Source organism: Setaria italica, chromosome III, assembly GCF_000263155.2.
Source record: "Setaria italica strain Yugu1 chromosome III, Setaria_italica_v2.0, whole genome shotgun sequence".
Lineage (NCBI taxonomy): Eukaryota > Viridiplantae > Streptophyta > Magnoliopsida > Poales > Poaceae > Setaria > Setaria italica.
In genome coordinates this window covers 47,688,975-47,825,526 of record NC_028452.1, presented here as the reverse complement: position 1 = coordinate 47,825,526, position 136,552 = coordinate 47,688,975, and the positions used below count along the sequence as shown (strand labels likewise).

At 45.2% G+C, this 136,552-nt stretch overlaps 19 protein-coding genes, 1 non-coding gene and 2 pseudogenes across 30 annotated transcripts in view; 11 read left to right on the top strand and 11 right to left on the bottom strand.

Annotated features, from left to right (window-relative positions):
- Positions 1–3,092, top strand: part of LOC101755661 (protein DA1-related 1) — a 4,349-nt gene extending 1,257 nt beyond the window's left edge. For both annotated transcript variants that reach the window (XM_004963015.4, XM_022825418.1), the window contains exons 5-14: positions 1–80; positions 230–431; positions 876–996; positions 1,105–1,188; positions 1,292–1,411; positions 1,535–1,747; positions 1,832–1,891; positions 1,990–2,108; positions 2,286–2,344; positions 2,502–3,092. The exon at positions 1–80 is cut by the window's left edge and continues 14 nt beyond it. In XM_004963015.4, coding sequence (XP_004963072.1) covers positions 1–80; positions 230–431; positions 876–996; positions 1,105–1,188; positions 1,292–1,411; positions 1,535–1,747; positions 1,832–1,891; positions 1,990–2,108; positions 2,286–2,344; positions 2,502–2,839 — 1,396 coding nt within the window. In that variant the 3' untranslated portion in view covers positions 2,840–3,092. The remainder of the gene's footprint in view (positions 81–229; positions 432–875; positions 997–1,104; positions 1,189–1,291; positions 1,412–1,534; positions 1,748–1,831; positions 1,892–1,989; positions 2,109–2,285; positions 2,345–2,501) is intronic.
- An 821-nt stretch (positions 3,093–3,913) lies between these two features.
- LOC101755251 lies at positions 3,914–6,589 on the top strand. The gene is made up of 4 exons (XM_004963012.3): positions 3,914–4,070; positions 4,182–4,228; positions 4,342–4,486; positions 6,086–6,589. Exons 2-4 carry the CDS (start codon positions 4,191–4,193, stop codon positions 6,350–6,352), a joined length of 450 nt encoding a protein of 149 aa, XP_004963069.1. The 5' UTR covers positions 3,914–4,070; positions 4,182–4,190; the 3' UTR covers positions 6,353–6,589.
- A 1,404-nt stretch (positions 6,590–7,993) lies between these two features.
- LOC101754850 (ribosome biogenesis protein WDR12 homolog) lies at positions 7,994–12,226 on the top strand. Of its 2 annotated transcripts, none has more exons than XM_022825338.1 (14): positions 7,994–8,224; positions 8,316–8,416; positions 8,503–8,609; positions 9,327–9,362; positions 9,463–9,545; positions 9,675–9,742; positions 9,844–9,954; positions 10,041–10,175; positions 10,572–10,715; positions 11,093–11,189; positions 11,282–11,418; positions 11,503–11,538; positions 11,624–11,757; positions 11,887–12,226. In XM_022825338.1, exons 1-13 carry the CDS (start codon positions 8,077–8,079, stop codon positions 11,714–11,716), a joined length of 1,296 nt encoding a protein of 431 aa, XP_022681073.1. In that variant the 5' UTR covers positions 7,994–8,076; the 3' UTR covers positions 11,717–11,757; positions 11,887–12,226. The 2 variants fall into 2 exon arrangements, with proteins under 2 accessions (XP_022681073.1, XP_004963068.1); XM_004963011.3 differs by having other exon boundaries at positions 11,081–11,189.
- A 281-nt stretch (positions 12,227–12,507) lies between these two features.
- On the top strand, positions 12,508–16,783 carry LOC101754451 (argininosuccinate lyase, chloroplastic). Its single transcript, XM_004963010.4, has 7 exons — positions 12,508–12,966; positions 13,416–13,679; positions 14,099–14,215; positions 14,961–15,109; positions 15,573–15,864; positions 15,938–16,102; positions 16,303–16,783. Exons 1-7 carry the CDS (start codon positions 12,640–12,642, stop codon positions 16,555–16,557), a joined length of 1,569 nt encoding a protein of 522 aa, XP_004963067.1. The 5' UTR covers positions 12,508–12,639; the 3' UTR covers positions 16,558–16,783.
- A 1,559-nt stretch (positions 16,784–18,342) lies between these two features.
- Positions 18,343–23,086, top strand: LOC101753783 (probable diaminopimelate decarboxylase, chloroplastic). Its single transcript, XM_004963009.4, has 8 exons — positions 18,343–18,907; positions 19,215–19,389; positions 19,891–20,040; positions 20,518–20,679; positions 20,832–21,017; positions 22,139–22,261; positions 22,341–22,430; positions 22,707–23,086. Exons 1-8 carry the CDS (start codon positions 18,399–18,401, stop codon positions 22,791–22,793), a joined length of 1,482 nt encoding a protein of 493 aa, XP_004963066.1. The 5' UTR covers positions 18,343–18,398; the 3' UTR covers positions 22,794–23,086.
- Positions 23,087–23,330: 244 nt separating this feature from the next.
- LOC101753093 (phosphatidylinositol-glycan biosynthesis class X protein) lies at positions 23,331–26,289 on the top strand. 2 transcript variants are annotated; one of them, XM_004963007.2, is made up of 4 exons: positions 23,331–23,655; positions 24,141–24,500; positions 24,577–24,731; positions 25,866–26,289. In XM_004963007.2, exons 2-4 carry the CDS (start codon positions 24,167–24,169, stop codon positions 26,115–26,117), a joined length of 741 nt encoding a protein of 246 aa, XP_004963064.1. In that variant the 5' UTR covers positions 23,331–23,655; positions 24,141–24,166; the 3' UTR covers positions 26,118–26,289. The 2 variants fall into 2 exon arrangements, with proteins under 2 accessions (XP_004963064.1, XP_004963063.1); XM_004963006.4 differs by having other exon boundaries at positions 24,137–24,500.
- Positions 26,290–26,674: 385 nt separating this feature from the next.
- LOC101752682 (BTB/POZ domain-containing protein At3g50780) lies at positions 26,675–29,584 on the bottom strand. Its single transcript, XM_004963005.4, has 3 exons — positions 29,012–29,584; positions 27,982–28,683; positions 26,675–27,880 (listed from the first exon to the last, which is right to left on the bottom strand). The coding sequence occupies exons 2-3, from the start codon at positions 28,624–28,626 to the stop codon at positions 26,945–26,947; spliced, it is 1,581 nt and encodes a 526-aa protein (XP_004963062.1). The 5' UTR covers positions 28,627–28,683; positions 29,012–29,584; the 3' UTR covers positions 26,675–26,944.
- Positions 29,585–30,295: 711 nt separating this feature from the next.
- On the top strand, positions 30,296–30,369 carry TRNAE-UUC. The gene has a single exon. It is a non-coding gene; the product is annotated as a tRNA-Glu (tRNA).
- A 386-nt stretch (positions 30,370–30,755) lies between these two features.
- LOC101786828 lies at positions 30,756–35,763 on the bottom strand (the record flags this gene model as incomplete). Its single annotated transcript, XM_004963004.4, has 8 exons — positions 30,756–33,289; positions 33,415–33,490; positions 33,823–33,868; positions 34,206–34,404; positions 34,489–34,602; positions 34,711–34,837; positions 34,918–34,996; positions 35,672–35,763. Coding segments are annotated over 8 exons (966 nt in total), but the record flags the coding sequence as incomplete, so codon positions are not given.
- Positions 35,764–38,706: 2,943 nt separating this feature from the next.
- LOC101786433 lies at positions 38,707–39,928 on the bottom strand. The gene has a single exon (XM_004963003.3). It carries the CDS (start codon positions 39,762–39,764, stop codon positions 38,946–38,948), a length of 819 nt encoding a protein of 272 aa, XP_004963060.1. The 5' UTR covers positions 39,765–39,928; the 3' UTR covers positions 38,707–38,945.
- Positions 39,929–42,422: 2,494 nt separating this feature from the next.
- Positions 42,423–45,270, top strand: LOC101786031 (RING-H2 finger protein ATL65). Its single transcript, XM_004963002.4, has one exon. It carries the CDS (start codon positions 43,244–43,246, stop codon positions 44,525–44,527), a length of 1,284 nt encoding a protein of 427 aa, XP_004963059.3. The 5' UTR covers positions 42,423–43,243; the 3' UTR covers positions 44,528–45,270.
- A 3,542-nt stretch (positions 45,271–48,812) lies between these two features.
- Positions 48,813–52,317, top strand: LOC101785356 (plastidial lipoyltransferase 2). Its single transcript, XM_004963001.4, has 5 exons — positions 48,813–49,108; positions 49,764–50,028; positions 50,335–50,485; positions 50,622–50,905; positions 51,778–52,317. Exons 1-5 carry the CDS (start codon positions 48,924–48,926, stop codon positions 51,799–51,801), a joined length of 909 nt encoding a protein of 302 aa, XP_004963058.1. The 5' UTR covers positions 48,813–48,923; the 3' UTR covers positions 51,802–52,317.
- A 327-nt stretch (positions 52,318–52,644) lies between these two features.
- On the top strand, positions 52,645–54,244 carry LOC101754066 (annotated as a pseudogene).
- Positions 54,245–54,903: 659 nt separating this feature from the next.
- LOC101784693 (wall-associated receptor kinase-like 21) lies at positions 54,904–61,907 on the bottom strand. Of its 2 annotated transcripts, none has more exons than XM_004962998.3 (3): positions 60,820–61,907; positions 56,874–56,909; positions 54,904–56,371 (listed from the first exon to the last, which is right to left on the bottom strand). In XM_004962998.3, the coding sequence occupies exons 1-3, from the start codon at positions 61,784–61,786 to the stop codon at positions 55,095–55,097; spliced, it is 2,280 nt and encodes a 759-aa protein (XP_004963055.1). In that variant the 5' UTR covers positions 61,787–61,907; the 3' UTR covers positions 54,904–55,094. The 2 variants fall into 2 exon arrangements, with proteins under 2 accessions (XP_004963055.1, XP_004963056.1); XM_004962999.3 differs by lacking the exon at positions 60,820–61,907 and adding an exon at positions 58,364–60,811.
- A 1,660-nt stretch (positions 61,908–63,567) lies between these two features.
- LOC101784299 (SPX and EXS domain-containing protein 1) lies at positions 63,568–68,579 on the top strand. The gene is made up of 12 exons (XM_004962997.4): positions 63,568–64,079; positions 64,855–64,893; positions 64,990–65,082; positions 65,211–65,327; positions 65,965–66,060; positions 66,646–66,759; positions 66,921–66,974; positions 67,235–67,282; positions 67,393–67,543; positions 67,654–67,819; positions 67,910–67,979; positions 68,056–68,579. The coding sequence occupies exons 1-12, from the start codon at positions 64,014–64,016 to the stop codon at positions 68,308–68,310; spliced, it is 1,269 nt and encodes a 422-aa protein (XP_004963054.1). The 5' UTR covers positions 63,568–64,013; the 3' UTR covers positions 68,311–68,579.
- Positions 68,580–69,104: 525 nt separating this feature from the next.
- Positions 69,105–69,893, bottom strand: LOC101783889. Its single transcript, XM_004962996.3, has one exon. The coding sequence runs from the start codon at positions 69,689–69,691 to the stop codon at positions 69,368–69,370; it is 324 nt and encodes a 107-aa protein (XP_004963053.1). The 5' UTR covers positions 69,692–69,893; the 3' UTR covers positions 69,105–69,367.
- A 1,131-nt stretch (positions 69,894–71,024) lies between these two features.
- On the bottom strand, positions 71,025–76,738 carry LOC101783342. Of its 2 annotated transcripts, none has more exons than XR_214969.4 (9): positions 76,292–76,738; positions 73,313–76,009; positions 73,153–73,230; positions 72,873–73,025; positions 72,504–72,667; positions 72,283–72,440; positions 72,042–72,164; positions 71,842–71,929; positions 71,025–71,673 (listed from the first exon to the last, which is right to left on the bottom strand). XR_214969.4 is itself a non-coding variant. In XM_004962995.4 (9 exons), exons 2-9 carry the CDS (start codon positions 75,728–75,730, stop codon positions 71,486–71,488), a joined length of 3,360 nt encoding a protein of 1,119 aa, XP_004963052.1. In that variant the 5' UTR covers positions 75,731–76,009; positions 76,292–76,731; the 3' UTR covers positions 71,025–71,485. The 2 variants fall into 2 exon arrangements, 1 of the variants encoding a protein (XP_004963052.1); XM_004962995.4 differs by having other exon boundaries at positions 72,283–72,430; positions 76,292–76,731.
- Positions 76,739–86,845: 10,107 nt separating this feature from the next.
- Positions 86,846–90,118, bottom strand: LOC101753241 (probable inactive leucine-rich repeat receptor kinase XIAO). Its single transcript, XM_012844738.2, has 3 exons — positions 89,543–90,118; positions 89,311–89,454; positions 86,846–89,132 (listed from the first exon to the last, which is right to left on the bottom strand). Exons 1-3 carry the CDS (start codon positions 89,964–89,966, stop codon positions 87,046–87,048), a joined length of 2,655 nt encoding a protein of 884 aa, XP_012700192.2. The 5' UTR covers positions 89,967–90,118; the 3' UTR covers positions 86,846–87,045.
- A 1,271-nt stretch (positions 90,119–91,389) lies between these two features.
- On the bottom strand, positions 91,390–93,902 carry LOC101786966 (annotated as a pseudogene).
- Positions 93,903–94,042: 140 nt separating this feature from the next.
- Positions 94,043–111,649, bottom strand: LOC101782669. Of its 5 annotated transcripts, none has more exons than XM_012844797.2 (36): positions 111,185–111,649; positions 110,916–111,003; positions 108,563–110,787; positions 108,164–108,278; positions 107,102–107,893; positions 106,591–106,891; positions 106,037–106,515; positions 105,328–105,454; positions 105,122–105,246; positions 104,162–104,808; positions 103,932–104,049; positions 103,701–103,817; positions 103,347–103,441; positions 103,009–103,160; positions 102,775–102,830; positions 102,471–102,684; positions 101,254–101,673; positions 100,867–101,144; positions 100,648–100,733; positions 100,495–100,581; positions 99,623–99,884; positions 99,114–99,536; positions 98,926–99,022; positions 97,776–98,092; positions 97,522–97,632; positions 97,201–97,368; positions 96,968–97,096; positions 96,784–96,873; positions 96,563–96,669; positions 96,332–96,480; positions 95,601–95,683; positions 95,431–95,526; positions 95,157–95,279; positions 94,989–95,072; positions 94,714–94,854; positions 94,043–94,629 (listed from the first exon to the last, which is right to left on the bottom strand). In XM_012844797.2, exons 1-36 carry the CDS (start codon positions 111,463–111,465, stop codon positions 94,294–94,296), a joined length of 9,519 nt encoding a protein of 3,172 aa, XP_012700251.1. In that variant the 5' UTR covers positions 111,466–111,649; the 3' UTR covers positions 94,043–94,293. The 5 variants fall into 5 exon arrangements, 4 of the variants coding, with proteins under 4 accessions (XP_012700251.1, XP_012700253.1, XP_022681099.1 ...); XM_012844799.2 differs by lacking the exon at positions 111,185–111,649 and having other exon boundaries at positions 108,563–110,584; positions 110,665–110,787; positions 110,916–110,968; XR_002677032.1 differs by lacking the exon at positions 94,043–94,629 and having other exon boundaries at positions 94,796–94,854; positions 95,514–95,526.
- Positions 111,650–115,773: 4,124 nt separating this feature from the next.
- Positions 115,774–117,870, bottom strand: LOC101782263 (protein JINGUBANG). The gene has a single exon (XM_004962992.4). The coding sequence runs from the start codon at positions 117,726–117,728 to the stop codon at positions 116,238–116,240; it is 1,491 nt and encodes a 496-aa protein (XP_004963049.1). The 5' UTR covers positions 117,729–117,870; the 3' UTR covers positions 115,774–116,237.
- A 16,199-nt stretch (positions 117,871–134,069) lies between these two features.
- The window catches only part of LOC101781582, a 3,547-nt gene continuing 1,064 nt past the window's right edge, over positions 134,070–136,552 (bottom strand). For both annotated transcript variants that reach the window (XM_004962990.2, XM_004962991.2), the window contains exons 3-8: positions 135,405–135,542; positions 135,242–135,304; positions 135,091–135,138; positions 134,946–135,005; positions 134,575–134,632; positions 134,070–134,489 (exon numbers count right to left, since the gene is read on the bottom strand). In XM_004962990.2, the coding sequence (XP_004963047.1) occupies positions 134,419–134,489; positions 134,575–134,632; positions 134,946–135,005; positions 135,091–135,138; positions 135,242–135,304; positions 135,405–135,530 (426 nt within the window). In that variant the 5' untranslated portion in view covers positions 135,531–135,542 and the 3' untranslated portion in view covers positions 134,070–134,418. The remainder of the gene's footprint in view (positions 134,490–134,574; positions 134,633–134,945; positions 135,006–135,090; positions 135,139–135,241; positions 135,305–135,404; positions 135,543–136,552) is intronic.

Here is a 136,552-nt window from a genome sequence, read left to right as displayed (position 1 = left end):
CAGTGATAATGAGGATATAGATCGTGCTATTGCATTATCGCTAGCAGAGGAAGATCAAAATAAGGGAAAAGCAGCTATTGGTTAGTGCTGGCCTGACTATTCATATCCTCCTACTTCTTTGTTTATTTTATCATTATTGACTACCTTACTCCCTACATAAATCCTTTGGAACAATGGCTTTGGAAATGAAACTGATCTATGATACACCATTTGCTTGATTTTGACGTAGATACTCACTATGATTTGGAGGAAGACGAACAACTTGCAAGAGCGCTGCAGGAGAGCCTGAATGCCGAGTCTCCTCCTCGACAGAATGTTCCTGTTGAGAATGTGCCTCCTCGACGGAATGTTCCTATTGAGGATGTTCCTCCTCAACAGTATGTTCCAGCAAAGGAGCCACCTCCACATGTTTACCCAGGAAGTGGATTCAGGTGCCTATTTCTTCCACTGGTTTATTTGGTATTTTAGTTGTAAGAAGTCATAAAAGTCTCTTTCCGTTTCATTTCTCTATTAGAAAAATGGTCTAAACATTATGGTCTTCTCATGCTACCCTCCCTGTAGACATATAGGTAGTTGGACAAAGGCAGTGATTTTACCAAAATCCATGAGCACATTGTACACAAAATAAATATGAGAGTTTTCCATTTTTTTGCACTTAAAGTAAATGTGTTCTTTCAAGGTAGAGTTCCCTCCCCCCCAGGCTGATATGAAATTCAACTGTTAATTGGATGATAAATACATATAGAGGCAAACACATATGCTACCAGGGCATGTGTAATTAAGTCATCGTGTGCAGCTGTAAATTTCTTGGTCTGTTCCGTTTGTCTATTAGCATTTTAGCACTGACTTGACCAGAAATCCTTTTATTTGTGTAGGACCTGTGCTGGATGCCATAACCCAATTGGCCATGGCCGTTTCCTTAGTTGTATGGGTTCAGTTTGGCATCCCGACTGCTTCAGATGTTTTGCTTGCAACAAGCCCATATCCGAGTATGAGGTATAAGGGAGTAGTAATGTTTCCATTTACTAGTGTTCTTCAATTAGATCAACTGATTTTAGCTAAAAAAAATTAGATCAACTGATTGATGATAGTGATTTTGTGCAGTTTGCTATGCATGATGATCAGCCGTACCACAGATCCTGCTACAAAGAGTTTTTTCATCCAAAATGTGATGTTTGTGACAACTTTGTAAGTGTACACAATTCAATTGTATGGATAAGCATGAAGGTATTAGTTAGAATTATATTTTTGATCTGTCTATATAACTGGTTATTATGTTTTACTTCCCTAGATTCCAACGAATAGAGATGGCCTCATCGAATACCGAGCACATCCTTTCTGGATGCAGAAGTACTGTCCTTCCCATGAAGATGATGGCACTCCTAGGTGCTGCAGTTGTGAACGAATGGAGGTCAGTGCGGTGTTTTATATCTGTCAATGAGAACAGTTGCCCTGGTCGGTTCCTGGGTGGAAGCCGTTCAGTTTTCACTTTTCACTAACATTTGAAAAATGCCACTTATTTACTTGGAATCAGCCTAGGGAGATCAAGTACATAACATTAGATGATGGGAGGAAACTCTGCTTGGAATGCCTAAATTCTTCGATAATGGATACTCCAGAATGTCAACACCTTTACATGGATATTCAAGAATTTTTTGAAGGATTGAACATGAAAGTAGAACAGCAAATTCCATTACTTTTGGTTGAGAGACAGGCTCTGAATGAAGCATTGGAGGCTGAGAAAAATGTAAGTGATATGAAATGGTTATGCGGTGTGCACAATACTTCACATACTCCCAAACTTATGTAATTTTATTTTGCTTTGTTTAAGGGGCACCACCTACCCGAAACCAGAGGTCTATGTCTTTCTGAAGAGCAAATTGTCAGAACGGTGAGTTCTTTAAATATTGGTGCATTACTCTGTTCATCTGACCACTGGCACAGGTAAACTTTAATATCTGCATCTACTGACTGATGCTATTCTCCCAGATCCTAAAAAGACCACAGATCGGGCCAGGAAACAGAATCCTAGATATGATTACAGGACCATACAAGCTGTCTCGGCGGTGTGAAGTGACTGCAATCCTTATATTATATGGTCTACCAAGGTAAATTGTTTTAACTTTTTTTTTCCTCTGTTGTTTTATTTAGGCCATCCATCAAATCAAGCCTTCCGCCAGTCCCATTGTGAACCTTTAGTGGACCATGAAGTTATGATGTTCTTATGTTTGAAGCATATAGCTACATAGATCTTCTTACTTCTCATTAATAAAATGGCTACGCAGATTACAAACTGGTTCCATTCTAGCCCACGAGATGATGCATGCATATCTTCGTCTGAAAGGTAACTTTATGCTAATAGTTTTTTAGGCTTCACATGTACTACCTTTATTCTCTTTTGATAGGACAATTGATTGCTATCATCACTTTGTGCACTCGTATTGCTTCCATAAAAAAGGACCATTGCTACTCCTATTGCTGACATGATTTTCTTTCTATAGGATTCCGAAATCTTAGTATGGCGGTTGAAGAGGGCATCTGCCAAGTTCTGTCCCACCTGTGGCTAGAGTCAGAAATCATCGCTGGTTCTAGTAGCAACGTCGCATCCAGCTCAGCAGCATCGTCGTCGTCTTCGTCATCTTCAGCTCCTACCTCTTCCAAGAAGGGCGCAAAGACCGAATTCGAGAAGAAGCTCGGGGCATTCATCAAGAACCAGATCGAGACGGATTCTTCGGAGGCGTATGGAGATGGGTTCAGAGCTGGCTATCCGGCTGTCGAGCGCTACGGTTTGAGAAGAACCCTCGATCATATTAAGCTGACAGGGTCTTTCCCCTATTGAAGCAGCGGAAGTAAAGGAGGGGCCCATTCTTCGACTTGCGAGGATGCTGCACATTGGCGGATTTTGGTTTGAAACTTTGAATTATACATATACATACCAAAGGAGGGAAACATGTTGGGTACTTGATTGCAAATAATACATGTAAGTCTTCGGATAAGGAAATTCTGTAGTTGTTTCTCGTCACAGCGGACACATAAGATGAAGCAATGAGGAACTGTGTCTTTGCTCAGTTCTGCAGTTCCCTTTTACAGAATCACATTTTAACCCCCCGCAGCAGAATAGTTTTTTAAAAAAGATCATTAACCACGCTCCTTGAATATTATCCAACAGATTTATTTGCTGAAGATTTTTTTTTTGAAATTTCGTTTTTACTATGACTCTCGCCTCGGCGGCATCTTCTGAATTTTTTTCTATTTATTATATGTCATAATAAAAAAATTGCAAATCTATACGTATACAGCCGTTTGAAACGGCTATAGCCAACTAAAACGGCGGAATGTGCACCGTAGCAACCTTAACAGGTGGAATTTCCCTTCTCTGAGCAGCATATCTTCAAAAAATCATAACTTTTTCATATGAACTCGGATGGAGATAAAATTTAATGAAGATCTTGACCAGATTTACAACTTTGTAGTTCAAATATTTTTCATTCGAAATCATCTTGGTACTTAAATAATCGATACAATGTTCAGAAAAAAAAAGTTTGAACTACAGAGTTGTAAATCTCGTCAAGATCTACAATTTTCATGTAAATTTTATCTCCATCCAAATTCATATAAAAAAGTTATGATTTTTTAAAAATGTGCTACTCAGAGAATGAAAATTCCACCGTTCAGTAGGCTATAGCCGTTTCAAATGACTACACGTGTATATGTATTTACAATTTTTTTATTAGGACGTATATTTTTACAAAATGCTAAAAATAAAAAAAAAATCGCATCTTCTTGTGGCCGTCTAGTTTCAGTTGGCCCAGCCAAACTGGTTGACCCGGACCAGCAAGCAGCCCAGCCCAAATTGGTCCAGCCGGACCAGCACACACCGCGGCCCAGCCCACGCTCAAGAAACAAAATCTCCCACCCCGTGTGCTTGAGCTCGCGCCGCCTCCAGAGGCATCAGCATCGGCAACGAATTTCTGCCGCGGCCATAGAGGCCGCGACGACCACGCCGGCAGCGACGAACTCAGCGGCAGGCACTCTCGAGCATCTCCTCTCTGATCGCAACATCCTCGACGGTAAGAACCCTGAAACTAAGGCCCCCTCTCGGCCTCATCTTTCTCTGCCCGCACGCTGTTCGACGAAATGCCGCATCGAGTCGTCCTCACCCATCTTCTTCCTCCACGCAGGTCGCCGCCATGCTGCGCAACTTCCCGCAGGCCCGGAGGCTGCTCAGGTGCGCGCCCTCTGTCCCAGTCGCCGGTTCCTCGGCTTGCCTATATGCCTTGCCTTGCCTGCGGTTTCTGATTCCATGCTGCGCTTGTGTGCGTGTGTGGGCGGGGGGCGCAGGCGGATGGGCTTCGAGAAGGAGGACGCCTACTTCTTTAAGCAGATGGGCAAAGCCATGCTCTGCACCTACACTCTCTTCGGCGTCGCCTGGCTCTGGAACGAGACGTCGCCGCTCGGATGGTGGACCCTCAAGCCACGCCCCAAGGTAAGGCAGCCTAACCTCCCAGATCGTGTTCTTGTTCATTGGGCCTGGGCTGGAAGCAGGGGCAGAGCCAGGAACTTAAAATGAGGGGTGCCAATTGGCCATCCTTCACACAGTTTTATACTTAGCCAAAAAAAACAAAAAAAAACACAATGTTGTTGTACGGTCAAGGTCAAATTGTTGCATAGAATTCAAAATAATTAAAAGTGAAAATAAAATAAGACATACTAGACGAGTAGACGATGTTTGTCCGGACTGATATCATCTTCAATTCCATCAATGGTAAAGTCTACAGTTATTTCCTTCTCAATACAGATAGAAATGAGTGAATTCAAGAAGTGATCTACTAGGGAGTAGGAAATGTAAGAGTACAAATCTATGCACATATGCATATATCCTCTGATTCTATCCCATGGAAATTAGTCATTTAGGATTGGGGTCGCATGAAAAAATAACACTGGTTAGAAGGGAGTAGGTACAGGTTGCGCAGTTGTGTCATGCATGATTGCAATTATCTTTGTTGGTTTAAGTTGTTAATGTCCTCCCCTTGACATTGGAATATTTCTGGTCTAGGCTACATGTTTGAAAATTTATCCCAATGTTAGCTTATACTCTGAATCTTAGGAGCTACTGAGGTAGGGCCATAATCTGAAAGGTGCTAAGTTCTTCTAACTCCATAAAAAGTAAATGAAGTTGTTAGAAATCAGAACGCATTGCCTTGCATATTGATCATGACATAAGTTTTTTGTTTTTTTAACCTACTAGTTGTTTTATTGTTCGTGTCATGAAACTTCGTTGTCTTTTGGCCCTTCAGTTGTTCTGCTGTGTGCAACTGTGCTCTCTTCCTTGATGCATAGCCAAATTGTTTGCTGAGATTTAGAAAACTTATTCACACCAAGTTGCAACACTTCTATGGCAAAATTAATTGTGACGGATTCTTATTACACAATAAAACGTGAAATTTTGTACAGCAAGATCAGCCTATTTTACCTCAAAGCATTGGACCTGACATATATATGAAAAATGCGAAATAGCTAAATCTGCATTATGGTATGAAAATGGCTATATGATATAAGTGCATTGCATAGTAAGATTTCGGAACACTTCCAGCCTTTTCATATCACTTTATGTTTTCCTTGCATTCCTGTGCCACGTCAAATGTGGAATCACACTCAAATGAACATAAGTAGCTTTTAAGCAACAGTACTGATTTTGGCAAAGTTATTCTTGGCAATCCTGCACATATACAATATAAACCAGATTTGGGTCTTCCACGGTTAGTATAGAGTCTCCAAATATTGGATATGCCCCAAGTACAGTTATCTTTTTTTTTAATGAAGTATGAAACTTAATTTTGCTCTTATTTGTTGATAACTATTTTCCATTATGTGACAAAGATACATCTTGAGCATGAACAAGAATAAATTTTGGATGGATACTATGCTTGAAAACTTTGTATTCATACAGTGTCAAAGATAACTTCGCTGATAGGTTTTTTGGTTTTCAGGAAACACATAGAAAGTATAGGATAGATCTCTCCTTTGCTGCATTACATGATCTTGATGACCATAGATCATCAGTGTGAATGATTGTCCTTTTCAGGAAGAAAAAGAAATGGCACACCTTTATGAGCGCAGGGAGTTTCCATACCCTGGTGATGAAGAAGCAGTTGAGGAGTTCATAAAAAGTGGAGGTGCTCTTGGAACCACAATTGGACCTAAGGGTTTTGCTGATGCCAATATGGATTCTGACAACATGCAGAAGCAGTTGCAGTCTGAAAAGTTTGAGCAGGAAGCACGGAAGCTATGGCTTCGGATGAGGAATGAGGTTATACAGGAGGTCCAAGAGAAGGGATTCGATATTGAATGAATATTTAGATCTGCAATATGGTCAGCACTGATAACTTAAAACCTTGCTATTGAAATTGGAGAGCTATATCTTGGGAACATACAAGTTTGTAGGATCTGTCTTTTTCACTGTCTGGCACGTGCCTAGTTCTACTTGATTGTATTGTAAATGCCGTCTTTTCTGGAGAGCTTAAGATCTCATTCGACCCTCTATTAGCATTTCTATTGCCTGATCATCAAGAAGTTGCTCTTCTGAAAATTACTCAGATTTTGACGTTGGTACAAGCACCCTATGTCTACATCACGTGGAACTTGGGATACATCCTAGTCAATGTTTAGTTCAAATTTAAATTCCAAATGATATCCTACGCATGCAAGTGCTTGGCCATAAGGTGGATATAGGATACGTTCCGCTACTGGCACCTTTTCTTTTCCGAAACTGTATATTCATCAGGAAAAGTCCAAATTGCTATCATAGGGTGTGTTTGATTTGAGGGTCGAACTGGGTTGGAACAGGTTCAACCCCTATCGATCTTGGTTTGGTTGAAAATGCATCTGGATTGGATCGGACCCAGGAAGGAATATACCCTTTAGATTCGGGTTGGATGGATTCTAAAAATGAGCGGACCATTCCAACCCATGTGGATGGCATCATTGCTCCATTTTCCCTGGGCACAAGCGCGGAATCGGGGACGAAGAGGAGCGTGCGCGCGAGGCTCGATGCGTGCGGGGCTGAAGGGAGGAGCAGTTGGCGGAGCCGCACGGGGAGGCGGACGCGAAGGTTGGGACACCCGCGAGGAGGCGTGGGGCGGCGGAGAGGTCGGCGGAGAGCGTGTGAGCTGGGGAATTTGGGGTGGGTTTCGGTGGAGGCCAACGCGAAGGTCGTTGGTGCAGGCCAGCGCGTCGGGGCGCCCGTCGGGGGAGGACGCAGTGGAGGCTGGCATCATTGGTGGAGCCAAGGAGGACGCGCCGCGTAGAGAAGATAAGGCCGGTAAGGGAAAAAAAGAGAAGGGGAAGGAGGATGACACATGGGACCTGTAGATGATATGCGGGATGGTGTTAAAATGGCATCCATCCTAATCCTCTTAAACTCTCCAAGCAAATAAAAAACTGGAACAGCCACATCTCATAACCAAACACGAGATGGGTTGAACCTAACTCATAAAAGTAGGATGGACCTAACCCATTCCACTTGGTCCAAAACCAAACACATGCTTAGATGTAGCGAAAGTCCATATAGCTCCATAAACTATTTTTTATTTCAATTTACTCCCTAAACTATGCTATTTGGTTCAACTTACCCCATAATACAATTTGTACTTTTTTCCTCCATATACAATTTGAATTTGAATTTTACATTTTGCAGGGTGGCAGTGGACATCATAATCTATATTAAAAAATATTTTATGAATTTTTCATTATTATTTTAGATTTTGTAGGATGGTAGGGTCCAAATTACACAATTTTTGCTGAAGATTTTTCCTAAGCCTCTTGCCTCGGCGGCATGCATCTTCTTGTGGCCGTCTAGTTCCAGCTGGCCCAGCCAAATTGGTTGAGCCGGACAAGCAGCCCAGCCCAAATTGGGGTCCAGCCTGACCAGCACACACCGCGGCGGCCCAGCCCACGCTCAAGAAACAAAATCCCCCCCACCGCACCTCCTCGTGCTGACTCTTCTCCGACCCTTCCCGCCGCCGCCACGGCGACCACCACCACCTCGCCCTCCTCCCGTCCGCCGCCGCCGCAGCCATGGACACCGACCCCTCGCGCCAGGTGCGCGTGCGCTTCGTCACCAAGCTGCCTCCCTCGCTCTGCGCGCCGCCCGCCGCCATCGCCGTCCCCGCCGACCTCTCCCGCATGGGCCTCTCCGAGATCGTCAACAGCCTCCTCGCCGCCGGTGAGCGCCCCATGACCCAATCCCAGACATCCTAAGAGATGCACGAGAGCCACGGGTTACTAACACTTTCCTCGCTCCTCCCGTTCCGCAGCCGAACCGGACCACAAGGCGCAACCCTTCGACTTCCTCGTGGACGGCGAGCTCGTGCGGCTGCCGCTCCAGCAGTTCCTCCTCGCCAAGGGCATCTCGGCGGTACGAATTTTCGCTCTAAGCTTAATTTTTTACCCTCCGGAGGAATTGCCGCGGTGGGATGAGGATTGGGCGTGAATGTTCTGCAGGAGAGGGTGCTTGAGCTCGAGTATGTCAAAGCCGTGGCACCAAGGAAGCAGGACGAACCCTGCCCCCATGATGACTGGGTTAGTGCGGTTGATGGATCAAACCCAAGGTATGATTTGTGTCTTGTTTGTGTGCAACCTGATAACTGTGGAACTGTGGAAGTAACTTATCTGGATCGGAAATGCCTTCTATTTTCTGTTATTTGTCACAACATGCGTATACTCTGCTGTGCGGTAGTTTGGAAGGGGATTAATTGGTGCAGAAATTCGATCTCGTTTTAGTTCAGCTGGTCTGGGAAACGAATCAGATTACTCTGTTCGCGTAAATACCTCTCTAGATACTTTAATTGATAGTTGCTTGATATATACTTTTACTATGCTGGCATTGGGGCACTAAAGTTAAGTTTTGCACGCAGCATGCTGTTCCTGTTGTATGCTGTTCTGCTGCTGCTCCTTCCACCTACTTGGGTAGTGATGACACAACTAGGAGTACAACCGGGATAAATATCGCAGGATGACCACCACACCTGTCTTTAATCATAGTGCCAAATCACCAATCAACATAGACATTGGTTTGTAAATATAGCACGCAGCAGATATTCTACGGGAACCATAAGAGGATGTACTTTCGGGAGCTAGGGGAACTAATCAAATATAAAACACTTCTCCACCTCTATAATATCACATAAAAATAGAGGAAGCTTTACACGTGATGAATTTTGAAAATTTTAATTTGTTAAAATGAACATTCTACATCTTGAATCTTTATTTGAAGCTTTTACTTTCATGTGGTTTGTATTACTACTAAACTGTTTGTTGTTTGGCAGTTTTGTATTAACTGGATGCTATGATGGTCTTGCAAGGTATATATAGCTCAAAACATAATCTTTTATTTAACTCTGGTATATTGGTTACAAGTATGTGGACTTGGTTCATATCTTACCCTTCCAACTTTTTACATAGATTATGGAAAGATGCAGCAGTATGTACACAAATTTTGGAGGGACACAGCGGTGCAATTACTTCTAGCAGATTCATCAATAAAGGTCAGCATGCTTGGAATAACAACTTTGTTCTCATTATGTCACAAAGGCTGGGTTCCAAAACTATTTCTGCTTCATTGTCGCATTTTCATATTATTTTTTAAGTGACTGGCATGAATCATGTTATTGCAGGAGTTGAAACTGACGGCAGTCTGCATGTAGTGACTGGCTCAAAGGATAGGTCATTGCGGCTATATAAGGTAAAGATGCTACTTTTTTTTATTACCTTTTAACCCCAGTCTTGCTTGTTACATTGTAATATTTTTCCTTATATCCTACATTATGCCTTGGACCCTTGAAGTGTGATACATCGGTCAGTATGGACTACACAAAGCGGGTTGGGGCTTACAAGATTCTTCGTGGACACACATCAGCAGTTCAGAGTATTGCTGTAGACCCTTCAAGAGATATGGTAATAATCAGTCAATCTGGGTTTCCACACCAATGTTATTGCTATTTTTACTTAGGTTTCTTCTGAACTCTTCTTTGGGTACCTAGCTATGTTCTGGTTCCTGGGATAGCACCATCAAGTTGTGGGCAGTTGAAGGATCTGAAGAAGACGGTGATGCTGTTTCATTGAAGAAGAGAAGGATGAATTCTGACTCTTCTGGACCTGAAGAGTCTCAATTAGAGGTATTAGCTACATTCTATTATCAATGCATGGTCCTTTGACCGATTGAGTTAGGTAGTTATGTATTTTGATATTTACTGTTCTGCCCGAGGTGCTGACATGTAAAATGTAGATACTTAGCTACAAAATAATGACTTCTGTTCATCGTCTTCCCTACTCTCGACCTTTCCATAGCGCTGTTTTAGGATTAGATGAATTAGTTCCAGTTACTGGTTTGAGTTGGCTAATGGTTTTCAAAATCTTGTATATGTATTTAATGTGTATTGACTACCATGATTTTGTGAGAGATTAAAGGCTGTCACGTTGTGTCAGTAGGACTTTTCCTTTTCCAGTGATTCCAGTCATGAATTCATGATAAGTCCCACTCATCTCACAGTTTGGATCATGTTGTAATCCAGGGTTTAGCCACTTCAACACTTCTGGGACATACACAATGTGTTACTGCTGTTACCTGGCCTGAGCAGCAAACGATATATTCAGCATCTTGGGATCATTCTGTTCGGCAGTGGGATGTCCAAACAGTGAAAGAAACATGGAATATGGTATGCACAGTTTCTTTATGTTCCAGATTATGTAGTTAACTCCATCTAATTGGTTTCCATAAACGAGTCTTGATGATTTTCCCTCACTTAAATTAACCTGTGTATTGCAAAGGGGATGTATGGGCAGTGTTCTGTTTTTCCGCTAGCATAACAGTTAAGAATAAAACTATTTTTCTATGCTAATTCACTGTTATTCTCCACTTCTATTGATGATTTTCTCCTGAGTTTGCCTAAGGAGACTGCAAAAAATGGAAGACCCCACTTAGTTCTTGACTGTTAAAATGTAGCGGATTCATATTATGACTTGTTCCATTTCATAACTAAATTGCGTCTTATTTCACATTTGCACCTGAAACTTTTCATAGTTTTGTGGGAAGGCCTTGAATTGCTTGGACTGTGGTGGTGAGGGCTCTTCATTGATTGCTGCTGGAGGCTCTGACCCCGTCTTGAGGGTATGGGACCCTCGCAAACCTGGTAAATATTTTATGTCTATTTTTAGTTATCGTTCTTGTACTATATTATAAGTTTATAACTATAGCTGATGTGTTTTCTTCCCTTCAAAACAGGAACATTAGCTCCTGTTTTTCAGTTCTCCTCTCACTCAAGCTGGATCAGTGCCTGTAAATGGCATCCAAGCTCCTGGTTCCATCTGGTATCATCTTCATTTGATGGGAAAGTGATGTTGTGGGATCTAAGAACAGCAGTATGATTCTAATAATCTCATTACTTACCTCATTTACTCCTTTGTTGCATAAAATTGTGGCTAATGATATTGCTCCTGTTGTAGTGGCCGCTGGCTTCCGTGGACTCACACAAAGATAAGGTATTCTTTTGCGTGGTGTTTCTTTTTCAATATTTCAGGGTAAGGGGAAAAGAGCGAGGTGCTTAGCTAACTTTGGCTATTACAGGTTTTATGTGCCGACTGGTGGAAAGGGGACAGTGTGATTAGTGGTGGAGCTGATTCCAAGCTATGTATCGCATCGGGTATTGAGATTGTGTGATGAAGGGTTTTGGCGCGCTTCTAGAGTCCATGGCTATTGAGGTTTGAGCTTTTCTTAATCGACGTTGTTTAAATGGTTCTATTTTATCTCTTTCCTGTTGTATGCTTATGCTTTGCCCTTGTGAAACCATTCAGATGCTAGTACTAGCTAACTGTTATTCAACTTCACAGCTGTGTTACTTTGGGCTACCTAAAAGCCAAGCAATGTCAGATTGTCAATTATGGCTGGGAGCATATGCAAACTTTGAGTCAGATCAAGATACAGCACAGGGCCTGCCATTTGTGTATGCGCGAGTACTATGCACAAAGTAAGATCCATAGTTGAAATGGATCACTACATTTTGGTCTTCAACTTTTTGCTAGTTACTTCATTGATGAAATCAACACCAAAAATCATTTGTATTATCCCAAGATCATGAATTATAAGTCAGTTGATTGTTGTTGGGCTGGTCTCTTCTGCTGTATGCTGTGAACACGATCAACGTTTATTTATGTGCATCTGTTTCCTTCAGTGCATCTTGAGTCGATGCAGACTCTGGTGCTGTGCGTTGTTATATTGAATTCCTAACGTGTTTGATAAATAACCAAAGCTTGATACATGGAAGAAGAAAAAAATGGTCAAGAGAAAAAAAAGAATTGAGATGTGACAGGCTGATTCGTGTGGAAGTTTGAATTGAGGGCTGGTGGTAGGCTGGTAGCAGCCGAGCACGTGCGAGGCTGCGACGGTGACCACTGACCAGGCTTCCTCTTTCGCCTTTATATTGACGCGTCCCAAACACAACTGCCTTTCCTACGTTCAAAAAACACAACTGCATTTTCTTTCGGTTCTTGCGCCTAAACGGCTAAACCCACCCACCCACCTACCGCGCCGCCGCGTCCGTCAAACAGCGGGGGCGTCAGCGACGCCGCCGCCGCGCGCCGTCTATGGCCTTCACCTCCCAATCCCTAGCTCTCCGGGCACCCGCCTCGCTCCCCAGCGGCCGGCTCGCCGCCGCCGCCGCCCCCACCGCCGGCCGCGTCGCCCTCCGGGGCCGGAGCGCCGCCTTCCCTTCCGTCGTCGTCGCGGCCGCCGCCTCCACTCCGATGGCGGGCGACGAGGAGAAGAAGGAGGTCAAGCTGTGGGGCGGGCGCTTCGAGGAGGGCGTCACGGACGCCGTGGAGCGCTTCACCGAGTCCATCTCCTACGACTGGCAGCTCTACAAGTACGACATCATGGGCAGCAAGGCCCATGCCTCCATGCTCGCCTCCCAGGTATCTATCTCATTATATGCGCCTTCTACTGAATGTGAATGTAGCTTCAGCGTGGTTTTTAACGCCTGGAATCGAACGGATTATTAGCCATATCTGGGTGTAGCTGCAGCAGCGAGTGTAATCAATTTGGGGGTTGTTGGGTCTGGGGTCAGTCAATCAGCTGTTAGCCACTGGGGTCGCTCGCATTGTGTTCGAGAAAATGCCACCTTATTTGTTCTGCTTGTGGTGTGACAAACACGAGTTCACAACCGCTCGCTAGCTCCTTGTAAAGTAGCATTGATTACGTTTAGTCTGCATGGACTGGGGGGGGGGGGGGGGGTTCCAGTAGTGTTGTTCGTCATATTTTGGTCAAATGCTCTAACAATTGGCTGTTAACGTTTTTGCTGGACGCTGCTTATAATGAATGATCGCTACATTTGAGTACGGTTTCTGAATCGTTTGCAATGCAGGGTTTGATAACTGCGAGCGATAGGGACATTATCTTGGAGGGGCTCGATCAAATCGAGAGGCAGATTCAAGAAGGCAAGTTTGAGTGGAGGAAGGACCGGGAGGACGTGCACATGAACATCGAAGCAGCTCTGATCGAGAGGGTTGGTGAGCCGGCCAAGAAGCTGCACACTGCTAGGAGCCGCAATGACCAAATTCAGACGGATCTAAGGCTATGGTGCCGTGATGCTATTGACAAGATTTTGATTCGTATCAAGCAGCTTCAGGTTTGCTCCTTAATACAAAGTTGTACTACAAACTATAATCATCTGTGCCTTTCTTGCCTATCTGCTACTGCTGGCTGGCGCAGCAACACAGTTCAGGTTTGTGCTCAATTGAGACACAACCGTTCCAACAATTAAGAAAGCTTGTGCTGTTAAAGTTTCTATAAGCTTCGTTTTATTGATTCATCATGTAACTCTCAACTTGTGGCAGCAACTTTAGAGCAAAACTTCTGCTTAACTTTTCCTGCTTTTGTACGCAACGTCAAGAAAAGTTGATTGAGTACGTGATTGCTGATGTGTTGTGTATTCTCGTATTTTCCACTTTGCAAACGCTAGCACAGGATTTCTATTATTTTCATAGAACTGTATTTCAGGGCAGAAGTTTCACGTTTCTAATGTTAGCATGATTCTTGATGTTTCAGGTGTCTTTGGTTATGTTAGCTTCAAAACATGTTGACCTGATAGTCCCTGGTTATACCCATCTGCAAAGGGCACAGCCTGTTTTGCTGCCACATCTTCTCTTATCATATGTTGAACAGGTGATTTCTATTTCTTGCCTTTTGTGACATCTTGCAACATTAGTAATTTCAATTTAGTTTCTTGCTTGAGGAGGCAATAAGTTTATAAATGTGAGTGTCATGTTTCATATCATCTATTCCCTAAGTTGATCTTCGTGGGTACTTTGCAAATAAATCCTTGAATGACCAAGCTAGTGGGCTCTTATCTAACCTATTTAAATAGAAAATCTGTTTAATATTCATGATTATTTGGGTGCTATACCAGGTCAATTTTCAGTTTTTCGCTGTAAAACTTGAAAATATTTGGAACTGCTGTGCTTTTAGGATTATTTGCCACCTCTATCTGTGCTGTAGACATCTCAACGCAACACCAAAAGTTGAATCATTGCATATGGTGTTCCAAGTGATATCAAGTCCTTTCTTGGCGACAGTCTAGACACACACACACACACATACTAGCTAATATGGCAATTTCTGAATTTTTTTATGTGAACTTGTGAAGAAAATGGATCATGTTTAAGTGCTACATTTTCTTATACTGTATATCCTTCAATCTAAAATCTGCTGAGCCACTAGCTGTATTGAATAATGCACCATATAGCTGCCATACCAGGCCCACTTGACTTGTGATGCATAGCTTACAGTTTACCAGATCTCTGGTGTGTCCATGCCAAGAGTGTAACAGGGCGCCAGGCACTTTACTGATAATCTTTTAGGATAAACAATGATGGAACTTCTGGTGAACTTGACGTTATTGTTTGCACAGTTGGAGCGTGATGCTGGTCGGCTGGCCAACTGCAGGGAGCGAGTGAATTTCTGCCCTCTTGGTGCTTGTGCTTTGGCTGGAACTGGACTTCCTATTGACAGGTTTCAGACCGCTAAAGATTTGAAGTTTACAGCTCCGATGAAGAACAGGCAAGTTGTTGATTTCTTGTAGTAGTATCATTTCAAGTTTTTAACCTTAAAGCTTGGCTTGATATTATATTTACTTGCTTCAACTATGATCAAGCTAGAGTTATTTTATTAATTGATACTTGAAGCTGTCTTGAGTCTTGTTTTGTGAAATTCATCAAATTATCAGTATTTTTTGAGAGCTTGATAGTTTGATCACACTGAATTAAAGCTAGATGAAAATGTTAGACCTAACTATCTGATCTTCATCTTCTTCCTTTCACAAACACCTGAATATTTTGCAGCAGCAGAAATTGTGTGCTAGCATATTTTTGAGACTATGTAACCTGCACCACAATCCTAGAATTGTCAGTCATGCTCTTGTATGTACTCACTTGTTAATTGTAATTAGTCTAGAAACAGTGAATACCAAATTGTTCATTTTCAATTTTGAACAGTCCTCACCTGAGCTTTTCTTGGTCAACAGCATTGATGCAGTATCAGACCGTGACTTTGTATTGGAGTTTCTTGCTGCCAATTCAATTGCTGCTGTTCATCTTTCTCGAATTGGTGAAGAATGGGTTCTGTGGGCATCAGAGGAGTTTGGGTTCCTGACACCAAGTGACAAAGTTTCAACAGGAAGCAGCATTATGCCACAAAAGAAAAATCCGGATCCAATGGAGCTTGTTCGTGGGAAGTCTTCTAGGGTTGTTGGAGATCTCATGACTGTCCTAATCCTCTGCAAGGGCCTTCCACAGGCCTACAACCGTGATCTTCAGGTGGGCCTCATTCTCATAAGTATGTCCATGCTTACATGAGTGAGCATATTCTTAAAGTTTTCTTTTTGAGCAGGAAGACAAGGAACCGTTGTTTGATAGCGTGAAGACCATATTAGGAATGCTTGAAGTTTGCACGGAGTTTGCTCAAAACATTTCTTTTAATTCAGAAAGAATACAAAGTTCCTTGCCAGCTGGTCATCTGGATGCAACGACATTAGCGGATTATCTTGTGAAGAAGGTAAACTCCTTTTGCTCACGACTATAGGATGGATGGTTGTATATAGAAGTCATATGTTCTGTAGTAGCAAAGGAGCCTACGAACTTAAGTCATTTATAGTTTTATTGATGCTTTGTCATTTGCTTTTATTCGATGGGGTTATTGTAGTTAATTGGATGGGATCATTGCTGTTAATCGTTTCTTAACCTTGCACTTTGCAGGGAGTTCCATTCAGAACTTCTCACGAGATAGTGGGAAAGTCTGTTGCTCTATGCGTCTCCAAGAACAACTGTCAGCTAGCTGACCTACAATTGGATGACCTAAAAGCCATTCATCCAGTGTTTGAGGCCGACGTGTACGAGTACCTGGGGGTCGAAAACGCTGTAAACAAGTTCATATCTTATGGCTCCACTGGTTCAAACCAAGTGAAGAAGCAGCTCGAGGATTGGCGCGTCCAGCTCGGGATCAGCTCGTAAGGATTGGTACGAACCAAGAAATAAGCTAGCTCGTAAATCAGAGCTTGCGATTTTTGAATGTGTATCTGGATGCCATAACTTTGTTCTCCGCGTATCAGCAGCTTGTTGTTGGTACGTTTTGGGAACTGGAATGAGTGATGCAATTGTGTTGGGTGCCCTGAGTCTGTTCCGTGTACCATTGCACCCAGCTTTGTTTTCAGCAGAGTAATCTGATTCCGTTCCACGACTCCATTTTGTAGAAGAAAAAAGGGGCGGCCTGGTTGCCCGGACCCTGGTAAAAATTTCCAGGCACCGAGGAAAAAAAGGGAAAAGTAGAAGACTCAATGCTTGGTGAATAAAAATGAATCGTGAGTCCACGTGGCATCAATTGTCCCGGAGTAATCAGCCCCCGTACTCCCTACGCAGGTCGCACTAATGTCCCGGAGTAATCAGCCCCCGTACTCCCTACGCAGGTCGCACTAAGGCCCCTTTGGCAGGGCTTCTCGAGTGGCTTCTCATGAAGTCTTGCCAAATGGGCGCTTACGAAATGATTTTGTAGGAGGAGTTCCGCGAATTCCCGTTGAGAGGAGCTATGAGAGGAAGGAGAATACTAGCTCCTCGCGGCTTCGTCTCCTCCGTAAAGCCCTAGCTTGCCCCTGGGTGCGGGCACAAGGGTCGGAGGATGCTGGCCCCGTGGGTGCGAGGAGGCCGAAGGATGCCGTCGGCACGGGCGTGGCGCTAGGACGGGGGTGCGAGGAGGCCAGAGGATGCCTCCTTCGTTGGGGCTAAAGCCCAGCTTGCCCCTGGGTGCGGGCAAGGGTCGGAGGATGCTGGCCCCGTGGGTGCGAGGAGGCCGGAGGATGCCGTCGGCACGGGCGCGGCGCTAGGACGGGGGTGCGAGGAGGCCAGAGGATGCCGTCGGCACGGGTGTGGTGCTAGGATGGGGGGCTGGAGCGGCGCGGCGCGGGGGGCGGAAGGTGGCGACAGCGATGACGCGGGAGGCCGGATGGCGGCGGCAGCACGGACGTGGGGGGCAGGCGGTGCTGTTAGGATGGTGACGGACGGATGAATGAATGGACAAGAAAGAGAGGAAGGAAGGATAGGGGGAAAGAATAGGAAGAGAACAGATAGGGAGAAAGAAAAAGGAAAATAGAGAAAAGGGGAAATAAAGAGATGAGAAAAAAAATAGGAAGAATATAGAAAAACAAAAAAGAAAAATAAAAAGGATAAGGGCATTATAGACATTTTACCCTTTTTATCCATGTTACACGGCCAAAAGAATCCGTTTTACCAAACATTTTTCTAACTAGAAAAGCCGTAGCCGCAGCCGTTTTATCCACAGCCGAAGCCCTTCCAAACGAGCCATAAATATTTCTCTTCTTTTTATTTATTTGTTATTGGTCCACGGACCACAACCGATGCTTGCACACTGCAACAAACACAAGCAATGGAGCATGTTCATGACATGGCATTTCAAGCATTGGATTTTGCTCAACAAACTGATGACAATTTTTATCGATAGGGAGTAACGGGATTGAAAATTTTAAGCATTGGCATACAGAAAAGTTAAGTTTTATACGACATACAAAGGCATCGCAACAATTTTTAGGAATTCCAACAACTTTTAGTAACAGACATGATGAATTCGTTCAAATGATCCACGAAACCTGATGAATTTCTGATGGCAGGTACCCATCCTTTGGAAATCATTTTTTTGGCACTTGTGCGATCCTGTCTGGTAAACCGATGGCGACGCAGGTGACACACACCCCCACCGCAGCCCAGCCCAGAGCCCACGCTCAACGAAACAAAAGCATCCCTCACCCGACTTCGAAACACTTCGCTTCCCACAGACCCTAGCGATGGCGGCGGCGGCGAACCTGCTCTCGCGCTCCCTTCTCCCCGCCCTAAACCCTAACCCATCCGGGCACCCGAGCCGCGGCGGTAGCCCAGCCGCCGCCGCCGTTTCCTTCCCGCGCCGCCATGCCCGCCTGCCCTCCGTGCGCGCCTCCGTCTCCGCGACCTCCCCATCCCCACCGCCGCAGCCGACAGCCGCGGCGGCGGCGGCCCCGAAGCACTGCTTCCGCCGCGGCGCCGACGGGTACCTGTACTGCGAGGGGGTGCGGGTGGAGGACGCGATGGCGGCGGCGGCGCGGAGCCCGTTCTACCTCTACAGCAAGCCGCAGGTCCTCCGCAACTTCGAAGCCTACCGCGAGGCGCTCGGGGGGCTCCGCTCCGTCGTGGGGTACGCCGTCAAGGCCAACAACAACCTCCCCGTGCTGCGCCTCCTGCGCGAGCTCGGCTGCGGCGCCGTCCTCGTCAGCGGCAACGAGCTCCGCCTCGCCCTCCAGGCGGGGTTCGACCCTGCAAGGTGCTGCTCTTGTTCCTGGATTCCTACTTCCTAGGTCGTCGAGCAAATGTACTTGCATTTGCTGGCGGAGGAATGCCTTTCTGCTGTTGTATATTGTTGGAATTCTTGGGTGGATTAGAAGAGATGCCTTTAAGCCCATAAGCTAAAAAAAGGACATCATGATACTAGTTTTTATTCTACTCAAGGAATTCTTTCAATTGCTATTGATTTTTCACACTTTTTAGCTGTACAGCTCATTGTTCCTCCAGTTGATGACATTTATTCTGAAGAGGAAGTAACTCTGTTCAATTTGTATTTTGAAGATCAGGTGTATATTTAATGGAAATGGGAAGACGTTGGAAGATCTTAAATTAGCTGCTGAGAGTGGAGTATTTGTAAATGTGGACAGCGAATTTGATTTGGAGAATATTGTCAGAGCTGCAAAGGCTACAGGAAAGAAAGTGCCTGTTTTGCTTAGAATAAACCCAGATGTGGATCCCCAGGTATGATTTTACCCTCTAACACTCCCCGAAACACATGAGCATGTGTGTGCACCTGTGGTCAGTGAGATTATTTAGTTGATTTTTCTCACCCTTTGACCGATCCCCCTTTGTATTGTTTCGAGTGGGATACCTTTTATTGGTTTAACTTTCCTAGTTAACCATGAAGTATTGACCTTTTTACTCTAAATTGCTTGACCGTCTTGTGGACAACAACCACTCCTATCCTGACTAAACAGACCACACCTTTTCTGTTTCACCTTTGAACAACCACCACCCTAAAGGCTTCTAATTCTAAGCAAGTTGGGGTAGGCTAGAGATGAAACCCAATGAGAGCTACCAGTAGAGCAAGAGTAAACAATGTACCAGTAATGTAATAATAGTAAAGGAGAGTGTTTGTTAGAGAGGTTTTGGAGTTTTACACCTACATAAGATATCTTGATATGAATCGAGAAGTTCATTTTTTTTTGTTTTAAGACAAAAGTTGAACTTTTCTTCCAACAGGTACATCCATATGTTGCTACTGGAAATAAAACTTCCAAATTCGGGATCCGCAATGAGAAATTACAATGGTTTTTGGATTCTATCAAGTCATACTCGAATGATATCAAATTGGTTGGTGTTCATTGTCATCTGGGGTCTACTATTACAAAGGTAATGTCTTGTTATTTCTATATAGTATTTTTTTATATCACTATAGCCTAGCATTTGTTGTGCTGAGCTTGCCCGCAGTTGTAAACTGGACCTTTTTCTGCTGTAATGGGCAACATCTTGTTTCAGGTGAATAGTCACTTTGTAGGAGGCAATTAAGTTTTTGTGGTCTCAGTGAACAGTGGCCACATTACATTTCGTCACCCTTAGTCAGTAGATGCACCCTCTAAAACGTCAAAGTTGTCTGATATGGAATAGTGTTTTATCTTTTTGTCAAAAAGACCCTAAAAGTGCATGGTGGCTTGTGTCTTTAAAATTGAACTTGCACATAGTCTGAGCTGAGTAACCTTTTGAGCTTCATGTCACTCGTAGAACTTTTAAGTTCTCAAACCATCTTACTCCTCTTTGTTAACATTGCTGTATTCTGCGCAGACTACCTGTCTCTTTCTTACATATACCTAAACTGTTCCATTTTTTTAGGTCGATATATTCAGGGATGCTGCAACTCTTATGGTGAATTATGTTGATGAAATTCGAGCACAAGGTTTTGAGTTGGAGTACCTGAATATTGGAGGTGGTTTGGGAATAGATTACCACCACACCGATGCAGTCTTGCCTACACCAATGGATCTCATCAACACTGTAAGCTCAGCATCCTTACCATGTTTCTGATTCTTATCTTTGCAGGCACATATGCTTTCTTTAAAAGAGCAGGTTTCCTTTTGTGATACGGAAAGTTAGCTTATGCAATTTCCATGTGATTCTTTACGCTTATTCTAAATATTTTGTTGTAGGTGCGAGAATTAGTTCTCTCTCGAGATCTTACTCTTATCATTGAACCTGGAAGATCCTTGATTGCTAATACTTGTTGCTTCGTCAATAAAGTAACTGGTGTTAAATCCAACGGTACAAAGAATTTCATTGTTGTTGATGGCAGCATGGCAGAACTTATCAGACCTAGTCTGTATGGAGCATACCAGGTTGGTTTAGATCTTGTCAATAATGATTTGTGTTACTACTACTATGTTCCTGTAGAAGTTTCCTTCCCATCTCTGGAACCATGATTATTTCAAGAGGTAGCTTTGGTTTTGTATCAAGGATATTACTCTAATACATGGAACTTTTGAATATTGCAGTCTCGGACAGTTTTGAATGTTTCTTTCTACAACCGTAGTAATTTACCTTTTTTTAACTGATGAAGGCTGAGAAAGTTCAACCGCACACACCTATGTTACCCGAGCATCACCTTGACATCATCTAGAAGTTTAAGGGTGATGCACGAGTGGTCAATAAACTTTTCATGGAGTGTCATTCAAATCCATGAACTAGGAAACTGCATATTCATGTCCTTAAACTTGATAAACATTCATCCATGTCGGTGACCCAAGATACCCGTTTTTTTGCCAATTTGGAGATTTCTTGTTAACAAGTTAAAACTAGGGGAATTAGAAAGAGGGAGATGCTATTCTTCAAATGACCATTTTCCATGCTTTCGATTTTTTAATAAGAAACTGGAGAGCTTTTTAATTATTCGATTTGGACTTGTCAATATGAAATCTCCTGTTGGCATGCCATGTCAGCAACCATATAGGTATTTTTGGACACTTTGGACCTGGATGGCACATTTAACAAATTGAAAGACTCAAATATGCAGTTTCGAAGTTTATGGACTTGGACAGCACTCCATCACAAGATTAAGTCCCAGTTGTGCATTTAACTCTTTGAGTAATGTGCTTAGACTAAAGAATTTAGTGTTAGTTTTGAATTGATATATATCGCTATACCTAATTTCTTGCCATAGATTTCTTTTATTATTGTTGTTTCCGCTGCTGATTCTCTTCTTGGTGGGCACTTTTTCAACTATGCGTCCTGGCACTCAGGGATTGCTGCAACTTAATGAAGCACTATTGTGTGATGTTGGGACACACAGTATGATGGCACTTGTAGATAGCCGGCATGCATTTATGTTTGGGGTGCACAGCATCTGCCATTCAAGTGCATAGAAAATCATGTTTACTGCATAAATAAAAATGGCATGCATATAAGTTGTTTCAGCGCTTTATTCTTGTTACTTTCTGTTGAACCATTACTCATGTCGCAGCATATCGAACTGGTCTCTCCTCCCTCTCCTGGTGCTGAAGTAGCAACCTTTGATATTGTTGGACCAGTTTGTGAGTCTGCAGATTTCCTCGGAAAAGATAGGGAGCTTCCAACACCTGATGAGGTCTTTCTCAACACCATTATATTTTCTCTGATTATTAGAGTCTCCTCTCTTCCCTTCTGACATAACATTGCCCTTGTAGGGAGTTGGACTTGTGGTTCATGATGCAGGTGCCTACTGCATGAGCATGGCTTCCACCTACAACCTGAAGTTGAGACCGCCGGAGTACTGGGTACAGACTATCACTGACATTCCCCTTTCCTCGTGCTTATTTCGTGAGAAAACTGTAAGAAAACCCATTTATAAGGAAATAGAACTTGCAGGTGCCAGTTCTGTTTGGGGATGTCCATTCAAACTGGTTTACATTTCTTGGGTTATTTTTTTTGTCGTTATCAGTTCTTTTATCCTTGGTCATTTAGCTGATATGTTCTTTTATCCTTGGCCATTTAGCTGATATGTTCTTTTATCCTTGGCCATTTAGCTGATATATTTGTTGTCTGCTTTGCAGGTGGAAGAGGATGGTTCTATCGTTAAGATCAGGCATGAAGAGAAGCTTGATGACTACATGAAGTTCTTTGATGGTCTTCCTGCTTAGACATTTATCTGCAACCGCGGCAAGCCGGCAAGCACGTTTTCTTTGGGATAATTAGAGTTTCTTTGCCAATCTCATTTTACTTTTTTTTTGTTGGTCGTAGAATCTAGTGGAATGTGACTGGATAGTTAATTTGGTTTGTTGGTGTATCCTCGAGATTTTCTGTGATGTGCAAGTCTTAGGCATTTGAACTAAACTGCATTTTGGTGGCAGATGTTACCGCGTAAAAAAAAGGCTCGGTGAATAAAAAGGGTGTAAGTTGGTGCTCCTTCGAAAAAAAAATCACGTTTTCTTCAGTGCAATTGTGATACTATTTCAGAACTCCCTTTGCGGTTGTATAGTAACCGAAAACGCTTCCCTGAAAAGGTTGCAGTTCCATGGCGGCAATGGAAGTCTCATGTTCTGAAGAACAGTTCCATGACAATTAACTTTTTAAACTAATCGAAAAGATCATTAACCAGATTTATTTGCTGAAGATTATTTTTCCTAGGCTCGGCTGCCTAATAAACCTGGCCATTTCAGTAGTGGTGGCTCAGCCAAATTGGTTGGGCCGAACCAGCTCGTCCCAGGCCCGGCTCGGCGGCCCACACAGACACAAGCACACACTCGCCGTCGCCATCGTCGTCGTCGACCAGGTTGGCCTTCCGCCGCGACGAGATCCGCGCCACCACCCCGCGCGGGGAGACGCTCCACCTCCACGGCACCGGCGAGAGGGCTGCGCCCCACTTCTCTGATCTGTCTGCCCCCCGAACTCGTCGCGCCGCCTTCTCCTCCTCCTGTTCCTATGGCGGTGGCGGGAGGGCCGCGCTTGCTCGCCGCCGCTTGGATCTTCGCCGCTGCCGCCGCATCGTTGCCGCTTGAGCAGGTACATGGGGATGGATGGGGTGCTCCTAGTTCAGGCGGATTTACTTACGCGCAATTTGCGACGCCTTGTTGATTCGTATTTTTTGCCATTTTGGTGTTGTGGTTCGCATCGTCCATGTATAGGTTGTGGATGGGTTTCGGAAATCATTCATTTGTACCTATCCCAAGGCGTTAGGAAGTAGCTGATTAGCTGTTAGGTTCAGTGGTGTGGCTTAAGTAATGCAGATAGAATACTACCAGCGATGTAAATGCTTAAATTTAATGTATTGGTAAAGTAAGGAAGTGTGAATCTATCCCAAGTTCGATTTAAATGTATGCTTGTTCAAGTCCGGTGGCCTGAGGTAGTTAGCTGTATCTTGCTTGGATTTTAAGATGCATCCTACTTCGAGTTATGTATGCGGTGCTTTGAATTTTAGTCCCTTTTTTTTTGTTCTGAGTTGTTTGTGCCTATGTGTGCAAGTTTTAATTATTGTACTGGACAGGCAGGTAGAAGCCAGAAATCCATCAATTGTATGCCCTGCTCTAGGACGTACATTGGCGATGCATATCTCCACACCTTGACTGACCACGCTCACCATCGTGGCTTAGCTGAAATGTCTGACTCTGATGAATTGTGCGAAGGACTTACTGATGATGTTGAAGTGCCTACACTCTCAGAACTGCAGCGGCAACTGGTTGGTGAAGGTTCTCACCGTCATTTAGTCTATTCTGTGAAATTTAGTGCCTGTCAAGATGCTATGGTTAATTTCCTTAATGGCTATGATGCCTGTCTGGTGATAGTTGAAAAGCTCCCGAATGGGGTGTTTGCTGACCCATTTGAGCTACAGCATTTTGTTGAGCGCAAAGGTGAATTCTTAACTCTGAGAAAGACTGCAACTGCATCGTTCTTTGCATTCTGCTAAGCTTTTCTTTAATCTTGCAGTTTTCCTTGATGTTGCTGTTTTTGGAGACACCAACCTTGAACTACCCTCAGCTCTATCCAACCGGTCAGCCGTCGAGATTCATTTTGATCTCAGGCCAAGCACTTTAACAAACTGTAACATTGTAATAGACCTGCCTCTCCATGCTAGATACCCGGTAAGGTCCTATAGACTACCATTGGCAATAATATAATTTGAACTATTTGGTTCCTGCCACCTGTCATAGAAAATACTACTTGTCTTTTTGCTTGTAACCTACTAGGCTATGGATATGCTGTTATTCTGAAAATTCTGTCTGCAAATAGAGCATTCAGGTTTGCCTTATTAGTTCAGGAATTGATTTGCATGAATGTTTAAAATATTCAAACAACTTGGCGGTTAGTGGTACATGATTTCCATGATGGACATTAAATAATAATGCTTGATGAAACATAGAAAACTCTTATGTTGGGCCATATTGATGCATAATAATAGAAGATATATGCTTGCCACTCCCTTTGAGTCCTGCAACTTTAATAATGTATGATTAGTTTTGCTTTAGCGCACAAATAATATCTCACCAGTGTCTATGGATTTATGCAACTGTTATGGACCATCCCTTGTGCATGCTACCTTAAAAAGTTTCCAAGAAATTTCAGAAAAAATACATTCTGGCACTGCTTAGAATTCTGATGGACTAGGTCCTGTAAAAATAACTTCAGCTTTATAGTTAACTGGGAGACAGGAGATGAGAACTAGATGATTCGTATAAGTAATAAACTGAAAATAACCATGATCGTATAGTTGTGCTTTTTAGGCCCTACTTATATCAATTGAGTGTTTGAGCTTAATCCTTTTGCTATACTTTATATCCTTGTCTTAATTCTATTTATCTTGGAATGATCGAAAGTTGGGATATACAGCATATACAACTGAATTATGTGATCAGGCAACTCAGATCGTGAAGGGAAAGTTTTGTTATTGCATATTATTTTATTTTGCTAGGGAATAATATATGGTGGAATACTTGTATATGAGATGCTCATGCTCAACGTGTAGGAGAGGTGATGGTCCAAGTGAGGACAAAAGAATTTAGAAAGCAATATTTCCTGGCAAATGGCTGCACTTCCCACCTTGCTGCAAACATGTTCTGTGATGCTGCAAACATCCCTGAAATGCACATGGTTCTCTGAAATTTAAAATACATGTTTTCTTGTTTATCTTGGTTAACACCTCATAGGTGTATTTGTTATAATCAATTTGTTTCTGAAAAAACTCTTGGTTGACCACTGATTCTGATGGTTGATTGCAGCCTCTTGATGCCAGTGGGTATGCAACAGTTGAGTTTGGTAGCCCAGATCTGTTCCTACGCTACAGAAAAAAGGAAACCGATTCCGATTCCTGTTTGTGGGTGCTTAAGAATCTCGAAGCTGCACCTGTGGAGAAAGCTGCATGGCGGATACCATGTGGAGATGAAGTACGCATAGGATTTGTATCTAACATCACCTTTCTCTCTGCTCTTGTTTGCTCCATGTCCATTGTCCTAGCAACTCTAATTTTTTGATGTCTTATGCAACACGGTGTAGGTCACCTTCTGTCTTAAGAATGTTCGAAATTTTTTCTCCATGTATCCACGCATCATTGTAGTTGTAGCTGAAAACATCTGTTAGCAAAACAGTTTTGCCAGTAAGTATGCAGGATATAGTATTTTCTTATACTTGAGGCACTGTGCTGAATTCTTGAGTTACAATCAGGCCCATGATACTTTGTACTGAACCCGTAGCGCGGAACTTTGGAATACACGCATATGCATATATTTTTGCTGCTACAAAACTCATGCATTGGAACCCCATATTCTAACTTTTTTGAGAGAGTGGTCTTTGGATAGAAAAGCGATTCTTATTCGACAGCAGTATGTGATATTGTATGAAGAAAAAAACTGTGGGGTTTATAAAATATTTTGCCAGTTGCACTGTGTACAACTTAGCCCTGGTATTCAATTGAAAAAAAAAACACTAGCCTATTGAGAATATTAAACGCTAGCACTGGTACTCAGATCTATGAGCTTAATATTCATAAAACAAAGGTTATAAAACAAAGGGGACGAATAGTCAGTTTTCATACGAAAAATGGAAATGGATTGCCACAGGAGGTACAATGGAGAGGATTCATTGATGATGATTTTCTTCTCATAAATAGGGAAAATCATCTGATTTTACACACAAGTTAAACAAGTAGTCTTACACAAATTTCTACCACCACCAAACTTTACAGAACGAGGAAAGAAAACACCCAAATTCCAACCAGTTCTCATGTCAGATTGACCAACCAAGACAATACCCTCAGGATACAAAGATTCTATGGTCAGCTAAATTTAATCCCCCTGCCACTTCAAGGTGAGCTTCTATCTGATGTTAAAACATTACCTGCCTCAGCCTGATTAACATACGGCCTGACGAAAGTCCTTCGCCACCACACTTCAAATGCCCTTTGCAGATTCGGGCAGTTATCCCCCAATTTCAAGAACCTCCCAAACCATGACAGTAGTATAGACCTTTGGTCCTCCAATGGAAGCGTCAGGATCGTCTGCCCGATCCCGTCCTCGACGAGCTTCCTGTCAAACGACCGGCAGCTGCATTGCAGCCACGAGTAGTCGTCGATCAACGCTTGCAGCCATACCTGCAGGAGGCGAAGACGGGTGTTCTTGGATGGAAGCATCTCCCCTCTCCCAATGCCGACAAAAAGCCTCGCCGTGATGCAGCTCACTGTGTGGCGAGAGGCTCCTGGCAATTTGGAATGCAATTCGGCAAGCTCTGTTTGGCTTGACCACATCACCACAAAGTCGTCGCAGATTCGCTGGGTAACAAGAATCTCCACCAGCCATAGGAGATTATCAGTCTCAAGAGTTATCCGCCGCGTGACACTCACTGAATAATCCTCTTCAGATGCTTCTGTAAATAGTCGATGGAGCCTGTCCAAGCAACCTTGGCACGAACTGTACAATGTTTCGGAACAGATGTCTGAAGATCCATCAGTGCAATGGCTGCTGTCCTTGAGAAGATTCAGAACCAGGGCTTTCATTTCCCGACGCCCCCGATCATCGGTGCTGGTCAGTACCATCTCCATTATGTTTGCTAATGTCTCAAATGGTGAGTTCAGATTGTCAGAGGTAATCCTTCTTAGCAGCGGAGTTACTCCATAATCCTTGCTCTGAAGATGCCGTATCGATGAGACAACACTGTCTTCTTCCTCGCCGACCCAAGGGACAGCTTCCAAGTAATCCAGGCATGACTTGACGCATCCATGGAAGCCAAGTACCTCGGCAACCTGCGAAGTGATCGACATGCGAACGGGGTTAAGATTACAGAAACAATGCAAGACGCTGCAATGGATTTGCAATGCTATGGTTTGTGAGTTGCTCTTGCTACCTTCATGATGCGCAGGACGCGCGGGACGCTCTGCTTGAGCAGCCGGTGCTTGGCCTCGTCGCAGTACATGAGGCCGACGGTCTCCACGTAGATCTCCGCGTCGTCGCAGTCGTGGATCTCCACGCAGGGCGGTGGTAAGCCGTGGCCGCCGGCGAGCCGCGCGGCGAAGAAGGCGCTGCTCCGGCAGAGGACGTCCCTGTGCACGCCTATCTTGACGGCGATCCCCTCCTTCCCGTACAGCATCACCGTCAGGTCGCTGGTTTCCGGCCGCCCGAACCCGACGCAGATCTTGTGCTGCGGCTCCTGCTGCCCACCCGCCGGCGCCGGGGCCTCGGCGGCCGTTTGGTCCTCCGCCTGCTGCGGCTGCTGCTCGTCGGCGGGCGCCGGTGGCTCGTCGGTCACGGACGGCGCGGTCTGGACTGATGGCGCCTTGGACGGAGGGGCCGATGGGGTCTTGTGTGGTTGCTGCGGCGCATGCTTGTTGCCGCCGCCGCCAGCGGCGTGGTGGTGCGGGTTCTTGAGGCTCTTGTGCAGCGCCGCCGGGGACGGGCAGCACCAGAAGCCCTCCGGCGTGACGGCGATCGGCACGGTGCGGACCCTCGCCTGCGCCGACGGTGAGCCCCTCCTCGGCCTCGATCCCTCCATCCTTACCCTCCTCGCTCGCGGCCGGCTTCACCCCCACATCCGATTCCTCGGAACAACCTGCTCAGGCGAAGGAAGGAGTGGCTTGCAAAAATCAGAACAAGAAATCCGCGCAAGATCACGGGTTGCACAAACGCAGCGCAGCCGCTCGACCAAATTCGCCCAGAGAAAAAAAAAGATTTCCCACTTTCCCTGCATCTATGATACTATCCACAATCAGGTGGCTCTGAACAACCGAACAAGAACAAGTGCAGATGATGCCTACTTCTCGACAGCGATATGCCCACCACCGCCCAGAAACACAGTGCGGACTCGAACGGCCTCGAACGGCCGCGACGCGCTACTTGCACGGAAACAATCAAACAAATGGCTGGGGGAAAGATCTCACCTCGGAGATCGTCGTCAATCCGCGCCTCCTGCAAGTCTGACAAGTGACGAGGCCAGCTCGAACAGGAAGGGAAACGGACTTTGAGCTGCAGCCTCACCGTCACCGGCCGTCTGCTGTCCTGCGTCCTGGCTTCATTCAGCAGCAGCAGCTGGTGTGGGGTGTCCTGGCTGCCACTTTGGGTACATTCCGGTAGGTAAGGAGTGCAGAGTGCAGAGGTAGCTGCAGTGGAGTTAAAGTGGTGTGCAGAAGCATTGAAGCAAGCAAGCGGCGTAGGATATTGCTGCTCCGAATCCAATGCCTTGTCCTCACTGTTTGGGTAAACCGGAAGCGAGCACGCCGGCGTGGGTCTCCGTGCCGTCACCTCACCCCTGGCCCTGCACTGTTCCAGATGGACGGCAGCTTCTTCACAACACATTTGGGAGCAGTAATTTCAGGAAGTTCACAAGGACTGTACTCATGTTTACTGTGGGGCATGAAGCTGAAGCTTCGGTAGCAGGAGTGGTGTGAAATTTGTTTCTGGAGGTTGGGCAGAGGCCGATGTCACTGGAAGAAACGTCTTTCTTGGTATGTGTTGCAGAGAGCCAGAGAGAGGACAGGAGCGGCCGTTTCGGTCCTTGGTGAGTCCCAAAACCCGGTCGGTCTCTATCGTCTCATCTCGTGTGAAAAGGATAGCAGGATGCAGCTAAAGATGTGGGGCGCCATGGCATGGCATCCTTTTCATTCCTTTTCTTTTGGCAAGCAGACGCATGAAGAGGGAGAGGGGGATGGACCGGACACGAGACTACCGGACCATCTCGGTCAGTGATCACATGAGAGGTCGGAGCCCTCACACACAGCGTTGGAGGGCCTGCGAGACCACATGGAACAGGGATGAACTACCAGCTGGTACTGTGTGCAGCTGTGCATCGAGGACCATATCAATATAGGAGTATCATGAATCTTGAATTGTGAGCTACTCTTGTGCTTGCCATCGTTTTCTCAATCATTCACTGCGCGACGGTGACTTCCTTCATCCAGAGACGAAATGGGGAAAAGAATGATTGATATTGTGGACTTCGTGGTAGTGTTTATGATAAATCCTGAACTGTAAACTACTTTGACAGTGCTACAATCTACAAGCATGGAAGATTGGGAACTGGACATCATAACCGGATCCACAAATAGGAGATGTTGTCGACTGATTATAGCAAACATAACTCTTTATTCAGATTTTTGATCTTTTATTGAGCATCATACCGCACATCTTAAGCCATCTATAAGACGAAGTACATGGACTAACATCAGTCCATTGTCGTCTAGTCCGGTTAGGATACCTGGCTTTCACCCAGGCGACCCGGGTTCAAATCCCGGCAATGGAACATCTTTTTGAACATTTTTCCATTTTTTTTTTTTCGTTTCATGTCGCATGTGCAGACCGCCGGGCCGGCAATGGATTTATTTTCCCCCCCTACATTTTTTCCTTTTTCGGTCGCATGCAACTACCAGAGAACGTGGTTTTGGTCACTGTCCATCGATACGAGGAATTGGCGCGCTGCGCCGCGCCGTTGATTGCACAGTTCGATCATTCGCAAGATTGATTTCGATGTTGATAATTAGGTAAAGGCGCTGCTGCCTCCGGTGGTGCATCCTGAAACCAAACATACGGACGACATGTATTATACAGCATCAAAAAACCAGTTAAAAACAGAACATCCTTATTTTCACTGTAATAGTGCAATGCTTCATCTTAAGCATTTTGACCATATAGCCCAAGAAATGCGACAATTTTATTTGCGCAAATAATCCATAGAGACGTAACATTCATTTCCTACTTCGATGCACTCGAACTCTATTTTAGAAAGATTCTGACAAATTACATTACCAATAGAAGAGCCTGTACATTAAACTTCCAAATCTAAGATTAAGGGCCGGCTGATGGAAACAGTAGCTTAATGATGTAGCACCGCTGTAAAACTGAACTGCTTCATTTGTCTACAAAGTAAATAAACATGCCCTCCACCTTCTGTTCAACTTGACATGTATGTGTAGTCACCTATTCAGCAGAAACATGCACTCCACCTTGTGTTGACATGTGGCTCCAACAATAAGCCTCTGCAAGCAATTTAAATGCAAGGATCTGGCAGTATGAAAGTTTGGCTGCATGATGCTATGAATTGGATTTCTTTAATACAAAGTAAATATATATTTTTTTAAAAATCCCAGACAAAAGCAGGATGAATGACAATTTGTTAAGGCAGAAAAATGGCACATATACAGACTGATTAGAAATTTAGTATCCATATATTATAAGGGTGAGACCATAATACACCACATCCTACAATGAATCTTCAAATAAGAATGTTTGCGTGTGGTGCAGGTGATAAACACATGAAAGTGAAAGAAATATGATTGCACAATACATAATTTTGGAGAAATCTGTATTGAAGAAATGATGCTGGCAAAAGTAATTGATTTTGACATAATGCACACTCCCAGTGCAATCCTGAGATGATAAAGAATGGATAGCCGAAACTCCTATTCAAGCAATATGGGAAGGGATAGCTTGAGATATAAAGAAATGATATTGTATATTCTTCAAGACGTATATAGGTGATATTTGAATAATCCTTAGCTGAGGCATTAAACTGATGCATCAAAGTAGATAAGAATTGCAACCCTTTTGTTTATGAACGGGATCTACAATTCAAAAGTAACAATTGGCAGTGAAGGGCCAGCACTTCAGCACCCTGATCTTCAATTCATATTTTGGTTGTAAAAAGTAAACTACAAAATCATGGAAGATAGGACAGCAAAGAATAATCCTGTAAAAGCATGTGGTCACCACAAAAATAAGGAACCATGTGAAGTAGGCCGGGAAGTTGAACCTACCGTAAAAAAATCTTCTCATTTGAGAGTATCTGGTTATATTAAGAATGCAGAAATCTCGATGAAATAACAGTTCCAGTACAAAAGAAAAAGATCGTCTAGTTTTATGAGATGAATCGCAGGTAGTACCAAAATTATGAGCAGCTAAGGACATTGTTCATAGTGTTCATAAATTACTTGTAACATTTCAGGAAAACCAAATCAATATACATAAGCATTTTATTGCACAAGACTATATAAGATGCATGCAATCTTCAATATATGTCATGCTAATTTTCTGACAAACCTGCACCTTGTAGACAACTGCATAAAACCAAAGACATGAAGTGAAATAAGAATATCTGTGGAACACAGTGCAATTCTTAGTTAGCTACGAAAACACACTTTAGAGAGCAAAATAAGCAGGCAAAGGTATTCGTATAAGGTTGCAGGAGTCAAAAACTGCTAGCATCGGCATGCATCCAACCACTATTGGGTAAAAGATTCTCTTCAAAGCAGATGCTAATTGATGAAATGCCTCACCGCTGCTAGCCCGGTAGAGAACGTGCAACATGTGGAAGATGTTAACCATGGCAATTGACAGTATATATTGGAAGAAGAAAATGAATTTATCAGCTTGAAATTGACATTTCATCAAACACCTCAAGTGCAAGGAAGTGGAAGCACAAGCATAAAGCACAAGGAAATCACGTCAGGCCTGGCGAGCGTGTCCCAGCACAGAGCAGCAAGCACGGGCGATGGTGGGTGACGCCTCGGGAACCTCGATTGCAGCACGGTGGATGTCCTTGGGGCTCAGGTGGTGTGGCGACTGTGGGCGGGTCGACGCAGACCGCGGGTCGACGCAGACCAAGGCAACTGACGGCGCCTGGGAAGGCCTCCCGCCGCTGCCGCGCAGGTGCGCGAGACGGCAGGTTGCATGTTGGCGACAGCGTGCCGGAACAGGATAGTTTCACAGTGGCGAGGAAAGGTCGTGCAGCTGTTGTGGCCGTTGGCCCTTCCTCTCCTTCACCTGGCTAGTGTCCTAGGGCGAGGCCACACAGATTTCTTTACCTCACCAAGGCACCGTATCTTCGCTTTGAGGCCACGTAGGCAGCACGCGATAAAGCTTCACCATGAACGTAACTATGTACAAGATTTCATTCCTATGCTGTGCTGCAGTCTGCAGTGTAGGAGACGCTCTTCACTCAAGCAGCTGCGTTAGCTCATCAAATTCATCATAATCGTGATGTTGCACTCCTGATTCATCATTGTCAATCACCGCGAGCTCGTTGCCACGTGACAACCCTGTTCTCTCGTAGAACTCTTCCTTCTGAGCATCCCAGTCTTTGACGACCTCATCTATCTTGTCGCCCAACAGATTGTCACTCTGAAGGATGTGCTTAGCATCTTCAATGTCGACGGTTTGGCTTGCCTCTGTCAAGGTGGAAAGTAAGGGCAAACAGGTCGCAGCAGGTTCAAACCAGTGCTCTTGTTAGTAAAGTTCCGAAATCGTACACACATATAGAAAATGTAAGGCACAGCCAAAAAGGGGCAAGCACCTGCAAGGGCTAATTCCTTGGCTTCAGCATACTCCTTTGACAATTTCTTGATGCTATCAAGCTCGAACTCCGCACCCTAGAGGCATATGGATATGACAGTAATTGAAGTGCATTTGCATAATGTTTCTATCAAAAAAGGACTGGCAGGCAACCTTTCGTAGTTATGCTGATATATTTCCAACCCAAGTACCCAACAACACAGCCTAATAATACTTTAATGAGGCCTCAAAAGAAACAAGAGGAAGCACAGATCCAGCTTAATGAGATTGTATTTTCAAACATAAATCAGGAAGGATCATAGCATCACAGGGGTGCGCAAACCATGGAGTTATGTAACACCATGTTGCCATGATAGGACAGGGAGCTAAAAGCAGCAATCTATGTAGAACTAAAGATACTAGAACATACCAGGTCCAAGTGCATATAACTTTCTGCTTGGGTATTCGCGAACAACCTGCAACGTAAAAGTACAGGGAAAAAATCAGCAAGTAACTATAATGTTTTGTTTGCACAAGAGGAAAATACGAGTAATAACCTGCAGCATAGAACAGCATGCAAGATTGTAGCTAGGTGGAGGAACTTGACAAATGCTCAAGCAATGTCACTAAGGTCAAAAATATGTCACTAATCTTATTTAGGTATCATAGGTGTAGTTTACTTAAAACAGTAATACTAATGATAAATCATACTAAAAGCTCATGTTGCTGAGTCAGAAATCTTATTTCGGTATCCTTTGGTGCAATTTACTCAAAATACAAATGCTAAATATCACACTGGCAAAAATCACATACTTGTCACAGGCAAATTTGATCCGTTTATTCTGCATTGCAGTCAATTCCTCGACCTGCTTCTCCCCATTGTCACCAAGCAAATTCATGTAGCCAAACAAAAACATGCCTTTATCCAGCATCCTTTTGACAAGCGCCGGCACAAGATGCACTCCATTTTGCTTAGCCATAGAGATGAAATCTTTCAGTTGCCTGCACTCCTCTGTTTGAACAGAGGAAAATTTTCAGTGTATTGATATTCAGTTTCAGAAGCACCAACTTATTGGCTCAAAAATATATGCCTTACCGAGAGACAAATAAATCTTGAACTGGGGCTTGTATGGCTGACACTCATAGAGACAGTAAAGGCAGTAAAGCCCAGCTAATCTTCGAGGTAGAGAACTTTCAGAAGTCAAATGACCTGAGTGCACAATTAAGTGTAAAGCAGTTCAGAGGTGACCACAAAAAGGATTATTAGCAAGCATGAGTTCATTCCAGAAATTTAAGCTTCCAGGAAGCCAACACCCACCGATACAATGCAGAAAGAGGGACTGCATGAAGAGACAAGAGTTTGCATTAGGTCTGCCTTCATAGATATAAGAAAATTTCTTCTCCTTCCAAACTCGCTTGAAATCAGCAAGTGTCGTGCTGTTTTCCTACCAATCAGGAACCCACAAATGTTACTCATCCAAGTTAATATGTACATAACACGCATAAAATTTTTGACAAAATTTACCTTGCCATAATCAGCTACTAGCTCATCTATATCCAGCTTGAATGGAGCCATATCCATATTTGCAGGGATGGCCCGAAAACTGTATGAGAAAATAATTGCTCACTTGATTGGCGATAAAAAAAACCAATGAAGTAATGTCAGCTAGCAGTGCCTAATGGTGGTGTAAAGCGATTTCGGCGACAAGCCGACCACTGATATAAGAGGACCACGGTAACAACAAACTGCAAAATCCTTGCGTCGACTTAACCTAATGGAGCCATACTTATTCAGTGTTTTGAGCAAACGCTCTTACAGGGATCAAATCATGAATAATCGCAAAGGATGAGCTGGAGGAGGTGCTGAACGCCAGCAAATCTTATGGCCGATAACTGACAGGGACTGGGAGCTAGCAGCAGGCGACAGTAGCCGCAGAAGCCCGTGGCACCGTGGCACGCCTAATGAGACTACTGGAGTTTGAGTTGCAATCAAATGGTTTAGACTGTACTAACATGGTGAGATAATGCGGATGAATTCAGATTAGCAATAAATTGTTGACAGGACAAGGACCACCAATGAATTCAGTAATTCAACAATTTAAACATGCATAGAAATGCAAGCATATTATAAATGATGACAAACCTAGGGGCACAGATTTGACCATGTGTTTGCATCTCAAATTTGGCGTTACTGTATGATCCACTCTCCTCATCCAATTGTCAAGCACGAGCACAAATCATATAACTTCGATTAAAAAAAAGAGAGAGAAGAAACTCACCTTGACGGCCGACGGCGTGCAGGCCGCCTCGTACGTGCTGGGGGAAGCGGCGAGCTTGCGGAGGCGCCTCGCGTCGGTTGGGGAGGCGCTGCTCAAGGACGCGGCGCGCGAGCTTGAGGAAGGGGGTGCCTTCGCGTCGGTCGGGAAGGCGACGCTCGAGCTCAAGCACGGGGAGGCAGTGCTTGTCCGTCGAGCCCGCGGGTGTGTCTTTCCCGGAGGCTCCGTCGGCCGAGGGCGGAAGGCGACGGCGGCGGGCGGCGCGCGCCCTCTCTCTGCTACGACAGGAGCGGACGCCGAGGAAAAGAATTATTTTATCTTTTTATTACGAAAGAGAAAGAAATAGGATCTTGATGTCCTGGGGATTTTCATTATAGGCCGTAGGGCCGCAAATCCGCAGGCCTTTTAGTCGGCCGACATACTCGTGGGCCGTTGTTTTGTCTTTTAAAAACACTCGTGCGTAGGGAGGGTGGCCCGTGGGGTCATATCATTGGGCCTACGTGACTTGAATAGCAGGCTTTCGGCCCATATGCGACGGGTATCCAAAGAATAGCTATATCGCCCACAGCCAAAGGCATAAAAAAAAGGGCCACGTGTTTTTTTCAAAAAAAAAAAAGACCACGTCGAGTCCACGATGGATGCGGCCACGAAGCGGCAGCTATCATCGCCATCGTCGCCGGCGGCCGCCGCCATCTCAAAGGTCGTCATCTTGATTGTTAGCATTTAATTTATGATGCTGGATGACAATTGATTTCATAGTCTATGTTTCTGGCTATATCTTGATAACTATTTATCTTATTTTCCTTGTTACTTATTTGTGGGCCAGTTACAGACCCTTAGTTAGTACACATTATTTATATCCATATAAATGCTTTTGAGTTATGGATGGGTATATACCATGGTTTTGGAATAGGATTCCTTATACACTCTCGTGTGTGTTTTGGGTGAGTGTGATCTCTTGACGTGTTTTGACGGGTAGCCGTGGTTGGTACCGAGAAGTGCCTTGCTAGGAGCGAGCATTTTGGTCTCTCTCCAACCCCTGTGCTTGTGGCAGGTATCTTGTTTGACACTGAGGAGCATGCGGCATACTTGTACGTGCTTCGGCACGTACCTCCACCCTTGTGGAGTGAAGTGCTCGCTCTCGGCCACTAAGGACCGAGTCAATTTAACCATGTTTCTTTGGACTATATACGTACATACCGTTCGCCTTATTATGGGCGGGATTCGGTCCGAGACTAGCAGTGGATAGTGCTCAGCCTGTAGGCGGATTGGAGGATCAATGTAAGGAGTTCGAGGTGTTGGCCTGCTCTGATCAGACTACACCTCGGCGTGGGTAGGTTTTACAGTTTTGAAGTATCTCACTGGTGACAGCGTGCCCTGCAGTCAAAAACACTACCAGACTCGAGGAAACAGGAGAGTGCTAGCCACCTACTAGGGCTCCAGCCGTTAGGTGGGGTCTGGACGACTAGCTACCATTTAGGCTCCATCCGAACGGGTACAAATGTACAACCTCTGCAGAGTGTATAACCTATAGCTATAGTCCGTGTCCATTAGTATGGACAGTCCTCTAATCTATTACTCTAACTAGACTTTACTACTTTTCTACCTCCCCTTTTTGAGATAGGCCGGCGTTTGCCATTGAGATGCGAGGAGAGGGAGCTCTCACATTGCGCTAGTGTGTTTGTGTGCTGGATTATTGGGGAAGGATCTGGTGGTTCGTGACGATTTCCTTTTGAGGTGTTGACCTCGGAGATGGTATTGCTTTGATACTTCATTGATTGCTGCTGCTGTTGCATTGTTTATCCATACATATAGTGTTATTTCTCCGTTTCCTTGGCTTGCTGCTATTGGGAGTTTACATGACCTACCCCTTCTCGGGTAGATGGTGGCTTTTCAGGATCGGAGCCTGACTACTACTTCGACAACGACGGTTGTGAGGACTAGGGATGGTCCCTCGCTCAAGTCGTCTCTGGAGATGGTGTTCGCCATAGCTCATGTTTTTGCAGCGTAGATATTTTATCTTTCATGATTCAGTTCTGTTGGACTTGTATTGGCATGAACCGAAGTTATATACTCGACATCTATATTATAATTACTCTGTTGCTAGTCTATATTTCTATACTAGTTTGTACTATCTGAAATAGATATTCGTACGCGATAATCTTCCTAGAACTACCATCGCCCGTTTGCGTCGAGCTTTTGGGAAAGAACTGAGAATCACGATAAAGGGGCGATATCGATCAGTGCCTAGGTGGCTATAACTCTGCTTTGCAATGTTCTTTGTGCTCCATGATTTCAGTGTCCCTCCATTATTACATTGCCCTGCTCTCTTTCCTGACTTTTTCACATGCAGAAAGATGAGGGCGATATTCCAGTCACAGAACAATTCCTTGCTTAATCTTGATCGACCAGCACCATGAACAGCCTGATAGAAAGTTCACACGACAGTCGCTCCAGGGGAAGATCAGATGCTCTGAGTTTCCATCCGAAATGACTGGAGCACAGCGGACATAAGAGGTCCGTGTTTTCAGATTAGATTGGATAGTTCAGAATTCCTTTATTCAGTTTCTGCACTTGAACACTGAACTTTAGCAACATCTAGCTCATGGGAAAAGGATATTACCAACTGTATCAGCATTTTTAACTGATATATCAAAAATAAAAAAAGTATCCCTATGCTCGAATCACTCTTTGCTAAAGGGATAATTCTAATACCGGTTTGCACTTTCCGTATCCTCATTACAATTTTATTACCATGTTTGCCTCCAACATGTTATTACCATTTTTAGGGGGTGTTTGGATCTTTACTCCGGACTAAAATTCATGTCACATCGAATATTCGAAGGCTAATTAGGAGGACTAAACATGAGCTAATTATAAAACTAATTACACAGACAGAGGCTAATTCGCGAGACGAATCTATTAAACCTAATTAATCCATCATTAGTACATATTTACTGTAGCATCACATTGTCAAATTATGAAGTAATTAGGTTTAATAGATTCGTCTCGCAAATTAACCTCCACCTTACAATTGGTTTTGTAAATTAATATATATTTAATACTTATAATCAGTATCCATCGATAGGAAGTTTAGGAGGTTCTAAAGTAATTCACCAGTCACCACGAAGTCTCTGCCTACGTGGCCGTGCATGCGCGCACTAGCGAGTGGCGACTGCGACGCACATGTATACAGTGTTTTTGCACGTTTGAAATGAAAAATGCAATAGATCATGTCTCTCTGCTGCTCTGGGCCGGCGGCGGCGCCCGGCCGTGATCACCGCGCGATGAGCGACCCTATGACGCCGGCGATGAGCGCGGTGGGGTCGCCGAGCACCGCCGAGATGACCACCTGCGCCGCGAACCCGGCGATCTCGCAGCATCGCTTCACCTTGCCTTTCTTCCTGCCCCAAGTCGAGTACCCTCCCCTGCTCGCGTGGGCGCTCTTCGCCGCGCCCCGGATCGCCGGAACCCTGTACCCGCCGCACCCGGGCACCAGCATCCCGCCGTCGTACACGTTCCCGCCCCCGCCGGCGACGCCCTTGTGGCGGCCGATGCCGTGCCAGCTCTCGACGAGCATGTCCATGACGCACGCCACGTGGAGGCTGAAGCTCCCGCACTGGCTCCGGTAGCTCCAGCTGCGCCCGCGGTGGCCGCACCGGTGGCACGCCGCGACGCCGGTGGCCCTGGAGTCCGGGTGGAGGCGCAGCCTGACGCCGCCGCCGGCGTCGAGCGCGTGCGGGAGCGCGGCGCAGCACGGGTGCAGGTCGAACCCGCACGCGCGGCAGTGGTAGACGTAGCCGGCGACGTCGCGGCCGCACGCGTTGCAGTAGCGGGAGCCCGGCGCGCCAGGCGCCCGCGGGAGGAAGGCGAAGGCGCAGCGCGGGTAGAACGGGTGCCGGAGCGGCGGCGGCGGCGGCGAGAGCGGGAGCGCGCACTGGCGGTGGAGGTCGTGGTCGCAGCCAGGGTACGGGCAGCGGAAGCGCGCGCCGATGCCGACCTCGCGGCACCCGTCGCACCGGAACGGCGTGTCGTGGTGCTCCAGCCGGAGCCGGTGCTGCGGGTGGCTGAAGTGCGCCACCTCGCCGTACCTCATCGCCGCCGCCGGGAAGAGGCAGGCGGGCACCCTCCTCGTCGTCGAGTGTCTCCTACTCCGAGCTGATGCTACTGCCCGTGGTCGTTGTACTGTTCTTGAGAGGCTAGTGATTAATGGTGTGAGAGCGAGAGAGGAAGGTAGCGGAAGCCGAGGCAGCGAAGGTTTATATGGGATGGCAATGGCAGGAGCTTGGAGCTGAGGTGGTTGGTTTGGCTTTAGGCTTGGAGAAGAAGGGTGTCGAGGAACGGAATGGAATATATTCTCGTGTGGTCTTTCGAATTTTGTGGGGATTTTGGATGTTTGTGGTTATTGTGTCTTGGATTGGGAGAATCAAAGCCATATGTGATCATGCATGGTCAGTATTCTTGTTTAAAGGGAGAACATATATAATACCATGAGAGATCAGTGACTAAAATCACAATGTTTCCGGAACAGAGCAAATTCACATGAATTTGGATAAATCACAATGTTTTCTGTACAATTTTTTTTCTTATTCTTCATATTATAATTTCAGTAGTCAGCTGTTATGGAAAAATCTGAACAGTGATATGCTTCACAAGTTCATACAGAAATGCTTATAAAAAAAGGTTCATACACAAAGAATAGTCTGAGGAAAAGAGACTGCTTGAGGAGACAAGGTTTGTCACTGGCACAACACAGGGCATATTGGCATCTCAAGCTTACGTGTGTTGGTGCAGGCATCTTGTTCTTCCTAGTCCTCCAACGCCAAATTGTTCAGGTTCTTCTCTTGACCCAGCTCCTAATCGTAAACAGCATTTCCTTCTAAACCAGTTCAGCATCACCGATCAAGTTCTTGATTTCAGTTATCCCCTTGCTGATCTTTGTCTTCATGATGGAGGGCGAGCAGCGGATAAGAGCGCACAAATTCCAGATTGCAGAGGAGAATAAGATTGGAATGTCCCCAACAGACTGCAAAAAACATGTAGTTATCAGGGATTTGAGTGCAGCGAGAATCGCTTGTGTGGGCAGACCAGAATTTAGCGAGGAATGTAGGGTTATGGTGCATGGGGAAAAAATATCAAATTCATGACGACATTCTTCAGTGAGTCTGAACTCTGAAGTCATATCTTTTCGAATCAGTGTCTCAGGTCGTGTAAAATGAAGGTACGGAAAATGCAAACCGGTATTAGAATTATCCCTTTCGCAAAGTCATTCGAGCATAGGGAGTTCTTTTTATACTTCTGACATATCAGTTAAAAATGCTGATACAATTTGTAACATCCTTTTCCCATGACCTAGATGATACTAAAGTTCAATGTTCAAGTGCAGAAACTGAATGAAGGAATTCAGAACTAATCCAATTTGAGAAACACGTATCTCTTATGTCAGCTTTGCTCCAGTCATTTCTGAAGGAAGCTCGGAGCATCTGATCTACCCCTGAATGGACTGTCGTGTTAAACTTTCTATCAGACTGTTCATGGTGCTTGTCGATCAAGATTAAGAAGGAATTAGTTCTGGGACTGGAATATTGCCTTCATCTATCTGTATGTCAAAAAGTCAGAAAAGAGAGCAATGCAATGTAATAATGCAGGGACAATGCTGGAATTATGGAGCACAAAGAACATTGCAAAGCAGAGTTATAGCGACCTAGGGGTACTGATCGATATCGCCCCTTTTATCCTGATTCTCGGTTCTTTCCCAAAAGCAGGACACCAATGGCCAACCTGAGAGTGAGAGACCTTTCTGTCAGGGACCAAGATTAAGGAGAATAGTGTTCTGCAGGCTTCACTCCTCCAAGCTCTGATGAGTGCGGCAAAGCATATAACGGTGCTGATCCCCGGTCGAGTCAGATCACAGCATGCATCGCGGATGGAGTGGTTGATGCAGATGAAGCTGGGAATGTTTTCATTTCCCGTGACATGGCGATTTTGCATGCGTATGATACTTTTCATGACAATGAATATGGCAACGTTGACCTGACAAATTGAAACAAAATTTTTAACACCCGTGCTCCCAACTCAGATATCTTATAGGTGTTGGTCGAAGCATTTTGTCCCGGAATACTTTTCACTTAACCATTTGCGCATGATGAAATAGTTGGCTCTCTTGAGAGTCGATATTGTGCAGTTAGGATTGCAAGATTGAAGTTCAGATCCAGAGCTAATGTCATTTTCAGAGTTCAATGATTAGGAAACCAGAGTTCACTGTCCGTATCAAAATTCAGCAACTCACTAGTAAATCAGTAATCACATTTTTTTTTTGAGAGGAGTAAATCAGTAATCACATGGGAGGAGGGAGTGCGTCGGCGCGAGGAAAAAAAATGGTAAGCAGCTTACATGGGCCGGCAGGGTATAACATCTGGCCCATTTTCTGTTCATAGGCTTAGAGAGGAAACAACGTGCTCGGGAGAATTCAAGTAAACTCATCCCATCTTTGAAATAAAAACAAGTGCGTCAGGATGGTGATGACAATCACACCTGTGAAAGTAAGTACTCCCTCCGTCCCAAATTATTATTCATTTTAACTTTTCTAAATATATAGAACATGCATATATCTGAAGTCATAGCAAAAGTTATGTATTTTGAAAAATCGAAACGAATAGTAATTTGGGATGGAAGGAGTACTATCTAATACGCATTACGTATCAAAATTGCACATCCAGGTAATGAGGTAACTATAGCCTTCCCTCCTAAAAGAAAAATAGAAGATGCTTCTTTAATATTAAATATATGACGCAAGCGAACACATTTAAAGATGGAGAGAACCCTTTTCCTTTTTGCTACAAATGCACCAATTCTTGATGGCTCAACATTTCCTGTTCAAACCTCGCCGAAGCCTTAGAAACGGTGTTGGATCGTTAGCCGCATCCACCGAGGCAAACAACAACAAAAATCCACGAGCAACTTTCACTTGAGTTCGTCTTTCCTACAAACTTACAAAAGTTTTCTGCTCAATTATCAGCAATCTGAATTACTTGATGTTCTGTGAGTACCAAGAGAAGTTGATGCACCGAGAGGGAAACCATGGCACCAAACCAGCTTACAGCCGTGCAGAGACAAGCATGGGTCGCCCGGCCGGCACACTTTCAATATTTGCTGTTCAAGTACAAGAAGGACTTGCCCTCCTTTCCCATCAAGTCCTCACTGTTTCCCGTCAAATTGAATCATCACTTGAACTAGCTGATCGATGGAGCGAGCGGGAGCAAGCAATGGACGAGATCTACCACTAAACACCCAGCAGGTGCGCTGGGCTGGTGGAAGTAAATGAAATCGGCATCCGATAATAAATCAGCCCACCAACCGGCGTGTCCTCCCCGAGCGTGCATGCTCTCCAACCACACCACACGCATCATGCCGCGCCGCTGCTCCCTCCTCACTCCCACTACCACCACCAGCAGCAGCAGCCGCAGCCACTGCCGCCGCGCCACCATGTGCTCGCCGCCTCCGCCTCCCGCGCACTGACCCGCCGCGCCACCGACACCATTCGTCCATAGGCGCCACCACACCGCCACGCCCACCATGCGCCCGCGCCGCCGGCCGCCGCCACCGTCCCCGGCGCCTGCTCCCTCCCCCGCGTCGCGCTCTCGCGACGTCAGCTCGCCGCCTTCCCCCTACGCGGCGTTGGCGCCGGGTCCCGGTCCAGGTCCGGCACCGGAGCCGTCCGCGGCGGCGGTCGCGGGCGGCGGGAGGCGAGGGGGAGCGAGCCTCAGCCCGCCGCTCATCGCGATGCTGGCGGTGGTGGGCGCGGCGCTGCTGGTGGTGCTGTACGCGCGCCTGGTGAGCCGGGTGTTCCGCGCGGCGCGGCGGCGGTGGCGGCGCCGCCGGCTGCGGCTGCTCATGCTCCCTGGCGGCGGCGGCGGCGGGTCCTCCCCTTCCCTCCGCGGCGGCGGGGACGACTCCTTCGCGTCCTTCACCACCTACGACAACTACTACCACACCTTCTCCCCGTACTGCGGCCTCGACGAATCCGCCATCAAGTCGCTCCCGTCGGCGCAGTACCTGGCCGCCGCGGCGGCGCGGGGTTCCGGGGCGTCCAGGGAGTGCGCCGTGTGCCTCCTCGAGTTCGCAGACGGCGACGAGCTCCGCGCGCTGCCGCTGTGCGCGCACGCGTTCCACGCCGACTGCATCGACGTCTGGCTCCGCGCGCACGCGTCCTGCCCGCTCTGCCGCGCCGCCGTCGCGCTCCCGCCGCCCGTGCCCTCGCCGCTCCACCGCGGGGCGCGGAGGGTGCGGCCCAGCCTCGACGACCTCCTCTTCTTCCACCCGGTCCCGCCGCTCCCTTCCGATGGAGCAACCGGCGCCGGCGCCGCCGCGCACGAGATCGCGCCGGCCAGCCCGGACCAGCTCGGCGGCGCCAGGGACTTTTTGCTCAAGCGCTCCTACTCCTTCGGCTTCGAGCGCAGCCTCGCCGTGGAGGCCGCGTCCACGGCGTCCCCTCCCTGGCGCTTCCGTCTCTCCGCCGCCGCCGCTGCCGACGGCGCCGCCACCTCCCGCGGCCGCAGCTTCTGGAGCAAGCGCTGGCCGTCCCCGTTCGGCGGCGGCGGCGGAGGGGGCGGATCCGCCGCAGGCTCAGCCGCCGCCCGCGTCTTCTCCTTCCGCTCCTACCGCTCCGCGGCGGGCAAGTCGTCCCCCTTCTCCCGCCGCCGCGCCCATGGGGCCGGGAGCGGGTTCTTCATGTCGCTGGCGTCGGAGCCGCCCTCGATCCTGGCCGCGGCGAGGCGGAGCCGCGCGGCCGCCGCGTCGAGCCGGCTCCGATGCGGGGACCCTGAGGCGCTGCTCTCGCCGGACCGGCTGAGCCGCTGACCCCGCCCCGCCGGCGGTGCGGTGACGCCACGCGCCGCGGTGAGCGGATCTCGGTCTCGCCTCCCCGACTCCCTCCTCGTGGCGTGGTGGTGATGGTGGGCCTGGCGCCCGCGTGGAGGCGGGGGCGGGGCAGTAATGGCGCGATAAATGCGAGGCCCTGCCGCGGTTTTAATGGCGGGAGGACGTGTGCCCAGAGCGAGTGGTGTCGCTTCCTGCAGCAGGCCAGCCAGCAGGCAGCAGCCCTCACTCTGGCTGTCTCCACTCCACACAGTGAGTGAGAGAGTGTCACTTGGCTCGATCAGCTCGGTTTGAACTTTCAAATTTTGGCTTCTTTCCCGTCTCCTCCAGCAGTTTGACCAAGTGCGTGCGTGTACATGTGCATGTGCTAGAGAACCAGTGGGGCAGGGGGGTGGGCCCAAGCGTGTCTGAGCCGTCCGATCAGAAAACGACGGCGTCCGGTGGTTTGGTTGACCGGAGCCGCCGTTTTCTCGCCGGACGGCTCATTGATCCGGGGAGTTCTGAACCGTTCGTCTCTTGGCTAAGCGTGTTGTGTCTTCGAACTTGTGTTCCTGTACTATTATAGCTTGTTGTAAGCCCGTAAAAAGAAGTTTCATCTTTGGTTACACTGGGCGTTTTCGCTTCGCGCTCATGTGATGAGCTTGAGCTCAATTTCTCAATAAGTGAATGTAAAGTAATGACGGTGAAGAAGCCCTTTGCTTACGAGTAACTAGCAATTTTGACCACTTTATTTTCGTCGTTCATGCTCTGACTCCTTACGCTTCTTAATATACCAGAGGTTCCTTTCTAAGGTCACGTGAAACGAGATCCTGTAACTACGGGGCTTTCGGGTACGTTTGGTTGCCGGTTGCGGTAAAGAAATTTGAAGTTACTTTTTGACATGGCAAAATGAAATCTTGCCACACTTTTTATCTCTACGACGACACATGGAGCTCAAAGAATCTTACTAAAGGTTACCAATCCAACACTTGTCAACTTAGTCAAACTTACCTAAGGTTTGATATAGCTGGGAACGAAACACCGTCGTCTGAGCTCAAATACGATGGGATCGGCACGACGGTGACTCAAAGTTAGAGAACCAGCTACTTTCATATGTTTCGTTTGTAGCAAAATTAACCGTGCAGCTTTTGAACGACGATGTCAATGTTATCAACCGTTGTCGATGTTTTATACCTGGCAACCTACCGAGGGGTATCCTGAGGTAGTAGATTGGTTGGTGGGAAATCATCGGACCTCTAACTCGAAGGTAAAATCGAGGATACAAGACACGGATTTATACAGGTTCAGGCCGCCAGAGTAGCGTAATACCCTACATCCTGTTTGGGGTGTTGTATATTGCGTCCTGCGCTTGGTGTTGTTTGGTGTTGAGAATTTGGTCTTCTGTTGTGGTTCTATGAGTTCTTCGCTATCGATCTAGGGATCCTGCCCTCCTTTATATATACTCCAAGGGGTAGGATTACTAGTTGGTTATAAGGAGTCCTAGTTGAATTATATGGTATGAGTTAGGATTACAGAGAAATTCTAGTAGGAGTCTGTCTTCTTCCTTCCTTGCGGGTACTGGGGATCTATCCTCAACAAGCCCCCAAGCTCTTCATAGTCGAATGCAACAGTCTTCGAGTACTTTTCAGATCCTCGCCGAGTAGTTTTGGTACTTTTCGATTACTTTATCTGGCTGAATCTTCAAAATTCCTCAAAGCTACCATGAGGCTATGGTATGCTCAAGCCCTTGATCGTCTTGATTTTGTAACCTTCATCTTTGGAATGTGATATGGATGGCGGCGAAAGTCGCACTCCATATAAAGTAGCTCCCGAGCCTTAGGTTCAATCGAAGAATCAGGCTGAGAGTCAATAAAATCTTGAAAAAAATCAACTGTTGGGTGTAGCTTATCAGCTCCCGAGCCTTGGAATAATTAAATAATCAATCAGAGGGTCTTTAGTCTTCATGCTAGTCGTCTTTTGAGTAGTTTTGCGGCGTCCAACCCCCGAGCTTATGCGCCAGATGAGCCGTAGAAGCCACATTGAGTAGTTATTTGGCGCTTAGCCCCCGAGCTTGGAAGCTAGCTTAGCCATTGGAGATATTCCGAGTAGTAATTGGCGCTTAGTCCCCGAACGTGGGAGCTAGCAAAGCCATTGGAGGTACGCTGAGCGTCCTGGAGAGTTGTCGCCAAAGCTTGACATGCAAAAAGAGATGCATACATTATTTAGCATATTTGTAGAATTTGGAACTACTGAAAATTATTCAGTGATAAGTGTAATATAAATGTTGTGTTCTTATTTCGACCATATTTTCTCGAGTAGTTAGCGTATTATGTTTAGGCTCCCAGTCCCTATTTAGTCATTGCCACTGCGTGTGAGATCTTTATCTCATGTACGCGTACTGGCACTGCTGCTACAAAGATCTTTGTCTCGTGTCCTAGCATTTAGCCATGATAGAAGATCCGAGACTTTCACGAATTGAGACGTGTTCTGCTTGAGGATATTAGGGACAGCTAAGAAAAGATATTTAAAATAAGTAGTCCACGTTGCGACAAAAAGGCTGCGCAATTGCACTTAAAGTAGTCGTTGAGACTTTTCTGCCTTTTGGCGAGAAGAGCGTGTTTTGCCGTGCATAGGATTTGTGCCTCCTTAGGATGTAGCCGCTGCGAGCCTCCAGCACTTAGTGCATCAAACTTCATGGCAGAGCCTCCTAATTCGGTGTACCAAGCCTGAAGCGGAACTTTCAAAACTCAGTGCACCAAATCTGTGGCGATAGCCTCTGTAATTCGGTGTACCAAGCCCGTACTTGTCGGTCAACATGCCTGAGGAATACTTGGCAAAATGTAGCTCTAGAGGGTAATTTTTGTCGAGAGGCGTACACCAAAAAGTAGTCGGCGCATTCACCAACCATGCTAAAAACAAAGCTAGAGAAAAATAATTATTAAAACAATGACTTAGCTTGATTCATGGACGATTGTCGATGAAACCGCAACGGTTGTTGATGAAGCCGACTAGTCTGAGTTGATTCCAACTAGTTGTCGACACTGAAAAGTCTGCCCCGACTAGTTTTCTAGTTGAGACAAGTAGTCGAAGTAGTTGTCGTGAGTTGATGCGGTCAGATGTTAGTGTAATAGTGCTCGCGTACATCTTCTGTGTATGTTAAGCTATGATCTTGAGGTCTTGTGGTAGCCTTCCATATACGTGTAGTACAAATCCATCAAAATTGCTTTTCACAGAGAGTAGTCAGAGCTAATTATTTACCTCAATTCACGCGTGACCTTTGTCATCCTGGGAATTATGGCGTAGGTCCCTCAGTATATTTCTCTTAAAAAAATACATCTCATTGCAATACGGTGGGCAGTGCTGGGAGTAGCGGTAACATTCTTTTTTTTGAACAAATGAACCAACTATCAAGATTCAAATCTTTAGAATCCACTACATATTAGTAGTTTAGAACCAAAACTCAAGGAAAAAAAAAAGGAGAGTAGCAACTGTCAATTACCGGCCTAGTATAGTCGACCACGGCAGTTTCACTTGCTTGTCTTGGACGTAAATTTTTGCTAGCCGTGCTACCCGGCGGACACGGCACGTCTGGTGAACTGTGGATCAGAGGCAGTGTTTTTTTTAAGAAGCAATGAGATGGCAATGAAGTTGTGTGGGATCTGGGAAGGAGAGATCAGACAACCTAGGCATAGAAAGGAGAGTGCGGGTGGGGGGAGCGCCAAGCGCGGGGCGGCGTAAATTGGCTGTCGCGTAAAGCGGCGGCCCCCGCCCGCGTCCACGCACAGCCTGGGCTGGGCCATCCCGTCCGAGGCAGCTGAAAGCCCGAAGCCATTGGATCGCGTTCGGCTCCGGTCAGATCAGCGTCAGCCGCAAGCTGTTTGGTGCTCGCACTGGACTGATGGTGAATGGGGGGATTGTGATGGGAGGAGATGAAAAGGGGAGGAGGTATTCTGGTCTGATATTTGGAGCCCGTGCCACCTTCTAACCGACTCGTGTTCCATGATTTTTCGCTAGGTTTATGGCTTTATGCACGGTTTTACTGACTTTTACTGTCGCGTTTCACACTCTCGAGTCTCCATCCGTAGATGCGATTTTACTGACCTGCCGGCTTGCCGTCGTAACTCTCCTTTTATTTTCCTTTCAGTTTCGACCGGGCCTTCACGGATATTGTGGGCCTCGTAACGACGCCGGCCCATGCTCGTTCCCTCGTCGTAGGCCACGGGCCAACAGCCCACATCACGCCGGCCCAACGCCTCGCGCTCGCGTCCTCGGTGCCTCCGCCCCCCTCCCTCCGCCGCCACCGCGCGCCGGCGAACAGGGAGCATAAAAGTGGAGGGCTCCAACTCCGCCTTCCCACGTGCTTCCCAACGCCACGCGCGCGACGAGTGCGGCGCCAGCCATGGCCCTCCTGCCGTCGTCGTACTCCTCCTGCCACCACCGCGCCTCGCCCTTCGCGCCGGCAACCCCCTGCTCGGCGCAGTCGCGCCCCCGGAAGGGAACGCTGCGGCTCGCGGCTGCCGGCGCTCGCTCCGGCCCTACCGCCGCGCCTAGGCGGGCCCGCCCCGCCGCGGTCGAAAGGAGGAGGTACGCGAGCGTGGATCCCTTGCAGTAGAGTCGTTCGCGTTTCGTGGTTTAGGCGTTTCGCTTCCAAAGGCTGGATCGATGTTTGGTCCTGTCCCTTGTCATCTGATGCGATGTAGGAATTCAGCAAGCGCGGGGCATTAACAGATGCGAGCACCTCCGGCAGTCTCCCAATAAATATTTTCAATAGGGATATCCTAACATCATTTTCACTGTTATTGGGAGAGTTGCTTTTGCAGACTCCCAGTAGTCTCATCCCAATCACAGCATATTCAGGAGAGTTGGGTGAATTATTGGGTTGTCTCAATAATTATTGGAAAAAGGGAATGTTAAAGGGAGAATGCTGGAGCACTATTTTCTTATCAACTCTCCTAGTACGGTAGTTGGAACGGGGAAAGGAGACTTGGTAAATCAATAAGTGATCGTGTAGTTGCTCGTTAACATTTTGGAATCATCGACAGTTGAGCGTAATGAGTCATCAACAGATTGAACTTCCATCTGGCTGTTCTCCTGCCCTCTTGGATATTCAGATGTCTTATTGTCTACAGACAGTTTGCACTGCTCAAATTTCGCTATTTCACTGCTTGCACGGCCTGCTCGTGAATTTTGCTGCCTCCGTTGTGTCAGCCATGATGATGATGCTAGCTGTGTTGAGCAGGTGCGAGTGCTTCGACCTGCATCAGCAGCTCGTTCCTTATGCGGAGGCTTACGCTTGGCAGAAGGCTATTATTAAGAGGAGGATAGGGTTGCTAGACAGAGGCGAAGACCACTCGGACACCTTGATTGCTTTACAGCATCCACCTGTTTATACGTTGGGCTCCGTCAGCAAGGAGGAGTACCTCCATTTCAAAAAGGAAGATGCTCCTTTTGAGGTTCATAAGATCAATCGTGGTGGGGAAGTGACGTATCATGGCCCTGGACAGGTACTTATCAGCTATGTGTTTAGTGCTGCATATCTAAAAGTGTATTTCACAGCTTGATGCTCTGTTTACTGATTAGTCGTTTTTAAATTCTGATTGCTGTTTAGTTATGGGTAGTAGTATGTACAGACTCAGGATTGGTCATCTACTCATCTTCGAAGTCAGAATACAACTGATCCTGAGTTCCTGACTTCATATTGCATAATGCATATTCACATTCAGTCTTTAGTTCAGAAAAACATTTTTGCAGCCATCATGAGTGAATACTTCATATCTGTGCTTCTTACACTTGTTTCTTTGCTTCTTTAGCTTGTTATGTACCCAATTATCAATCTGAAATACCACAAAGAGGATGTTCATTGGTACTTTAGGTCACTCGAAGAACTGATCATCCGCGCACTGAAATCAGCATTCTCTATCAAGGCATCAAGGGTAGAAGGCCTTACTGGTGTTTGGGTTGGTATGTACTATCCTTAGGAAATTTTCAATTATCTTACCAAGTTTCCAGTTTTTGTTCATTTGCCAAAATTTTCTAATGCTTGTAAAATCGATGGTACCTTGGCATCACTAATGATTCCTCTCCATTTCTTCTTCAGGAGATCAGAAAGTTGCAGCGCTAGGGATTCATGGCTCCCGTATGATAGTTTATCATGGCCTCGCGCTGAACGTCACAACTGACTTGACCCCATTCCAAATGATTGATCCCTGTGGCATAAAGGACCGGGGCGTTGGTAGCATTAAGCAGATATTACAGGAGGCATCTCACGGAACAGAAATTGATGACACATTACTGATGGATATGGCATATAATTCTATGATCAAAGAGTTTGCTGAACTTTTTCAACTCGATTTAGACACCAGCCTTGATTGCAGCTTTCAGGTAAAAAACATTCTCAACTAACTGCATTATGTTTTATTCTGAACGCAAGGTGTTTGCCACAGCTGTACCGTGCTGAACATGCCATGTTTGCTGCACTCCACTTTGGATAGAAACATTCTCCATTCAGATGGAGAATGTTGTTTCTGGAGTGGGTTTCTTCGCCGTCTTCTCACCTTATGGGGCACCAGTATTTGTGGCATCATGGCTGAACGTTTCTTGCATGGGACAATGAATACATCAATGCTCCCATTTGACCCACACCCACTGCTACTTTTCCAACTGGCATTTAAAATGGTGTATACTGTTGATTTGCATCCACTTAATCTATAATTTTTGGAAGAAACAATGACTAGCCTCTCAGAGAGATGGCATTACTACAGTCATGTATCCATTGTTGTCCAGCGCTAAAAAATTGTTTTAGAAAGGTTGTTTGGTTGTGATGTCTCTATATCATCAAGAACTCAATAGGGTAATGTGTATACCAGTTTCACATAGCTAGTTAGGTTTTCACGAATAATCTAGATTGACCTCTTGGGAGAGTACACTGCATCGCTGTGCTGTGATAACGTTGACCCTTCATGGGCCGGGCCCTGACTTAACTGAACAAACAGCTTTTGCACCCAATTATCAATGTGTATCACGGAAGGTATCTTGATTGGTACCTAAGGTCAGAAGTGATCATCCGTGCACTGCAATCCATGTTCTCTTAGAAGGCCTTACTGGTGTTTGGATTGGTATGTACTATCCTTAGGAAATTTTTAATTCTCTCACCAAGTTTCCAGTTTTTGTTTTCGTTTGTCAAAATTTTCTAATGCTTGTGAAATTGATGGTACCTAGGCATCACTAATGATTCCTCTCCATTTCTTCTCCAGGAGATTAGCAAGTTGCACCGCTAGGGATTCGTGGCACCCGTATGATAGTTTAGCATGGTCTAGCACTAAATGTCACGACTGACTTAACCCCCATCAAACTGATAGATCCCTGCGGCATAAAGGATCGTGGTGTTGGGAGCATTAAGGTGATGCTACAAAAGGAATCCGATGGAAGGGGAAGGGAAACTGACGATATATTGCTGATGGATACAGCAACAGTTTAGGCATCAGCCCTCGTTGCAGTTTTCATTGAGATAACAATCTCATTCTCAACCTACTGCATGATGTTTTATTTGGAGGCTGCATGTGCTGCAGCCATTCGAAATGAATTTTGCCGTATTTGCTGCAGTCCAGTCTGTATAGCAGCAGCACATCCACCTTTCAGGTACAGGAGGTTTCTGGATTGGATTTATTCGGCGTCTCTCTTGATGATCTTCAGTGTTTATAGCATCATGTAGTGCTCTTTTCTTGTAAAGAACAGTGTATTTACCAATTCTTCCATACGAGTATACGACCCGGCGCTAATATCCCAATTCCCAACCGGCCTTTAAAATGGCGTCTATTGTTGTTTTGCATCCATGTTCTAAATTGAAAGTGCTCTTTTTTTGTTCAAGGTGTTCACAGAGAATAGCGCATCTGAATTTTGCATAAAAGATTATTGTTTCCCTACACAATGGTTTGAGACGGTCTTATACCATAAGAACTCATCAACACAGTGATGTGTGTGTACATTCTTAAAATAATTATAGTTATTTTCTTGTGAATAATCGAGATTGGGGGAGTCTATAATACTCTAAATTTTTTTAGGGATGTCTATATTACTCTAATGCATCGATTACTGCTGTGACCAAACTGGATCAGATCAACGTTGCCAGGAAAATTCAGGCGCCCGCGCCATCAGAGGACCTTTCAGCCCATCATACACCAGCCCATCATCGCTCTCACGAGTTTTTGACGACAAGTGCCGAAGTGACCTCCGCCGCCGCCGCTTGCCGGCGCCCATCCCTCGCGCGCGCGCGATCACTGATCCAACGCCGCGCGTCGCCATGGCTCTTCCGGCCGTCTCGTCATCTTACTGCGCCTCGTTCCCCGCGCCGGCCACCTCGACGCGCCCCAGGCGGGGAAGGAGCTTGCGCCTCGCGGCAGCCGGCGGCCGCGACACCCCAGCATCCCTCAACAACTGGAGGGACGCGGCGCTGCAGGTCCGACCAGCCGCCGTCGACAGGAGGAGGTAGTGTCGAAACAGCCGTAACCGCTTCGCGATCTAGCTGCGCCGAGCAGGAATGCTTCCGTCGCGGTGGTCAGGCTGATGATGCTGCCTGTAGTGAAATTGAGACAGGTGTGATTGCTTCGATCTGCACCGGCAGCTAGTCCCTTCCGCGGAGTCTCAGGCTTGGCAGGAGTCCATCGTCGCGAGAAGGAAATGGTTGGCAGGCAGAGGCGAAATCACTCGGACACCCTGATCGCTTTGCAGCATCCACCCGTTTTTTCGTTACCGCCAAGAAGTGCCTCCATTTCGATCAGGAAGCCCCTCCCTTCGGCTTCGAGGCTCATCGCGTCGAGCGTGCTGGGAAAGCCACATATCTGTGTTTCTTACAGACGTTTCTTGTTTTTTTAGCTTGTTATGAGCCCAATCCTCAATCTGTGTCATCACGGAAAGTATCTCGATTTGTACCAAAGGTGACTTGAAGAAGTGATCATCCGTGCACTGCGATCCGCATTCTCTATCAGGGCATCAAGGGTAGATCCTTCATCTGTTACTTTTTTTCTTTCTGATGGTTAGTATAAGTAACTGTGGCATTGGTACTGAGTCCTCCCCATTTTCTCTCTAGGGGATCAGAAAGTTGCATCAATAGGGATTCATGTAGTCTTCCCCAGATATATAACTTGTCAGGGTGTAACACTAAACGTCACAACTAACCTATCCCCATTTGAAATGACTGTACCCTGTGGAATTAAGGACAGCCGCATGGGGAGCATTAAAGAGATATTACAAAAGGCTCCTGATGGAAGAGGAATTGATGAAACGTCACTGATGAATCAAGCATATAAGGGTGTGTTTGGTTGCATACACCACATGGTGTACGCATGGATGATCCTGGATGGGGTGGTTCAACCAATTTGCTTGTACCGTAGGATTCACTCTAATTAGTAGAATAATATATTAAGTGGGATGGTCTCATCCTGGATGAGTTGGTCCAATTCACCCAACCAAACAAAAGGATCATTGTTATTTTGAATCATTTCATACATGAATCAAATGATACAACCAATCAAACATACCAATTCTTTGATTAAAGAGTTTGCTGACGTCTTCAAACTCTCTCTAGACCACAGCCCTGATTGGAGTCTTCAAGCAGAGCCATGGTTTCAACTAACTGAGCAATGTTTTATTGGTTTCTTTTGTACAAGACATGAATCAGTACAAGCTGATAACAGAGGCAAACATTATTTTCTCAAAGTGTAAGCTAGCTTCTTCAATCGAATAGTGATCTCTTTGCATCGAATTCAAGCCTTTGCTTCACCTGCAAATCAGCCACAAGAGTTGATTCAGCAAATTGGTCAGCTGCTGCGATTTTGGACCGACAAAACAAAAATCAGCAAGGACCTTCTTTCGCAGTCGTCGATGCGGATCCTTCCTCCTTTGTGTCGACACCTGGCCATGATTTGCAGGTGCAGTGCTTCCCCTTCTCGATACCGTCATGGACGGAGGCGACATGTTTGCCACAGCCGTTCCAGGTGAACTTGCCGCATTTGCTGCACTCCACCTTGTAGCACATCTTCTCTTCTTTCAGATGTAGGAAAAGGATGCTGTTTCAGTTTCTGGGGATGGTTTCTTCTGTATCTTCACTCACTCCAGCATTTATAGCTATCATATGGTCTGCTCGTTTCTTGTAAAACTCAGTGTTATTGGTGAAGGAAACAATGTGCCGATGCTGTTCTTGCTTTTGTGGCTGATAAAACTAAAAGTCATTCCCAATGTGCATCTTGGCATGCAGCTCTGTCCCGAGGTATCTTGTGATCAAACTATGTTTCTTGCTTGCATGGTAAACGACGAAGGAAACCGAAGATGCCATTTTGTGATGCTGTCAACATATATCATCTTTGGCATGCAAAACCATGGGCTGTTTTAAGATAACCTGTTATACAATTTTTTTCAAAAAAAAATGGATAATGTTGTATATCGCATATTTTTATGTTGTCAGATAACCTAGTATACAACAACGGATGTCATCTTGTACAGTGAAGAAAAGAGATAAAAAAAATGTTGTTGAATTACATTGGTTTCCTCATCGGTGTACAAGAACTAGCTTTTACTATGCAACAAAGCGCGGCATGGAGCCGTTGGTCGACGGCGAGCTCTGGTCGCTGACCCACACCTCCTGCACCGACACGGGCGAGACCGCCACCTTCTTTCCCACCGTCTCCGCTCCATCCAAGCTCAGGTCGATCTGGACGTCCATCATAGGCCTGAGCCCGGACCCGGAGTCGGAGTCGGAGTCCGGGGCGGCGTCCCTGATCCGGTGAAGCTCGGCGGCGACCTCGCACATCGCCGGCCGGACGTCCTTGTGGAATGCCAGACACCGGAACGCCAGCTCGCTAACGTGCCGGACCGACTCCATCACCCACTCCTCGCCGCCGCCGAGGATCGCCGGGTCCACGATCTCGCCGACTCTGCCCTTGCCGATCCGGTCGAGCGCGAGGGAGGCTAGGTTGACCTCGGCGGCGGGGCGGTCGAAGTCGACGACCTTCATGGCGGTGATGAGCTCGAGCAGCACGACGCCGAAGCTGTACACGTCGCTCTTGTCGGAGAGGTGGAAGCACTGGTGGTACTCCGGGTCGACGTACCCCGGCGTGCCCTGCGGCGCGGTGGAGACGTGCGAGCGCGTCGCCTCGCCGAGGCGGCCGGCGGCGCGGGACAGGCCGAAGTCGGCGAGCTTCGGGCGGAGGCTACCGTCGAGGAGGATATTGCTGGACTTGACGTCGCGGTGGAAGATGGGGGGCCGCATCCCGTGCAGGTACGCGATGGCCGCCGCCGTCTCAGCCGCCACGCCGAGCCGCGCGCGCCACGTTAACCGGCTGCGTCCCCGGCCGCCGCCGCCGCTGTCGCCGGCGAGGAGGTGCTGGGAGAGCGTGCCGTTGGGGACGTACTCGTAGACGAGGATCTGCTCGCCGCGGTCGAGGCAGCAGCCGAGGAGGCGGACGAGGTTGGGGTGGCTCACCGACGATATGAGCTTGATCTCGTTGAGCAACAGAGCCGCCGCCGCCGCGGCGTCGTCGTCGTCATCCTCGTGGTGGTGGCGGCTGCGGAGGCGCTTGATGGCGACGAGAGCCGGCGCGCTCGCCGGGAGCTTGCCGACGTAGACGGTGCCGTACGCCCCCGTGCCGAGGCGGTGCGTGTGGGAGAAGGAGTTGGTGGCGCGCGCCACCTCGGCGTACGAGTACACCGGCACGCCGCTCGACGTCGCCGCCTCCGACAGCAGACGCATCGCCGCCAGCCGCTCCGAGCTCGACCGCCCGGCCTTGCACCGCCGGCATTGCACCCAGCAGAGCAGAAGAGCGCCGGCGGCCGCCGCAACACCCGCCACAACACCTGCCGTTTAAATTGACGAGTACTAACTAAGTTTGAATGTTTGATCACAGATTCTGGACATGTGCTTCGCACAAATTCGGTTCAAAGCATGGACTTTTTTTTAAAAAAATAATTCAATTGGCATTCCTGTGACACAATTAACCTTGATCTCCACAAATTCAATTGTCTACTACTCTACTGGTAAAAAAATAAATCTTTTCTTAGTCCAACAAAGCTATAGAATTTTCCTATAAAAAGATTTTTTTTTCGTTTCAATTTGTGTGCGGTTTTTTTATGTTTCGAGAAGAATTCTTCAAGGTCAAAGCAGTCAGAATCAACGTGCATGAAACTGCACGTAACCGGCAGCGAAAAATGCAGACGGAACGAATTGACTTGACGAGGAGCATCTGATTGTTTCTGATTGTTCTCACCACGCCGTACGAAACAGGATAGTATATCGGAGACTACAAGGACTCAAGGACTGCAAGCAGTAAAAGTCAAGGAGAGGAGTTCGATTTTTTACCTGCAACTACGAGGAGAAACTTCTTCTTGGAGCGCTCTGCAAAAACAAAAAAAAAAGTAATGCTAAGATACAGGCGTCTGGATGGGGAAGAAAAATCGAACGCTCCGACATATGTTGCGATAGTTAAGTATTGATGTTGCAACTATTATTTTTCCATATTTCATAGTGAATGTCGCATGAAACATAGCGTTCATGTTGCGACGGGAATTTTCTATCCAAAAACAAACAACATATTTATTTTTTTGTGTTGCAACTATATATTTTCAATGTTACAAATGTTATATTTCGCTGTTGCAACGGAGCGTCCGATGGAAAATTTCCTATCGGACATCCGGGCACTAGCAGTGCCAAGATCACTACATTGAAATGCTATAAACTTTATACTTTCTTTTAATCTTTTTTTTAAAAAAAGTTATAATGCAGACCATAAATTGAGGCAGGTACCTGGTAGTCTGGTACTTGGTGGCAGTTGTTTGGTTTCTGTTAGTAAAAATGCTTCATTTATAGTATGACCTGTCTGACTCATTGCTTCTGACAGATTCATACTCCTCAGATTTTGTTTTAAAGGATTTTGTCCAGATTGGTGGGATCTTGCAGTGCGCATTTTCTTTGTCTACTTTTTTTTCGTTTTCTCACTATCATAATGCTTCCTTTAATTTTCAACCACCAAGAAGAAGAAGAAAACAATATATAATTCCCAGGTTAAGAAATTGTACACTCTTTCATGCCAGCTTGATCCTAACCGAGACATGGTTGTCCCATGAGAAAATTCAACCAAAATAATCCAAGATACAATTTGTCGGACCAGGAAGAGTCACCGTGGAAACATGGTAACCGGATTTGTTAACTTAGGGCGGCGGGTTGAATTCAAGAAAATTTTTTTTGTGAAGAAATGGAATATACACTGAAAAATAGGTTATCCCAGGTCAAGGATTTCTATTCGCCCATTTATTGCCGGGAGGGATCAGCATCGCCGTTTCAAAACACGTGGCAAACTGCTGCTAGCCTGCTAAAGCCAAAGATTGCTGTTTGTCAACCCCCATCACCATCTCTGAAACCCTCGAGTTTTAAATGACGTGAAACCTAAAAAAAAATGACAGTGCTGATCCTTGGACCTGTTTTATTTGATAGGCACTAATGTAAGACACACAATCAGATTTATTTATGAAAAAAAATGGTCAAACTATGCGCATGGTGCATTTTGAATGTAGGATTATTCATGCTCAAATTGCTTAGCTATTCTCATTTTGAATGTAGTGCTCCATGAATGTAGGATCAAAGTTGAACTCCTTTAGAGAGTGAAGCAACAGTGTTATGTTAAACATAATCTGGTGGTGGGTTAGTGAGTGTGAACTATGATTAGCTAGCTCGCGCATGATTTGACCGCACCGAGGACTTCCGGGTGCGGCTGACGTGGCCCCGCTAACCAACACCCATCGGGATCCGTGATGACTAGAGCAACAATAACGAAGGGAGGGAGAAGAACTCACCCGCGCCGTAGTGGCACCCCTCGCCGGCGGCGAACCCGTCGCCGGTCATCCCGTCCCGGCACGCGCACCGGTGACCCCACGCCCCGCTCGGCGTCTGCACGTTGTGGCACGTCGCGTTGTGCGCGCACTCGCCGCCGCCGGTGGCGTTCGCGCAAGTCCCGTTGAGCCACCACCCCAGCTCCGCCACGCCGAACTCCAGCGATGGCACCCCCGCCGGCGCGATCCCGTACACCGTCGCCGTCGTCAGCGCGTCCTCGCACCCGGCGGCCTCCACGGCCCCCCAATCCAGGAACGCTCCACGTTCCTTGCTATTCTCCGCCGCGGTGATGCTCGGCGGTGGCGAGCCCACGCACGTCCAGGCGGTGTCGTTGACGCACCGCGCCGTTTTGAGCAGCTTCGCCATGATGTCTGCGGGGGCGCTGCAGTTGGATGCCTTCGGCGTAGCGCCGCTGCAAGTGCCGCGGAGGAAGAGACCGGTCTGAGAGGAGACGCCGTAGCCGGCGGCGCCGTTCTGCGACGCCACGTTGAGCGACGCGTTGGCGTCACCGACGGTGCGGTTGCACAACGGCACCAGGGAGACGACGAAGGTGGAGCGCGTGGAGTTGAACGAGAGGATCGGATACGGCGCGGCCGCGGTGCTGCCCGTGCGGAGCTGCGGCGTGGAAGCTGTGGCGTTGCAGCTCAGGAGGATGGGACAGTCGCCGGAGAAGCCGAAGGGGTAGGGAACGGGGCTGCCGTTGCACCGGCGGTTGCACCCGCCGCCGGCGGCGGCGGTTGCGGAGAAGGTTCCATGGGGGAGGAAGAGGAAGAGGAGGAAGAGTTGGCGCATGTAGGCAGCCAGTTCACACCGCCGGTCTCTGCTCTTGCGAGTAGTTTTCGATGGCTTGCCTACCTACTTCCTAGGCCTGCCTAATACTGCAAAGCGGTGGCATGCCAATGGGGAGAGAGAGAGAGAGAGACGATAGCCGTGTGCACAATATGACTAGAGAGAGAAGGGAGGAAGGAGAAGAAGATAGATGACGGCTAGGAAAAGCGTGTTATTAGTCAGTAAGTGTGTGTGTGTGTGTATGGTCAAGAAACAAATCCTGAAAGGAAAACACATTTTCCTGCACCCATCTTGAATCCCCAGAATTGTTTTTGCTGCGCTTTTGACCGACGACGCGGGCACCGCATACCCGTGAAATGAGAATCTTCGCTGACCTGGCCTTTCTTATACAGTTATATACCGTGGCCGTGGCGGCTCTGGCATGCCTAGCACTGCTTACTACCCTGATGGGTTCTGCCGTGCGCCTCAATAAAGTTTAGGGCGAGTACTAGCATCAACTGTTTCAAAGAATCAGATTATAAAAAAACATATTTCATAATAGATGTAACTGTTAGAGTTAAAATTGGCATATCTGGACGAGTAGGTCTTTGAACCGGTCAGATCGGTTTACGTAGCTCTCATCGAGTAGATCAAAATGCATATGTAGAATGCTCGGATGAGAGAGTTATGACCTAGGAAGTTCAGCATCCGGGAAAATCGATCGTACCGGTTTGCCAGGACGGTCAGATCGGTTTGATCTGTGTAGTCCAAGTTAGGAGTTGTGTTTTGACACGGGATTTGTAAGGGTTTCGACTCTCAAAGTGGCAAGACCTCCTCTCCTTATAAATATAAAGGGTCGCGGCCGATTGAGAGAATTCCAATCGAATCTATCAAATCTATCTTTTATTGTTTTACCTTTCTTTCTCTTTACTCTACTTTTCCAACCCCATGTGTTGTTCTTCTCCTGTCTTCATGGCATGAGGAGGCGCTCTAGCTGGGCTGTCGAGCCTAGGGCAACCCAAGGTGCGTCTACCCTGACGGGGTCCCTCCTGGGTGTGCGTTCGTTGGTTTCTTCGCTGGACTCGCTGGCGAAACCAGTCTGATCGGCCTTCAAACTAGTCTGACCTGAATCTCAACCTTCAAACTAGTCTGACTTGGATCTCGTAGAGGTGCTGCAAGGAGCGGCTCCACATGCTGCACGTTCGAGTGCGTTCGTGTGTTGGTCCTAGATTTGCGCCAACAGTAACTATGTTTCATGCTTATTTGGTATTGTGTTATTTGTTCTCCCTTTTTTTATATATATTTAAGATTTTTGTTCAGACTGGTGTGATTTTTGTTGATTTTTATCCAAATGCTGTGTTCTCTTATTCCTAATTCTGACTTTGCACTTTGCATTTTTGGGAATTTTGGTTCCATAGCGATCCGTATTTAGGATCTACCAGTAATTATCTTCTTTCGCCTAATGAAATACGGGCACGGTCACGGAAAATTAACTAGCTAGCTTACGTACGATTGACCGCCGCGAGTACTTCCGGGTGAGGCTGACGTGGCACAACTTGTCCCCACTTTGAGACAATCCTCTGTGGCTCGCATGGATCCGTGATTGATGACGTGACGCAAGAGCAGCAATGATTAAGCAGGAAGCACTCACCAACCGGCACGTCGAAGTGGCACCCCTCGCCGGCGGCGAACCCGTCGCCGACCATCCCGTCCCGGCACGCGCACCGGTGCCCCACCGCCCCGCTCGGCGTCACGACGTCGCGGCACGTCGCGTTCGCCGCGCACCGGCCGCCGCCGCCGCCGCCGCTGGTGGCGTTCGCGCACGTTCCCGCGAGCCACCACCCCAGCTCCGCGACGCCGAACTCCACCGACGGCACCCCCAGCGGCGTGCGCGCGTACACCGCCGCCGTCAGCGCGTCCTGGCACCCTGCGGCCTCCACCTTCTCCCACCGCATGAACTGGCCCTCCCCCCTCGCCGCGGCGGCGCTGCCCGCGTCCGGCGGCGCCGAGGCCACGCACGTCCAGCTGGCCGACGTGTCGTTGCCGCCGCACTGCGCCGTGCGGAGCAGCTTCGTCATCACATCCGACGGGACGGCGCAGCTGGAGGCGGCGGCCTTCGCCGCCGGCGCGCCGCCGCCGCCGCCGCTGCTGCAGCCGCCGCGGACGAAGATCCCGGTGCGTGAGGAGACGCCGTACCCGGCGCCGCTGAGCGACGCCTTCGCCTCGGGGACGGTGCGGTTGCACAAGGGCGAGAGGGCGACGAGGAAGGTGGAGCTGGTGGAGTTGAACGAGAGGACCGGGTACGGCGCGGCCGCGGTGCTTCCCTGGAGGAGCGACGTGGAGGTGGTCTGGTTGAAGGCCAGGATGATGGGGCAGTCTCCGGAGAAGCCGAAGGGGTAGGGGACGGTCACGCCGCCGCGCTGACGGTTGCACCCTCCGCCTCCGGCGCCGCCGACGCCGGCGGCGGTTGCGGAGAAGGTTGCATGGGGGATCAAGGAGAGGAGAAGGAAGACGAGGGGCATGTAGGCAGCCAGTTCACTCTGCTGGTCTCTACTCTTGGAGGAAAGCTGCCCAGCTAGTTGTGCACCGGCCTGCCTGATATCGAAAAGCTGCAGCATGCCAGGAGGGAGAGCCGGAGGGAGAAGAAGATGGATATCATTGGTTATTTGGTCAGAGCGTAATATGGTCAAGAAACCAATCCTGAAAAAAACCCGTACTTTTTTCTGCCCCCATTTTGATTCCCAGGAATTGTTTTCGCTGCAGCACGGCGTCGTGGCCGCTAAATCAAATCCTCGAGGACCTCGACCAGGTCTGGCGGCATGCCGCTGGCACTGAATTATTCAATTTAGTTTTTTTTAAAAAAAAGGTTGGCCTTCTTCGGAGTTCGGACTGCATGCCCCCAGATGGGTTCTGCCGTGCGGTGTGATCTGGGCTGTTGTCTAGTTAATCCGGAGGGTGTGCCGAGTCCTGCTGGGCTGCTGGCGGCGGTTAGTTAGCAGCCTCACTGAACTAATCAATTCAGTGTCAACGGTTGGGTTTCTCCGGACTCCGGTTATCAAGCGAGGCACAAAGTTTTTTTTTTTTTTTTTGGTAATGTTCATGTAGGACATTGGGCTCTGGTACCTTCCGTTTTTTATGTGAGTACAAAAGGGAGATCCGGTCCGGACGGAAGCATACGTTTCTGGCTAAGAGGAAGGAATATGTATCTAAATTCGAATAATACAGGATTCGGAAACTTAGGGTGCACAAAGCAAAAGCAAACCTTAGGTTATTCTCGATGCACATATAAACAAAATGTTATTTATGTCATAGTTGAAATAGCTTCTTACAATGTACAGTTTTATTGTTTGCTGTTTTGTAACACTACATGCAAAAACACATACTACCTTGGAAATGGTGTATACAGGGTTTCATCCCCATAAAACTTATTCCACCTCTCATTTAACTCTTTGCTACATCATAAAAAATGCTGACACGATACTGTATTTAATGAGAATGAAACCTCCGTAGCCTTAGAAGCTATGTGTCTGTTGGGATATAGAATGTGCATACATGCATCACGAGCATACTTGACTATGTTTAACCCTCTAAATAAAAAAAAACTCTTTCATTTTTTCTTGCCTTATCCACCCTCCCCCCCAAAAAAACTGAGCCATTGCAAGTTATTATGAAACCGTCGCAGTACGGCAACCAGCGGCAACCGGCCGGTTTCGCAAGGTCACGAGCATAGCATATAGTAGGTGCGCTCAATGACTCGAGTGTTTTTTTCGAAAACAATTGACTCTAAGTGTTCAACGCGCATTTGGGTAGCAATCACGTCTGTAAGCTGGTCGCTCGAGCTTTGACAGCCACTACTCACCAGCCAACGGCCTTGCTCGCATCGATCTTGTAGGGCAAAAAAAGCATAGGGCGCGCGCGCTCCAGCAGGCAACAGCAGCAGCAGCAGCAGCTCCTGCTGGTTGCAAACGCCGACGACGTCATCCACGTCGCGTTCCCTGGTCCCTCGAGCCAACTACGTCCTGCATCCATCGATCTGCAGTGGATCATTAGTTAGGCACCACGCACTGAACACGTAGGCTGTAGCTTGTCCGAGGTGTCCTACTCACGCCTTCTGTCTCGTCTCGTCTGCTCCGATGATTGACGGTTGCTTGCTCGAGCTCCCCTCCTCTGCATGTCGACGGCGTCAAGTCGAGTGGGTGCTCGGGTGGGGCCGTACGCCGGCGGGAGCAGCAGCGGCACCGACGCGACGCCGGCGGCACGATCCGGTGGCTCTTCCGGCTTCCCGCGATACCACCACGCCTCCGGTTCGGCAAGTACTATACGAAATAATAAAATGATTTATTTCTCTCTCTTTATTTTTGTTTAAAAAAATTGTGGATTCGTTCACACGTCAAACTCGTCGTCGGACTTGCTCTCCCTCATCTCCGTCCCGTACCTTCCGTTCGCTTTCTCCCATTCGCACGCCGCCCCGTGCCCTCTTCCCTCCCCCCTACCTCCCAGATCTCGTCGCCATCGCCATTCCCCCCTCTGCTACACGCCGCGCGACTCCCTCCAGATCACGCGTCGCCGCCGCGCCTCCCTCCAGATCAGGCGTCGCCGCTGCGCCTCGCCAAGTCGTCGTCGCCCTCTCCCGTGGAGGTCTGCCGCGGAGCGGAGAGGAGATCCGCTGGGGGGACTGGTTGGCTCTGGATTGGTCGGCTGGCTGGCTGGTTGGTGGAGAGATTCACCATTCGTTTGTTGGTGAGTTAGCGTTGTTCTTCAGGAATCAGAGGCCTCCAGTGTTCGAGACGCTAGGACCGCCCCCTGGCGCGGAGGGCGCACAGGCCCGGCGGCGCCGGCGGCGAGATGAAGGGCGCGACGATCCCCGCGGTCGCGATCATGCCCTCGCCGCTTTTCCTCTGGCGGTTTAAGGTACCTCGGCATCTCAACAACCCTTTCGATTCTAGTTTAGTTGCCAACCCCCCCTGTCCTGCTGTGAAATGAAATGCAATGAGTTACCCATCCCACATGGACTCTGATTTCATGTCAAGTGATCTTCGCCAAATTTACCTCCTGATGCACCATTATATTGTAAAGCAACCGCACTAGTGTGCAAGGAGTTACTCTGTTTAGTCGTCATCTTACATGCAGGGGACTAGGGGAGTAGGTCTGCCCTGTTCTGCATTATCTTAAAGTGCCGCACATGGTTACGGGACAGTTAGTTGTTAAGCATGTTTTGAGGTCCCAGTTGGGAGAGTTGGTGCGGAGGGTTCAGTTTGAGTTTGCAAGCATCTATTCATAACTGCTATTAACCACAACTCAGAACTCACATTGCAATGACAACAAGCATCGACAATTGAGAAGTTACCAGTTGATGTATAAACAAATCTTTTACTGAAACTCAACCTACACATCTGATTCTCCTGGGAAATGGCTGAAAATCTAGAAATGAATGATACAATGGGCTTTTAGCATTTCCATCTTCCATTATAAGCTTCCTTTTCTGTTCTCCTATGACATGCTGTTTGATTGTCTCTGCGTGGCAAAAGTCTATAAAGCTAATAGTTAAATTTTTCTTTGCCCCTACATTATTACGCATAAGCTGGTTCCAGTGAATATTGGAAAGCTGGTTCCAGTGAATATTACAAATGTGTACCGTATTCGAATCATGCTTTCTTAGACTTCTGACAGACCTATCCTTTTTCAGGCCATATTGTTCCTCCTATGGGGCTTATGTTGTTGCAAGGTCAGTCTTGCCATCATCTATGCATGACTGCATGACCTTTCTTATGCATGATTTTAACCTCTTTGTGCTAATTCGCTATATATATCACCATTACAGATAGGTTGGGACTCAGTTATGAGAATGAGTGCTGATCTGCGAGACTTATTTCTTTATGAGGCTTTCTTGTACTATAATCCTCTTCTTCTCGTGGTAAGTTTATTTCATCACCGTACTTTATGTCATGCTGAACAGTCGCTACCTGTAGAAAAAGAAGACAAATTAAAGCCTCCGTTTGTATCTATGTATCTATATTAACTATATGATCCTTCTCATTGCAGGCCTTGATGATTTGGTTGTGGGGAGTAAATTTATGGGTCTTTGCGCAATCATCGGTCAACTATGCTAAAGTTTTTGATCTTGCGCAAACACATTTATCTCACCGAGAGATATGGAGGGTATGTCTATTACACTGTTGTCTTTGCACTTCACATTTTTAACTTGATTCTTTATTTGGAAATATATTTTTCCTGTGGAAATGTATCTATAGTGCTGACTTGCCTAGTCATGGACAGTGAGGGGAGAGTATAGTACACAGTAGTGATTCAATACTGTGCTTGATGCCTTTCTTCAAATAATATATGGAACACATTTGGCACTATGACAAGTTTCTGAATGTTTGAACTAAAGCTTGTTTTTTGTCCTTAATCATATTTGTGCTGACTTTGTTAAGCTCACAGATTTCTGTCGTGTCGTAAATTCATACACTCTGCAATTTAACTTCACCTGTATTTTTTTTTGGTGAAAATGCTGTTCATCCTGCTTTCATATGCAATTTGTAGTTTTATTGTTGTTTCTCAGTTAAACTGTGTTGATTGTTTTTGAGAATGTCATGTGCCTGTTGCATGTTCTAAATCTGTCAGATGAGCCGTTTTCTTTCTGAGATATCAAGATATCTTGTGCTAGACACATTTCACATTTGTTGTTTCTGCATTTATCAGTGTTATTTTATACTGCTGGATAGCCTTTCATACCACTCGTATTCAACACATTTTTCTGCTACGTTAACACTTATGTTTTGTTTTCCAATGACAGTGTGCTACTTGGCTGACTTTAATTGTCCCCACAAGCATGACAGCTTACCTATATTTGTACTCACATGGAGAAGTATCTCTTGCAGCATCTCAACCAGTGTAATATCTAAACTGTTCAGTAGTAATCCATTCAATGCTTTATTCTTCTTTCTTGTGTGCTTAAGATCATGTGACCTTTTGCGTTATTGCTTATGTTGGCTTTGTGCTAATGCTTTCACCTGACCAGCATTTCCTAACAACAATCCAATGCGTGCAAGGCTGAATTCTTGCTATGAAGTATAACCTATCAATATGTTACGGGCACATTGAATGAGTGTTTGACAGCTATGCGGTGATAATTCATGAACTGATGATTTGTCGCAGTAGAATATCTGAGCACTAACTATCTAAAGTATTACTGCAGATCTGAATGTTAGTTTTCATTGTATTAGTTCATTTAGCACTGAACTTACTGTTCTCAGTGAAAAGACATGTCTCAGTGAATACAGAAGTACATATACAAAAAATCTATCTTAAATGATCCTGCATATTATCTATTTATTTTCAAATTCTGGAGGATGTGGTACCCAGTTTCTCCCCCCAAGTTGCAAGCAAGAATATCTTATTCTATATCCCTCACTTGTGCATCAGTTTTCATATATAGGGTGGTGAAATAATTGACATCCTTTCTGCCTCTTTGCAGGTTCTCTTGTATGCTATCCTTCTGATCATCCTCTTTTCCCCTTTCGATATGTTCTACATATCATCACGCTTTTACTTTCTGAGGACAGTGTTGCGTATAATACTGCCTTTACAAGTAAGTCGTACAATCTATCAGTAATGGGTACAAATAGGTTTTACCTTTTGCTATGCTGCAGACATTATGACTGCCGTGGTTGGGTTTTCCTGATTGTAACTTTTGTGGAGGCCACTGGAGCAAAACCATTTTCTAATGATTTTCTGCTCCCCTGTCTGTAGGCGATTACATTCCCTGACTTCTTTTTGGCTGATATTTTCACATCCATGTCAAAGGTATGTGCTACTTTGGTATTGGTTGCGGACATTGTTTTTTAGTTTGATTTACATCCATGTCAAAGGACAGTGCTGGCTGTTGATAATACTTGGTTCTCTGTTTCTCATCTTGGTGTAGCCTAATAACATATGCATGGAAGACAAAAATTATCTTCTAATTACCTGAACACATTGAACTTTTAGTGTGTAGGAAACTGATAGTTATAAATGTTTAATCTTTGTTGTTGGTGCCATCTTTTTATTTCCTTAATTCTTAACAGGTGTTCTCAGATCTGGAGCGTTCAGTTTGTCGCATGGTTAATCGTCAGGTTGGTTTCTTACATGTGCTCCTTGTAATACACATATTGTCCTCAGTTGTATATTATTGTGAGAACTGATCTCATTCTTCTGCAATGTTTCTCATTTCCATATTTGACAGGTTGCGACTATTGCTTGGTTTGAAGCAGATTCTATTTGCGGCAGTCACTCCATTGCTATTCCTCTTGTCCTCGTATTTCCCTACTTGTGCCGTTTCTTCCAATGTCTCCGACAGTACAGGGATACAAAGGAGAAGGCATGTCTCTTGAATGGTATTCACTCATCATGCATCAACTTTGATCATTTATATTGCAGATAACTTGCATGTTTATTCTTATACCCATTTCTCAAATAACTTGCCACTTTTTAATCCCAAATCCAGCCCTCAAGTACTCAACAGCAGTTCCAGTGATTTTCCTTTCGGCTCTCAAGTATCATGTATTTCCTGAGCAGTGGGTTGGCTTTTACCGCCCCCTCTGGCTTATCTCTAGTGTTATAAACTCTTTGTATTCCTTCTACTGGGATATAAAGCGAGATTGGGATTTGAGGTGTGCTGCCTTTACATGATCTCTTTGCTACTCATTTAACATGTGATACACCTACAATCGCTGCTAATGGGCTTTACTCTGTTACTGCAGCATCCTAACCAGGATTTTCATGTTCAAAAACCCAAGCATATGGACTAATCTTCTCTATGGGCAGAACTGGGTATGAACTTGAACACATATATGCTCTTAGTTAACTTCTGGACAGTTTTGTCACCAGTCCTATACATGCTCTACAGGTATTCTACTGGGTACTAGGCAGCAATTTGGTTCTGCGCTGTACATGGACATACAAGCTCTCGGCACATCTTCGACACAACTACCTGACATTATTCACCATAGCAGCACTGGAAATACTGAGACGGTGGCAGTGGGTGTTTTTCCGAGTTGAGAACGAGTGGAACAAGATGACAGCCAAGCAAAACCTGGAGATGTCATCTGACATGCCATCGGAAGGAGACAGGCTACTGGATTCTAGTAACCATACAGTATGAATTGGATTCTAGTCATATTCTACGATACAGATTCATCACCATTCTTTTAGTGTGACCATTATAGCCCAATTTTACGTCGACGGTTCAGATTTTGTCTGTAGAGCTCAAAAGGTCGGGATACATGGTAGGTTTTAAAGTTGAAATTGTTGGGAAAACGTATGACTGTAATCCTCTTGTGGATGTATACTGTTGTAACCCTCTTGAATTCAACAGGAGGTATTTGTTGACACATGAAAGAATAATAGTAATGCCAAAATTTTACGAACTTATCTGGATTCTGCACTTAAGATTACTGTCCAGCTTTTATCTTTGATGTGTACCAAATATTTATTTTTGAGGTAAGCAGGTGGGGTATACCCTACTGATCACATCTTCTATGAATAAGAGAACTGTACAAACTTATATACAGGGAGAAGCTGTACAAAAACTGAAGGTAGGCAGAAAAGGACAGAACAAAATTAAACAAAAGGAGAAATCCAAGATCTAAGAAGAGATTTCTTGGTCCAGCACTTGCTCAAGAAATATCTCTTCACCTTGTTTATCATATCCTCGGTGGGTGCCACCATAGCCATTTCATATCACCAGGTTATCAAATAGCTGGGACCTGGTGAAGTAACATCTATCATAGCATTATAGAAAATGAAAACCAAATATCTGAATCCAAGAAGCTGTCTCTAATGGCATATGATGTACTCCAATCATTGTATCCACACCCCGCAGATTGCAGCCTTTTGGTTTTTTGGGCAAATTAAAAAACATTAAATCCAAAACAAGACGGAAAAACGAATTAAACATTTGATCCAAACATTCTTCAATTACTCGATCATGATTCATAACTACACCAAGTAGGCAAGCAATTATACAAAGAAGACATCAGAATAAATCTTTGATCCATGGCTCCATCATACCCTTGCAGTAATTTTACAATACACACATCTACTGCGCTAGGCACTACGCTCGATCATCTTCGCCTGTTCTTGATCGATCTACACAAGAACAGGCGATCCCACACTGGATCATGGCATTGCTTTAATCTGCACAAGGGAAGAGCGCAAATCTACGGCGCGGAGAAGGCGTCGTCGAGCGGCCACGGGAGATGCCGCTCGGCGGCGCCGCCGTCCATGTTCTCCGTCTCTTGCGGCGGCGGCGGCGCCTGCAGCATGGAGCGCAGCGTGTCGCGGAGGCGGTTGTGGCGCCTCCGGTGGCGGATGCGGCGCAGAACGGCGTCCTTGTCCAGCGTCCCCGCGCCGGGGTGCAGGTACAGGCAGCTCGTCACCGGCGCCGCCGAGGAAGCAGCGTCGACGCTGCCGCCTTCACCGTCACCACCGTACCCCGCCACCGCCGGCAGCGAGGTCTTGGACGACACCATGGAGGACGACATGGCTGCGATCGACGCAAAGCAAGACAAACCGCTTCCTTGACCTTGATTGATTTCTTAGAGCTTGAGTGACAGAGTGAGCTAAGCTAGCTAGCACGGTAATGGCGATGTGTGAGACTGAAGAGAGTGTGGTGAGTGAGAGGAGAGGTGAAGGTGGCGATGGCGAGCCTATTTATAGACCTATACGGCGACGGAGGAGGAGCCTAATCACCACTCTGATCGCAATTATTTACCCTCAAACCATTTTAAAAATGGAAAGAGACTTTGGAGCTCGAAACAGGTAGCTCCCGGACATGGTTTCACGTGTCAGCGCCGCCTGTTTGCCTTGTTTATTCGCTGCACCAGTCATTGACGATCGATGACTCCTCGAGCACGTTCCACTGTCTTCTTCACCTTTTTCACCGCCAACTAATCAGATTCTCATTTACACGGCACGACCAGGAGCCTGTGCTCGGAGAAGTTACGCTGTCACGCGTCAGTTGAGCCAGTAAAAAGGCTAGAATGGCGGTATCTTTAGAACACATTATTTGGTGTGAACGAATGATTGACTGTAAGTCTGTAACATAGTATAAACGGAAAGAATTTACCCTTTTTTGTTAATCCTTTTCTTTTTTTAAGTGACTCAAGGATTTACTACCTACTTAATATTCTCAGTGGGATCATGGGCTTTTTAGGTAAATTCTGCACCAGGCAGAAAAAAAAAAGTAGAGGCAGAAATGGGCACTGACGAGGCAACAAAATCACCTTTCAGTTGTACTAGCACTTCATATACTAGCTTTAGTTAATTTGCAAACACTAAAGAGTTTGGTCAAGCGAGAGAGATGCTTAATTAAGCACTAAACAATGCAATAAACAAATGAACCGTCGGTGACCACAGTACTACCGTTAGACTAGGACCACCGTAAAACTAGGGTTGTCTTGGCAGAGTAAAAACTAGGCAGCAAGAATCCCACCGTCCAAGCATGGGATCAGCACGGTGGCCGAGGAACACGTCCATGTCGGCGACGCTAGCTCCACGACCGACCAGGCGCCTCAGTTTCACAGCAGCAGCTGCCAGGAAATGATGTGAAAGAATCAAGATCAGAGTCAGGAGTTTCAGATCCAAATATCATCGACTGGAGGGACCTTATCTGTTTCTGACACGAATTCAACGTCGCCTTGTCTGTGTACACCGTGGATCAGCGAATCCGAGTTCACCAGTTACATCAATGTGCCAAATGAATTTGCATTGGCACACAAAACAAAGAAATCCATAGCACATAGAGATACTCAGATAGTGTCACAAGTTCCATATATTTCTAACCAATTTGTGTGGATTCATTAAATTTGCTGCCAGTTCAGCCAAGCAAAAAGTTCCATATATTTCTCAAATTTCATAGTTCCAAAAGTGCCATGCCAGTATAGTCAAGAATTCATCGGCCACTATGTAATTATTACAAGTGTCAAGCTCATATTTTTACAACCCAAGGCTCAAAAAAGCTCGAGCGGTCTATTTGGCAGACCACCACAACCTACACACAAAACTGTTAACAACCGTGAGGCCACAAGCAGCAGCCTGCACTACTTGTTAACTCAGGTACATGTAATTACATCAGAAACCCGCGACATTTGGGGTTCAAAAAAATGTACATAAGAAGCGTACATACGTCAAAATAGAATACACAACATATAACCAATAAATACATGTATGTATATATGTGCTCTATGTACATATAGGAGCCTCGCGGGTCAGTGCAGAAACTGATTGTTGATCCAGCCATTGCAGTTAAACAATCTGCTGGCTGATGTTATCACGCTTTATCTGTTCCCCGGAGCCTGTCCTCTCGACTGAAGCACTGGTGGCATGGCTCGTAACCTGTCGGTGACCTCGGTGAATGAGGGCCGAACATCAGGATTGGCCGACCAACATTGTTCCATCAGCTTTCGCCAATCGGGGTCACAGTTTTCAGGTATTGGAGGCCGGAGAGTGTTATTGACAATACCGCCTTCTCAGAACAAGTAATGCAAGTTAATTAGAGGACTGAACAAAAGGAAATTTTTGATGGTGAAAGCATGAATGGATGAAGGATTGTCCTTCTATTTCTACCGGACCTGGTTGATGGACAATGAAAGTAAAAAAAAGGGAGAGATAGGAGTATGCGGCAAAGACATACCTATGATAGCACCACAATGCATATTAGCGTATGGTTCCTCACCAGTCAAAATTTCCCATAAAACAATACCAAATGAGAAAACATCCACCTACAGTGTGCAGTACTTGTTACATATCAACCACATCATGGTTGCACATGCAATCAATGATCTGAAGTCCTGTCCTAAGAAAAAGGATCTGGAGTCTGATTAAAGACCTTACCTTCTCCGACACTCTGCTGCTGCTGCCATTTAATAGCTCCGGTGCCATCCATGGAAGAGTGCCACGTACACCACCAGAAACTAAAGTGTTGCGCTTAATTCTTGACAAGCCGAAGTCTCCAACCTGAGAATTAACGGAACAGTTCAAACATTATACAAATTAAATAGTAAAATCAAGGTAAAAAATTTGCTCATTAGCAATGAACACAAATTTCAATTAACTCGACGGAATGCTCAATAACCTTGCAGATTGGCCTCTGAGGATCTCTCAGGTTAACAAGTAAGTTATCGCATTTCAAATCAAAATGCACTATGCTTTTGGAGTGCAAGTATTCCATCCCAAATGCCGCATCCATAGCAATGGTAAGTTTTCTCCGACGGTCAAGCATTCTGCAAAGATCTAGTAAACAATCACATCATTGTGCAGAGTGGAAGGTGCCTAACAGAAACATACACGACTCACCTGTCTTTCCTTAAAAGAACATTTCTTAGTGATCCATTCACCATGAATTCTGTCACAGTTGCTAATGTTCCTCCAGTTCCATCAGGGACCACACCATAGAAAGCAACAACATTTGGATGATGTAACTTTGAGAGAATCTGTGCTTCCCTCCAAAAGTCATTGGTCTGTAGAAAAAGAAGATTGACATCAAATTCAGAAAAAAAAAGAAAACAATAACTGATGAGTTCTGTTGAAAAGGCTTCAGTTCCAACAACAATATTAAACTTATCGTCAGTGTTTTCATGTTTGGTGTCAATGGAATTTTTTGCATAAATGATGAAGCAACCAAATATTCAAATGACTTAAAAGATTGATGAAAACACTACTCACAAGTTTCTCTTGTTCAGATGATCGCCCAGCAAAACAGCTTTTCTTAATACGTTTGATAGCAACATCAGTTCCTCGCCACTTTCCATAGTATACAGTTCCAAATGTCCCAGATCCCAATTCACGGAGCTCCTCGAGGTCACCATTTTTAATGATCTGGTCATCAAAATCATGTCAACCACATGTTTCTATCACTTTCGTGTTAATGTTAATAGATAAAATGTGTGGCAATGAATTTTGTGAATCAAATAGAAATCAATAAAAATTTAGGGCAGAACTGCACCTGCAATCCATACATGCTGGCTTCAAGTTCAGCAACAGCAGCATCACTAATGGACCCATCTACAGCTCCATCATGATCCTAATGTTTGAAACAATAAACATGGTATTCTCAAAAATCAATTTGGATCGAAGGCATGATTAATATATAATATAGGCTATACCTCATTAGCAAACTCTGCACCGTTGCTCCTAGTATCATCGTCCTTTTGTGATGACATAATCACCTCTTGTCGTTCTTCAGCAGCTATTACAACCTGAGGAATAACCGAGCTGGATGATGGAATGCCTGATGGCATGTTATCAGTCACATCCTCAACTATAACAGGCACATTCATATGACCATTATCGTGCATCCTGTGTGGTAGCTTCATGCTTTCATTAGTGATGATGGTATGGTCAAATCCAATTACTACTTCAGGGCAGGTGATATTGCCCCAATCATGATGCGGATCCTCTCTCCTAGGAACACCATCAATAATTGGATTTTGAGATGAAGACAATGGGAGGCCACCATTGCCATGCAAGTTCATGCTCAGATCAGTATCAATCAGCCCAACATGTGGAGTGGTAGCCAAACCAGAGTTATGCACTGATGACTGGCACACATTACCGTTCTGATGCACACTGGATTCTACATTGACCATTGTTCTTTGCAATACAAAAGCTTCAGAAGTGTTTATAGGAAACACTTTATGGGGCTCTGGAGCAACTTTATCATTTCCATGCACATAGCCAGTAGTTCCATAATCTATAAGCCCTGAATTAGGTTTCTCTATGTGTGACCCATGATTTGAATTCCCCCCTCCTTGGGAAACATTAAGAAGATATGAAAGGGAATGATCAGTAGCACGCATCGGCTTTGGAACTGAACTTTCTAGAGCATCTAACTCATATGAGGACAACCTTGCACCATGTGTGGGGTAAATTAACCCAGCATCAACAAAATTGCTCCAGGGAGCATCGCTTGGACCTGCACTTTTATCCTGCTGTTGAACTACAGGACCACCATCATGACCTTTTTGTGTCACATTACTGGACAAAATTTCATGTTGAGAAGATACTGGTGGCTGTGAACTGTCTGGGCCAATAACTCCTTGATCGTACCGTTGGTGAATATGATTAGAAACAAGGAAATTTGGTTCATCTGTACGAGCAATGTCAGGGGGCTTAACACATTCAAATGCAGGCCTAGTCTTACTTGTTCTCTCCAACTCATTACTTTGGCATATTTTGTGGGAAAATGATTGGGTTATGTAGGAACCAGCAGGTAATGACATATTGGATGCAGGTACATCATTGAGATTCTTTAGCAAAGGATCAGAGAAGGCATGAGTCATGCCTAGAATTTGAGCAGTGTGTTCCTGCTGCCCAGGTGCCCATCCTGCATTCTCTGGATGCACAGAGGCCTTTTCAGAATACAAGGATGCTTCCACTGGAGTAGAAATACCATAGTTGGTACATGGAATCAAGTCACTATCATTTCCAGCCAAACCTTTTACCTGCCTTTGAATATGAGAATGTTGCATGGGAGATCCAATTCCAATGTTTTTGTCTGCATCATTTTGCTTCTTGTTTATATGGCCTGGAGGCATGGCTTTCAAATTTGAGCTATTGCAAACCTCACTTCTATTCACATTCGTGGTGGATTCATCTGCAGGGGGTTGCATCCTAGACTGTTGCATCGTCCTCTGCTGACCTGAGCAGGGGGATGGAGTAGTTGATGACTCCACAACCATTTGTTGTGTGTATGGAGCAAGAAAAAACTGAGAGGAAGACTCGTTAAGAGCTGCTCCAAGAGAATCTTTGGCTCCAGTTTGTGTATTGGTTTGACACAGAGGTGAGTCTCCATAAGGAACTGGAGAATTATCCAATTGATGGTTCGAATGGCTCGTTAAATTGTTGCCGCTGATGCTCCGATCCAGTCGTGCAAGATTGTTGACAGCAACAACAAAATGATACTCCGGCTCACTCTCCAAGCTCTTTGAATCCAATGATGGATCCTCACATTCAGTCAGAGAAACAAGAAATATCCTTAGTCTAACTGAGCCATTGGCCTTCTCAAGATTGTCGTATTCTTCCATCATATTCTGAAAATCCTCATCACATGAAAGAGATATCAATGCATCAAGATCCTCGTCAGGCAGCTGATATTTGATGATATGAGGCTGACTACAGATTGTGAGAGTTTTCTGCATGAGTTCTTTCCATGAGAAGTTCCTGTTAATGGAGATGAGGCGTGTCTCCCCACCCACATACCTGAGCTTTCCATCGCTTGGCCTTGGCAAGATTTTCCCACCAAAGCTGCACATGAACTTGACTTTTCCGGCAAGTGGGCTTTCAGAAACCATATCAAGCAGACTATCGCTTGAATTTTCAACTGTTTTGAGTCCATTTTCAGATGGTACGGTCTTCAGATGAACCAATTTTGTAGGATCCATAATGCCTTTCAGTGGAAAAACAGTAGTTGAGACATCCGACAGGTTCTCAGAGTCAAACCTACTAAGACCTTGATCTTTGGTCAGATCCTGATAGACCACATTCAAGTTTTTCTGGTGGTTGGAACCAACTTGGTTATTCATCCGACGCAGAAGGGTGACGGCTGTACCAGATGCTCCTCCTCGAGTGGCACAGGCTCGGCACAGGTTCGAAGGCGAAACAATGTCCTTCCACTTGGCTCTGAAATGCCAGTTACAAAAGTAGGTCTATGTTCCAGCGCTATATCATTCATCTCCAGAAAGGAAACCAGCGTGTAGCCACCTAATGTCCACCCTGGCCCAGCCTGCTGTTGCTATAATCCAGTGAAGCGGATCGCCGCGACAAATTACCAAGAAAACACATTGAATACCCTTCCCTCGTCCCTGCAGCAAATAGGATGAATTGAATTGAGCTGCAAAATTTCCCCTTTTTCTATATGCAAAAGATCGATCGATCATGCTGCGCATTGACAAATAAGGACCCAATCAAACCATAAACTGGTGGGCATTCGCATTATTAGGCTACCACCACGCAGCAAACGAACCCGGGGGATTAAAGGAAGAAAACGAAAAAAAGGTGGGATTTTTATTTGATACCCCGGAGGAAAAAAATAGAGATCCCGAATAACAGAGTAGCCCCACCGGACCAAAGCTAGGGTTCCTTACCAGGGAAACGGGACGGAACCGACCGGAGCCGGCCACTCCGGCGTGATCCCCCCACGGCGGCGCCCGCCAACGCCGGCGCCACCGACACCGAGCGGCGGGAGGGCTCCGGCGGATACGCGCCGGGGACGGGCTCACGCGTCCTACGCAGGGGCGCTGGCCGCACCTTCGGTCGCCTTCTGAAACCGCGGCGATTCTGCCGCGCTTCCTCCTGAATCTTTCTTTTCTTTCTTTCTTTTTCTTTGTTTTTTTTTTGGCGGTGGCGGTGGCCGGGGAGGGAGGAGAGGACGGCGAGGAAGCGGTGGGGGCGGTGCAGCGATCGAAGCCTCCAAACGACCAAACGATGGGTGGTTTCCTCTGCTAAAAGGCACTCATGGCCTCCGGGCAAGGGATTTGATTACGGCCACAGGAAAAAGGCCTTCAGGTTGACAGCTACGTTATGATTTGCCAAATTAAGGGGGCGGTGGGGAATGGCGTGCCAAGTCGCTGCCGCGCCCCCCCACTTGCTTGTTGCTGCCGCATTTTGCCCTCGCCTCTCTTCTTCTTCTTCTTCTTTTTCTTTCCCCCGTCTCTATTTTTTGCTGCAAAATTGAATTTGGTGCGAGAGGTGGTCTCGAATTTCTTGGTTGGATAAGGCATGCTTAAGGAATATTCTGGCGCAACACTGAATGACCGAATACAGGGCGGTGGAGGCATTTTGTTTTTTTCCCTTGTCTCTATTTTCCTTGCAAAATTGAATTTTGTGCCAGAGGCGGTCTTTTAGTTCTTGGTCGGTGAAGCCACGCGGCTAGGTGTTTTCCAACATATGATGCAGCTCTAGCCCTGTCCACATGCTTAAGGAATATTCCGTGGTAGGAGATACATGTATTCTTTTAATCATTCGTGAGTAGTTATATGAGATCCTGATTCGATCCATATTATTTTATTTTTTTTCAACTACAGGATTCCAAGTTCATCAACTGTGATCCCGCAGGCTAATATTTTTAAAATCTATTATATTTGAAAATTATTTACAAATCAAACTCCTAGCTAATAATTAAAACTGTTTACCTACCACTCTCTCATTTTTTCAATACTTCAACATAATACTCAAATAGACATGTACTTATCTTTGTCCAGTCGTAATTGATTTTTAATTAGTAACTACTCCATACACTTTTTCATCCACATTCACACTTTTCTCATTTTGTATCGCACCTCCATACATTGCATTTAGCATAAAAATCACATTACTTCCTCTCACACACACACATATAAATGGTCACATGGTGACACCCATCAAGCATATATATCTTAACTTAGTATTTCTATATTAACAATAACATAGATAGGTAATTTATAATCATATATTAGTTTACTTTTGGATATTTCTATATGATGCACATGAAGATAATTAGATTAAGATTTATGTGTTTACTTTAAGGGTTATTTTCAGTAACGATACATGTGGGTAGATACAAATTTAGAATGATATTTTAAGTTATGCTTTACAATGATACGCTTGAGTAATTTAGATGAAGATTATGGGGTTATTTTAGATTATTTTTTATAATGGCAGAGCTTGATAATTTAGATATAGATTTAGGGTTTATTTTATAATATTTTCATAATGATAGTTGTTGGTAACTTTTTAGAAAATATAATAGACCAATTATTATGATTATTAGAGTTATAGGTTCATGTGAGAATTTCTAGAATTTTTTTTCTAGCGTGTCTTGTGAGAACTAATGCAGAGTCTCCAATGAAGAAAAAAAATAAGACCACACTATGACAAAACTATTACCTTGAGCTACCTCTCACTTGTTAAATATTCGAACACAATACTTATATAGATATATTTTCATCCGATTGTGATAGATTTTAGTTAATAATTACTATATAATGTTTCGTTCCATCCACATTTATAATCATTAATTTTTCACTTTGCATCACAAGTATGCGCTTGAATTTGTTTAAGAACCTAAGTTTGAGCTATAATTTTAACATATAAATCTAAATTCTCATCACTTCCTCTATATCTTTATAAATGATAACACACATCATTCATATATACCTTAATTATTATATCATATACCAATAGTGTAAGAAATAGATATTTAAAATCATATTTTGATGTATATTTTTAATTAAGATGATTTGGATTCAAATTTAGGGTTACTAATGTTATTTTTTAATAATAGCATATGTGGATAATATAGATGCAAATTTAAGAGGGTTATTTAAAGTTACTTTTTAAGTATTAGTTGTGGGCAATTTAGTTGCAAATTTAGGGGGTTATTTTAAATTATTTTTATAATGGTAGAAGTGGGTAATTTTGATAAAAATTAGGGGGTTGCTTTAGTTTATTTTATATAATGGCAGAGGTGGGTAATTTTGATATAGATTTAGGGGGTTATTTTAGGCTATTTTCATAATGGTATAGGTGAGTAATTTTTTAGAAAATATAATAGATCTATTGGCTATGATGATTTGAGTCTACCGATTGATGGTCAAAGGTGTTGGTTTTTTAAGAATTTCTAAGATTTCTCTCTTTTTCTAGAGTGTCTATCTAGGATCCTAGGTGGCTTCACCTGGAGGGCTGCCTCCAATTAGTAATAGCCTGCCTTTGTTTCTATTTATAAGATGCGTAAGTCTTTTACGATTCATACTTTTAAACCTTTGACCAATAATTAATAACCTAAGAGCTTAGCTTGTAGATTGTGGGATACGATTTTAGTATCCGGATTCATATTCAAAAGCATTTCTATACGGTGCTTCATAGACTATGTAATATAAAAGATAATAATGGTAAAAGTATAGTTTTCGCTCCGAGTTAAAACCATGACTTATGTTTTAAGACAGAGGAAGCGTAGAGTGAACACGTGCTACGAAGGACAATGGCTAGTCGTATGATTTAGAGAATGCCACATATTTCTGAGATTCTGAGGTGGTGTTTTTTTTTTAAGTCGAGGTGTTGACGTGTTGTGCCATCTTCATCTTAAACAAATGGGGAGCTACTTTCATTTGTTAAACAATAACGCTGAGAGCTTTTTCTTGATCAGCATGCTTAGCCGCTAGAGTCTATGATTAAGATAGGGCGCTGAAAGCATTTCCTTGGGTTGATGACAATCAGAACAAAAGGCAAGAAACATAGAAAAACTTGCAGGGTCAATCAATCCAACTTTTTGCTTAATTTCCTGCCGACCAACTTTGCTAAAAGTGTTGCTTGATTGGTACCTTTTCTTTGGTCTCTGAGAATTTTCAGACACAGGAATTTGATTGGAATGATCCTAGCATCATAGAAATAGAGAAAATCAAGCTGCCATGTGCCAACAGCAAAATATGCAGGGAGGAGAGCATCTAGCATAGCTGTCAATCCCAACAATGACAGGCACCTCACTGCCCCAATGTTTCTACACACATAAAAATGTGCTCACTTCACGGTCAAAACTAAATAAAAAATGCTGTCTCATGGAAGGCCATATACTTACAGATAGTTCTTCATGATGCTACTCTGTACCGTTGAATTTGTACAGTCTGATACATTATTCCTCGAAGAAAAATGCAACACTACTACACACCACTAAACTTGCTTCAAAGATTCAAAACATGAGAAAACACAACAAAAATATCAAGCATACTGCATACATAGCTTTATCATCGTTACATGTAATTAGAAGAAAAGAAAAACATCGGTTGCACCTGTCCAACAGTTGTGATGAACTATAGTTGAAGTATCACACGCTGCCCGTACGGATAGCATAACACACACGCAACAGTTGCCCAGAAAGCCAGCACGTATGAGGCAGCACTTGTAATATAAGTGTGTGTTTGGATGGAGGGACGGGACGAGACGGGATGGGGTCATCCTACTTTTACATGTGTTTGGTTGGAGGTTATGTAGGACGAGGACGGCACCAAAGTGGAATATTCATCGAAAAAGAGGGATGGAACTGTTCCTCCAAAACTGGCAGACCGATCCATCCTTTTTGGACGACGTCTCGCTCCCGTCTCCTCCTCTCGCCATCCCGTCTCCTCCTCCTCGCGCCACCCCATCTCCTCCTCCTCACGCCCCTCCTGCCCCAGCCCCGGCGGTGGCGGCGGGCCCTGATAGCGGAGGCCCCGATCCACAACGCCGGGCAGCACGGGCCCTGGTGGCGGCAGCGGTGTGGGATCTCGACGGGGAGCAGGGTAGGCGCGGGCCCTAGTGGCAGAGGCGTAGGGGAGCGTGGCGGCGCGAGCCCTGGCGGCGACGTCGCTGGAGCTCAAGGGCGAGGCGAGTGGGGCTTGGGGAGGTTAGCGGCGGCGGTGGGGTAGTCCGAACAGGCAGCGCCGCCGAAGGATGAAGCGTCCCTCCGGCCAGATCCGACATCTCGAGCTCTGGCAATGGTTGTCCTCTGTTTTAGTGACTGACACGTGGGTCCCACACCCTTGTGCGGCTGACATTTGGGCCATGCTACTAACTCGATGCAAACGCCGTCATTAATGAACCGTTCCTGTTCTGCCAACCCAACAAAAAACTGGAACGTCATCGTCACTCTAACCAAACACTAGGTGGGATCATTTCATCCTTCAAATGATGGATGATCCTGTCCCGTCCCACCCCGTGCCTCCATCCAAACACACCGTAAAGGATCCGTTCAGCATATGCCTTGCCCTTGCGCTGATCTCCCTCTTCCACCGGGCCTAGAGCCGGAGAGCATTGGTTCCCATGTGACAAATTGTGAAGGTTGGTGTTGCCCGTGTAGCATTCCGTGCCGAACGAGAATTGACAAGTTGTTGTAGGCTGCAGAGAACACCTCCAATGACCATAGCTGAGTCAATTGCCAAGGTATTGGCTCGCTCAAGTGATTGTAGGACCAAGCTTTCGATTTCGCTCATGTTTGAAAAGGTTGCTGGGATTTGGCCAGTAAAGGGATTGTGCGATAAATTGAGGGACTTGACATGGCTCAGATTTCCTATTTCCGAAGGAATTTCTCCGGATAGCATGTTTGCAGACAAGTCAAATACCAGACATCAGATTGAAGAAACTGCGGCCATGCGTGTAAAAGTTCCCTTTCGTAGAAAAGGTGAAGCCCTGGAGGTCATAACTGGCAGAATGAGTGAACAACGAGTGAACAAGCAAGTTGGCACCCCTCCGGTAAGTTTATTGTTTGATAGGTCCACAAATTGCAAGTTGCTGATGTTACAGAGTGATGGTGGCAAGTGTCCCAAAATAATATTATAAGAAGCATTTAGAACATTCAGATTCGGAAACACAAAGCTGATGTTTGTTGGCAGCTGTGCGAAGAAACGGTTCATAGATATGTCAATCATTGCCAGATTGGATTGGTATTGCCATATCAAATTCAACGATCCTGCTAGCGAGTTGTTTGCAAGAGATTGAGATAAGCAAGACTCCTTGTATTTATCCAACTGGGGATACTTCCTGTCAAGTTATTGCTGGACAGATGAAGAATTCGCAGATGACTTCGGGGGTGTTTGGTTCCCTTTACTTATTTTTAGTACATGTCACATCAAATGTTTAGATATTAATTAGGAGTATTAAACGTAGATTATTTACAAAATCCATTACACAGATGGAGGCTAAACGGCGAGACGAATCTATTAAGCCTAATTAGTCCATCATTACAAATGGTTATTGTAGCAGCACATTGTCAAATTATGGACTAATTAGCCTTAATATATTCGTCTCGTTGTTTAGCCTCCATCTGTGTAATGGGTTTTATAAATAGTCTATGAATAATACTCCTAATTAGTACCTAAACATTCGATGTGACAGGTGTTAAAAATAAGCAAAGGGAACCAACCATCCCCTTTGTGTGCTAAGGAAATGTAACATCTGTAAAATCTACTAACTCAAATTACCCGCTAAGAATTTATTTTCAAAATCTTTCAACCATTGAGCTCCCGAAAATCTTTTCCTTCTCGACGACCCCGCCGTCCCGGCACCAAACGCCAACAGTCGTCTTTTTCTTCCTCCGCAAATTTCACTGCATGCCCGTCAAAATTCGTCACGCGTGCCCGACCTCTTTCCGCAATTTTCGCCGACTCTCCCTCTCTTTCCTCTTTTCTTTTTCCCCTTCCCCCTTTTTCTTTTTCTTCTTTTTCCCTTCTCCTTCTTCCTTCTTCCTTCTTCCTCCTTTCTCCTTCCTCCTTTCCCCCCTTTTTTCTAGCGCACGCCCCTGCGCCCGCGTCTCCTGGCGCCTAGCTCCTGGCGCTGCTCGCCCAGGCCACCCCACGCCCGGCCACGCATGCTCGTCGGCCCGCCCGGCCCCACGCCACTCGCCTGGTCGCCCCCTGCCGTACGCCACCCGGCCCCTGTGCGCCGTCGCCCCGCACCGCGGGCCGGGCGCTGCACGCCGCCCCTTTCCCGGTGCACCTCCCCACGCCGGTCATCGCCCCTATGCTCCTCGTCGACCGAGCCGGCCCCGCCACGCCTTCCACGCGGAGCTCCGCTCCGGCACACCACCGGTCGAGATTCCCGGCCACCATTGAAGGCCCGCCGGCCATCAAGCCCCCGCCGCCCCTCCACACCAGCGCCCCCTGCTCCACCGTCCCTGCGCGCCGCCGCTAGGAACGCTGCCGCCACCTCCTTGTCCACCGCCGGCGCCCCCTCTCCCATCACCATCCGTCCAAGGTGAGGGCCAAAATGGGTCCCCCACACCCTCCTCCGCCTCCCCCGCCGCTCGGCCTCGCCGCCGGCGAGCTAGGCCGGCCGGCTTGCCGCCGGCCATCCCTTCCCCCCACCTCCTGTACCGAGTCAAAGAAGAAGAAGGGAAAACTTCCCTTCAATTTTGATCTAACCCCTACTTCTTCCTACTCGCGAAATAACCCTCCCACCTCTCTCAAACTCTTTTCACAGCCGTCCTACCTCCCAAAAATTATTACAAATAGGCTCCTGGTTCTCGCAGTTTAGTCCTAAACCTCATTTTAAGCCCCTAATACACGGTTATCTCATCATTTCATGCGCCAAACCTCCTCCAATTAATCCCAAATTCGACCACAGCATCCTCCAACATACTTCCGTCGAGTCATCTCCAAATTTCATGAAAATATTCATCCCTTCTATTTTCCGTTCGTGTTCTCTATTCAAAGCTCAACAGGTAAAACTTTAATTTTCTTTTATTTATTGTGTGCTCGATTGTGTATGTCGTCGATCGTGGAGTACCCGAGGAGGAGCATGAGGAGGAGTTTCACCGCGAGCCCGAGCCCGAAGACCAGCACCGCGAGCAGGAACTCCCGGAAGGCTTTGAGAACGGCAAGTCCAATCTCGCCCTTTGATGCATATTTATCCTAAATTTTCAAACACAACCTATTAGCCTGTTTTATAAATTGCATATTGTTTTACCACTGAAACATGGTTGGATAGACACCCCTTGATTGCTATGATTATTCCTTGCTTGTCCTATAATTATCTCTAAATATGACTTGCTCTGCTTGGATGATAATTACTGCTAGAATGGTTAGGACCTTGTTACTCAACTTAACCATGACTACAATGTGTTTTGTTAAATAATAAAGGTGTGAGTGTTTTAAAAAAAAGGAAAATGGGTTTTCGGAAATAAAGGAAAGACATGCTTAGATGAGATGGATGTGTGTTTCTTGTGTGAAATGCCAATAAGTTGGGCTCGTACCTTTGTGGTTGAGCAAGGTTGGGAGGTATCCATCTTATCACAAATTAAGGACTGAGTTGATGTGTCATCTTGCCTAACCCAACCATCGTGCAACTACTCGACCGTTGTATGCGGCAACGGCTTAGCATAAATCCCACTAGTTAGTCTGTTAGTCATCAGGTGAGCTGGTGAGCAACGGGAGATCATGGAGAAGGATTAAGAACTGTGTGAACTTAGATCCCGGTTAAGACCTCGTTGGTAGGTCATTAACCCCTTGGTTGCTTCCGTGTTGACTATTCAGTCTTAGCTAAGGTGGGTAATGGCTTTGTTAGGATCTGCACCGGCACTAAGGTGATCGTGCTGCGGTACCCTACTTGTGGGAAAAGTGTACAACCTCTGCAGAGTTAAAACCTATCCGGGTAGCCGTGTCCACGGCATTGGACGAGTTATGGCTTGGTCACATAACTAGTACTTGGAGAGGGGTGATTTTCATGGCGTGTGTTGGATTTCGGAAGTGTCCGGCAGTTGTGCCGTGAGCTATTGCGGACGGGGAGTCCGGTAGCATTAAAACTTGGATCCTTGGTGTAGGATCACCCCACTCAATGATTTGGTTACTAAAAGAAACGCTTTGTGAAAACTCTTTCGAAGAATGAACCCTTCCATATGTTAAAAATCTAGCTTTAATGCAAATGAACCTTAGCCTTATCTTTGTTTTATCCTGTGCATATTCTTGATTATTTCCCCTCCGTGGTTGGGGTTGGACTTGTGGAGTAGTTTTGTACTCACCCTTGTTTTGTTGCTTCAGAGGAAGACCCGAACTTCGTCGCCAAGGATTTCGTGTAGGAGGTCGCTTCCGCACCAACGATGCTTGTGGTGTTAGCCTTTGCAGAATGCTTCCACTGTCGCTTAGTTCTGATTGCAGCCCGAAGTTCGACTAGACTGCAACATGGATCTATATCGTTGTTGGTTTAGTTCTCCTTTGGGTGTGGCTTGCCCGCTCGCTCCTTCGGGAGTTGTACGGTTTTTGAACCATCTGTTGAATAAATGTGTTATCAGCTTCCTGGGACTGATATTTGTATCACATTTAGTCTCTACTTATGTGGGGATGCTTCAGGAAATTAATAATGCTACTGTCAAGCTTACACATCAATCATTGGCAGATGGGAGACTATTAATACCTCCTCACGGACTTCAAGGAAGGAGAGGGAGAGAGAGAGAGGACAAAACACCACGTAAACACCATCCACCGCCGCCACAAGGAGGAAAAACGGAGAGAAGATTGGATCTACAAGAAGCCACGCGAAGCAGAGCACCAGAGGGAGGGAGAAACCTCCCAAGCCTATCGGCTTGGAGGTGCCCAGGCCAGCTTGGGGCTTTCTTGCCCCCGTTCGTCGTTGTCTTCGGTCCAGTTGATCTACATGATGATATTTACCTAGAATTCTGTCAACATGTGCAAGATCATGGGGTAAAGTGTCTGTTTGTCCTCGGGGTTGTATGGAGATATTGATTTGTAATCGCCGAACCTCTTATTTAAGATCTGTTTGTTATCTATCATATCTTGATGCTCTTTCATGTAATGGTTAGCTAGCGCTACTTTGGGTTGCTTATTTGATTACATAGAATGATCTTCATGTAGTGTTCTTATCATTTAATAATTGAGTACCCTCGTGTAGTGACAATGTGCGAGAGGGAAAGTGTTGGGCATGGTTCATATCCACTCACGATAACACTTTGATCTAGTTCTTTCATGCATGGCAATTACATCTACAAGTGATCCTAGATCCCTAGGACAAGCGTTTTATCTATCTTGTTTACATCTACACTCTCTATCTGCTTTAATCTAGATCGCTAGTTCTTTTATTAGTTCAATCTTATCTTATACAAAGAATATTTGATTACATAGATTACTGCTTAGTTAAATGTGCAAATCCACTTATTCCATGGATTGATAAACCTTAAGGGATTACTCTAAGGGAAGAACTACAACTGATCCGTACACTTGCGGCGTCAACAAAGATCCAATCTCCACTGGCGCCCAAACTGGTCAAGACGAAGCAGGTTGTGCCTGCTCCAAGCGACGGCGGCAACGACGACCTGGCTAAGCGCAGTGAGAGTTTGGCGAATCATCCATTGGCGAGCGTGGCCTCTTTGAAACACGCAGAGATAGTCCTGATGCGCCATTTTGATGTCACATCAGAGACAACAGCCGTCACTGTTGATGCGAAGGCGGCGTACAAGATGCTTTATGCCGAGGAGTTGCGTAGGAAGCACTTCGAAGCAGGGACTTGCTCCCTGCGCTTTGATGCACCTCACCAACTCTGGGTTTCCAGGCTTAGGGTGGCAGCAGGAGCTCGGCGTCTAGGTTGTCTTAAGCAGGAGTAGTAGCAATAGGAATAGATTTTCGGTGGCCCCTCTTGCATCTCCTCTCAGGCTCTGCGGAGTTTGTAAAAATGAAAATTGTTTTTCTACTTAATACAATGATGCGCAGTTCTTCTACGTATTTGTGAAAAAAAAACTTGGGTTTCCTAGAGACTCGGGTTTCAGAGAAATGGTGAGAAGTTAGTGTTATGCAGTCTTGCTTATATTATGGACTGGCCTGCTTTCCCTTGTGATTGGATAGGGAATAGCGTAGTAAAAGGGCATGGGCATTTTTCTTTTTGAATGGCAGGTTAGGCGCGAAATCATGTTCCACGGCAAAAAGGCAGGTCGTAGTGGAAGCACTGATTGATTGCCCTTCAATTTCTTCTCCTGGCAAAGAGAGTCCGCCCTTGAGTGCTTCAGTCTCATCTTTGATACTGACTGCGCTCCGTGCTGTGACTTAAAACTTAGAAGTACACAGAGAAGACGTTATGAATTACTTAAAAGTGCTGCGAACAAATGGGTGCAGTGTGAATGTGTGATGGAGACATTCTTGGGCGAGATGGTCTCACTACAACACATCACTAAACTTTTTTTTAAAAAAAAAGATTCATACATAACAACAATACCAGGCAAATGTGACTTCATTGTTATTATCTGTGACTTCATTGTCACACATAACAACTTACGGAAACAGAAAAGAAATCTCAACAAGTTCGGTCATCTGTGACATTATCATTGCAGATTGCACATAACTAGAAGCAAGCAAAAACAAAAAAAGAGCCCCTGGAAGTTGTGATGCGTCTACAGTTGAAGCACCACATGTTGACCGGACGAATGGAAGAAGATGAACGCGACAGTGGCCCAGGATGCCAATACGAAGGATGATGCACTGATGATATAAAGGATTGGGTCGTCAGATGCCTCCACATATTCTACTTCCACAGGACCTGGAGTGGAAGAGCACCCATTCTCCTGTGATACACTGTAAAGGTTCAGGTTACCCACATAACTCTCTGCGCTGAATGAACTGAACTGACCAGAGCTCGGTATGCACCCTGACAAGTTATTGTACGCCACAGAGAACACCTCCAGTGACCAAAGCCGGGTCAATTGCCAAGGTATTGATCCACTCAACCTATTGTTCGACAAGTCCAGGCTTTCTATGGCGCCCATGTTTGCAAATGTAGCTGGAATTCCGCCGGTAAAGAAATTGTGTGAGAAATTGAGCGACTTGACATGGATCAAATTCCCTATCTCCCAAGGGATTTCTCCCGATAGCATGTTGGCAGATAAATCAATGCCGGACATTAGATTGAAGAAATTATGACCATACGTGTAAATGCTCCCTTTAGTGGAGAAGGTGAAGCCTTGAAGATCATAAAAATAAGGATACATGAAAGGCGGACCATCTAAACCTGGAACAGGGAAATACATTGTAGTGCTCTGACCGACCGAGACCCAAAAGATGTCGTCGTCATCCCCATGGTATCCGAATGGGATGCCACCAATACAAGGTGGTAATGAACCCGAAAGTCTATTGTGTGAGAAGTCAATGATACTCAAGTGCTGGAGAAGACACAAGTTTGAAGAGATCTGACCATCAAATCTATTTCCACCTAACAAAAGGAGCTTTATTTGAGGAAGGTGTTGTGTCCAATCAAGACTGCCCTTGAACTGGTTATATCTTAGATCTAGAGCTATAATATTGGGGCTATTAAGAAAAACACCTGGGAAGCCTGATAGAGTATTGGTCGACATGTTCAGAAACTTTAGTCTTAACTTGCTGCCACACTTTGGTAAAGACCCTGCAAAGTTGTTGTCCGACATATCCAAAAACTCAAGACTAGTCAAGTTGCAAATTGCTGCATTAACTTGACCAATTAAGTTATTGGTAGAAACACTAAAAACTTGCAACCAAGGAAGATTCCAAAAAGACACATCAAGTTTGCCACACAAGTTATTATCATGTAAATCCATGAATTCCAGATTTCCTGATAGATTGTTAGGAAATGTTCCTTCAAAATTGTTGCTGTCAAGGTATATTTCTATCATAGTGGACAAATTACTAGCCCCACCAAGTATCGGACCTCCAAGATTGTTGTTCGAGAGCTTCAAAATTAATAGTGTGGCAGTAAATAAGCAAGCTGGCACCTCCCCTGTGAGTTTATTGTTTGACAGGTCCACAAATGTCAAGTTTTGGATCTTGCACAGTGATGGTGGCAAGTCTCCAGAAATGTTATTATAAGAAGTATCTAGAACTTCTAGACTTGGAAACACTGAGCTGATGTTTGCCGGCAGTTGTCCGACAAAATGGTTCATAGATATGTTGATCAATCTGATATTAGGTTGTTGTTTCCAAATCAGATCCAATGATCCTACTAACAAGTTATTTGCAAGATTGAGATAAAGAAGAGTCGCTTCGTTTTCAAGGATCCAAGTGGGAATACTTCCCGTCAAGTTGTTATTGGACAGATCAAGAGTTTGAAGATGATGTTGTGTGCTAAGAAAATTTGGTCCTGCAACGGTGTTATTGTCAAGGTTACATCCAGAAAGCACTAGTGCTCTAAGTTGGCATGGAGGCACAATTCTATGGAATTTTGCATCAATAGCCAAATCAGCATTCCCTGATAGGTCTACATCCATTAGCTTGGCGCAGTTCCGTAGCCAAAAGAAATAAAATGTCCCATGCAAATTATTTTCTGATAACTTGAGAATTTGAAGTGAAGATGAGAGATTCAAACTTGGGTTTCTAGGTAGCCCTCGTAGGAGATTTCCTGAAAGATCCAAATATTCAAGGTGTGGAAGCTCAAACAAGGAAGCTGGGATGCTTCCATGCAATTGGTTGTGTCCTAGATACAATTCTCGCAGGTTCTTGAGATTACTGAAAGCTGTCATGAAGTAGACATACAATTATAATAAATAGAAGGAATAAGTCGATTTCTGACCATTAAACTACTGTCCGATTATCGTTTTAGCCCTCAAAACCCAAAACTAGACAACTTTGACCTTCAAACTGTTAAAACCTGACATTTTTTATTTCTTATTGCTGACTTACTTATTGCTTACCTGAATCCTGAATAGCACCGCTCATATTGCTCGACAAAATATCTATAACTTCAATAGAAGCCCCGAGAGATTCAAAGATGTTACTCCCAATCAAACTGTTAAAACTGAGGTCCACGTACCGAAGTTTAGCCAATCCTTGCAGACCTGAGAAGAAGTTGTTTAGAATTACGAATAATCTGCTTTGATACAATAATGTACCACTACTCGCATATGCATCCGAGGACTTATGTACCATCAAAATTTCGAAGACAAGCGGAATTCCAAGATAAATCCAGCACTAAGAGCTCATGAAACGAGGACAAGATCGTCAGATTGAGATTCCAGCATCCACCCTCAGCTCCAAAGTTTGCTTGATCTTCTTCAGTGCTGTAGTTTGACTGGATAACATAAATCTCGTAGAGGTCGAGCGCCGATACTCTTGTGCTGTTGTTGCATGTGACCCTTTCCCAGGAACAGCAGTCATCGCTCTGTCCCCATGAAGCAGGAGGAGCTCTCGAGCTGTTCGCCTCCACCAACGATGATCTGATGCGCATAAGAGCAGTCCGCTCCTCGACAACGCAGCCACCTGCCATGTAAAACATGAACTCCAAAATGGAGAGGACCCAAAGCTTGGTTCCCAGAGTCCGTGACTGCAAGGGTTTTGCTATTGCTCCCATGGCCGCACAAGCAATGGAGCATTGGAGCTAGACACTCAGGTTTTGTGAGAAAGTGAGAGGATGGTGTGTTCGGCAGACTTTTGATATAAAACGGCCGGCATGAATATACTTTCCCTCGTGATAAAATAGAAAATAACATAAAGTTAAGTGGAATTAACACGGATTCTTTCTGCTTTGAATATGCTCTGAATGGTTCATAGTTTCATGCCGTCAAAGCTGACCGAACGCACTGATCAACGATTGCACAAACGCGGCGCATCAAGTCATGGTACAGACAGGCAGGAAGACAGATTTATTTGGAATATGAATAAAAACAAAGTTTTCTCAGTGAAGTCAATGTACACAGAAATAATGCAAGCTGAAAGAACACCATCCATGTGTGTTGCTTGGAAGTTAAAACTTCCATTAAAAATCAAGATCTTTTTATGGTATTTAAAGAAAGGGGTGATTTTAACAAAGGACAACCTCGCTAAAAGGAGATGGCAAGGAAGTACCAAATGTTGCTTCTGCAGATCAAAAGAGACAGTGCAACATCTCTTCTTTGATTGCAATCTTGCCAGATTCATATGGAGTACGGTTTTCTTTTCGTTTGGAATTCAACCACCGGCGAGTGTTCCTAATATGCTGGGATCTTGGGTTAGAGGGTTTCCTCGGAAGATTAGAAACCAGATGATTATAGGAGCTGCTGCTCTTTGTTGGGCTATGTGGTTGAACAGAAACGATGTACTGTTCAAAAGCACGATCACTAATTCCTTCTTGCAGGTAATCTTCAGAGGGACCTATTGGACAAGAACATGGGCGGTGCTATCAAAGGAGGAAGAGAAAAATGAAATGAAGAACAACTGTAGCAGGCTCGAAGGCACTGCCTTGGAATTCTTCTCCAATAAGTGTGGCTGGAACTTCAGAAGAAGAATTCTTCAGTAACAGGATTTCATCTAGGCACCGGAGAAGATCTTAGAGTCCTGTCTAGTGCTTAGGAGTCGTGTTAGTGTTCCTGTCTTTGGAGTGAACTGTGAGTCTTCAAGGGTAGTACTGCTAGAACAGCCTAAGTGCTGAGTTTCTGTATTTGTGGTGTTAGTTTGGCTGCAGGCATCCACTCGTGGATGACCGAGGCCGGATTCTTTCCTTTATCTAAAAAAACATATGGTTTTTCTCAATGCCAGTCTGTATGGAGGCATTTTCGTGAACTTTTTGAAATTTCAGATCTTAAGAAAACAAAAACAGAAATGTCAAGATGTTATGTCATCTGTTGCTTTATCTGTTGTGGGCTCGTGTGATGTCCTAATCCAACCGGCTGGTGTTGATGTTGCTGTAGTTGTTATGATTGTGTGGCATGTGTTGAGGTCCCAATCTGACCGGCATGTATTCTTATTGTACTACCCAATCTAAGTTTTATCTTCTTTTTAATATAATCGGCAGCTCTTCTGCCTAATTCATTTCAAAAAAGAAAACTTGAAGCAAGCAAAAAAAAAAGATCCCATTAAAATCGTGATGCTTCTACATACTGTTCTACAATTGTAGTACCACATGCTGACCGACCGAATGGAAGAACATGAACATGACAGTGCCCCAGAATGCCAATACGAATGAGCTGCCACTGATAATATAAAGGACGGGGTCGTCAGATGCCTCCTCCACAGCTTCCTTTTCCACAGGGCCTGGCATGGAAGAGCACCTGTCCCCCTGTGATACATTGTGAAGGTTAACGTTGCCCACGTAGCTCTCTGCGCTGAATGAATCAAACTGGCCAGAGCTTGGTATGCACCCTGACAAATTGTTGTAAGCCACAGAGAACACCTCCAACGACGAAAGTTGAGTCAACTGCCAAGGTATTGATCCGCTTAACTTTTTATCGGACAAGTCCAGGCTTTCTATGGCACTCATGTTTGCAAAGGTAGCTGGAATCTGGCCGGTAAAGAAATTGTGTGATAGATTCAGCGACTTGACATGGCTCAAGTTCCTTACCTCCCAAAATATTTCACCCGATAGCAGGTTTGCAGATAAGTCTATGCCAAACATTAGACTGAAGAAAGTGCGACCATATGTGTAAAGGTTCCCTTTAGTGGAGAAGGTGAAACCTTGGAGGTCATAAGTATCAAGAGACATGAAAGGTGGATCATCATAATTTGTATCAGAAGAAGATATTCGAAAGCCCATGCTTTGGTAGATCAGGACCAAAAATTAAGATCATTTTCATGGTATGTGAACGAGATGCCACCAATGCATGGTGGTAATGAACCTGAAAGTTTGTTGTGTGACAAGTCAATTATATTCAAGTACTGGAGATGACATAGGTGCAAGGGAATCTGCCCGTCAAATATATTCCCACCTAACAGAAGCATCTTTATATAAGGAAGATGTTGTATCCAATCAAGACTGCCCTTGAATTGGTTATATCTTAGACCAAAGCTACAACACCAGAGGTACGGAGAAAAGCATCTGGGAAGCCAGACAGGTTATTGCTTGACATTTTCAGAAACCGTACAGTGTTAAGTTGCTGACACAGTTTGGGTATAGACCCTGAAATTTGTTGTCTGACATATCCAAAAACTGAAGACCTGTCAGTTTGCAAATCGCTGGATGAATTTCATCAGTTAAACTATTGCTAGCAACACTCAAAACTTCCAATGAAGAAAGATTACAAAATGACATATCAAGCTTGCCGGACAACTTATTATCGTGTAAATCCATAACTTCCAGATTCCCAGATAGATTGTTAGGAAGTGTTCCTTCGAAATTATTGCTAGCAAGGTAGATTTCTGCAACATTGGGTAAATTACTAACCCCGCCGAGTATCAGACCCCCAAGATTGTTGTCCGAGAGCTTCAACATATCTAGTGTGCCAGTAAACAAGCAAGTTGGCACCACTCCTGTAAGTTTATTGTTTGATAGGTTCAAAACTGTCAAGTTTCGGATCTTGCACAGTGATGGTGGCACGTCTCCAGAAATACTGTTGTAAGAAGTATCAAGAATTTCTAGATTTGGAAACACTGAGCTGATGTTTGTTGGCAGCTGTCCAACAAAATGGTTCATGGATATGTCAATCATTTGGAGGTTAGATTGCTGTTGCCATATCAGATCCAATGAACCTACTAATGAGTTATTTGCAAGATTGAGATAAACAAGGGTCAATTGGTTTGCAAGTATCCAAGTGGGAATACTTCCTGTCAAATTGTTATTGGACAAATCAAGAATTTGCAGATGATGTTGTGTGCTGAGGAAATTTGGTCCTGCAATGATGCTATGGTCAAGGTTGCACCCAGAGAGCATTAGCTCTCCAAGTTGGAAAGGAGGTACACTTCTATAGAATTTCACATCAATAGAAATATGAGCATTCCCTGACAGATCAACCTCCTTTAGCTTGGAGCAGTTCAGAAGCAATTCTCGCAAGTTCTTGACATTTCTGAAAGCTGACCTGATGTAGACATACGATATAATAAACAGAAACAAGCGCAGCACCGATCAAAAAGAAAAGAAACAATGGCAACACAAAACAGAGAATGCTAAGAATTGGTTGTCTGTATACCTGTGTTTTGAAGAGCACCGTTGATACTGGTTGAACAAAAAATTATGACTTCAAGAGAAGCCAATTTACCAAGAGATTCCAAGATATTATTCCCAATCAAACAGTTGCCCAGGTAGTTCTCCGTGCTGACCCAAATAACATAAAGCGGCACTGGGGCATGGACTCTTTTCGACTTTGCATGTCAGGTTGGGTGCAAGTTTGACTCCCACAGCAAGAAGCAGGTCAATCAAGCGGCATACCCATCAAAGCAGCTTGAAGTCGATGATGAAATGGTGCTGCAGACATCAGCGGCAATAAGGCGGCACGCCAGCTTCGTTGGCAAACTGGCAATTGCAATGCAATGAGGCGGAGGTCCACGTGGCCACGGCGGGGCTGCCGTCAGGGAGGGAGCCGGAGTCCTGCTCCTGCATGACATTGAGAGGAGAGCGGAGGTGAGACTACTGGTGCGAGGGTAGAGAGTGTGGGACAGTGGGAGTGTAACATTTGAACAGAAGAGTTCTCCACAGAAGGGCCTGGCTATGGTTATACAACCACGACATAGAAACGTAACTAACGAGAGGAGAGGTAATAATTACAGATATATTTACTGTCCCCTGTGTTTCTGCACACCAAACGTGCGCCCGGCGCGGTCAAAATTTCTGTACAACTCTACACGTTGCAGTGAGGAGCGGTCACGTGCACTAGTCTACCACACATCTGTTCTTTGTGCGACGTGCGTGCCTATTCACCGTGGTAAACTGGTACGGTTTATCTGCAGGAGCCAGGAGCAGAACGCGATGCCCGTGTTCGTACCCTGCCTGCCTATTCGTTGCCCCTGTTTTCGATGAAGCTCAGTAGAAACCCGCTCACGATCCTCCTGGCGATGGGGTTGGGTATGTGCCGGCACAACCGACCATCCACATAAGCGACCATGCCCGAGACCGCGAACCTCCCGACAGTCCACAGCCTGTTCCGCTTCAGCAGGACTCCACCGGACGGCGACGAGTCGCCTTCACCCTCTCCTCCAGTAGCGGGTTTCTTCGCTCTCGCCATGACCTCCCCGATGGCCTTGCTGGCCTCCCGGTGCAGCACGCGCACAGCGAAGCTCACGAACAGGTGCTCGCACAGTGTGAGCACCGTCGGCGCGATCCTCCATTCCTGCAGGCAGTTATAAGGTCGGTTACACAGGCAACAGGTGGCGTCTTCCTTATGGTATGGCTTCCGTGTGAAGACAATACTTACACGTTCATTTCGCAGATGGCGGAGCGGGCGGAGTGTTGAAGAATCTCCTTTCAGCAATGCCTTGCTCACAAGAAAGCTTTTGACGTTGTCCACGATTTCATTTATCAAAGCGCTGTTTGGTGGTAGATTCTTTAAGATAACCTGGAAGAAAATGAGTCCGGCATTAGATTGCTCAGGAAAACTGCAGTATTTCCATGTAGAGGGAAAAGAAAACAAAAGTCCTAGGTGAAAACATGTAGGAGGTTGCAAAAAGCAAATGGATGCAAGAAAGTTACCTGGTCATCGACCACCCTGACACGGAGGTATTCTTGCTTATACATGACATCCAACATAGCTTGTAGGTACCCTTCGATGTATAGCTGAACAATGGTACAGGACATGTTAAAAATTGGTAACATCATCCTTATTACAAAGTGTCGAAATCAGTAACAGATAGGCAGAACCTCGTCAATTCCGGGGCTATGATCGAGTTTGATCTTTCTGTCGGGTCCTCCCTCCATTAGAGCCTGTCCTAATACAGATGGCTCCATGGCCAACCTCATAATGCCTTGGTGGAAACCAGTAACCTATGTACATAAGAGGAAAATTGCTTCATAATGTTATCGCTGCAACTGCAAGTAGGAAGTCTGTTGACCTAGTCTATCTGCACGTGGCTTCCTTTTTTTAAGGGACCAAAAAAGGATGCGTGGCATGAGTTCATGTCAAAAGAGAGTATACCATGCCATTCAAACCATTTGTTTCTGCTCCTCTCACAACACTATCTGAAATTTCTGTGACAGCGGCGAAGAGAGCATTCGAACCTGCAGTTTTAACCTACAGAAGACTCAACATGACATTGATCCCTTGGAAGACATTGTTGATACAACTAGCAAGTTTCAGAAGCTCACGGTTTTCCCGAGATCACCAAGGTACCGTTTTGTTCCAGAAAAACCACCCGACTTCATGTTCTGGCTTATAAATTTAAACATGCCTGCACAAATGCACAATCCACAAATAAGTAAACAAGTCATAAGTTAAAATCTATAACAGAGGATAAAACATTGTATTTTTTTTCTCGAACAATGCAGAAGAACTGCATGTCATTTCATCAAGACAGGAAACAAAAGACCAAAAAAACAAGTACAAACAGCCAGACTAAAAGCCTAGCCTGAACACCAACTCACACAGACACACAACACCCACTCCTGACAAGGGTATATTCACGCCACTAATGAAAAGAAAAGGGCCAGACTAAAAGCCTAGCCTGAACACCAACTCACACAGACACACAACACCCACTCCTAACAAGGGTATATTCGCGCCACTGATGAAAAGAAAAGGGCCAGACCCAAGACCACAAGCATTCTAAGCTTGGGGAGCCAGCGACCTAGCAAGGAGCTCCTGGAGTTTAGAGAAACATTGTATTTTTAGATGCAAACCAATAAACCATTAGCCATAATATAGTCCTTCAAATAAAACAACATCATGTGTGCCTCAAATAAACATGCTGTTATATTATTGTAATTTTGCAACAAGACCAGGGCTCCAATCAAGTGATTTTGCAACAGTTACTAACTCAGCATATTACAATGGTATGGAGTATTCCTACAAATATCAGAACATATTTTTTATCTTTTACCTATGGTAAGCCCAGGGACATTGAGCAATCCATCAGAAGGGTCGAAGAAAACATCAAGAACAGATGAAGCAGAGTCATCAAAAATTGAGGTAAAAGATGGAGGAAGCAATGAGCTTCCCTTTGTTACGTAGATTGCCCTCAAGACATACCTATCAAAATACTCAAAGATTATTCATTAATTAAGTAATCAAGACTCAACAGATGATGGTGTAAGAAATGGGAAAGTTTTACCATGAATAATGCTGAGCACATTTCAGGAGTAGCTCACGGAATGTAACTAAAGCATGATTTAGGAGAACCCCATTGAGCTCCACAGCTGAGTTGCTAACCTCAGGCACCTGAAATTGGAAAAAGGTAAGAGATGAAACTGTGATATAAAGTAATGAAAGAGGCCCTTTTATAATCAACAAGGTGCCCACTTAACAACAGATGAAAGATGCTTAAAAACATACCTTTATAAAACTATGAAGTAGTGCTCTCAGAGCCTCTTGAGCAGAACTATAAGTTGTGCGTCGGCTACCAGGACGAAAGCTTGCTATAATCTTTAGACCATTGCATTCATAAGAAAAGCCACTCAGTGTTTCAAAAATAATACCACGTGATAATTACAGATGTGAAATAAAACGACCAAGGCACCTTAATTGGATGTACTTCAAAATGTCTGAAATAAAACTGTGTACTCGGTGTTCCTGAAGGAGCAAGGGATGCTCTCCAAAATGGTACTAGCTTCATTAATGTTTCCTCATCAATCTTCAGATCAACAGGCTGTGACATCATATCTTTGTTAGAAAATTTAAATGGACGAAATAACGAACAAGAGTATTAAGAACAGACTGTTGCGGATGTTAGAAAGGAGCCACTTAAGTTACCTGTAGAATTATCGAACAATACTGTATTTGTTTGACATTGCTGTTGGTTGAATTCAGTACAAAGACTATACGAAGAATATTTTCATCGAGAGCAGCATCCTGAAGCTTGTTCCTCCTAAGAATTGACCCAAACGAAGCTCCATCCCATTTTTCGTCCACATTCACTGACTGCAGTTATTTAAATATATATAAGCCCCAAAAGTAAGAATATACAAAAAGAAGGATGCAAAAATTGCAAACTCTATTTTGGTCAATAGTTAGTCTAGCTACATGCATTGTTTGCATTGAAACATATAAAATTTCACAGGGACCACTACTTACATGAATTGCAACAGATCCATGCTTGAAGCTATCTGTGACAACTGAATCAGCAGATACATGCTGAAGTTTTGCTGTTACTATTGTAGATGGCAATTGGACATTTTCCCCACTCTTCAACAAGGTAAACGTGAATAGAAAAAGAAATCTGAGGCTGAGTTTGACTTGCAAATATGAATAGATTGCTGACGTAATTTATGAAAAAAATTGTTTCATGCTTAGGCCAGGATGAAATCAAAAGGAAGTAAGGAACAAACCTGGCCCTTGTCAAGAAGATGAATACACACATAAGAAATTCTGAACTGTAGGCTTGCTATTGGCCGTTGGATTTTCTCGATTTTGGGATTATCTGCATGTTCACATATTCGTAGAACTCTGGTTAAACCATCAGCATACACTTCATAGCCAATTTTGAACACCCTCAGTCCAAATGATTCATCAAATCTTTGTTTTCTTGAACTGAGCCCATCACTGAATGAGAAATCCAGATTCAGCCTGGTATTTTGCCGCATCTTCAAAAAAGGCTTCCATGGACTGATTTTATCAATTTTAATTTCACGCAGTGCAGGTGTATCTGGAGAAGATCAATCATAATGTTACAAGATATGAATAAAGAACAATAAAAAATGTGAAAAGCACTAATGTGTCAGCCAGAAAAGACTTTGCTAGGCAAGACTAGGACAAGAAAGTCATGTGAATAAAACAAGGCATCTCACCAACAAAATCTTACTAACTATTAACACTCTGTAACTGAATTAGTGTGTTCCACACCATCATGTGATCAATTCATTTCTATTATTTACTAGTTTAAGTAACCAAAACAAAATCGCATATAACTCTTTGTAGTAGTTAGCAGTATTGGATTTATTCAATTTAAATTACATGCAATGTGATATTACCGATTGCTAATACCTACCATCTATGAATGTTTAAGGCTCACTTCAAAAAAGAAAGGTCCGTACAATTTGTTTACTATCAAGTATTAAGTGGTAACGTGACTTCTGGCTTAGCACTTTGCTGAGCATTGATGTTGCATGTTGTTATGTCTAGTCATGTAGTTATTCTCTAGAGTAGGATGTTTTCTGCCTATGTAGTGTATCTTCCCAATTTGTGGTATTGCAAGGGGTTGAATTGTGCATTGTAACGTTTTTTGCATAGACAACAACAACAATAACAACAAACCTTTTAATCCCAGGCAAGTTGGGGTGGGCTAGAGATGAAATCACACAGAAGTCACAAAAAGAAAAGGAGGACAAACAGTAAAAAGGTGCTTGCAGCAACATGAAATATTTTAATACGGAACGTTAATGCAGTTTCTTTATTGGTTTTGTAATTAGTAACAACCACCAACATAAACATGAAGCAATAGAAGTAGTAAATCTATAGAATTAGGAGTTAAGAACTTACCAACAATGCGCACAATCAATTTGCGAGGTAAACTTAAGTCATCCCAAGCGTACTGTTCTGACTCTTGAGGGCATAATACATCTGATTCAACCGAATCCTAGAAAAATTAATATTTATATTAGTAATATCACGATAATGATTTGTTTTCTGATAGAATAGAATGATAGAACCATAAAAAAGATTGGCACCTTCTGGAAATACATGATAGATGCTTCATTCAAGTAATTTTCTATTCGGTATGGCAGAGTAACCTTCGGTGGTTTAGTGAAGTGTAAGACAAAAGAAGTAGTCTCTTGAACAACATCAACAGAAGCAAACAGTTTCAGCTTCCCATCATTTATGGGGTCTCTTTTAATACCATCTGTCAACATGCCATCCGATCTTCTAAATTTCAAGAAAAAACGGCCAATTGATGAAACACAGATTGGTCCAGACCAACTGAATCCAGGTTCTTTTGGACAGAACTGGATGAAAATGCGAGAATCCTCAAACACATCTCTGTGCTTCTTAACAAATAAATCAAAGTAGTTTATTTCTCGCTTTTTTCCAGGTTTCCATGTCTGTAAGGTAGCCCGCTGTTTAGCTTCAACTGTCAATCCATCTATCTCATGCTACAAAATTGGTAACCAAAACCATTAGCATCAGGCGAGGGCAGTTAACGAATGTATCAATACATGTTAGAGAAAAAGTGACACACCTCAACAAAACACTGGCGAACAGCAATTGCAGCACCAGACTCGTTTGAAACAACATATCTTGGAACTATTAGTACAACTTGTGATGGCACGGGCAAGTTATACATAACAGGTTGCAATGACACTCCAAAAGCTGCCATACGATGAGGCGCTATATTGTCTTGGATCTCTATGAAAAATTCAGTGAAGCCAGACAATGCTTCCAAATCAATAATAGCTTCTGATCCTTTCTCACTATGTAGGCTTATTCGTAATTTGCTTGACCTGCCATATATAAGCTTGTCATGTTTCATAGTTAAACATGTTTTGCAGACTTGGTGCCAGGGAAGAATACTGCACTGCTTTATGCTAACACGAAACATGTTTTCCTGACTTTAACATTCTTTCATTTTCCATGAACAGAATAATCATAGACAATGTGGGAATGTTGCTCAATCAACAAAAGTTGAATTGAATGGCCCACATCTTAAATAAGAATAAAAGATTAAAAAATGCATGCCTATAAGTTGTAAGACATTGAATAGACAAGCCATAGATGCTGTTTATGAACTTTCTGGCAGGAACCCCTAACCAGCCATATGATTATGATAGCACAGAAGGTGGCAAATTGGCAATATACCAAACATTATCTACAGTGCTGAAATAATTGTTTTATGGTCAGGCAAGTGTACTGCCAGGGTAGCTAGAGAGAAGGCACTAGCTGAGGGTAGGAACAAAGAGTTCACAACCATAACAGATTGACTATTTGCAAAAAGCAAACTGTATGGATAAGACAGTGGCTGAATGAAATTTTGCACAAACTAACTAGCTCTGCTGTGTTGAATCAAGAGCCATTTTCAATGAAGAGAGAACAAAGCTCGATGTGATTGCTTACTTTATAAACCAGGAGTTCATTGACATTGAGGGCAAAACACAACCATGTCGGGGAGGAAGATTGATATTGTTCATTCCAGATTCCGACCTGCAACATTTCAGATTTCATGAGTAAACCATGTATGAATGCTTACCTAATACTCAATTTACATACGCAGGCAGTGGTTTTTGATGGGAAGGTGTGCATTGTAAGGGGTAGTCACTGATATTATGTAGAGTGTATCTTGTGAATAGAGCAACCTGCACAATAAATAGATTGACTATCAGGTAGATCATTTGATATATTCAGACTTCTTAATTCCCAAAAGCATGCAGTTTCATAAGATATCAATGGAAAACTGAGAAGAAAACAACATCAAAGTCATTATCCTACCTCCAGCAGGCCTTTATCTTGACGTAATAATCTTAAAGAAGAATGAAAGTTCCCAGGAACAAATTCTAGCAGCATGTCAAGATACTGAGCTCCACTTGTCTGCTTTCGCATCCTCTTAACCCAGTCACTACTACTAACTGCCATAGACTTCGAACCATATGAAATCAATGTGACTGAGAAATTAAATAGGGCAGGATTCACATAGAAATAAGCACTTGAACCACTTGTAATCGTTGCCTGCTTGCCAATGCTGCCAAAGTTATCTTCTATGACATTTCCTGTATTATAGTAGAAACAAATAAGTCAAACATATCATCTTTTGTTTTGGCTTCCTTCAATAGGAACATTCACTTTGCCACAACTAAATGTTCATAGATAAGAACTTACCCTGTTGGCAATCTGTCAGAACCACTTGTATGTCTGTTTGCAAGAAATTATGCACTTGTACAGTTGGGTATATAAAAATTTCTCTCTGGACCTGTAAAGTTACTGGTGCACTTCTTTCAGATAGACGAGTTCCATTTGTAGGCTGCACGGGCACATCTCTACCCAGGGTATGAATTAAAAAATGAAGATCTGTAACATGATGGCCATTGGCAAAAAGTGGGCAACTCAACGTGCTGAAAGAAGACTTCATGGAATCAACATTGAATGCTTTTCTTAGGTTATAATTAAGCTTTTCTATAACCCCAGATATCCGGATAGCTTTTTCACCAGTTATGTCCTCTGACCAGTTCACTGAAGCTGGCTGGCTAATATTTTCAGAATATTCCGAAATCTCAGGTCTAATTGACAACATAAATTTTCCTGAAATGGATTGAACAGCTGTCAGATAAGTACGGAATTCATAATTACTACATCATACTTGCCATTTTAGGCTCATACACACTTGGATGTGCAACCACAAGGAGCATGAGCCACATTGTACATCATATGTATATGGAATGACAATATCTGAACTTAGTTTACGATTTGGACATAGACTGCATGAGTTGTCGATATTTGAATATTTGAGCACTGCTTGCCTATTCAATTGATACAGCAATAACACTCATATATATACACACACACATGGGTTACGGAACACATAAAAGTTTACAAGCAGTTAGGCTTCACAAATGCAAGTAAAATTTGCTTATTTGTTAGGCTTCACAACATGTAATTGTGTGCAAGGTGAATAGTACCTAATAACCTACCCATGGAGGCATTCAGTATGGAAACTCTTTCTTGCACAAGCTGCACATAGAGGATGTCTGTGGTAAGAATGGTATGCAGGATTAACACTACGCTAACGCAAACCAAATCATTTCTAGTTACCATCACTGCCAAGGTAAATAATTCTATTGCTAACAAGAGTAAAAACACTGCTGCACGCCTGCACAGCCATCTTTTGAAGGGTGGATGGAAGATAGTGTCTGAATAGACACCAAACTGGGAAGATGAATACCCAAAGGAAACTAAGGTTGTGTATACTATGGTGCTATGGAGGACCTTTCCTACCCCTTTTTTCCAACAATTTTCCATCCCTCGCCACGCAATGAATTAGGAGCTAAATCATCATGCAAAATGAGAACATCATGCCAAGCTAAGGTATGGTTACTTGCCAAGAGCTAGAGACATCAATGCTCTTTTCGATCCACCAGATAAATCCATGGCGTCAAATACTCCAGTAGATTCATCAACCATGTCTCCACTTCTAACTGTGACAAATGCGGCCTCTTCATTAGTTTTGTTTGGCCTCTGAAACCGAAGCTCAATGGGGAAGTCACTCTTATTATAGACCCTTAACAAAGGTTGAACTGAAAGAGATAAGCCTTCCTGTATTTAGTCAACATTAACTATTAGAACCCACAATCAGAATAAGATAATTACATGTAAGGTAAATTACAAAAGCATTTGCTTTCCTACCTCAGAATTCCGGGACACCTTGACCACAACAAATGGTCCAGAAAAGCTTCTCAGGTCTACAGAGGTAATGGAAAAGTAGTTCAAACCAAAAACATTCGGTAATGGAAAAGTAGTTCAAACCAAAACATTCTTTAAATCAAGCAACACGTAATTAAGAACAAGAACACTTTCAAAACATTAATCACAAAACTGATACTGTTATTTCGATGGATAAATATTTGCTGAAAGAAATACCTTTGACAGGTGACACGCGGGTCCTCCATGCGAAAATACCAGATTCATGGAGGGAAATGCTGATTGGAATAGTTGAAAATACCCCTTCTTTGAATAAGCAAATAGAAACCACATCTTGATCATGTGAAATATTATCATCAAATGTGAAGTGCCTGGCGGATGTATAAACATGGAGTGTCAACCATAACAGTATTAGAATATAAAAGTGCAAGAGAAGGATGGACATCCAGAGAACTGAATTAGTCAGAGGCTATCCATTGTCCATTGATGATAATGTACAAACATATCCTTTCCTAAGATGTCGAGAATGATCTAGGTAACCAACAAAATAAACAGACCTCAAGAAAACTGAAATTGACTGTTGTCCAGGAACGATTGCATCCCCAGTATCTTTAAATTGGCACACAAGTGCCAGCCTTGAGCCATTCTCTATCTGCAGAAGCAATGGGTAGTATGTTCCACCTCAGAAAGAGGCAATAGTGAAAAGACAGAAAAAAAATCAAAAGTATATATGCAATATGCAACACAGCACATATAAAGCAAGGTGTAGAATATGGCAAAATAGAGTCGCAAAGCTATCAGCCATATCATTAGAAAGGTAACATAACAATGTAATTCATATTCATGTATCCAAAATGAAAATCAATTATGCTAGAATGTTGAATAATATAAATAGAAGTTTTAATTTAAACCTTGCAGGAGTTAGGAAAGATAGCTGAGCTTCTCACAGCATATGGACCCATCAAGTCTAACTTCCCAACCAAATATAGAAGGATGTCAACTGAAAGCTCATTAATAAATATATCAACCTGCAAGAAGGAAGATGAGCCTTCTGTCAAAAGAAAAGAATGAAGGTGAGATTAAACTATTACAGCTAAATTTTTGTGTGTAATTGAAACGAGCATATTACTAAAGCATCGCACCTGCTTTAAGTGAAAGAAGAAACGGATGGGCATCTTTCCATACTTAGTAACTGGATCTGGGGTAAAGAACCTAGATCGAAAGAATGTATAGGAGGCGATAGGAGAGATAAGGTCCTCCCTGTGTGTCAGATTATCAGATAGCAGCAACTCAATATCAAATCTCCTCACCAGTTTGCAAGAAACCAACAAAACACTATTAGACAGGAAAACAAGGATTATAGATTACTGACCACAGATTTCTCCGTGCATCGAAGTACTGCCCCGAGACTTTAAATGAACTTAGAATCCTGATTTTGGATGGGAATATTTGTGTAACAACACGGATATCACTTATGCAGGTTTGGACAAGAGGGAAAACATTATCAGTATCAAACACTTCATGAGTGATGGTAAAAACAATTTTGTCAACATTGATGATTACATGTTGAGAACTTGCGCCACTCGCCAATCTATCCCTTACAGAAAAAGGAACGTCATCTTCCACATCTAAATAAGTGTTATTATCCAAACTCATGTGGGGAACAATAGATTCATCGAAAATCTGCACTTTAAATGGATTTCCTGGCTTTTTCACAAACTCTAGCAAGCCATCAACAAATGCAATGCCATAATTGTATTTCTTGTTGACAAGATGGTATGAACTTCTTGGTATAACCTTGTAAGATTTTCCATCATCACCATCGTCATCAAAATTATCAGTTCTGAAAGGAAGTGTGCTCCAAATTGAACAAGGCTTGTCAACATAAGAAGAAACTTCCACAAAATCTGATCCTTTGGAGAAACTAAGGGCCAGCTCTTTGCCTTCATCATTCTTTGCACATAAAGACAAAAGAGAAATGCACTGTATGTTGGATCTCCATCTCTTATGGTGTTTCACCTGAAAAAAAGGGTGAACTAGTCTTTTTAAATAATTAGGCACATAGGTGCAGCATCCCTTGTACTCCCTCCGTCCCAAATTACTATTTGTTTTGACTTGTCCAGATACATCACTTTTGCTATGTATCTAGATATAGTATATATAGGTGCATATCAAAAGCTATGTACCTAAAAAAGCCAAAACGAATAGTAATTTGGGACATAGGGAGTAGATTATTATGATTAATAGTGAGAAACTAATTCCAGTATATAGGTATCAAGATATAACCTTAGATAGAGAAATTAATTCCAGTGTACAGGTATCAAGTTATAACCTTAAATAATGCATGTTCACCAGCAAGGGAATAATGGTATGCGCCAACCACTTGGTAGGTATTTCCAGTGTTTTTGACTGATACATACATCTGTTGATTAAGATCCCTTATAGCAACAATTGCTCCTGTTAAGGCAGTAATACATAGATTAGCAGAGTCAATTTTAGATCTATAAGATGCATGCATCTATCATTAAGCAGAATTACCATCTGGTATAGTATAATCCATATTATCTAGCTGTGCTTGGTGAGTGATGCCACCAGACGGTATTTCCTTCTGAGTTGAGCCAGAACTCATTATCCCATAAAAAGGAGCAAGTAATGATGAGACCATCTGCAGATAGAACCTTTACTCATTGGTCATTTCATAGAAGAAAATTTGCAGTAGACTTGGTCCAAATCTAATTTGGATAGCCATGACCAAATGTTTTGTATTTTGTACTCATGTACTGTGATGGATGCATTTCCATACTCCTAACAAGATATTTTCTCAGTTCATTTCTCCAAAAGTAAGTGCTTGTCACAGAAGAGGATGCAAATGGCACATGCTGGCAAAAAGATTCATTCTTTACCCCCAAAAAACAAAAAAAAAACTCTTGGTATCATGGTTAGAGGAGGGCAAACTGTGCCTAGCTGAAAACAAGGGTTTTAGCATAAGACATTGTCCAAGTACTAATGATGAAAATAGTAGTAATATGCAGGCATAAATGTGCCATGTAAGCTCCAATTCTGAACACGGAGATGAAAGAACAATTTAAAAAATTTGATCCAGAATCTAGAACGTGGTGTTAAATGATGCTAGTTCTCATCACTCTTCTTGTATTTCTAATTTGTTTTCACAACTGCTAGTCACCCATTAATTACAGACAAAGCATAATAAGTCCAGAAGAGAGAAAGATTGAGGGAGAGGGATCACCTCAATGTTTGAGAGTGACATTGTCACCTCCAAACCAGAAACAGATCCACTTCCAGACCAATCACCAGTCAAATGTACCAAACTGGAGTCGCCATCAAATTTTTTTCTCTCGATCTTGAGATAAGAAGAGAAATGCTTCAGGATTTGATTTTCATGTGATGAAAAATCTAGTGAAGTGTTGTCTGTTGAACTTCGCAGTGCAGAAGTTGAGCTTGAAGGAGCATCATGATCATAAGTATCCATATTGTCTGCCTCTACAAATGGGAGATACTCTTGAATTTCAGACTGAGGTGAAAGATCAGCAGCCTTGCTGGATCGAAAACGAGGTGCTGGTACATCTCTTAATTGTTCATTGGCATTCTTGCAAATACTACTAATAGTGGAGATCGAAAGACGCTTCACTTCGAACAAAAACTCCATGCCAAGATTTATTTGTTGAAGACTTGCATCAACTTCAAAAGTTAATCCCTGATGTGTACCTAAATGCAGGAAATAATGATAATTTATCTATTGGCAGCAAAATTGAACCAAGGATGAACAGATAGGACTGTTACCTGATTTATCCGCGACAACAAGAGTTAGGGACAAACAACATAATTCAATATCGAGGCATTTGATGGCATTCAATTGGGATCCCTCACTTTGTACATTAGTACCTAAAGGCACAGCTGCTGCCTCCCTCTCACTATCTCTGGTGGTAACAATATAGTTCCCTCCTGCAGAGATTGGAGTTACCGAATCTTTGACTAAGTTTGACGTTGCCCGCAGTGGGAGATTCACAAGCAGCCAAAAGTAAACTTTGCAACACAAAACTAGCTTAGCTAAAGAAACTGTTTCCAGAAAGATCAAACCACCCTGTCAATTGCAGTTATAAAGAATATGCCTTAAAAGCAGGACAATAAAAAAGGGGTTCCAATTAGGAACAATTAAGAAACAAACTAAATGCTTCATATCTGGAAAATTCATGGCAATTAAAAGCATGCAACTATAATGTCAATATAGCTAATAAAAAATCATGTTTGTCTAGCAGAATTAGCAGAAAAGGCTTCAAGAAGAGTGGTGCACCTGGATTTTGCATTTGACAACCTGAAGATCATCATGGATCAACAGAGAGATTTTATGTTTGTTGCGTTGACTTAATTCAGATAGGTAACTGTGTATGCTGTAGTCTCCAACATAAACCTCTGTAAATTCTATTTTAATTGAATACCAAATTCCTAAATAAGAAATGCAACAACTTCTAGATTCATCTTGCAGTTTCTCGTCAATCAAGTTGGCATTCATGGGGCCAACACTAATATTAAAGACGCACTCTGATATAATGAACTGGTTCTCGCTATGTAGTGAGCCATTTGATATGTCTCCGTGCTGATGTATATCATTAAAAATACCCATTTCACCTGGATTCTCTAACACCACACCCTGAATTCCAGATAGGCTAACAAGGAAGTCTGTGCATTGTCCATTGAGCAACAGTTTCATAGAAGAACTTCTGATGCAGATCCCAACACCTGGAGCTAATACATCAAGTAATTCCTGTGTTGCTATGCCCCCAAATACAGGTGAGCTGCTGATGTAGTTTATGAAACTGTTGATAAACTCAGCAGGATTTGTGAAAAGTACATCACGTGAAGCACTAAAGATGATGTATGCTGACTCCAAATCAAGTTGCATTTCAACACTGAGTTCTACATGAGGATCTACTTTGTCTTCTTGGGCAATATGTTCAACAAGCTCCATTATACTCCCCTGAATATCGTTTTTATAAAACGATGCTAGTCTTCCAATAAAATCTTCAGAATACTTAATGTTGCCTAGGTCAGACTTCAATACCTCCAGATGCATGCTTCCAATAAGCTGCAAAGTGTTGATAACCAACATAAGAGTAATGTAAAGTTAGTTAAAGCACATATTATATTCTACTTGATTCAAAAATAATAAAAAAATAATAAAATATATGCTACGGATGGTTTAGGATGAAATTTCATCTACTGTAAGCCAATCTAAATCATGCATTATCCGGCTCTTCTATGACTGTGTCTCAAAACCCTCACAAAGTACAGATAAATATAATCAACAAATGATTTAATAATGTTCAAGAAAACTGACATAAACCAATGTGCATACCTGGCAAACAATGAGGAGTTCATCCATGCAGAAGAAACCTATGCATCCAGCAATTCTTGCTCCTAATTTAACTGAGATAATGTCGCTCACCCCAAAGAAGGAATAGAAATACTTCCTGAAAGGTGAAATAAAAGAATTGCTAACTTACAAACTTTTTAACAAAATGCACTCGAATCATATGCAAATTGAGGACACAGCAGGTAGAATGAACAATTTTAATCTAAAATTACAAGTTGCTTCGCTTACCAAAGCTTTTTGGTTTATATGCCATAGGTAACCTTTCGGACTTAACTACTCATAACAAATAGCAGACCGGAAATATAGTTTAGGTAACGTACTGAACAAAAATATTTTTAGAGCCAAACGTCCATGAAAATGCAGTGTGTTGGACAATGCTACCTGCTTGTTGAAATCTGGAAATTGGCTGTCATCGGTCCAAAAATGTGACACTGCTGATTTGCCTCTGGATTATCTATCAGAAGAGTTAAACCAGCAAAGACGAACCATCCATCCAGCACGATATACCCTGGATAAACATTCCTTGCGCTCCTTTCTGTTTGTAGTTGGTGATGTTCTTGGGCCTCCTTCACACTAATAAATGTGCTATGTGATTCTTTGGCATGTGACTTAGCACTCATAAGAGTTGGAGAAGCTAGGGATGCTGGCCAGAGAGCACATTCCACATATGCTAGACTGAAAACTATGGACCTGCTATTCATCTGCGAAAGCAAGGGGTTGTATACATCTTTGCTATTTTGCAATGTATTATATTTATCGAAGAATAACCTTATCCTTGGACCAGCAGCCAGTGCTACAATTTGAAGAGTATTTTCTGGAATCACACCCAACATTGCAACCTTCATTCCATGATCATATGATCTCAATTTGTCAACAAGTCCACTGGTAGGTGCTACATAGGTGCCAGCACTGTTCGAAAGGTCAGCTGATCTTACAGTTAGTTCTTTCAGCTGTTTGTGGTGCATGAACTGTCTGTATAGCAGATACGTTGATGAAGCACATAAATAATCCAAATCAAGGTTTAATCTCCCAACTGTGAATCTACATTGCCGAAAACCACTTATACCTTTGTAAGGATCAATGAGAAAATATTTGAATTCAAAAATAACAGAAGGTTTTTCATGATGAATCACACCCGATTCATTGTATAAATTGCTAATTGTCATCCAAGTTGACCATAACTCATCCATATTACTCTTTATAAGGTCAGTGGGCAAATCATCATTATAGTAGAAAGATCCATTGGCTTGTTGCCGGGACAACAGGTCCATGCTAGCTGAGTCACTCCAGAGGAGTATCCTAGAGTCAGCGTCTTCGGTGAACTCTGCTGTTCTAAAAGATGGACTCCTCCTGGGACTGTTACTATTGTCTGCTTGTAGCAACTTTGGGACACCGGAAAGGCATGCCGTCAGTTCCCCAACAACTAAAAACAATGATTGTGTGGTGCAACCAGCTGAGTAAAGTAAGCATGATGACCTCATTACAATATTCACAGGTAAATCAATCTGATAAGTCTTGTTTCTTTTGTCTGATCTTTTTGTATCAGTGAATCGATCAGTAACAGGTAACAAGGTTACAGAGAGTTCCCCAAGGTGTACACTGAGCTGAAGCTCCGTGTCTACATCATGAGTAGAGACAGGAAAAATATGTGCATATGATGCTTTGTTTCCAGGGCCCACAGTTGCCCACACTGACATCCATATGAACACAAGAAACCTCCATAAATATAAAAAGGGTGTGAGGATTTTCAGCAAAGAAGAAACAAGAAGTGCTTTTGATGACTCTTGCTTGCTTGGTTGCTGTGACACAGTTAATTTTGAACGTGCAGCACACCGCGCCCTGGCAATAGCTTCTGCAGGGATTTTCTCCTCTAAATTGATAACAGTTTCCCATTGATCCTTAACAGTACTCCAGAGTTTCCTGCTCCTTGATCCCCTACCACAGTTCCTCGCTATAATCTTGTCAGAGGGATACCCTACTAATGCCAGCAACAGTACGTAAGCATGAACATAGCGCCGCCAGAAAGTAGCACAGCTTACAGATTTGCCTAAAGAAAATCTTCGACGGACTACTGAGCTGCCAAGCTTTTGTGCAGCGATTTTCCAAAGCTCTCTGCCATTCCTAACCACAAACTCTTCCTTCTGGCTTGTAATATCCAAAATCACCATCAGTGAAGGGGCAAATTTAGGTGAAATTTCCCAGCACGCTTTGTCAACATGAATGCCAAAACCAGCAAGTTGCAGATTATCCAATCTAACCGAAGCAGATATGCCGGTGAAAGATGCACTGCAGTCTACCGAATCATTCTCCTTCATTAGAAACTCAAACTCAGAACATCTAACAAGCAGGCTATTCTTCTTCCTGGATGGGATAAAAGAGCCAACTAGTCCTCTGAACAGAGAGCTGCGGAAAACAAGCTCAGGGCCAAACCGTAAGTCAGTCGTCCTCAACACCAAAACATGGGAGTCGTCAAGGTACCGTACTCGTATCGTGACATCGTGAAGCCGCACCTGGCTGCAGTTCAGAAGCACAGTGGCAAACACTGAGGCAAACTTATCCCCCAGGGAGTTAACCACACCTTCAATCATCTCATGCAACATCTCGCCCTGGCAAGTGGCACGACATGCAGATTTTGATCAGTGTTTAACATAACTAGAAAATGCAAGCTCAATGCGTGAGATGGCAAGCACATTGGGTGAAGAAACATGAACAGAAAGAGTCGGAAGTGGCGTACCTGAGGATCCAGTGATGCGAGCACTCTCTTCTTCTCCTTGGACAGCCATTCCTTGTAGTCCGGCCGCTGTTTCTTCGGCGCAGGGTCCCTTCGAAATAGACACGAAAATTGTGTCACCCACTTATGTAAGGCTGTAGGCCATGGCCATCTATATTTGACAACAATTCGATACGAAACACTCTCCATGATAGCACAATGCCGTAGTTATTCAGCACGATGGTGGCGCAACTACTGTTCCATCAGTACGAGCGTCGGATTGCGGGGGTTACCTGAGGGTGAGCGCGACGTCGATGCCGCGCACGACGGCGTCGATCGCGGGGGCGGCCCAGGGCGAGGCGGCGAGTTCGACCTCGGCGGCGGCCGCGCGGTCGAACGTGGCGCCCGCGCCCGCGGCGGCGTTGAGCGCGGCGGGGTCGAGCTCGACCCCGCGCGCGACGGCGCGGGAGCGGGCGAAGAGGCCCGGCTCCACCCGCAGCTCCGCCGGGTCCGCCGCCAGCCACGGCCGCAGCGCGGCCAGCAGCCGCGCGCGCAGGTAATCCGCGAGGACCATCGGAGACGAGGGTCAGGCTTGCTCCGCTAGGGCTCCATGGGTTTTGGGTGGTGGCGGGCGGGTGGGTTATGCAAGCGCGGGGAGGTGGGGAGGGCACTCCGGATTGCAGCGGTTGAGGTTGAGGGGTGCCGGCGGCGCGGGGGGAGAGCCGGAGAGCGGAGACGGGAGGACGCTGGGCTGGGCTGTTTGGTTAACGGGGACAAAAAGGGGATAACGATTAGTGAATATAGCGGCAACTTGAACTGCTGATGCAATGGAGCGATGCTGCAGTTAGAGGGGGAATCAAAATAACAGTCTTAAAAGATTGAAAAAGAAATCTCTCTTCAGCCTCTTACATTTTTATAGTTCCTTCTTCCAAAATGCAAGATTTCTCATAGCGATCAAGTTTCACACCAAAATTTGTTTCATTAAAATCCACATAAGATAATTGAAAGTATATTTATTAGGTATTGTAAATAATAATATATTTTTTATATAAATTTGATCAAGTTAGATAAACTTAACTTAAAATAAAGGCAAGACCTCAAAAAAAGAAAGATGCAAGTAGCGATAGTATATTCTTAGACATTTTTATAAGATGACTCACGCGCTCAAAAGAAGGGTGAAAGTTAGATTCGAAGCTTAATCCGCCACGCCATCACCCTAATCTCTACCTAATATTAAAGTGCGGTTGTTTTTTCCAACCGTCGTAGTTGTTTGGCAAAAAAGTCCCTTAATTTTTTCGTAATCAACCTGCAGTCCTTATAATAGCTCTTGATAATTTTGCAAAAAGGTCCCCAAACTTTACTACAATTGACCCGAGGTCCAGCCTGCTCCTGTTCACGGGCAGGGCGAGCGGCAGTAGTGCGTGCAAAACGAGCGGGCTCAGGAGCTCCGCCGGCTGCGAGAGCTTTCCTGCCCGTGAGGTCCGCCATGAAACGAACGCAGATGCCACCGTTTGGATGTCAGGCAATCTAGAGGCGGCAGCAGTAGCGGCTGGACACCAAAATCAGACCAAGATCTTTCCTAGAGTTGTACATCCAATGCAACTATATGGATGACGAATAATTATTCGAATAACACTAGACGACCTAATTCAAACTATAGATAGCTTAATCTCTTGTTCATCTGAACATACACGAGCGAGCGATATCATCTAAAAATATTTAACTTTGATCATCAAAAGTGTGGCAAGGTTTGAGATACCGAGGAAAGCTATGATTAGACCTTGGAGCAGTTGAATGACGGCCGGCTCTCCGGCCGGCGTGCTGCACCAGGTCCCAGTAGAAGCATTCCTCTAGGTGCTCGCACAGCCGGAAGTTGTTGTCCAACCGAGCTGGTGTGTTGTGCTTGTTTGAGTTGATTTGTCGTGGTCAAACTAACATTATTATATATGGTTGTTGTAATGTACAGCGCAATGCAATATATAAGTTAATACATGTCCAATTTTAAAAATACTATAGCAGTATAAGATATTTGCAAACATATGAATTTTTTTCTTTCCGTGCAATCGCACGGGCACATTTGCTATAATAGTAATGTATGATCCTCAATGGAAGGTTGTGTTCGTTTTCTGCATCATCCATACATCCTCAACCAATTTTTTTTCAAACATTTCTATAGTGTTTGGTTTGAGAAATGAGGTAGTTCATCATCTTCTCACTCCTCATTTTTCTTGGTTCCATGTGTTCGTTTCAGATATAGCTGCCGCTGGTTGTTGCTACCACTTTTTAATTCAATACTACATACTTTGTATAGGTAGGCGCGACCATTTGAAGCTGAAGCAAACGAGTTTTTTGTTCGTGGAATGAAATGAGTTGATGTATCTTCACTTCATTGCTCTTAGGCTAATAAGAAGTACTAGTACTAGGAATGGGGTTATTCCAACAAATTTGAGGAATGGACTCATGATGCACCACCTCATCTGGAATGGAGTGATCCTTCGAACCAAATATCCCATTTGTCCCTATGGCTATACGAGTATACAAGAAAAAGGAATAGCCAACGCGCTAAAAATTGACGACCATCAATCGAAACGAGGCTACCAACCAAGGCTATGTTTAGTTCACTCCAAAATCCCAACTTTGACACTATGCAAAAAGAAGATTCCCCATTACATCAAACTTGCGGTACATGCATGGAGTACTGAATGTAGACGAAATCAAAAACTAATTGCACAGTTTTGTTGTACTTTGCGAGACGAATCTTTCGAGCCTAATTAGTCAATATTTGAACAATAATTCATAAATACAAATGAAACGCTGCAGTGTTGCTACAGTAATTTTGACACCCCAAAATTGGGCAACTAAACAAGCCCAAAAGAAGCTGGTGCGCTCTGTTTTTTGTCCGAAATGCGCGGTCTAAAATTTGGTTACGGCAGAGATTCTGGGCCTTGGTGCCAAAATCCTCGGGAAGCCCCCGCCCGACCAAATGTTTGGTTTCGGCACGCTTCATGGTTGGGCCACTTTGTCCAAAAGGCTGGGCCGGAACCTTCTCTGTTCCTAAACCCCCAACTGTTTGAAAGCCCGACACTTTCAAAGTCCCACGAGACACAGACATTGAGACATCTGTTGATGACCGCAACGCCCAAACGCTGCTGCAATGAGAATCACACAAGGCATCGCTTCAGTATTTCAACAACAACAAAAAAAAAGGCATCGCTTCGGATAAACAGACAATCATTTCGTTTCTTCGGCGCTTCTCCTGGAGAACAACTGAACAAAGCATTCCCGGCTGCTTTGCTTCTTGCCGGATAAGATGGCAGTTTTGACGAACGTCTTGCTCCAGGACCAGGAGTGACTCAGCAGATAAACGCCAGCTAAGGTAACTTCACCGTCTTATCCTCCCTGCCTGCTGTGAACGTCTTGGTACGTAATTCTTCCAAGCTCGATTCCAAACCCAAGACCAGGAAGTCCGATCCTTCCGGCCAAAAAGAAAGACCATACACCAAACGGAACTTCTTGAGTTCTTGCCCTCTGTCTTATCCGACCAGACCAGACCAAATGTGAAATTGCCAGATGTGGAAAGCGGTTTGGCATCTCTTGGGTTTCCGGCGGACGAAATCAGGCGGCGGAAGAAACCCAAGAAGAAGAAGAGGTCTAGTGTGAACACAGGCCGGGCTTTGTTTGGATGGTCCGGCTGGCACTCCGCCCGGTCTGCCTTTGACTCCGGCGAGATCTTGGCAGCTACTAGCAGCAGCAGCAGCAGCCAGGAAGGGCAAATGATCTTCTGAATCTCTCGCGCGGCGCGGTCAAACGAAAGTTTCCGATTTGATTTCCTCGATCATCCTCTCTCTCTCTCCCTCTGTTTTTCAACGGGATCCAATCCAAAGGATCGTAGCGGCGGAGCTGGTGTCAAATGGATTACCAGCAAGCGACAAGAAAGAACTTTTCGCTTACGAAATCCAGTCCTTTTCTTTTTCATCCGACGGGTCAATTTGAAATGTAATCATGCGCGCGCTAGCAATGAGCAGGGCTGTTCGCATACACGACCATTTTTTCCTCGCGTTGTGTTCCTTGTAAAATGTCAAATGTGCAGCGGCCAAAACCAAAAATAAATAAAAAAAATAAAACACTAGCACTTGCGCGTGTATAAAGCTAGTGTATACGAGCTGCGTGTGTATTAAAAATGTAAATACGCGTAGTATACGGATGCGGGCGGCGGAAAATGGTCGAGAAATACTCCACACAAGCACAGCCAAAGAAAACTCCGAAGAATTTCCCAATGGACCTTGCAAGGCCGTGTATCCCTTGGCCGGTGGGCGATTCCAGCAGGCAGACTCCACTGCTCCAGGTAGACTTCTGAAATCCAGACGAATTGCTTCGCGCGCACGGAACTCCATTGCCTAGCTAGTCGCCCTCCATCGATGCCGAAAGAAAGGTACTCGCAGCCTAGAGAAAAGAATGAACGGGATAGCAGTGTGCGATAAACTGGACCGTCTGTACCGCACGCGCACATTACGTCACGAACAAGAGTTCGATCAGTTAATTGTTTTTATCCGTTCGAATGAGATGGTTCATCGATCGCTTATGCTTTTTTTCCCCTCGTACTTATTGATTTGGTACCACTGCTATATATGTGTAACCACCTTTACAAGTTTCAGCCTATTCGCTTCAGCTTATCAGCCACCAAACAGTATTTTTCTCTCACAACAAATCAGTCGTTTCAGCTTTTCAGCCAGCTTATAAGCTGAAGCGAACATGCCCTTTATTTGTCGCGTAAAGTACATGCATGTTATTTTTTTTTCCAAGCTTGCAAAATCGGTGACACAAGAGAGACTTGTGCGGAAACTAGAAGATGCAAATGTGCAACCGACTCATGACGATGAAATGAGAGCAAAACAACCACCATTTTTCCATCTTTCCTTTGCTCGCAAGCAAAAACAATCTGTACATCTTTTTCTCGCAAACGGAAGAAAAAAGGTCAAAAACCACACAAAAAACGTTCACATCTCCCAAGTTCCCAACTTGTTCCGCGCCAGCAGGGTTGCTTGGGAGCTTCCACCCCTTCTCACACCTTCCTCCTCCGGGCCCACGGGCCGCGCTGGTAGTCACCGACCAAATCGCGACCACACACGCCAAGGCGTCCACGTCACGGTCCCACCAGCTGGAGAAATACTACCAACCAGATTATAAAAAAAATACACGCTGCGCCATATACGTAGATACGGCGTATGAAAAATCGATTTCTACGTACGTACACCCTCGTGTACCTACAGCCAGCCTTCCTAGCCTATTCTACTCCGGTGCGCACGCCCGGTGCCGCGCCGCGAGCGGCGGCATTTTGTCGTCGCTTCACGCCGCGCCCATGTGCTTCGGCTCCGGCGTCGCCGCGTACGGCGTCCACGCGCGCAGCGGCGACGGCGAGGCGCCCTTCCACGCGCGCGCGGCGGCCGGCGTCCGCGCGGGGGTCATCGCGTCCTCGTGCGCGCCGCCGTCCGATTCCGACACGCGCCACACCTTGACGGATCCGTCGAGGCTGCCGCTGTACACGACCCACCGGCGGGGCGCGCCCGCGGCGCCGTCCTCCTCCTCCTCCTCGTCCATGGCGACGCACTTGACGGGGCCCGTGTGTCCCCTGAGCACGGCGAGGCGCGCGTGGTCGGCGCCCTCCTCGCGGCGCCACACGGAGATGGTCCGGTCGGCGGAGCCGCTGACGACGACGCGGCCGGCCACGGCGAGGCACAGCACGGCCATCTTGTGGCCCCGCAGCGCGCCGCCGTTCCGCGGGGCGGCCCCGGGGGCTGCCCCGCGCCGCCACTGCCAGTGCGTGACGGCGCCGTCCGACGACCCGACGTACACGACGCGCGCCTCGACGGACACGGCGATGGCCGTCACCGCGCTGTCCCCCTCCCGCAGCACTCGCTCCATGGCGTGCCACGTGTCGCGGCCCTTCCTCCCCCGGCTCCCCCGCCGCCACACCTTGACCGTGCCGTCGGCGGATCCCGTGAAGACCAGCGCGTCGAACCCCGCCGCCGCCACCGCGTTCACGGCGTCGCTGTGGGCGATCACCGACTCCAGGCACTTGGAGTCGGAGACCCGCCACACCTTGAAGGTCCGGTCCCAGGAGCCCGAGTAGATGAGCCCCGCCGCGGCGTCGATGCAGAGCGACGAGACGGCGTCGAAGTGCCGCATCCAGAGCGCCGCGCGGCGCCGGCGCGTCTCGACGTACTGGGACGGGAGGAGGGAGCTTGTGAGGACGTCGCGGAGCCGCGGGAGGGACCCCACGCGGCGGTGGTGCGCGGCGGCCGCGGGGTCCTCCGGCGGCGAGGAGGCCCGCCGCCACACGCGGACCTTGCCGTCCTGGTGGCCCGTGTAGATCCGGCCGTCGGCGGCGACGACGATGGCCTTGACGAGGCCGCTGGAGGAGCGGAACCCGCCCAGCTCGCGGCGGTCGCGCCAGACCCGGACGTTGCGGGAGTCCGTGCCCGTGTACAGGAGGTCCCCCGCCGCGGCGAGCGAGTACACGTGGCCGTCCGCCTTGACGAGCGAGCCGAGGAGCCCGGTCCTGGTTGTGTCGCCGGCGGCGCCGTGGTGGTCGCCATCGCCGGCGCCGAAGCCGAGCCCCGGGAGCTGCGTCCAGGGGGACATGGCGAACGGCGACGAGGGCGCGGAGTTGGTCGTCGCGGTCGTGGGCGTGGTGGCGCCGGTGGTCGGGGTGGTCGGCGTGGAGCACGCGTAGTCGTCGTCATCGTCATCGGACGACGACGGCGGCGGCGGCTTGGGCGCCGCCGCGACCGCCGGGTCCGGGCGCAGGAACTGCAGCAGCTTCTTGTGGTTCCCCATGGCCGCGGCAGTCTGGAGTCGCAGGAACAGTCGAAGCAAGAAGAATAGGAGAGGCTGCCGGCAGGGAGAAGAGAAGAAGCGAGGTCGTCTGTCTTGTGAGCTGCGCTTGCGATTCTGTGATGATTTTTCCAACGGGTTAGCTGAGCGGTGATCGGGAGGTGGCCAGGTGGGGGAGGGGTATAAATAGAAGGCCGGGGGCGGTTGTACGGTCTCCGGGGAGGCCGTTGTGACAGGTGGACGGCTGCGGCCGCTCGGCGCCATGGGCCCGGCTGGCGGCTGCTGCCTTGGCGGGAAAGCGTATGTGCGCGGTCCGATGGGGGGGTAAGTGGGACGCGTGGCGGGACGCGGAGACGGTCAGTACAATGATTGCCGCCTTGCGAACCGAGCAGTAGTGGTGAGGTGCGCAGTGCACTCGACGTACTCGACTCAACCGGCCGGTGGGCCTAGCTTACGGGTCTGCGGCGAGCACGCTACCATACGCCGTACACGGCCACATGTCACGCGCCGCGAAATATACTAAAGTGGTAGAAATTAAATATGCACGCTCGGAAATTTCCCGTCACGGATTCGTTTTGCCTTTTACCGCTTTCGTTGACTAAGGGGGTGTTTGGGAACACCGTGTTAAAGTTTAACACCTGTCACATCGGATGTTTGGATGCTACTTAGGAGTATTAAACATAGGCTAATTATAAAACTAATTGCACAGATGGAGTATAATTTGCGAGATGAATCTATTAAGTCTAATTAGTCCATGATTTGACAATGTGGTGCTACAGTAACCATTTGCTAATGATGGATTAATTAGGCTTAATAGATTCATCTCACCAATTAGCATAGGGTTCTGCAATTAGTTTTATAATTAGCTCATGTTTAGACCATTTAATTAGCATCCGAACATCCGATGTGACACTGTTAAAGTTTAGCACCTTGTATCCAAACACCCCCTAAAAAAACTCACACTACGCACGCAGTGTCAACGCCGGGCTTAATTACAGCGCAAGGAGGTGACGCTAATTAGGCGGAGGCCACTAGAAATTAAGCCGAGGATGATCGAGAAGGTACGCGTACTACTAGCGTAAGCACACGTGCGCGCGGTTAATAATTTGGCGAAGCGAGCGAAGCCTGGCCACCACCGAGGCCCAAGCCCGCGGAGGGAAACCGGCAGGCGGAGGCGGCGGCGGCTAGCGGAGGGAAACCTGCCTGCCTGGCGGGTTTGACCTGCGCCTGCGGCCGGGCGGCCCTGGGCCGGGTCAAACACGAATGCGCAGCGCGGCGAGCATTTTGACCGGATTTTATTTCGATCATGTGCGAATTGATCCACTAGGTAGCTAGAAGATGGCGATCTACGTTTATTCCGTGCACACTCTGGTAAATCTCGATGCGGTCCGGCGAGTTTAGGCCATGTTTAGTTACTCCCAACTCCCAACTTTGACACTATGCAAAAAGAAGATTCCCCATCACATCAAACTTGCGGTACATGCATGGAGTACTAAATGTAGATGAAATTAAAAACTAATTGCACAGTTTTGTTGTACTTTGCGAGACGAATCTTTTGAGCCTAATTAGTCAATATTTGGACAATAATTCACAAATACAAACGAAACGCTACAGTGTGCTACAGTGCTGTAACAGTAATTTGGCACCTCCCAAATTCCCCAACTAAACACGGCCTTACTTGAATCTTCTGGGTGCACGTACGGATTTGACATCCGTTCCGCAGATGTGAAGACGCTGGTGCCACGTCACGTCTCGACCTGGGAGACGGGGACGCGTACGTGCAGTGCAGGCGCGGATGGATACGCTAATAATTGGCCAATAATTAATTTTATCGGTGTCAGGCTAATTGCGAACGGGGAACATGTGACGCCCGCCGTCGTCACGGGGACAACACGTTGGGGTCACACGGCACAGCAACGGCGGCGATCTCGCGTATACTACGTTTCGGCATGCCCGTACGTGCGAACGGAACCGTGGAGGACCACCGCCTGTTTCGGGGATGGCGATGCGTGCAGTTGCGTACACCACGTCACGGATGATCAGCAGGTCCGTCGGTCGGTAATAATAGTGCCACGTCGGCTCGTATTTGAAACAGATTCGGATGGAACTATAGGAACTGTGATGCAGATACACCGGGGCACGCTAATCAGCGCGCGCTCGCCGGGAGGGTTGCCCGCGCTCAGAATCCTGACAGCTTATTCCACTTTCCGAACTTTCCATTTTAAAATTCCATCTCAAAAATATCATAACTTATATACATAATTACGATGCATAACTTCGTAATAAGAAATATTTTTTAGAAAATTTTAATAGCAAGTATAACTTATATGTACAATTTCTGAGTACGATACTGCAAAAGATAATACCTAGTTTTCTTTTTTGGAAGTTGTAGCCTATGCACATAATTTTTTTCCTAACGACTTAAACTTTTTATGATATACATAACATAACTTATATATATGTAACATTTGTCACAACGTTTAAAAAATATTATTAAATAATTTATATACATAACTTATACGCATATATACTATTTACATTGTACAAAAGTGCTATGAAAAAAATTGAAAAGAAAAAAAAACACGCACCTGCTCGCGCGCAGCAGGGCCGGCGGGCCGCTCTTCTGTCCGGCCGCTCGCAGCGCGGGCCACGAAGCCAAGACAGTGGTGGGGCCAGCAGCGCGCAGATCGTCGCTCGCTGGTTTGTAACCCAAGCGGCCGAAGGCAGAATCAACTTTGCGAGATACACCCAGCTCCAGCTAGTATCCGTGCGAGCGATGCAGGGAAATTAGATTTGGATTAGTGCAGGGCCACACACAGGTGACAGGTTGAACTGAAATTAGGCCGTGCGTGATTATTCCTGCGAGATAGCATAAGCAAAGTTAGGCCTTCTCAGTTCTCAGCGACCGACGTGGCAGACATATACACACGGAATGCCACGTACTCCGAGATTAAGCATATAGCATGCACGTAGTGACATAGGCCATGAACATCAGCACGTGTGTACTTTATTGGCACTGGGACTCGCGAGGTCGAGAGAGCTTCTGGAAGGAACCACTGCGAATTGGAGCATGTGCATGCTGTCGCGCGCGTCTGACAAGAGGGGAAAAAAGAGAGGAGAGAGATGGATCGCGTGATCTAGTGCGCGTACAGTACGTATCATCCCGGACTCACATGGTGGGGGCGCTGCACTGTAGCTCGCCGCGGCCTCTGCATCCCCCGTGATGCGTGTGCGTGCACGAGCAATCTGATCGATCGACGGCCGCGTGCCATCTGTCCCTGCCGCGCCAGTCACCATCATCATTATTATAAAAATCTTCAAAATACTACTTTGATCCCATAACTAATGGGTGAAAGTGCTACCGTTTAGCACCTTTATACCTTAGTCCATCCAAACCAAAATGCTAACGGGAGGACTAAGCTTTAGCTCACCCAAAAAATACAAAAGTATTAGTTGCTGGGGAGAAGTTAATGGATGCTAATGGTTTATGAAAAGATAAAGAGGGAGAGAGAAAGGGAGTAGGTGAGAAGATAAAAGGACAAAGGGGATTTTTCATAGACTTTGCCTCTATTATTTAGTCATGTCTCCAAACGAAAGTGTTAATGGGTGGAAGTGCTAAACTTTAGATAAATTAAAATTTAACCCTTGCTAAACAAACTTTACTAACAGCTAAAACTTCCGGTGAGTTTTTTGAAGTCAATTTTGTTGGTGGCCGAGGCACCATATCGTGCGCGCCCACTGGTGGCGGCCTCGTACCACTTTTCTTCCCGTGACCACTGACCAGTGATCGCACCCGACAGAGATTGTGGTGGGTCGACCAGGTGAGCGGCGCCAAAAGTGGCAACGCTGGGCATCGGGCTCTTTGGGACTGGGACAAACAGGCACAGGGCGTGTTGGTAGCATGCAATGCATGCACACCGTTAGCTCGGCGCCACCTGTCCCGGTCCTCCATGTGCGGCCGTGACTTTGTGATGCAAATGCAACGCCGCTGCCTAGCCGTAGGCCGTAGCCCGGTAGACTGAGGCAGACCCCATACGCGATCGGCCATTTCCCCGGTCGGAAACGACCGACCAGTGGATGGGCCCGCGCGCTCCAACCAACCCAACCCATCAGGCGCGGCCGGCTCGACACGTCACACGTGCGTGCGCTTTTCACGTCTCCCCAAGCTGACGGACGGGGGGGCCCGGCCGCCCGGCCGGGCCCCTCCCCGTGCGTGACGCGACGCGCGGACGAGACGCCAACGGCCGGGGGCGCGGGTGCCGTGGCGAGGCCGGCGTCAGTTTCTTTCCTCTCGCGATGCAGCGCCTCCGGTGACCGCGGCCGTCGTGTGCGCGGCGCGCCTGCCCACGTAGATACGGTGGCGATGGATCATGCTTCTTACGTCTTTTTCACATCCAACTCAATACTGTCTATTTTTAATTTAAAATTATATATTATTATAGTTCGATTTTTAAATTTGTTAGGTTAAATTTGAGTACATTTTGCAAGTACAACGTTCGAAGAGGACGTGTGTGGCTCGTGGCGCGAACCGTGGCCACAGTCACTGGCTCAGCCGTCGCCGTCGAACTAACTGCCGATCACTGGTAGAGAAGTGAGCTTTAATCCCGGTTGGTAGGGTGCTTTTATCTCGAAAACGCATCCGGGATAAACCATCCGGGACAAAAGGGGGGGCTCTTTTATCCCGGGTCACTCAACCGGGACAAAAGACCCCCTTTTATCCCGGTTGGTAACACCAACCGGGATAAAAGGGTTGAGAGCGCCGACGCTGCAAAAAAAAAAAAATTCCCGAGCTCCCAGGCAGGCCCCCCACAAGTCACAAGTCACGCGATTTTTCACGCGAAATATGCGCGTGCGCGGTTCGTGGGATTCGAACCCACAACCTCCAGCCTCGCGCGTAGCTTCCTTACCATCCCACCTACACACCACATCTGACTATGTAGGGGATACTATCCTTTTGTATTAACTCGTGGAAACACCAACCGGGATAAAAGGCGCCCTTTTATCCCGGTTGGTGTTTCCAACCGGGATAAAAGGCTCTTGACCCTTTTATCTCGGTTGGTGTTACCAACCGGGATAAAAGGGGGGGTCTTTTATCCCGGTTGGTGTTTCAAACCGGGATAAAAGGCCTCTCAGAGTCTTTTTTTCCCATTAGCCTTTGCAACCGGGATAAAAGGTTCCGGTTGGTGAGCCTCCCACCAGTGACTGAGTTTTAGTCCCGGTTGGTGAACCTTTTATCCCGGACCAACTTTAAACCGGGATAAAAGGGGTGGATGGAAAGTCATTTCTCTACTAGTGGATCCTTACCTGGAGTGGACAGTGGTGGAGCTCCGAGAACGAAGCCAATAACCCACGCACGCACGGCCGGTTACATTCGATTTTTGCTTCTACCGACGAGAAGCGTGCGTACGTGGACGTGTAGCACCAGCCGGACGCGTACGCCTGCCGTGCCGCGCACGTACGTACACCTACGGCTACGGGGCGCATGCTGCCAAATACGCAAGGAACGTGCTGGCTGTTGCCCGCGCGTCTCAGGTGCCCTGGGGCCGAGGTCATCCGCTCCGATCGCAGGTTCCCAGTGGATCCGGACGACCACGTACTACGCAACGCGAGGGGGCGCGGGCGGGCGGCGGCGGATGGTGGGTCGGCGATCGCCGGCCGGCGCGGCCGATCGGTACGTCTGCGGCGGCTCGCGGGGAGGCCCCCTCTGCTTCCTCCGCTCCTTATCCGTGTGCATGCACGCACGCGGCCGCGTGGTGCTTCCTCCGTTCCTTGTCCGTGCATCCGTGACGCCGAAAGATCGGCCGTCGCTCGTCGCTGTCGTGCGCGCCGCTCGCCGGATGCGCGCCATCGATCCCCAGCCAGGGCCAGGCGTCACGCATCACGGCGACGGCGACTCGCGACGGCCGAGGGGCCAAGGGAGTCAAGGTTATATTGAAGAACGCCGTGACTTTCACAGGTGGGTGACCGGTCGACGAAATCTTTTGTGCACCGCTACCACATATAAATTCAGATGATTTCAAATTCGTTTGAATTCAAAATAAAGTTCACCTTCCAATCCTATATCGAACGGCATGCTCAAAAAAGAATATTATGAATATGCATTAGAGAAGTAGTCAAGTAGAGAAAATGATAGTCCTACGTACCCAAATTTCAGAAAATCATCTCCGGAAAAAATTTGGAATAAAAACAAAAAGACATGTTGGATGTAGTACAATCCAGTTGTCAGCATCTAGCTCATTCGAGATCGATGACATGAAAACTCAAGGCATGTATCGCTTTATTTTTTCGAACATTCACATAAAAGAAAACTTCTCTACAGGCTTCTCCGAAAAAAGGGGGTCTTCTGGTGGGGTAGGGTTTGTTTGGTGGGAACATACATGCCCCCTCTATCCTTGGCCTAGGATCAATGATCACAGTGTGTCAGATGCAATGCGGCAACGCTAACTGTGCTTAGCCTCCTACGACTCCTCCAGTTGCCTTACCTAGCCTTCTCTTTTATATGTAAGAAATTGTTAATACTCTATCCCGTTCAAATCACAATTGTTCATTGTCAATTGGTTGAAATCATACTTATTTATCGACGTTGTGGGTCGTCGGATCGCCACCAAGCGAGTACATCACATCGTATTGCAGGAGCGAAACTAGACCCGCACCAATGACTATTGCGTGCTCATTTCCCCTTTTTCAGACCCGATGTCACCCGAAAGGTGTTCCATTTTGGTGCCTTAAGATGTACAATACATATCCTTTCCTGTCCTGTGTATGTTATTTTTATCGTGGGATTTTTCTTTTGGTACATTAGGCTAATTTGTTTATATATCTTTTATTTCTAGTCCAGTGGAGAAAAGAAAAAAAAAGATGGCTCAATGTTCTATTCTTTTAGACCGGCCACAAGAGACTTGGTAAAAAAAAAGCCTAGAAGCTCTAATTTTGCTCAATCAAAAGCATGTATGAACACTATTTTTATACGCACGGTTTTTCCTATTTGTAGCTAGCAGATCAGATAACGGTTTATGACCGATGAACATGATGTTCTCAGGAAAAAAAATCTTGTAGTTGGGCGGGCAGTGCATTGGGACTAGGGGCCCATGCTCCCTATCCTTACCTTGGGATCAATGATCAAAGTGTGTGATATGCAATGCTAATGCTGCCTACTCCTCCAGTTGGCTTTACCTCACCCACTTTTTTTATGTGTAAACAAACTGTTGTACATGAAACACACTAGCTATTGCACACATGTGCCCATAATAATAATCGCTGCAAGAGGGAAGAGAGGCTATCGGTTGGCATGTTACATATCTCTACTTATTTATTTGATGATACACAATCACTAGTTTAGTAAATCAGATGATGAATCAATATACTCCCTCCGTCCCAAAAATACTACTAAACTAGTCAAAATGAATATCATCTACAATAAATACCTTCCTCCGTCCCTAAAAGCATGCATGTACGCAAATACCTAGATAATCATCACTCACTCAACATGACCCCTCGCGTCCCGCGAGGCACAACCCAATGACTCTATCACCTAACTACTAGTCTAAAAAATCCCGCCGGATTGTGTGAGATGGGGCCATGTGCCCCCGCAAGCCTGTTTGGCTCCCCCTACTAAACTTTAGCACATATCACATCGGATGTTTAGATATTAATTAGGAGTATTAAATATAGTCTAACTACAAAACTAATTACACAGATGAAGTCTAATTCACGAGATGAATCTATTAAAGCCCTGTTTGGAGAGGGGTGCTAAACTTTAGCACCCCACTTTTTAGCACTTTTAGCACTTGGGCTCCCAAACAGGGATGCTAAAAGTGGTGTGCTAAAGTTTAGCACCCCCATTTTCTTTAGCACACCCAAGGGGTGCTAAAAGGTGCTAATGGGTGCTAAAAGTGGTCCCAAGCCCATTTTTTCCCCTGCTGCCTCCCTCTCTCCTCTCCACTTTTCCCCAAGCCAATCATAAATGAGGGCAATGTAGTCATTTCTCACCCAATATGCTAAACTTTAGCACTGTATCCAAACAACCCCAAGTGCTAAACTTTAGCACTCCATTTGAGGGTGCTAAAGTTTAGCACTGTGCTAAAGTTTAGCATTGTGTATCCAAACATGACCTAAGCCTAATTAGTTCATGATTTGACAATGTGGTGCTACAGTAACCATTTGCTAGTGATGGATTAATTACCCTTAATAGATTCGTCTCGCGAATTAGCCCAAGGGTTCTACAATTAGTTTTGTAATTAGCTCATATTTAGTCCTCCGAATTAGCATCCGAACATCCGATGCAGCCTTGCTAAAATTTAGCATCTCGTATCGAAACACCCCCTAAATGCTGTGAGATGGAATGCAAATGGCACTTGCTCCTCATTGCCGGTTTACCTCTAAACTTTAACCGATACAGGCACACCTGTTATGTGCAGTATGTACTTGACTCATCCATAATTACTAGTAGATGCCAGACCATCAAGTCGTTCATTATATATCCTTACCCTATATATATCAATCTAGCTTCTAACATCTACTATGAATCAATGATAATGCCATGCCAAATCTTTGCTTTGACTTGAATGGATTAATCTTAGGCCTCGTGACGTCATTTAATTGGGCTATGATTTTTTCGTGCCCGATTGATGCTAAAGGAGCCATGAAGATTTTTTATTATTATACTCCCTCCGTTCCAAATTATAAGTCATTCCAACTTTCTTGGAGAGTCAAAGCATCTCAAGTTTGACCAAATTTATACAATAAAGTGCTAACATTCATGATATCAAATAGGCACCATTAGTTCCTTCATTAAATATATTTTCATAATATATCTATTCGATGCCATAAACTTTTGTGATTTTCTCTATAATTTTAGTCAAACATAAAAATGTTTGACTCTCCAAGAAAGTTGGAATGACTTATAATTTGGAACGGAGGGAGTATGTAGTATACAGAGTACTGGTGAGAGAGATTCGCCACCTTGCAGGGAGCAGATCCCTCAGACAAAAAAAAAAAAGAGCTGTACACGTACTAGTCAACCAAGTAACTAGCACCAGCTAGCTCAAGTGCATCAAATGAGACTAGGGACATTAACAAGAAGATCAGCCGCCCAATCATGCCGTGCATATACACGTCGACGTGCCAAGTCGGTGCGTATCTGCATTATCTGTGACGACGCGTCGCGGTCTCCGCGGAAGCAGGCAAGCAGTAGATAATTTTGGCGCCAAAGCAGGGGACACAAGGGAACTCCTTTTTATAAAGCAACAAATATTTTTCCTGGGTCTGGTATGGTACGGTGCCGCGATTGCATGGGTCGGTGCACGTACGCTAGCTGATCTGTACGTGGCTGCCGGAGAGTGTATAAGTTGGTGTGCGCCTGCACGTATGTACGTTATCTGTAGTTTTGTACGCTGTGTTGAGTCAAACGTGTACTCTCTCTGTCCTAAATCATAGGTCGTTATTTCTTTATTCTTAGATTTTGATACGCACTTAGATATATAATTATATCTAGATACATAGTAAAAGTATATATCTAGATACATAGTAAAAGTTATGAATCTATGAATACCAAAACGACTTACAATTTAGAATGGATAGAGTATGTTGCAGTGCACACAAGTATACGCATGCGTGCTTGTCCCTCTGTTTTTTCACTTACAAAGCGGAAATTGTTTTGTTAAGATTCTGACCAGTAATTACTATGGACTCGCTTTTGAATTAATGGAATTTGTAATTCATATAATACCTCTCAGAACAACATCCTACAGATCTCCAAACCTTTTTTTTTTTTACTTCTGATACAATTACACATTTTGCTTCTTCTCGGGAACCAATTTTCAAAAGCAAAAGCCAAAAGTAAAAAACTGAAACAAACGACGATGACATCGTATACCTGAGATGTGGTTCATCTATTTATAAAGATCATGAAAAATTATAAATGAATTTCTTTATTTAATATGGGTGCTTCGAATTCAAGGGCCTATCTTCCATATTAAGGAGCTGTCCTTTTTTTGACACACACATACATCATAACCATATCGTGAATTCGTGATGGCTGCGCTCTTGACAGTGTGTATACACGATAACGATCGACATGCCTGGATGGCTGTATCCATCCACGGGCCAATCATTATGCTGCCGTTATTGCTGACAATTGCCACAACAAGCAAGGTGTATCATGTATTCATGTCAGTGTACATCACTAATTGCGAAATGATCCACGGCCGATAACGTACATGGACTGGCCCAGACTCCTTTTCGATCATTAGGCTGGCAGCATGCATCAGCATCAATCCTTGTCAGCTGCTGTCTCATCCTAACAAAGAGCTGTTGCAGTTGCAGCTGCAGCCGGACGTACGACTTTTAATTTGTGCCGTTGTCAGCAGTAGTGATCAGAATTGAAGAAAGTGCGTAAGTAGTTTACGTGGCACGCTGATCATTTATCCTTTTGGTGAGTCTTTATTAGTTGTTGTCTCCTGATATATATACACTGAGGTGACGTATCATTGGGAATTACCATTACACTCCATCCGTGCAATTTAAATTGCAGGTCGTTTTGATATTTCTAGATTCATAATTTTTTCATATACACGAAGATATATACTATGCATATATATATATATATATATATATATATATAGTAAAAAATTAGTATATATATTTAAAAAAAATCAAAATGAAACGGAAGGAGTAGCGTTTTTCTTAGCCTACCTATTATTCATAGCTAGTTTATTCAGCTGATCAGTCCTTACCACTATTAGAGTCGTGCTGCGCGTCCGTGACGGCATGTGATCCACTGACGCGTGTCCCGCTCAACACAGGATGATTAATTTAACGCAGCCGTTTGACTGTAATCAGCTATATACAGTGCCAACGAGGCGCCAAATCTTTTCGTATATTTGATGGATGCTTTTTGAACGGCTGGCAGCGTCATCGACTACTCGTCCCTGCACGGATTAACTTTAATGATTCAAATGGTTCCCACATATATGCAGGGTCCACACGTGTCCTCCTCCTAGCCCGCGACCGGCGCCGAAGCCGTCGAAGCTACTGCTAGCTACAATAAAATGACATGTTTTTCTTATTGCTTGCTGTCCTGCTGGGTAGCAGGGTTGCTAAGCGCGTCAGCTAGCTGCACGCCATCAACCTGCTAGTGCTTTATCAAAAAAAAAATAAAAACATGCTAGTGTGCTCCTCGCGAAAAAAAAAAAGGTTAGAGTGCGTGATGTATACTGCCTGCCGTATGAGTTGGGATCCGTCGCCAATTAAGGAAGCAATGGAAGCAGCAGATAGTGTTGCGACTGTTGGCGCCACGGCAGGGGGCAAAGTACTGGACCTGTTCGCTTCAGCTTATTCAGTCAGCTTATCAGCCACCAAACAGTATTTTCCTCTTACAACAAATCAGCCGTTTCAGCTTTTCAGCCGGTTTATAAGCTAAAGCGAACAGGCTCACTGATGATTGAGTTTTCTAATCATGATCCTTATTCACTTGCGTCACCAAAGTGTCAGGTAAGGGCGTCTTCCAGGGTAGCACTAGATCTAAGAAATTGAATATAAAGAAAAGAAGGTAGCATTGAGTACGGTGATACGAGAAGCGTTCGAGACTATCTTCTACAAACGTCTCTACCTTTCTCACCGTTCAAAAGTATAGATTCAGCTAACTCTAAGCTAAAGCATCGGAAAGGCTCTAACCGGCCCCTCTCCGTCGCTCGCTTCACGCTGTGACGTGGGGCCACCGGCCGTCAGATGCTTCCTCCTCCTCGATCCCCGGTCTTTCTCGCTCCTTTCAACACGCCGGTCGGCCGGTCCGCCGGAAGCTCCGCCATCTTTGCCGGGTTAAGTTGGGTCCGGGTGGATTTCCTCTGGGCTAGATATGTTCTTTCGACTCTCAAAGGTACGTGACTTACTTTGAGCTTTTTTACTATACCTTGTACCACTGCTTCTTGGTGGTGTATAGTATAGGAATTGCTTGGTGGTGTATAGTACAGGAAGGTTTTATTGTCCATATTACACGCAATTTAGTAATTATTATATTGTATACTTCTCGTAAAAAATATTGTATTGTATATAATAAGATTCCAAATTTAACGAAATGGTTTTATAGACTTCATGCTAATATTAGAAAAACATTACAATTTACAGTGACGGTATTTCTATTTTATTCCATAATACTTTTATACTAAATATGTATGTTACTCATTGTATACTATATGTTCATTTCGCTATTATTTGCGCGTGCTGATAGGCCTGCTAGTGGGGCGGGTTAAAATGGATTTTATGGGGCGGGTTGCGACGCGGGGTGTGTTTGAATGGGTTAAAATAGGTTATAGTATTTAATGGGTTGGGGCAGATTGGGTATATTACAAATGTGGGTTGGAGCGGGTTGGGTGATTTTGTTTTTGTCTGAGTTTGCATGGTTTTAACTCATGGTTTAACTTTCAGGTTTCGACTCTTAACGTGGGATCCATATGTAGATTTAGTAACTTGCACAAGGTAGCGGACTGTTAAACTGATTCATCTCTAGCAAATTTCGATCAATTTCTCTAAAATTTTAAAGTATGAACGCGATAAAAATGTTTTAGTGTTAAGGTTCGGCTCTTGACACGGGTGTCGGTGTTTTATACCCGGCAACCTACCGAGGGTATCCCGAGGTAGTAGATTGGTTGGTGGGGGATCGCCAAATCTAGAACTTGATGGTAAAAGTGAGGACACAAGACATAGATTTATACAGGTTTGGGCTGCTAGAGTAGTATAATACCCTACGTCCTGTTTGGGGTGTTATATATTACGCCCTGCACTTGGGTGTTGTTTGGTGTTGAGGATTTGATCCTCTGTTGTGGTTCTATGAAATCTTCGCCTACCAATCTAGGGACCCCTGCCCTCCTTTATGTACTTATAGGACGAGATTACTAGTCGGTTACAAGGTAGTAGTCCTGGTATGATTAAATGGTACGAGTCCTAGTAGGATTACAGAGGAATCCTAGTAGGAGTCCGTCTTCTTCCTTCCTTGCCGCACTACTTTGCACAAAGTAGCGGACAGTCAAACCAATTCAACTGCAACAAGTTTCGGATAATTTCTCTAAAATTTTAAGGTGCGAGCGCGAGGTTTTAGTTTTAGGGTCCGGCTCTTGACGCGGGGCTCATATATAAGTCCAGCAGCACTACTTTGCACAATGTAGTGAACTGTCAAACTAATTCATCTGAAAAAAATTTCAGTCGATTTCTTAAGATGTGAACACAAGGTTTATATAAATTTATAGGTTCATGCACCAAATCCATGGGTTATATTAATTGGTGGGGCGGGTTGGGTTAGGTTTAGATAATAGAATTATGGAGCAGGGCACGGGGTGGGTGAATGAGTTAATTTATTGCGGGCTGGGGTAGGTTTGGGGTGAGTTTCAACCCATTATGGCAAGTACATTGGTGTCGTCTAATAGGCGGTCTCATGCATTGACACGTAATCTTGAGACGACTCAATAGACAACTCGTACAATGGGTTGTCTTTTAAGCTGTCTACCTTATATAATTTCTTAATTTGTGCATATGAAAAAAGAAATATTATGAGTTGCATGGCAACAACTAATCGTACAATGGTTGTTGAGTTGTCTTGTAGTCTTAAAATTTAGCTCATGATCTTTCTCTCTCCCCGCTCTCTCTCCTCCACACCATCAAAATTCCTACGTATTATTGCATGAGACGATCTATGAGACTGTTAACGTGTAGCAACATACTTGATCTTAGCACGTACTTAGCTGGCCTACGTGCTGATAACATACACGAGCAGTAGTGTGCATATCGAGCGTCGTACATGTACTGTATGAATCCAATTTTCTCGCCCGGCGGCTGCTAGGTGCTAAGCTAGCTCGTGAGAACTTGCCGACTGTCGCATGCACATGCATGGAGCGAGAATTTCGTGCTCGTCTCGTATGGTACGGTTCGGTCGGTGCACGCGTGTATACATACGTGGTTTGCTATCGTCTAAACCGGTATTCGTACACGTCGTACTATACAAGTGTTCACTTCCCACAGGGTTGATGATCAAACAACACGCGGCACAACGTACGGCGATGTGTATTCAAGTTCGAAGCAAATACGTTCCAAATAGTCCACAGGTACGGCGCGAGTAGAAAGATTTTGGATAAAAACCAGATACGATGCATGCACATCGTCGTCGTTATTTAACGGCCTTATATGTCATTGACCGTAACCTATGATGATCATGAAATGCTCCCCAAATCATTGTTACCAGCCATATTAGCAGCAACATCATCGATCTCTCATCATGTCCATCTGGGAGATTAAGCTGCATATATAGTAGTAGGTGCATGTCCACTTCCTGACCTTGAATTCTTGCAGCCGCTACTGATGAAATGCTCCCCAATGCACTTGCGGGATTTCTTGTTTGAGTGCAAGACAGATCGTTTGATTGGATGGAACTCGCTGTCTGTCTGCAGGTGAGCTCACCTACATTGCTAGCTTAATCATTCAGGAAACGATCGATCGAGATGCTGCAAGATAATGCTTGCTGTTGAGATGAAGATTGAAGGTTTCATCAGAGAGGCCGGCCGATCCGCGGCAGCAAACGCTGACCTTCTTGGCATACGCATCGTTTTCGATCGACGCCCTCGGTTGGTCAATCGAATGCTGAATCTGCTGGCAGGCGAGATCGTTCGTTTCTGACATTGTTTTTCTGATCTGCTAATCCTGGAGACATGTGTAAAGATTTGCCTTTCAGGTCACCTATGGTTAAAACTGATTGGAGTTTTGGAGCAGCGAACTTGTCATTGTTGCGTCTCAAGTGCGAACACGCGCCTGTCAATTCATTAACAGGAGAAACTGAAGCTGACACCCACGCAATGCAATGCTGCCGGCCGTTCTTGCTGACAATTAGGAGCGGTTTAACAGTAGACATGAGTGCCAGTATCTTTGTACAGCTAATGCTGACAGCATGACAATGAAAACCAGCTCTTACATCACGCATGCATGTCAGTATCAGCAATCACGAACCCACGACAAAATGGCTTGGCCCAAAACTCCTTTTCAAGTGTTCATCATCATCCTGCAGTAGCAGGAACAGTTGCCTCACATGGATGTCACTGCATCGATCCGTTCCTTCCTTCTCCACAGAAGTCGCCTCTTAACTAACTGCAGCAGCCAGACTTTCAATTTGTGGCGTTTTCCTTCAGCAGCAACCTGAAAGAAACAACTTATAACCAATCTTATAATATGCATGTGTTTGGCATGGTCCTGAGTCCTGACCAAGGATGGCTACTGATGATCCATCCATCCGTGCTTAATCTTTGGATCCTTGGTGTCTCTGAGAATTCTTGTTGGGTGCAGCCAAATCGTTTGATTGGATGGAACTCGCCATCCGTCTGCAGGAGACCTCACCTACATTGCAAGCTTATTGAGAAAAGGAGATGCCAGAAGTTAATGCTGCAGATGAAATATCATCAGAGGCAGGCCGACGCCGGTCTGCAGCAGCAAACGCTGATCTTCTTGGCGCTTCAGGAACCACACGTACGTGATGTGCAGAGGAAACCAACCGATCGATCCTGCACGCTAACGTCAACGGCGGCTACGGATCACATTGTTTTCCATGCAACCCAATCGAATGCTGAACCTGCCGGCAGACGAGATCGTTGATTTCTGTCAGTGCTTTCTTCTGTTCAAGCTCTGCTTGGGAGAGAACTTGTCACCCAGCCGGATAGAGTTATCTGTCCACATTATTATCTTACCTAACAATCAACTCGCTTGAGAAGAAATTGCATTCCTGTCCAATTAATCGCTGATTGGAGTTTGGAGATGGAAACTTGTTCTTGTGTCTTTTCTGAAAAATGAACTTGTTCTCGTGTCTCTCTGAACTCTAAAGTCTGAACTTGGACCCGGATAGGATCTGAAATATCAGCTTCTGTCACGTTTACAGCTAGCGCTGGCGTTGTTGGTAGCAGCTTCTGCGTACCAACCGATCTGAAATATTTCCAGATCCGTGAACAAAACGGTGTTCCGAATCTGGCACTGACAAAGCCTGCTCACACTACGGCAATCACGTTACCCATTAATCCTTCTTCCTTCTCCTTCACTCTGGCAAGAGTTTCAAGGAGCTGGCATTTTTCACTAGAAGAAGTTAATCAAAGGGAGGTTAATTAACCCCCAACAACCCAGCCCACAGGATAACCCGTGTGGGCAAGCAAATTACTCCATTAACTTTCACCAAACACTAGAGATGAACTTTCACGCCTCAAGTCAATTTTATTAGGTGCGAGGTAGGAGCCCCAAGGAGTTTTGGCATTGACATTGTAAGGACGATTTCGACACGGACGCTCATACACACGCTCGCACAAACTCACATTGCAACATATGTAACATCTAAAACGAAGGACCTCGGTGACTTTATTATAAGTAGTGACTCCAGTTCAGAGAGAGTATCAACCATCCAATTCGCATGTGTTTTGCATACACGTCCAGGACTCACCATCATCACCACAAGCTCATTCCTAGCTGTTCCAGGCATCCGAAAGGCCGAACAGCTGAAATGCTGAATGTAGCCGCGTATACTACATACACCACATTCGCACATCCATTTCGACTGCACATCTCAACCTCACCAGTATTATTATACAGATCCGCGTTACTTATTATTATCACAAGGCAAGCATGAGGACAGCAAATGGCATCTTCTGTATAAAAGGCGCACTGCCAACCGGCGTACTCATTCCTTGTTCTTGTCCTCGACAGGTTCTCCTTGCTGGCCCAGATCCTCAGCAGACAAGTTCAGAGTCTCTGCAAGGGAAAAGCAATGATCCTAGGTACGAATCAAGTACGGGTATCAAAAGACTAATGATTTGCTAGTACAAGAAAGGAGTACCATCGCTGTCCGCAGATGCATAAGAAGTTCGACGGGCACGGGCATTTTGTTGAGTAGGCTGAAAGTAGAATAGATGGGGAAAACATTCAAGTCAAGAAATTAAATTGGCATGACACATATAGCAATGCAAGTAGGACGCATAATTACTGTATGCTATACTTGCTACAGGATTATGGTGTGGAGTCAAGCCTACAAGGTATCGAATAATATACTAAATGCATCTAGACTGCCTCCCGTACCAGCTTTGGTAAAAGTAATATGCTATAACATAGATTATATGGATTTCACCTATTTCACAATCAAAAAAGCCTGGGAATTATACAACCGCACACCACATGCTAGACTATTATGAGTCAGGCAAAAGCTGGTACCTGAAGCTTTGGTCGAAGTGCTTCAAGAGGACCTTTAGGCTTGTTGGGAACACCACCTTGCTGAAAGAACAAATGAAGAGAAGATATTTCACATTTTTTTAAAATACTTAATATCAGAGTGGGGGTTGGAAGGACTCTCTATTACCTTTCCTAGAGCCCAATCAGCGGAATCAAAGTAAGCACGCTCATGGTCCTGAAAAGGTATTTCAATATCAAATAGTCACCTTTTTATATATGATAATATTACACAATTTAAATAGCAAAGAAACAATGTATAGTAAGGCAATGTTATTGACCTTAGATATAAGTGGAGTCTTTCTGGGCAATATTCCTCCATACTTTTTCTTAATTGCTGCCTCCTGCAAATACGGATAAGTAGCAGTTAGAAGAGAAACAACACAAGTGCACGAATACTATACCCAGAAACAAAAGGAAAATGGTGATAAGAAAAGACAGTGCCTCCTCTTGTCGCGAGGGCATCCCATCCATTTCATTCTGGCCCTGAACGTCTTCAACCTTCTGATCTGAAACATCTCCTTCAACCCTCACTTGGGCAGTTACATCATCAGATGCCATCCCAGACATCGTAAACTTGAGCTGTGAGAGAAGAGTTCAAGTCCATGATTAGTTCATACTCATGATAGCAATCAGCCAATCAGAATAATTTATGATGTACACTAGCTAACATATGCGCAGATGTATGGCAAATAATTCCAGAATACAAATGAGCGCTCATATTCTCACAAAGAAACAATATATAGGCACTTATTTTCCTTAATGGCATAGCAGGAGGGCATAAAAAAATCAACATAAAGTATGGGGTAATGACAACTATGTGCGACGTAAACATTGATTTTCCATCATCCCAAATTCAGTTAGGAGAATGCATTCAACATTTCCAACAACTAAACTGCCTTCGACAGATGATTAATACAAGACCAATGTTTGAGCAACTGAATGGCACCACAGTAGGATAGGGACCCAAAACATGCTTGATATCAACAACAATCTCATCCCTAAAGATCCCCATCCAGCTATGTTTCGTAAGGTCAGGTCTGTTGTTGACAGAAAGTTACGAGCAGATCAGACAACAATAAACATTGAATATTTACCATTACCAAAGATACTGCATTTTATCTAAACTGTTCCTAAATATGGCTGATATCCTTTAGCTCTCCCTTCATTAGTTACCATAAACTCTGTTGTGGTGCACTGGCAGGGCTTCCAGTAGCCAAACGAACCGAGCAAATTATATTCAGAAACACACTTGGCCATAGTTGGTTTGAAAAAATTAATTCGCTTAGAAACACCTTTCAGAATAATTTTTAGGAGTAACGTATTTATTGTTGGGTATTGATCAATTATCGTTACTCTTATCATACTGGCACAAGACTTTGCGCTAGAAAGAGACAGAAAAATATCATTTTGCTACGGATTTAATGCCAACTCCATTACAGCGAGACTTGGCCAGCAGATAGACCATTTTATGTATCAAAATAAGCAAGGTTTATGTTATCAGATTGTTTGGTTTGAAACATTAAATCCAGAAACTAAGCCAAGCATTTGATATTGCAAAAATAAAATTCTCAGGGAGTCAAGCAGGAAGG

Coding starts and splice junctions, on each gene's coding strand:
- LOC101755251 (XM_004963012.3), top strand. CDS start 4,191: ATGCTGCGCAACTTCCCGCAGGCCCGGAGGCTGCTCAG. Junction 4,229..4,341: donor CAGGCCCGGAGGCTGCTCAG/GTGCGCGCCCTC, acceptor CGGGGGGCGCAG/GCGGATGGGCTTCGAGAAGG. Junction 4,487..6,085: donor CCCTCAAGCCACGCCCCAAG/GTAAGGCAGCCT, acceptor TGTCCTTTTCAG/GAAGAAAAAGAAATGGCACA.
- LOC101754850 (XM_004963011.3), top strand. CDS start 8,077: ATGGACACCGACCCCTCGCGCCAGGTGCGCGTGCGCTTCGTCACCAAG. Junction 8,610..9,326: donor GTTGATGGATCAAACCCAAG/GTATGATTTGTG, acceptor GTTGTTTGGCAG/TTTTGTATTAACTGGATGCT. Junction 9,363..9,462: donor TGCTATGATGGTCTTGCAAG/GTATATATAGCT, acceptor CTTTTTACATAG/ATTATGGAAAGATGCAGCAG.
- LOC101754451 (XM_004963010.4), top strand. CDS start 12,640: ATGGCCTTCACCTCCCAATCCCTAGCTCTCCGGGCACCCGCCTCGCTC. Junction 14,216..14,960: donor TCTTATCATATGTTGAACAG/GTGATTTCTATT, acceptor TTGTTTGCACAG/TTGGAGCGTGATGCTGGTCG. Junction 15,865..15,937: donor CCTACAACCGTGATCTTCAG/GTGGGCCTCATT, acceptor CTTTTTGAGCAG/GAAGACAAGGAACCGTTGTT.
- LOC101753783 (XM_004963009.4), top strand. CDS start 18,399: ATGGCGGCGGCGGCGAACCTGCTCTCGCGCTCCCTTCTCCCCGCCCTA. Junction 20,680..20,831: donor CAATGGATCTCATCAACACT/GTAAGCTCAGCA, acceptor ATTTTGTTGTAG/GTGCGAGAATTAGTTCTCTC. Junction 22,262..22,340: donor AGCTTCCAACACCTGATGAG/GTCTTTCTCAAC, acceptor TTGCCCTTGTAG/GGAGTTGGACTTGTGGTTCA.
- LOC101753093 (XM_004963006.4), top strand. CDS start 23,575: ATGGCGGTGGCGGGAGGGCCGCGCTTGCTCGCCGCCGCTTGGATCTTC. Junction 23,656..24,136: donor CATCGTTGCCGCTTGAGCAG/GTACATGGGGAT, acceptor TGTACTGGACAG/GCAGGTAGAAGCCAGAAATC. Junction 24,501..24,576: donor GCATTTTGTTGAGCGCAAAG/GTGAATTCTTAA, acceptor TTAATCTTGCAG/TTTTCCTTGATGTTGCTGTT.
- LOC101752682 (XM_004963005.4), bottom strand. CDS start 28,626: ATGGAGGGATCGAGGCCGAGGAGGGGCTCACCGTCGGCGCAGGCGAGG. Junction 27,881..27,981: donor GCGTCCTGCGCATCATGAAG/GTAGCAAGAGCA, acceptor ATCACTTCGCAG/GTTGCCGAGGTACTTGGCTT.
- LOC101786433 (XM_004963003.3), bottom strand. CDS start 39,764: ATGAGGTACGGCGAGGTGGCGCACTTCAGCCACCCGCAGCACCGGCTC.
- LOC101786031 (XM_004963002.4), top strand. CDS start 43,244: ATGCGCCCGCGCCGCCGGCCGCCGCCACCGTCCCCGGCGCCTGCTCCC.
- LOC101785356 (XM_004963001.4), top strand. CDS start 48,924: ATGGCCCTCCTGCCGTCGTCGTACTCCTCCTGCCACCACCGCGCCTCG. Junction 50,029..50,334: donor CGTATCATGGCCCTGGACAG/GTACTTATCAGC, acceptor TTGCTTCTTTAG/CTTGTTATGTACCCAATTAT. Junction 50,906..51,777: donor GCCTTGATTGCAGCTTTCAG/GTAAAAAACATT, acceptor TTTCTTCTCCAG/GAGATTAGCAAGTTGCACCG.
- LOC101784693 (XM_004962998.3), bottom strand. CDS start 61,786: ATGCTGCAGCTTTTCGATATCAGGCAGGCCGGTGCACAACTAGCTGGG. Junction 56,910..60,819: donor CCACTTCGACGTGCCGGTTG/GTGAGTGCTTCC, acceptor TTGTTTTTGCAG/AGCGCTCCAAGAAGAAGTTT. Junction 56,372..56,873: donor GTTTCTCCTCGTAGTTGCAG/GTAAAAAATCGA, acceptor TTTAAACGGCAG/GTGTTGTGGCGGGTGTTGCG.
- LOC101784299 (XM_004962997.4), top strand. CDS start 64,014: ATGAAGGGCGCGACGATCCCCGCGGTCGCGATCATGCCCTCGCCGCTT. Junction 66,760..66,920: donor GTATAATACTGCCTTTACAA/GTAAGTCGTACA, acceptor CCCTGTCTGTAG/GCGATTACATTCCCTGACTT. Junction 66,975..67,234: donor TTTTCACATCCATGTCAAAG/GTATGTGCTACT, acceptor AATTCTTAACAG/GTGTTCTCAGATCTGGAGCG.
- LOC101783889 (XM_004962996.3), bottom strand. CDS start 69,691: ATGTCGTCCTCCATGGTGTCGTCCAAGACCTCGCTGCCGGCGGTGGCG.
- LOC101783342 (XM_004962995.4), bottom strand. CDS start 75,730: ATGAATAACCAAGTTGGTTCCAACCACCAGAAAAACTTGAATGTGGTC. Junction 72,431..72,503: donor GTTCTTTTAAGGAAAGACAG/GTGAGTCGTGTA, acceptor AGATCTTTGCAG/AATGCTTGACCGTCGGAGAA. Junction 72,165..72,282: donor CTCAGAGGCCAATCTGCAAG/GTTATTGAGCAT, acceptor GTTAATTCTCAG/GTTGGAGACTTCGGCTTGTC.
- LOC101753241 (XM_012844738.2), bottom strand. CDS start 89,966: ATGGGAGCAATAGCAAAACCCTTGCAGTCACGGACTCTGGGAACCAAG. Junction 89,455..89,542: donor TTGTCTTCGAAATTTTGATG/GTACATAAGTCC, acceptor ACTTCTTCTCAG/GTCTGCAAGGATTGGCTAAA. Junction 89,133..89,310: donor CGGTGCTATTCAGGATTCAG/GTAAGCAATAAG, acceptor ACTTCATGACAG/CTTTCAGTAATCTCAAGAAC.
- LOC101782669 (XM_012844797.2), bottom strand. CDS start 111,465: ATGGTCCTCGCGGATTACCTGCGCGCGCGGCTGCTGGCCGCGCTGCGG. Junction 103,818..103,931: donor TCTTCTTTCACTTAAAGCAG/GTGCGATGCTTT, acceptor TCCTTCTTGCAG/GTTGATATATTTATTAATGA. Junction 96,481..96,562: donor TGTGCTCAGCATTATTCATG/GTAAAACTTTCC, acceptor GTATTTTGATAG/GTATGTCTTGAGGGCAATCT.
- LOC101782263 (XM_004962992.4), bottom strand. CDS start 117,728: ATGGGGAACCACAAGAAGCTGCTGCAGTTCCTGCGCCCGGACCCGGCG.